This window comes from Myotis daubentonii, chromosome 13, assembly GCF_963259705.1.
Source record: "Myotis daubentonii chromosome 13, mMyoDau2.1, whole genome shotgun sequence".
NCBI lineage: Eukaryota > Metazoa > Chordata > Mammalia > Chiroptera > Vespertilionidae > Myotis > Myotis daubentonii.
In genome coordinates, this window is record NC_081852.1 from 40,784,009 (window position 1) to 40,896,375 (window position 112,367).

Sequence of the window (112,367 nt, forward strand, 5' to 3'; positions counted from 1 at the left end):
GACCTTAAAAGTGTGGTTCTGTACTCAATATCCTCCATTGACAGTTTTGTCCTGTTTCTTTGTCTCCGCATTTTTTATGCTTTCTTGGTACACCCCCTAGTGGTCTTTGTGCACAGTCTTGTTGTAGTTAAGCCTTGATTGATGTGGGCAATACTGGGGGTGATTTGACCTCCAGGCTAACTGGCTATGAGAGTCCGCTGTGTCTGCAGTGGGAGAGTTTCTGTGCTGAATCTCTAGGGCGGTGCTAATCTAGCGTTTGCCTGAGGCTATCTGGCAAATGGCTCTGCGCAGGGCTTGGGCAGGGCGGGTCCCCGGGGATCTACAGGGCGGGCCGGAGCGAGCAGTTATGGCTGCTCTCAGTTCCTTCCCCAGGGGCTCTGCCTCTCAGAGTCCCAGCAACCACTGCAAACCTCGGAGAGAAAGCTGCCTTCGAGTTCCGACCGAAGCCAGACAGTCCCGCTTCTCCCGTTTGAGTCTGGGTCCCTAGAGACTCGCCCGGATCTGGAGCTCAGAGTCTGAAACTCCCTCCCGATTGAAAACAACAACCGCGCCCTCTGCCGCCAGCCCGCTCCGCCCGCGCACTCTGCACCTGAGAATTTCACTTCAGCACTGCGCCTCCTCTGAGTCTGGGTATGATATTCTCTTTCCTCCTAGTTGTAGAATTTCCACTCAGCCAGCCTTCCTGTGGTTCTGGATGATGTCCGTTCCGTTTTTAGTTGTTTTTTTTGAAGTGGTTGTTCGAGGCAGCAATCTCCACGTTAACCTATGCCGCCATCTTGGTTTCTCCGGCCCACAAAGGTTCATTTTCTTTCCTGTCCTGGAGTGACAGACCATGTTTCATTCACCTTGGTATCCGCCCCCACCAGCTATTCCAATGGATTCATCCAAAGACTTGCACATAGCCCTATCTGGTTTGGCTCAGTGGATAGAGCATTGGCCTGTGGACTGAGGGGTCACAGGTTTGATTCCTGTCAAGGGCACATGCCCAGGTTGGGGGCTCGATCCCAGTAGGAGGCCTGCAGGAGGCAGCTGATCAATGATTCTCATCATTGATGTTTCTATCTCCCTCTCCCTTCCTCTCTGAAATCAATAAAAATATATTTTATAAAAAGACTTGCACATAGTAGGTGTTCAATCAATAGATATTGATTTAATTTGTTGTAATAAAATTAGTCATTTTAGGTAAGCTTCAATAAAACATTTATTTAAAAAAACCTGGTCAGCAGTCATTCTTTCTAAAATATAATTTCTCAGGATTTAGTCCTTGTAGCAGAGGGGGCTAACCATCCTTCTATCAAAAAAAATTTGTACTCTCCTTCCATGATGTACACTTTTGGAGAAGAAGGATTGGCCAAAAGGAACCTACCCACTTTCTGCATCTCTGTAAGGCCATAGGCCTAAGTTTTGGTCAATAGAAGGTGGACTAAAGTGCTGCGTGCTGTGTGCATGCAGATAGGGCTCATGAAAGCTGCCCATCCAATTTTCCTGGCTCTCTCTCCTTTCTCACCTGGCCACTGATAGAGCCTCCATCAGCCTGGGACCCCCAGCAATGATTAATTTTATGTGAATGAGAAATAAATTCTCATTGGGTTAAGCTGCTGAAATTTGGGGTTACCTGTAGTAACAGATTTAGTGTTACCTTAATGAATGCATCAGCAAACAAGCCACTAACTCCTAGGAAATATTGAAAAATGTTTTACCATAATTGAAAGAAGATCTGATGCAATAAATGTATGCCCTTACCATTATAAAAATTAAGCATTTGCAACCAAGCTCCCTTTTGTACAAACTGACATTTACATCCATATCCTGACAGATAAGGAAAAATAGAAACAGAAAAAATGGGTAGCATTTATCTTCTGACTGCATTCAAAAGATGACAAAATAATTGGTGAGAAAAATGAAGATTATTCAGCCAACATGTCCAAGTACAAAAAGTCAAACTAATTTTTTTCAATATGGTTTTTTCAGTGGTAACAAAGCTGTCATTAAATTTAATCGATTTAGTTACTTGATTAATAACCTCTGAGATGCCTGGTCATATCCATCAATTAGGTGCAAAAGGGCAAGGTGAAAGGGCCCTTTGCAGTTAGCTGCCAGGATGTGCCTGACATGCCTGCTGTTATCAGGAAATAAAGACCATGTGGATGGTCTTTCTCCATTGCTAGTGGGATTTGAAGTATTTACAATATCTTGAGAGACTTTTCTGAGACTCACACGGGAGGATGAGTGATTTTTGTCTGCGTGGAATTACATCCCTGGGTTTCCAAAGTCCCATTTCCTTTAATCCAGTCCTGGAAAATGTGTAGCTGGGGATTCAGCAGAGCTAAAAGCAAAGTCAGCATCCAAAGTTTCCTTCTGTGATGGAGTTGGATCCAGTATAGCATTAGCTAGTTGCAGTCCATCAGTCCATTGTGTGGGGTCCACATGGCTCACAGCAAATACAGGGAGGCCAGGAGGGCACAGCCCCTGCAACAAGAGTCCCAAGAACACAAGTGAGCGAAAGAGTGGACCTCTTTGTTTGGGAGATTAAATATCTTAAATTTCCCTGCGTTGGCAGTGGCCATGCTACTCTGGCCAATGACCTGTTCTCAGGTGTGACTGACAGGCAAATATGTTCGCGATTACACCCACTTACTGTAGCTTCCTGGCAAAGATGCACAAATGGCATGCCCATAATATTTGGCCTTCCCTTTGCTTATTTCCAGTGATTAAAATAACTCAGTTTATTACAATTTTGGCTATTTTATAAGCATTACTTCCTATAGAAATAGTTAACCACAGTGGAAAATGTTAGCAGTTTTGGAATTAAATGTTATGTGTGTTTATTAATAAAGTATACTACTGAAAAGCATAATCTTGTTAAGCAGAAAGTTTAAGGAAGTTAAGCCATTCTTTGGTATATCTGTAGGCTTTTAAAAAGAGTTCCTGGGATTTTTATCTAACTCTTGTGTTGGTGTTTGACATTTTATGATCTCAGTCTAGATTTTAAATTCCTTGGCGGGAAGGTCTTTGATTATTCCCCTGTAAGCAGCTAGTATGATGTGCTATACAGCTCTTGGGTGCACTCTTTAATTTAATCCTATTTAAGCTGGTAGTTTTGGGGCAGGTCACTATCACTTACTAGCTGTGAGACCTTGAGCAAGTTAAGTAATTTCTCTGTGCTTCGGTTTCTCACAAGTAAAAGCTGTATTTCTGTTCAAGGGAGTATGTAATACAAAGATTGTGGCTTTATTGAAATACTTAAAAGATCTTGAGTAAGGTTGAAATCAGCATTTAAATATTTAAGGAAAATTGGTTCTTGAAACGGGTAGTTTGACTTATGAGTTGCATAATAGTGTTTAAATATTTGGGAAAATGTACTTAATCAATGTAAAAGCTTAATAAATTGAACATTAAACAAAACTAAGTAGTGGTAAGTGTACTTTCCAGGCCAGAAGTCCCTGAGACATTAAAGATCCTAGCAACAGACAAGACAAATTTTACCCAGTACATTTAACAGGTTGTACCTTAGAGCAAAAATGTATGAGGTCTGGCTATTACTATTGAAAACAAAATCCAGCTAATACGCTTAGCAGGAAAACCCAGTTAGCAGCTGCATGGGTTGCTTTTTGTGCTTATGTCTCTTGATAAGGATTACTTACGTTGGGGCTTGATGAGGCTTGGATCACAGACTAATGTTTTGCCACATTCACCTCTCTAGTAATAAGCCCAAGATTAGTTCCTTTAAAACACTTCCTAGATCCAGCTTTCTCAAGTGAGGGCAACTGAGAGGTGAGGGTTTTAGAGAAAAAAGTAGGCCATGCAACCTGGATAATCAAAGAATTTTTAGGAAGAGGAAAAATTAATATTCCATTTTATCTTGGGTTGATGTTAAACCCTTCCACCTCCCCCAGTGTTCATTAAAGTTGCTATATAAACAGACACAACCAAGGTTGTTCTCACTTCATATCGCTGTCTTGAAAGAATGATTCAAGTTGTCAATTTATGCTAATGGATATGTTCACGGATATGTTGATGATGCTTCCGAGCTGTATGACGATTCCATTAAATGCAGAATCAGCATGTGCAGCTGTATTTCTGAAATGGTCACTTCAGCGTGCCGCTTGCCTGGCTGATCTAAGATGCTCTGAAGATTCTCCGAGGACTTACACGCTAATGATGCTTAGGGATTTGTGTCCTGAAGAACTCTGTAATCCTGTGCTTCCTGAATCCCACTCTAAGCCAGGACCTTCTGTCACACCCCAAGAGTTACAGGCAGTTGGAAAGCTCTGCTAAGCAACCATTCTGCTTAGCCTTTGGGGTTCAGTGAGGTGCCACTTAGGACCTACGCAGGAGCCTTGATCAGGATGTATTTCCTTCTTGGCCCTCGGCCCCAGGTGGTGCTCTGAGGGTCTTCCTTCCTGAACAGCAGCAGTAAAGCCAGCCTTGCCATGGGCGAGGTCAGCCAAGAGGCTGTGGAGAGCTACCTGGAGGACCACCCTGGGTTTGCCGAGGAGTACTTCCACAGGAAGCTGCGGACAGGGGCGCTGGGAGAAGCCTCCGAGCACAGCGAGGTGCAGGGCCCGGCCGGCGGGTCCTCCCCCGGGCTGTCCACAGAGGAGGAGGCAGCCCTGTGCTTGGAGCTGTTCCAGGCCATGCAGGAGGAAGCGGGCAGCGCCGAACCTGCGGCGCACTTGGTCCTGCAGAGGCTGGCGCGGCTGCTGCGGGCGGACCGCTGCAGCCTGTTCCTGTGCCGGGCCCGCAACGGCTCGCCCGAGGTGGCCTCCAGGCTGCTGGACGTCACCCCCACATCCAAGTTTGAGGACAACCTGGTGGTCCCTGACAGAGAAGTGGTGTTTCCATTGGACATCGGGGTAGTGGGTTGGGTTGCTCACTCAAAGAAAGCCCTTAACGTCCCAGATGTAACAAAGGTAGGTGGCCTGAGGGCAGTGGGGCGGAGATGAGGACTTGGCAGGGTCCTGGAGGGACAATGGGAAAGAGAGCTGAGGTGGGGGTGGGGGTGGGGGGCATCCTTGTGCCATGGGTTTGGCTCTAACCTGGGGCGTGGGGGCAGCAGAGGAGTACCCAGCTCCAGGGCTGCCAGATTTAGCAAGTAAAAAATTCCAGAGGCCTAGTTCAATCTGAATTTCAGATAAAGAATAAATAATTTCATAGTGTAAATTTGGCATTTTGTCAGGTAACTTACCTGGGCCAGGTACAGTTCACACCTTCGCTTACACCTCCATGCTCTGGGCACATCCTTCTAACAGCACCACACAGGCTGCCCCTGGGGAGCTCAGCCAATAGTCAGATGCCACTCCCCATGCCTCTTACCCACAACACTCATGTCTTTGGGGTGGATTGGCTCCCAAATGGATTCTTTCACCTATAGACCAAATGTACAGAAAGAAAAAATAATACCATCAGAAAGTTCAGGTTTAGATCATTAAAAATGTGAATGTTGGTGATGGTTAAGAGCCATTGGCCATCCCCCCCCCCCTGCACCCCCCTGCTCCCCATAATGCAGATCTATCAAGAATGAATTCCAATCTGGTAAATGGGACGTTTGGGCCCCCCTGAGACCAATATTGCACAAACGGTTATCTCCTTTTAAAACGTAACATTTAACTACTCCTTACCATCGCAATGTTGGTTTCTTTTAGGAAGATTCTAAAATACAAATAAAAAGGAGGAAATGCAAGTCACCCATAATCCCTCCACTCTGCAAGAGCCATAGGCAACAGCCTGGAGTCGGAGAAACTTTTTCTACACGTGTCCCATTATTTTGATTTGCTATTAACGAAAGGGGAGAGGAGGATTATCCTGTCAGGGAGTCCACGGGGAGCCACCTCCGAAAGGCTTTCTGCATGGAGGCCTGTGAAGGGGGCAGCTGCAGGCAGGAGGATAATCTCCCTCCTGCCTCCTAAAGCTGATTACGGGGAGGAGAAGAGGGGCCCACCCATCCAGAAGTCATGAGTTGTCAATTATTAGCAACACTCAGCAAACAACCACAGGACAGCTCTCAGGTGCAAGGGTTGCTGCAAGCTGGACACATTAGTCCCCAGTCCTCCCCCACCCCTCCCTTCAGGGAACTGAGGCTGCTTCAAGAGGCCTACTGCAGCTGCTTTGAGTGACTAAACCGAGCTGTGTCCCATGGCAAAGTTCCGGGGACACCATTTAGAAGGCTGTCCCCACACACCTGAGTTTTTCTCATGGAAATGTGCTTTTGGCCAGTCTCCAGCTGAGCCCATCTCCCAAGTTACTAGGACATCAAACTTAAGAAAGTGACAAGCGAGATTTTTTTTCTTTCTAAGGAGAGATGGATAAGATGACTTCTGCTGTCATACCTTACTAATGAGCCCAGTTCTCCTTGTTGAGGGGAAAAAGGTAGAATGGAGCTGCTGAAAAGGTCAGTTGGCCTTGGTCTGTTGCTGTCCGTGGTGAGCTCCCTGCGTGGACAGGGCAGGTGATGTGGGGTGGGCGTGCCATGTCTCTCTGTCCCCCCTTTTCCTGAGGACCTCTGGCTGTTACGGGTGAGACAGAGGTGAGTGTGTTGAAGACAGACATCCTCCTGAGCTCAGAAGGAGACAAAGGCCTCATTTCATCTCCATTTTTATTTTTTTCCCCAAGAGTGGTGCTTTTCAGCTTTCGATGCACATTAAATCAAATTGGGAGTTTAAAAATACTGGTGTCTGAGACTCTCGGTAGATCAATTACATAGACTCTGAGGGGTTGGCATACAGGCAGTAGTATTTTTAAAAAGCTCCTCAGATGATTCCACTATACGGCCAATGTTGAAAACCATTCCTCTCTGGGTGTGCCGATGTGAGAGGAGGAAGTGAATTTCAAGTCAACTGTGGGATAGGAGGTGGAAAGGGCTCCTGGAGCCCTTAGTCCAATCTTTCCTGGGGCAGACGGGAAGTTAGGGTCACGGGAGCTGTATCTCTCCCAGAGCTCATGGTCTGGTCAGCGAATGAAAAGGGCTGGAAGAGAATCGAGGCCTCACCCTCACCAAACCCCATGTCTCTGCCGTTTCTTTCTAATGTGTTCTTTAATTATTATTTTTTTAATTTTAATTTTTTAGGTACAGTTGACATTCACTATTATTCTGTATTAGTTTCAGGTGTACAGCAGAGTGGTTAGACAATTATATACTTTACAGAGCAATTCCCCCAATGTTTCCAGCACCCACCTGGCACCCATGACTGATCTGTAACTATCAATCTGTACTTGCAATCCTTCATTTTTTTCACCTAGTCCCCGACCCCTGGCAGCCAGCAGTCCATGCTCTGCAAGTTCATCACCTTTCCGTCACTGTGGCAAAATCTGCAAAGAGAAAGGTGACAGAAACTGATGTTTTAAATGAAATTTCTATTAATTCTTCACCTTTTCCTTGCACTTGGCATGTTATAAAGACTTTCTCATTCTCAATCTCACTTGATTCTGGCAAAGACCCTGTGGGAAAGGCATATCTATTTTTCCATCTTGTCTATCTGAGACTCTTCACAAGGTCAATGAGGCAGGATGTGGTGGGCCTGGGACCATAACCCAGGCCTTCAGGGGCCGCCATCTTTTACTACACCGCTGACCACACACAACTTCTTTCTGCCAGCAGGGTGTGCACAGGTGAGGGAAGGTCTTCTCACACCCAGACAAAGGCAGAACTGGCCCTCGGCCCCAGGTGGTGCTCTCAAAACTGGGGGTCCACAAAGGTTGTAGCAGGGAAGCCGCATGGTGTAGGGCAGTGGTTGGCAAACTGCGGCTCGCGAGCCACATGCGGCTCTTTGGCCCCTTGAGTGTGGCCCTTCCACAAAATACCACATGCGGGCGCGCACGTACAGTGCAACTGAAACTTCATGGCCCATGCGCAGAAGTCGGTATTTTGTGGAAGAGCCACACTCAAGGGGCCAAAGAGCCGCATGTGGCTCCCAAGCCGCAGTTTGCTGATCACTGGAGGGTGACAGCTTTGATATCAGACAGACCTGGGTGCACATCCAGGTCTGAGATGAGGAATGGTGTGATGGATTGTTTCTGCACCTGAGAAATGGAGGTAACCAAATAAACAGATTAAATGGACATGAAGTGCCTGATCATTTTTTAAATTTTTTATCTTTATTGTTGAGAGTATTACAGAAGTTCCCCATTTTCCCCCAATGCCCCCCACCCACCTGGTTCCCACTCCACCCCAGGCCTTCACCGTACTATTGGCTGTGTCCGTGAGCTATGCATGTAAGTGCCTGGTTCTGGTAGGTGGATAAATGATCGCTTTGACAGGATCACATTTATGCCAAAGGGGTTTGGGGGCTGCGTGTGGGTGGACAAAACTGGGTCAAGGGTTATTGCCTGTTTTTAAAATAGGTTAAAGGCAGGAAAACTTTGAATAACAGGAAACTGAGAGATATTCTTTCAAGTTAATAATTTATTTTTCTACTGGGAAAGCTGCTGATTAATTCTATGGATAGGTGATTCTTGTTCTGACTATGGTTAAAAGAAAGCCATGGAGAAGCCCTACGTTTTCAATGATTAACACGGCGCTATAGCCTCCTTTCCTCCCTCCTCTCTCTTCCTTCTTTTCTCTTTCTGACTCCTAATCTAGAGGGATAATGGTATTTAATCAGAATTTGATAATGCTATGATCCAGGTGGGCTACTGTTCTACACAATGTTCTCTCCAATGCTTTTAGTGGCTGCTTTGAAGAAGGACCATCAAGGGGAGTTTGTGATTTGGAGAAATACAGAAATTACTCAAACAAACGTCAATAAGGATGGTTTGAGCTGGTGAAAATTAAAAAGGAGAAAGCCCCATTTCTCCTTTCCTGTGTTTGGATGGGTGATTTCATCCAGGACTTTCAGATACAATAATAAGCAAGCATTCTATTTTCAAACGTATAAGCCATTTTCTCAAAACAGCCAATTGAACTTGAGAGCATTTCCTTGTGTGTAGAATCTAGAGCGAACTAGCATCAAGCATTGAAGTTGCAGAGTGGAGTGTCCACCAGGAGATGCTGACCGGACTCCGTGGTGCATGTTTCTGGCATTTTGATTATCCCTCTCGTGTCCCGGATTGCTGTGTAAGTGAAGGTGATCATGCTCTGTAATGGGTAACAGTTAGGAGGAAATCGGAACATAAGCTGGCCTGGGCAAGCAGTGCAATAAGAGAAAGAGCCTGAGAGTGAAGATGCTACTGGAGCAGAGAAGTACCAGATAAAGTAGTTAGGAAAGAAATGTGGCTCTTGCTGGCATGGGGCGGTGTTGGCCCTCAGAAGGAGGCGTGGTCTTCCATCAGTGAAGAGCATTGAATTTCTTTACTGATTAGAACTAGTTAGAAAAACTAGAACTAAAAGCAAAATGGTAATTGTAAAAGATAGCTATTTTTCATCCAGGGAGACCCAAAAAGTTTCAGGTTTCTCTTCCTGGTATATTTTGAATGCCCACTATGTGTCAGACACCTCACACTTTCTTTGTGAAGGATCCCATTTCTAGAGATTCTCCACAGGAGTGATTCACCCACTAAAAGTACAGATTGCTGGGGAAGACAGAACCCACTTTAGGAGATTAGAGTTGATGGGTTTGCTGTGTGGTCTGCAAATCTGCGTTTACCTGCAGGGGATTCTGAGGCACAGGCGGGGACTCCTGCTCTGAACTGAGCATGAGCACTGTTGACCAAGCAGCCCATGTTCCCTGGTGGAAATTCCAGTCCAGAAGTTATACACCAGTGGACTCTCACCTTTTTACTTTGAGAAACTGATCAGAGTCCAGCCTCCAAGGTTTGTGCTGCTCTTAGAAGCACCATCAACATTAGGAAATGAAAATAATACAACTTGTGAGAGAACACCACGTTAATTTTGGCCAAGGATTCTCAGAGCTAGGCTGTAAGTTCAGTTCTAATTGAAGAAGCCTCAGGTCCAAAGAGAAGCTAGTCAGGACCAGGGAAGGCTGAGTCTATTCCCATGCAGAGTCATATTCCTCTGACTTACAGCCAATAAGACAACCACCATCCTTCACCTTCTTCTCAAGCCCTTTTGTTTACGCACCTTTCCAAACTCACCTCTCTGCTCTTTCCATGGTGAGTGTATTAGAATCATCTCTTGCATCTACCACATGAGGCTTGTATCTGGGAAGATCTACTTCCTCTCTGCTAAAGAGAGAGAAAAAAAAGTATATGAATGAAAGACATTAGCCTGGTAGAACAATAGCAACTGGTAAGGATCTGGTGCTAATAAGAGGGTGGTCCTCTCACACATGACCATCAGTGAAAGTAAGAATTCCAACCTTTTGTAAAAGTAATCTGTGTAAATAAAAACTGCATACACCTGGTGACCCAAAAGGGATTTCCACTTTGGGAAACCCATCACGTAAACATAAAAGCAAGAATGATCAGTGCAGCATTGTTTGCAGTGGAGAAAACTACAAACAGAATGAATCAGTAGAGGCTGGTTGAGTGGATCATGGAGCTTCCACACTGTGGAGTAATGTGCAAGAATTTAGGAGGTAAATTTGCATCTGTATGCGCTGGTTTGGAGGGACGTCCATTACATTGTTATGTGATGAAAGTATTGTATGAAATGAGTAAGGAATTTTTTATTTAAAACACACACAGAGAGAGAGAGAGAGAGAGAGAGAGAGAGAGAGAGAGAGAGAGAGAGAGAGAGAGAGAAGAGCACTGGCTCCTTGGTTAGAGTGTTGGCCTGCACACCAGAGGGTCACAGGTTCAATTCAAGGTCAAGGGCAAGTTCCTGGGTTGCAGATTCCATCCCTGCCCCCAGTCGGGGCATGTGTGGGAGGCAACCAATCAATGTCTCTCTCTCACATCAATGTTTCTCTCTCTCTCTCTCCCCATTCCACTCTCACTAAAAATCAATGGGGAAAATATCCTTACTCCTTGGGTGAGGATTAAAAACACACACACACACACAAAAAAAAAAACAACCAGAAAAGTCTTTGTCAAAGCGTAGAGCAAGGCATAGAAGGAGACATACCAAGCAGTTAACACTGATTTCCTGGCAGGCAAGATTAGAAGTTTGGGGGAATACTAAGTTTTCTTTAGGTGATGATGTACTGGTTCTCTGGTTTCAACTGCACATTTTACTTTTGTGAGCTCTGTGAACACACCTGTAACCCCAGCTGTGCTTTTCTTCCCGCCACACGCTTTCTGTTCACTGTAACCGTTAGTCTTTCCCTCCCTTCCTCTTAGCATCTTCTACCCACTTGGCCGTGGCATCACCTCTTTTCTCCTGGCCCAACCTCAGCCTAACCTGGATAGGCCACAGCTCAGCTGGAAAACGCTCCCTCTGACATGGGCAATTTCATTCAATGCGATCACAGGATGGGGGGTGTTTGCTCAGGACCACTGCGCTGGGGCCCCGGTTATCTGTCGACAGAATTTGGAATAGACGGAAGGACCTGCTGCCATTTCTAGATCCACACTCCATGGTTCTGTGCTGCTTGGCAAATGTGTGTGCGTTTTTTTCAGAACAGCCATTTTTCTGACTTCATGGACAAACAAACTGGGTATGTCACTCGGAACCTGCTGGCAACCCCGATCGTGATGGGCAAGGAGGTTCTGGCTGTGGTTATGGCAGTTAACAAAGTAAATGCATCTGAATTCTCCAAGCAGGATGAAGAGGTAATGCTAACCCTGGGCATCCAGTTGGAGGCTTAGGAAATGTATTTGTTATAGCTCCAAGAGAAAGATGTCACACCTAATCTGCTTTTTTCTCTGCTGTCTGTAGGTCTTTTCCAAATACCTCACCTTTGTTTCCATCATCCTAAAGCTTCATCATACCCACTACTTGTACAGTGTTGAATCTCGAAGAAGCCAGGTAAAGGGGAGGTGACACTATCATGCTGACTTATTCTGACAAAGGGGCCTGGAGGCAACAAGCCCAGACCCCTCCTCTCCCCTGTGGTGGTTTAGCCCACATGGAGCAGATCCCCAAACTTCAGCCCCAGATGTCTTCTCAAGGTCTGCCCTGGCTTTCCATTCCCACCTGCCTGCCATTCATCTGTATGTGCACTGGGTTCCTTTTTTCAGGCTTCATCCAAGGCAGCCATGATTTCTTCATCTATGAGATGGCAATGATAATTACAGTACCTACCCCACATGGTTACTGTGATTCTTAAATGGCCATTAGGTAAATTAGTTTACATAAAGCTCTTCGTAGTGCCTGGTACATAAAGCTATTAATTTCAGGAGCAAATCATTCCTCTGAAGTCTGTTTCCTCCTTGAGCCAGCAATATAAAGAACAACATTGGGCCCTAGCTGGTTTGGCTCAGAGGATAGAGTGTCGGCCCTCGGACTGAAGGATACTGATGAGGGTCAACAGGAGCCAGTGGGCCACCAATACTGCACTCTGCCTGGGGACTGTCTCTGCATCCAATTTTAGATGACCTGCCCTTCGAAGCCAAAACACTTGGATATAGGGACCAATCATAGCTCATCCTGTTTCATGAGCCCACAGCCTTGCAAAGGGCTACTCATTCTCCCACACAGAGAATCAGTATTTTGTCAGATGTGGACCTGTTCAAAAATGGAATTGCATTGTCTAGTGATATGGACTCATTTTATTTGATGTAGCTCATGGCTAAAGCTCTATATTCTCATAGTGTATGTTGTCCTAACTGTTTTATTTTTAATATCTACTTTCAGATCCTTATGTGGTCAGCCAATAAAGTATTTGAAGAGCTCACAGACGTTGAGCGACAGTTTCACAAAGTGCTCTACACAGTTCGAACATACCTGAACTGTGAACGGTACTCCATTGGACTGCTGGACATGACCAAGGAGAAGGTCCTCTCTGCTCCACACATTTTTGTCTTGCTTAAAATCACCTGTAAAACACATATCACACGAAATGTGGTTCATTTAAAAATGGATACGCTATGTGAATAATCAGTCATGATAGCTCACAAGAACCAGAACCAAGAAAGTAAGATACAGAGGTAAAAAGTGAGCATTTTGGAGCAAAAAAGATCTGGGCTTGAATCTTGGCCTTTCTATTTTCTAGTTGTCTGTGTCTTCAATGAGTCTTTTATAAAAACTAAATATTAATTAAAAGACTTTCTTTTTTTGGAGAAATTTTAGGTTTATAGAAAAAAAGAGCAGAAAGTTCAGCTAGTTCCCATATTATCTGTCTCTCCTAATGTAACATCTTGCATTCATGTGGTGCGTTTGTTACCGTTGATGAATCAATTTTGATAAGTTATTATTAACTAAAGTCCACAGTTTACATTCAGATTCACTCTTTGTGTTGTACAGTCTATGGGTTTGGACAAATGCATAATGTCATATATCTGCCATTACAGTATCATACAGAACGTGTACCTAAAAATCCTGTGTTCCTCCTATTTATCTCTCCCTCTCCCTACCCCGAGTCTCTGGCAACCTCTGATTTTTTTATTTTATTTTTTTTACTGCCTCTATAGTTTTGCCTTTCCCTTAATGCCATGTAGTTGGAATTATACAGTATGTAGCTTTTCCAGATTGGGTTATTTTCCTTAGTAATAAACATAAGTTTCCTCCATGTCTTTTCAGGGCTCGATAGCTCCTTTTTTTTTTTTTTAATGCTGAATAATATTCCATTGTCTGGATGCACCACAGCTTATTCATTCACCTACTGAAGGACATCTTGGTTGCTTCCAAATGTTGGCTATTATAAATAAAACACAGATCTTTTTGTAGACATACATTTTCCATTCCTTTGGGTAAATACCAAGGAGGGTTATTGCTGGATCACATGATAAGACTATATTTAGCTTTGTGAGAAACTGCTAGATTTAATATTCTATAAAAGAGTTGCTCTTTATTGAGTACTTTTAACTAGGTATCAGAGTAGGTGCTTTGTATGTATTACTCACTTAATCCTCACAATGACTCTGTAGTATGAATTCTATTATTGTCCCCATTTGTTGATGAAAAAGGTTAAGTGACTTGTTCACACATGTTCCTATAAGCAGTATTGCTGAGAATTACAGACGTTTTTCAGTGCTAAAATTCCAGAATTATAAATTAACATAAAATACGCAAACATGAAATTCATATAAGATATGGTAGGTCATGGAACAGTTTAATAACGTTTAAATATAACTGTCTCCAGGAATTCTATGATGAATGGCCAGTCAAGCTTGGAGATGTCGAGCCTTATAAAGGTCCAAAGACACCAGATGGCAGAGTAAGTGCCAATTGCCTTGGTGATATCCATACATGGTGCAAGGTGCTAAAACCAGAGGCAGCCACGTATTGAGGAAGGAGCATGAGCCCCAGAAGGCCTGGGTTCTAGTCCTGTAACTTTCTGCGGGACCTTGGAGTAGTAGAAAGAGTACTACACAAGGGTTTGAGGTTCCAGTCCCAGCTCTGCCCCAAGCCAGTGGGGTGGCAGGGCCTTAACTCATTGTTTAACTTCTCCTTTTCTGTAAATCCAAGGCTTGGGACCAATGGTTCTCAACAGGGAGGGACACGTCAGAGCTACTTGCACAGCTTTTGAAACACACTGTTCCCAGGTCCTTCTTCTGACATTGAATCTCTAGGGAAGGGTTGGGTTAGATTTATTCCCCACCTTCAACTGCAAGCTTCAAAGGGCAGGAATTGTGGTTTGCCACTATATCCCCAACACACAGGAAAGGCAAGGTGATGGGACACAACGTGTCCAGGCCTCAGGTTCTTCTCTGTCCAAAGAACTAGTGAGCTAGTTCTCAACATAGCCACCAAATCCTGTTTCCAAGGCAGTTGTCCAGATGAGCCAGGGCCGGAGGGAGTGAGTGCTCACTGCCCAGCTGGGAAGGGAAAACATTGACTGAGGTTGAGAAATGACAGGATTTGTTCTAATGAAATTATCAGTCAGATCTTTCTGGACAATAGAAAGGGATTAAAGGAAAAACAAATTTCCTCTAAAAATTGTTCAGGTGAATTCAACTTTGTAAATTTAATTAAATAGGATTGCTCATGTAGATAAATGGCCAATGATGTTTCTAGTTTTATTACAAGCTTGTCATCAGGACACCAGCAGTTTTCTAATTTATATTACGCCAAGAAATATGGTTGGGAAATAAGGGACTATTCATATAAGTTCATCAGTGAAAAGCGCTTATTCGGAAATAAGATTTTTCTCATAATCTCTCTCTTTCCTCTTAGGAAATCATCTTTTATAAAATCATTGACTACATTTTGCATGGGAAGGAAGAGATCAAAGTGATTCCGTGAGTATTATTATAAAGCAGCTGTAGGAGTTGCCATTTATTTTTGTACACAGTGCACTTCTCAGTGTAGCAGTGATTTTCTTTCTTCTAATCTTCCTCAAGGACACCTCCCGCAGACCACTGGACTCTTGTTAGTGGATTACCAACATATGTTGCTGAAAATGGATTTGTAAGTTATTGAACAAAATTAAATAATATTGAATGTAACTCTTATTAGCTAAGAGTTGCAAACAAATGTGAAAGCCAGAATATATCAGGGAAAGGTGTGGGACCACTTCCTTTGGCACAGGACATCGGTGAGAGCAACCTTGGCAGTTGAATGTAGGTTAACTAGAGACTCCCAAATTCTACAAGAAAATATTTTGTCAGCAGGAGAAAAATTGATCCATTCCCCAGCCTTTATTTTTTTATTTCCATATATGTTTATTCATATTTACCTTGTCACAAAAAGGATTTAAGTTTCAACAGCCAAATAAAGCAATATAACACAAAATAAAAATAGGTGAAAATGCAAAAGGAAAAAAAAAATCAAGGGCAGGATGTAAATTAGAGCCAGAACTAAAGATAACGATGATTTGTTGCACAACGCCCTCCACATTAATAAAATTAGGCTGCACATTTGCTCTTAGCTTTCCAGTTAAATAGGAAAACTGACAGGTACAGATTTTACAGTGTTCCTATAATAGAATCATGTTGTTTAGAATAAAACACATTATATTCTGATACAAAGACTAGAAAAACATGTTTTCCTTGCTGTCTCCATGAAGTAAATACCATGTAATACTGTAAATAAGAGCATCACCTATGTAATACACGTAGTGGACCCCAGCTTTTTAAACTGTAGCCACACAAATTTCAGAGTCCTTTGGAAGCCCATGACCATAATTCCTGCTGGGTTTAATTTTATCTCAAGGTCAGTTCCCTTGGTCAAGACTTTAGAAGCATGGAAGATTACTGACAAAAGAGAAAAATACATAAAGAGAGAATTTTGCCACTGATTGCAATGCAAGATGTAGTGAGTTGGTAAAGGAAGTGAAGATTGTTGCCCTGGTCTGTTGGGTGGGCCCGGTGGACAGTAGGCTAGTTCTGGCTGTGAGAGGTCAGGTGCAGGAAGACAACAAGCAAAAGATCTCTGGTAGGTCCCAGAGGTCTCAAGGCCAGAGGACGGTGCCACCATAGCTTTCCCACTTGGCCTCAGAAACACTCTCCCTGCTTCACAGCTGACTTCTTTCTCCCGAGTTGGGCTTCTCCACCATCTGTATCTTTTTTTTGACATCAAAATTCCTCCCTGCAAGAATGTTCGATGCTTTCAACATTTCTTTATGTTGGCATTTTTCTTTCCTCCCCCTTCAGATCCAAGTTCCTGAAATATATGTGCAGCATTTATTTGCATATTTGTTTTTTCTTTAGTGTTGTCCTTGTATTTTTTGCAGTGTTCATTCATCTAGTTGCTTTGAATTTGGAAGAATCCTTAGAGGCTGGGAGAGTAGGAAGGTGCAGAGATAGTGCTACTAGTAAATGTCATCCAGTGACTTAATTAGCAGAAGAGAAGCTAACTTCAATGTGTTGTTAGCAAATTTGTCCTAGCCAAGGTCCAGTGCCAATAATTTGCTTGTGAGCTATCAAGACCTATGGAAGAAATACTCACACCTGGTGTGTTCTTTCTTATTCTGCATTGTGGGTTTAATGGCTTCAGCACATGATGTTTCAGGACTTCTGTCTCCTCTTGCTTTACAGATATGTAATATGCTGAATGCCCCCGCAGATGAATACTTCACATTTCAGGTAACCTTGCCCTCTTCCAGGCCGCACCTCTCAGTGCTGAGGAAGAGGGGAGCAGCACTGCCTCCCCCCCGCCCCACCCCCACACCATTTCTCTCCTCTCCAGAGTCGGCTCTAGACTCAGAGACAAAAAAACACACCAACAATTCCGAAGCATTTGGAAAATATCTTTAAATGCTAAATTAATGGTCCAGACTATAACTGCTTTTGGAATTCTGAAAAAGAAAATTTCCATATGAGTGAAAAAAGTTAGAGAAGGCTTTATGCGAGGCGAGGCTTACCTGGGGCCTCAAAGGATGACCAACTAATCTAGCACGAGGCCGAAGAATGAATAATGTGATGTTGAGTGCTTGACTACCTTTGCTTCGCTGCCTACTGTGTAGGTGCCACATCATGGTTCCATGATTCTCAGACTTCGGAGGGCATCAGAAGTACCCAATAATTTACTCAAGATGCATATCCAGAGGTTATGAAACAAGCTAAAAAAAAAAATAAACAAATACACGCATATGGCCCTGGGGCCCACTTTGAAAAACATTCCTAAATATCTATGTCTGCATCCCCCACTAGATTGTGGTCATCTTGAGGTTAGGGCCTGTGATGTATTCATTTTTGTATCCGGCAACTAGGTTCTGATACATCATAGGGGCTTGACAGATGTTTACCAGATAGAACTACATCACAGTACAACAGATTACCTTGATTGATCAGTCAGGAAAACAGAAACCACACTAAGTATTTCAACAGAAATAATTTAATATAAAGAATTAACTAAACAGGTGTTGGAGGGCAGACAAAGTGAAACAGGGAACACAGAGATAAGTGCTTCTCATCCCTAGGGCTGGGGAGACAAAGATAGGAGGACAGACACTTGGTTCTAGTACACTTAATTGAATGTACCAGGATACTTTTATGGCCATATAATCCTAGACATGTTCTGACACAACATAGGAATTGTGCATCTAACACCCAAAGATTATTTTTCTTTAAATTAAAAATAACCCCAGTGGGGAGTGTTGGGGTGGTAGCTATTATGGTGCTGGGTTAGTTTTGTATCTCTATTCTAGCGCAGGTTACACAAATCTACTCATGTGATGAATTTGCATAAAACCATACACACATGTGCACACACAAATACACATAAATATGGTGAAATTTGAATAAGCTTCACAGATTAGGTCTATTTCCTGGTTTACAAGATGGTCCATTGAGAAAACTACTGGGTCAATGGTACCTGGGACCTCTCTGTACATTTCTTTTGCTACATTCTGTAAATCTATAATTATTTCAAAATTTAAAATTTAAAAAAACAACCTGAGTGCCTTTATTGTTTTTAGAAAGGACCTGTAGATGACACTGGCTGGGTCATTAAAAATGTCTTGTCCCTGCCTATTGTCAACAAGAAAGAAGACATTGTGGGAGTAGCTACATTTTACAACAGGAAAGATGGAAAACCTTTTGATGAATATGATGAACACATTACTGAGGCAAGTGCAATTATAAAATAATTGAGGTAAATGAAATTCATGAAATAATAGAGGATGCATAATTATTTGTTATTTTGGAATGATATTTTTGAAGGGCAATTAAACATGAGTCACACAAGGTTGTAGCCAATATGTCATTCATTGTGTCATTTCTCTTTCCTGACTTCTGTAAACTGCAACATTTTTTTTTACTAAAGAATGATCTTTGGCTTAATCAAAATTCTTTACAATACTAGGAAACTGGGAAAGAAGGTTTCTGTATCCTTTCTCCCCACCCCGACTTCTATTCCCTCTTATTCTTGCTCTCACCCCCAGCCCTCTCTCTGATTTTCAGGTCATTCTTATTCTACTGGATTTTTGTAATTTCTCTCCTCTAGTAAAGTATTCAGGATGCACAGTGCACTTTGGAAATCAGGGCTTAGTCAACTTTATTGTCTGGGGCATTGTTAATATGTTTTGTTCTTAGATTAAAAGGGAGATTGATAGGGAAGCATGTGGTTTGCTGCATTCAAATCAATTTTCCTTTCATTTTAGAGAATTGAATCATATTTTATATATTTCAGACTCTCACACAATTTCTTGGATGGTCTCTTTTAAATACTGATACATATGAGAAAATGAATAAGCTAGAAAACAGGAAGGAGATAGCTCAGGAAATGCTCATGAACCAGACCAAAGCCACTCCTGATGAAATCGAGTCTATTTTGGTAAGTGGGGAATTTGGTCCTGAGGATATTAGGTGGTATCTAACCAGGGCTTCTGGAATTCACCTAATTACCCAGAGGTCTGACTAATGAGAATAGGTTTAGTCCTGAGCTAAGGAGGGGAGGTAAAGAAGGAGGAACTAAGGGGGGACCTGGTGGCCCAGTGTACGTGGACCCTGACTGGACTTTCAGGCTGCTTGGTTGGAATAGCACTTTGTTAAAAATAGTGTCTGGGCCTGTAGGAGCTCAGGTAGTGATACCTGGATTCAAGTGTGTTAGCAGGGGGAAAAAATATTTCCAGGAAGAGAAATATACCAGTCAGCTATTGCCATGTAATGCAGCATAACAACCATAACATCTCAGTGCTTTCCAACAATAAACATCTAATTCTCACTCAGCATTTGTGGGTTGACCAGGCTTCAATTGGTCTTAGTTGGGCTTGGCTTCAAGCTGTGCATTTGGTTTGTTCTATGTATTACCCTCATTTTTCTTGATCAGGTGCTCCATAATAGGTGTTCTTCTCATGAACATGACACAGAGCAACAGAGCAAGCCCACTGTGCAAGCACATTTCAAGTCTTTACTCATAACATTCACTTAAATTCTCACTGGCCAAACATGACCAAGGTCAACATCATGGATGGTCGGAGAGAAAGTAGATATTTGCTAGGAGTGTTCTAATTACCACCAAATGAAGAAATATATCACACTATTTTTATTCCTCTGTTCCTTCTATTTATCCAGCTTTTAGAGTGTGTGTATAGGTATAGTTTTGATGGGTTGTTTTTAGTTGTGTGTCTTTTTGTTGTTGTTTGATTGGTTGGTTTTGCTGGATAATTTGAGAGTTCAGAGAGTTTGACTTGAGAATTTGAGATGTTGAAGATGAGAAGGTCTGGGGAGAATAAAGGGAAATTGCTATAAACTAAAAAAAGCAATAAACAAACAAAATAACAAAAAATGTAAGCCACTTATTTTTCTTTCTTACCTACATACAAAAAAAATCTCTGTCTCTCTTTCCTCACTCAGACAGCTTATGTTACCTTTTGGGGGAATAGAGAAATCAATTAGATTATTTCTTGGAGAAAATTCTTCATAATCAGATGCATTAGATTTTTTTTTTGTATCCAGAATGTATCTTTGTTATGAAACTCATTACAGCATATTTAAAATATATTTTAACTGATTTTGAGAGCAGAGGAATCAAATAGAAATATCCTTTATAGGAATTTCACATCTCAATTGCTTCTACATTTTAGAAATTTAAAGAGAAGTTAAGTATAGATGTAATTGAAGACTGTGAAGAAAAACAACTTGTCACAATTTTGGTAAGTGTTTTACTTCTATCCTTAATGCCTTTTTAATAAAATATATTAGGACATGCTTTCTCATTTTTCAAATAAATGTTGAGTTTTTTCTTCCCTGACAACTTTCAAAGCTAAAAAGAAATGATATTTCTTCTAAAGAGTCATCTTCTGGCTTCCTGATTTCCTTTCCTTTTTCCTCTACAGTCCGATCCACACAGATAATTTAGAATCACAGCTAAACTAGACTATGGCATAAGGAACTTGAGGCACATATTCTAGAGATGTCCTGGTCTGATTTATTTTAATAGTTTTGGATCTCACCATGGCCACCCCAGAAGACATGATGGGATCACAGAACATATGAACCTTCTAGGAACAATATATCAGGCTCAATTATTATCGCCATCACTAGCTTCTCTTTTGGAGCCTGGAGGAACTCAGTTCTTTTTTCTTTTTCTTTTTTTTATAGATAAACATTAATTTAATTTATATATATATATATATATATATATATATATATATATTATATTTTATTGATTTTTTTACAGAGAGGAAGGGAGAGGGATAGAGAGTTAGAAACATCGATGAGAGAGAAACATCGATCAGCCGCCTCCTGCACACCTCCTACTGGGGATGTGCCCGCAACCAAGGTACATGCCCTTGACTGGAATGGAACCCGGGACCTTTCAGTCCACAGGCCAACGCTCTATCCACTGAGCCAAACCAGTCAGGGCTCAGTTCTTTTTTCATTGTCATTAGACCATCTCTATTATTTCTGGTTGAAATTAATTCCTTTTCCAATTAATTCATCCTGTATTTTGTTGCATCCTATTAAACATACCTAAACTCATTTTCCACAATTTACAGTTAGATTCATCCAATAATTTTTTAATTCCAGAATTAATCTTTTTCAGTTCTAGAATGTACATTTAATTTTTTTAAAGATTCCAACTCTTCGTTAAAAAGATATTTTGTGTATCTTTCCCTCTATTCTCTTGAATTTATTGACCACATTTATTTTAAAATTTCCATCTCAATACCTGAATCACCTATAGTTCTGATTCTACTGTCTGGTTTTGCTCTTGGGTTTCAGTCATTTGATTATTTTAAAATATGCTTCATAGTTCTTTTTCATTGAAAACTGGACTTTGTGAATGAAAACTTGTAGGGCCTCTGGGTGGCATTATCTTTCTGCAGCACTAGATTTTCTTCTGACAGGTAAATAAAGTTGATTTTAGATTTTGTTATAGATGATTTATTTCAGTTTTGCCCTTACTATGAGGGTAGAGGCCTTATTTCTAGAGTGAGGCCCTTCTGGGATCCCAACTGAAAGTCAAGCCCCCTAGGCCTGGAACGTTAAAAATTTGAATGAAATTGAAATAGTATCATATCTATTTCCTAACTAACTACCTCACCCTGTTTTCCTCTGTCCTTTTGGAATTCATGAGGTAAGTGTTCTGCTTTCTAAACTGAGACATACTGACAACCTCACCTTCACCCTTGCCATCTTTTATAAGGCGTGTCTTCCTGTCCTCTGCCACCACAGAGCCAGTGGTCTTTGACCTCTGTTTGAGGGCTCCATTCCCACCCTGCATAATTTTGTGTCACCTGAGGATCCCACTCTTCTTGGTTTGACTTCTAAACACTTTCTTCTCACACTTGGCCCAGAAGATAATCCTTCCTTCTCCTTGCTTGCCCTCAACAACATGCATCTTCTTGTAAAATAAAATTCTGATGGACATCATGACACTTTAGAAATTCTCTAGTTGTCTGTTTAGAGGAGGGCGGACCTTATGTTGAAGAAGCAATAAAATGGATAAAGAACCAGTAGCTTTACCAACACACACCCTATTTTAATGGAAATCTGCTCTAAGTTTGGCCCAAATCATTGCTGTGTAAAACTTAGGAACTCAAGAAACAAACAAGTATTTCAGAGGAATTCTTCAAAATTATCTTGGCATAATTTCTTAGCTACATAATTATTCATGTATCTGTCCTCACCACGATTCTTTCTCCAGGTGTGCACTTTAATTCTAGGTTCAGGGAAGGCCAGGTCTGTTTTATAGATGTAGCAGCAGGTGCATGTCACTGTGCTGGGAAGGACTGAGGCAGCTGTGCACTGACTCAGACAAAGGAAGTGAGGGAAGTCCTCCTCCCACCTTTGTCTTGCTTCCAGAACATTTCAGATAACCCATAGATACACCATCTGGAGAGAAGGCCCCAGAGAAATACCTCACCCATTCATCTTTTATTTAAATTTTTTCCCCATTCATTCAGTAATCATTGAGATGCACTGTAGTACAAAGAACTCTGTAAGGTCCTGAGAGCAGAAGATAGTATGGTCTGGTTCTTATCTGGTTCAAGAAGCCTCCTGCTTAATAGGGAGACCAAAATATAAGCAATGACACCGACACTGCCCTGTGTGGACAAGTTCACAGAGTGGAAGTACCAAGGGCCCTCAGAAGCCAAGGGCCTGCTTCTACTCACAGAAGGTGGTAGAATAGGAGATGACAGCCATGGCCCTGAGGTGTGAAGAGAAAGCAGTTGTGGGCTAGGCAGCGATTGATGATGGGGGCTTGGCGATGGTTGGAGATGAGAAGAGGAAGCAGGGCATACAGACCAGGGCCTGGAGACACAGGATAGCTTGCTATCTGAGGGAAACCAAAGAGAGCTGCTGTGGCCAGCGCCCCAGTGAGCAGAGGGGAGGAGCAGCCCAGGAGGTCTGGCAGGACGCACCTCAGCTGTGTGATTCCTGCAAACAGCAGAACATCAGCCTTGGGCGCCAGGCTTCCTACTTCTCAGACCAATCAAAAGCCTTTATTTTCATCAACCTCTCTGTATCACAGACTTACAAATGGTTGTTCTTCAAAACCTGTGATTTCTGCATTGAAGTGTTATTTTACTGGTTCTTCTTTAACTGCGCCTGGGAATCATAATTCTGAGAACTTACATTGTTGCTTGCTAAAATACACATTTACATTTAAGTATCACTGACCCTGAAATGCATGAAAAAACAATTTCACATTTTATCTTTACGTAACACTCTGGGAACTGTACGGGGGCAACGACCTCCAGCAAGGAGGCTAAGTGGCACAGGGCGCTCCTACCGCTGCCCATAACTCTCTCCCATAACTCTTCTCTTGCTCTGATTTTTTTAAAATCCTCACTTAAGGATATATTTTTATTGATTTTTAGAGGAAAAGGAAGGGAGAGAGGAAAGAGAGAGACAGAGAGGGAGAGAGAGAAAGAGAGAGAGAGATGTGAAAAACATTGATCGGTTGCCTTCTGTATGTGCCCCAACCAGGGTTCCAACCCGCAACCTAGATATGTGCCCTGACTGGGAATCGAACCCGAAACCTTTTGTTGTATGGGATGACACTCCAACCAACCAGACTCATCTGGCTGGGGCTCTCTTACTCTGATTTTTATAAGCTGTGCTAATGTTCTGCTCATGAGAACATGTTTCAGGGGCAATGACAACATTTTTATTCATTGCTTTCTCCATAATGCCTAGAAAACAGAAACCAACAAATGTTCATTGAATGAATAATAGATGAATAAATGAAAAAGAAGAGCCTCTTTGGGCAAGGAATCTGGGAGCATTTGGAGAGAGAAAGAAAGTGATGAGAATGAGTAACAAAGGGTATCAGAGGGCCCTATGAGAAATGGAGAAAGGAATTTTGTAAAGTATTACTATGAGTTGTGAATTGAATCCCCTCAAATTTTCTTGGACTCATGCAAATAGAATTGCTTTTTAATCAAAATTACTTTTTAATTAAAACAACAAAGACAAAAAGATTATTAGTATCCTTCCTATTTTACAAATGAGAACATTGAGGCCTGATCCATTTGGGAGACATGCTAAGCCAAACCCAGAACTGAACATTAGTCTCCTGGCCCAAGCCATTGCTTTGCAGGAAAAAGTCTCTGCCTAAAGTGATGGTCTGAGAGTGGCATTGGTGAGGAGGGAGCCCCAGGGAGAGGAGAGAAGGGCAAGGGTGTGAGGGACGAGCCCAGATCAGGGGCTAGAGGACCAAAAACCGTATTTTTACCTAAAATATCTGTGTACCATTATTGAGAGAAGGGACCTCAACACAGTAGTAAGCTCAGTGAACTCAGTAGATGCCCACTGAACTGAATTGCTCCCCTGCATCTATCTGGTAGACCCTAATAGCCTTTTCTAACTCCTGCCTCCTGGTGCTTCCTCTCCTACCAAATCAGCTGAATACCCCTCCAGAATATCTCCTCCTTTAATTCCCCCCTCCTCCTGCCCTCGGGCAATCAATTTCTCCCACAGTCCCAGGCACTTGAAGCTAAGCTCTGCGTTTTCTAAGCTCTCACCTTTCCCTGGTCTGCATTCTATAACCATTTCAATAAGTTAAGTTCTTTAAGGGTAAGGTCCTTTTTTAAACTTCCCAAGCCAATCAATACTCTTGTGCTTCATTCATAGTCGTATGAATAAGATATCTGCAAGTGTACCAATATACTACAGGGCCCTCATTCATTCACTCAATAAACATCTGCCAAACCCCTTCATGGGACAGGCACTGCAGGTCTGAGACACCACACAAACAGAAGGGACACGATCCCACTCTGGTGCAGCTCACAGTCTGATGGGAAAGCGTCACTGAGCATGTAAAGAAAATGTGATAGAATTGAATTAAACAATCACTTACTGTTTCCTGAATATTTTTTGAAAAGGAAAAAAGAGAAGCTGAATATCGAAGATGGGTGAAGCTGCTGCAACCCAGCATTTCATTTTGCATCATAGAAAGAAAATAGCCACTGGAACATGATTGGAAGTGAATCCCCCCTCCGCCCCCCTTAGAAAGTTTCTTGATATAGCTGAGTCTCAGTTTCACCATCTGTAAACTGGGTGAAATTGTGCAGGTTTGTTGTGAGGATAGCACATGCAAACTGCATCACCCAGCGCCAGGCACGTAAAGGCTCAGCAAATTGTGGCTGGTGACTTTTTATTGTAATTTCTTTCACACCCAATGTTGGATGTGTGAATGCAATCTGACAGTTTGTCTGTATTTCAACAGGAAGAGGACTTGCCAGACCCGAAGGCAGTAGACCTGTGTGAATTCCACTTCAGTGACTTTCCCATTACAGAGCACGGGCTGATTAAGTGTGGACTACGACTATTTTTTGAAATAAATGTGGTGGAGAAATTCAAAGTACCCGTAGAGGTAGATGGTCTTTAATGTAAAATACTGGGCGATTCTGTTGCTGTGCTTCACTAATGTTTCCTGTGGTTTAAAAGATTAACTTCAGTTTGAATTTTAAATTATTATTAACTTTGTAAATATATCAGCTTAACCTCTGTAAACAAGACCAATCGATAAGATTGTCACAGACCTTCCAACCTTTCGCATTCTGTTCCAAAGTCTGAATGGTGTTATCTTCTGTGGGTGACAGGTTCTTACCAGATGGATGTACACCGTGAGAAAAGGGTACCGTTCCGTCACCTACCACAACTGGCGGCACGGATTCAATGTGGGGCAGACCATGTTCACTTTGCTGATGGTAGGTCCAGAGCGCTGTCAATCATAAACCTGCACATTTCCCTGTTGAGCATGGCGAGCGAGAACCGGAGACAGTCCATCAGTCTAGATCAGTAATTCTGGAATTCATAGGCACAATCCCATAAGCCCCAAATTCCCCTGTAGATGATGCCAGACAATATGGGGATGCCTGGGCACTTGGCTGGATTGTCACTCTTAAGAGAAACCTTAAACTTATTGAGGACAATCATGTACCTCCTCGAAGGAAATTTCAGTTACCTGCTGGCTGGTTGTTTTATTTTTTAAAATTTATTGTCTAAAGTTTTACATATGTCTTATTTTTCCCCGCTTGACACCCTCCCATCCCCCGCCAGCCATTCCTACCCCGGGCAAGCCCCCACTGCCCCAGTGTCTGTGTCCATTGGTTATGCTAATATGCATGCATACAAGTCCTTTGGTTGTGGTTGTTTTTTAAATTTTGTTTTAATTACAGTTAACATACAGTATTATATTCGTTTTAGGTGCACACATTACACCTGAAACGAATATAGAAATGTACGTGCCTCACAGAGTAATTGCAATATTGACTACATTCCCTATGCTGTACCTTACATCCCCGTAACTGGTTTGTATCTGGCAATTTGTACGTCTTCATCCCTTTATTTTTTCCACCCATCCCTCCATCCCCTTCCCATCCTTCTGGGTTTTGTAATTGCCCAGAATTAGCTACAATAATCAGTAAGAAATAAAAACAACTTGCTCTAAAAGTACAGCGTATCTCCTTCATTGCAGGCAGGCCTCACAGCACATGCTATAGAGGTGTATTAATCCAAGTAAATATATATATGTATATATTCTTTTAGACAGGAAGGCTAAAGAAATACTACACAGACCTCGAAGCTTTTGCCATGCTCGCTGCTGCTTTCTGCCATGACATTGACCACAGAGGCACCAATAATCTGTATCAGATGAAGTGAGTGAACACATGTGCAGTGTCGACAGGTACTTGTGACGTTTGAGGTTGTCTAAGGGGAGAAGAAATGAAAATCACCTGATACCAGGTTTAGTTGTCATATCTTTAATCTCCTTTAATCTGGAGTCATTCCTCAACCTTGCGTGTCTTTCAGGATGTTGATGTTTCTGAAGAGTCTAGGCCAGTTGTTTTGCAGAATATGCCTCTATTTGGCTTTGTCTGATTGTTTCCAGGTTACTAGATTCAGGGGAAACGTTTTGGGTAGGAATTCTACATAGACATTGTGTACTTCTCAGTGCCTTGCACCAAGAGACCTCTGATATTAATTTGTCCCATTATCTGCTTATGAATAATGTCTAGCTGATCTCTTTATGCAAAGGTACATTTTCTCCTTTGTATTAATAAATAATCTGAGGTGTTACTTTGAGACTGGGTGAATATTTAGTTCCTCTGTAACCTTTTTTGACTGATGTTTTTAAACCCAAAGGAATTAAAGATAATCACTCTTTCCCACTGGAATTGAGTTTTATTCATCTTTGTAAAATCTCCAGTGCTGACACAGAGTAGGCATTTGAATGTGAATTAAAATTCTGATCCCTGCCCAGCCAGTGTGGCCCAGTGTTTGAGCATCGACCCATGAATCAAGGGGTCACCGGTTCGATTACCAGTCAGGTCAAATGCCCCGGTTGGGGGCTCAGTCCTCAGTGGGGGGCATGCAGGAGACAGCTGGTCAATGTTTCTCTCTCATTGATGTTTCCATCTCTCTATTCCTCTCTCTCCCTCTCTAAAAATTCAATGAAAAGATATTTTAAAAAATTCTGACCCCTAACTAGGATATTTGGTTACCAAACCTGTTCATGACCCCTCTTCTCCCTGAAGTTCTGTTCTTTCTGAAACAAAATGAAACTTCTCTACGAAGGCTGCCGCTCATATTACTGATGTCTTCCTTTCTTAAAATTATTTATTCCATCACAACATTTCCACATTATCAAGGTACACCTGTGACTTCAGTCTCTCTCCATCTTTTCTTTTTCATCTTTTTATTTTTGATGTCACTTTCCCTCCCTCCAACAGGAAGAAATGAAGAAAGACAGGGTACCGAAGACTGAGGTCCCCACTTACATAAAGCATGATCCAAGTATTAGCAAATGGGAAATTTGAGTTTAAATTTATCTCATTGTCATGGAGAAGAAGTGTTACGTGATAATGATTTTCATTTTAGTTCCTATACATTCTTTTTCTTCCTCTTTCTTAAAAAATGTTTAAGCCCTAACTGGTTTGGCTCAGCAGACAGAGCAGTGATGGCGAACCTATGACACCTCTGACACGCTAACTCATTTTTTTGGTTGATTTTTCTTTGTTAAATGGCATTTAAATATATAAAATAAATATCAAAAATATAACTTTGTTTTACTATGGTTGCAAATGTCAAAAATTTCTCTATGTGACACGGCACCAGAGTTAAGTTAGGGTTTTTCAAAATGCTGACATGCCGAGCTCAAAAGGTTCACTATCACTGGGATAGAGCATCAGCCTGTGGACTCAAGGGTCCCAGGTTCGATTCCGGTCAAGGGCGTGTACCTTGGTGGCGGGCACATCCCCAGTGGGGAGTGTGCTGGAGGCAGCTGATCGATGTTTCTCTCTCATTGATGTTTCTAACGCTCTATCACTCTCCCTTCCTCTCTGTAAAACATCAATCAAAATATTTTAAAAAGTTTAAATTTCCAGTTGATGTACATTATTATAATAGCTTCAGGTGTACAACAAAGTGATTAGACACTTATATTACTTGGGAAGTGGTCACCCTGAAAAGTCTAGTACCTATCTGAAACCATACATACTTATCACAACACTAGTGGCCTGGTGCACTGATTCGTGCACATTGAAAGGAAATTAATTAGAAGAAATACTTTAATATCACTATTCGCCCTTTCTCTATAATAGAGGTGTCAACCAAATTCACAATCAACAATGACAGATCAAAACACACATGTGCGATTGGCGCCAGCAAGAGCTTTATATGTATCGCACATGTATAAATTATTGACCATATTCTCAATGCTGTATTTATAAGAATACTCAATTCCTAATGAACACTTTCTCTATAAATGAGCTACAGGCTTTATCAGGTTTGCTACATGCTCTATAACTCATATTCAACCACCATAAACTCTGGGGACAAAGATTTTAGATTCAGAAGAAGGACCAGACTTCTGAGTTTAAACAGTTCAATCATTTTATGCATTCAATAAGTCAGGGTGTTGTGTTTTTTTTTTTAAAGGAAATTGTTTTAAAGAGCATATTCTCATCTTCTAAATCTAAAACATCTTTTTCAATATGTAACTTTTGACCATTTCACGGGCATTAGGGGAGAGAGAGAGAGAGGAAATGAAAAAAAATCCTCAGATAGTAAAGATTCTATATTGTATGGACATATGCATAATCTTTAAACAGCTAAAATCATGGCATATCCCTCTCCTTCTAGATCCACGTCTCCATTGGCAAAGCTTCATGGATCTTCTATTTTGGAGAGGCACCATCTGGAGTACAGCAAGACTCTCCTGCAGGATGAGGTACATGAGCCTCTCTCCAGGGCAGCTCACAAGCTCTGGGTCAAAACACTAACCTACAGAAAATGCTTGGAAAGAGGTGGCCTTGAGGGGTGGAGGCTGACAGTGTTTACCTCATAAAAGTCAATGACAGAAATGGCTAAATTGCAACAGTTTTTGAACAACCAAGTTGGAAGTAGCTGGGATGGAGGACCAAAGAGCCATGAAACCTCACAGAATCTCTGTGGGTCTATTGAAAAAAGAAGAAAAGGCTTATAGTGGATGTGTAAATCAGGCACTGGCTTTCTTTTTCATTCCTGGGCACTCCCTTTCATTCAAGGGCATGGTCTGTACTTTCAGAAAGTCAAGCTTTCGTAGTGGAGAGAGGCATGAAACTGGGATATAAGGCAGAATCGGACAACTGCCATCAGAGTGGCACTGAGAGTTCCAGAGGGAGATATCACACTCAGGAGTGGGCAGGGCACAGGGGAGGACAGATTGCACCAGGGACAGCTTTATGCAGGAAGTGTCTTTGAACTTGGTCTTGAATTCACTTTGATTTGCATATATCACTACTACTAGCATTCCATGGGAGGTAGTCAATCTTCCCTTTATCAATTTTATTTAAGGGTACATAGGCTTGTGGAAAAGTTGTGGATATAGTCTAGTTATATCTCCTTTTTTAAAAATCAGTTGAGAAAGTTCCAAACCAAACAATTAAAAGGAGCCATTGATTAGCCGGAGGGGAACACTTGTGTCTCGGCAGAGGACGTGTCTAGAACTGCAGATGCTCATTAGGATGCACCAGCCCTCTCCAGGGTGGAGCTTTTCTCAGTTTCCATCACAATCATTATTACAGGCTCAGGGGAAGGAAAGCACAGAAATATGTCCCAAGTTTCGAGATAACACTACAGTCTTTTAGGTAATGAAAAGCCAAGTGGAAAAACTTATAAGGCAGAGTGACCAGGTAGAAAAGTGTATGTGTAGTGAAGTGCCTTGAGTATTTTTAAGAGCCTATGACTGATACAGCGCCCAGACATGGGGACCCAGAGCAGCTGCGTCAGAATCATTGATTTCATAGGGTGGGGTGGGTGGGTAGGATGTTAAGGACAGATTCTGGCCCTAGCTGGTTTGGCTCAGTGGATAGAGCATCAGCCTGCGGACCAAAGGGTTCTGGGTTTCACTCCGGGCAAAGGCATGTACCTTGGTTGCAAGCTCCTCCCCAGCCAGGGCCCTGGTCAGGGCACATGCAGGAAAAAACCAATTGATGTGTTTCTCTCACATCTATGTTTCCCTCTCTCTTCCACTCTCCCTAAAAAAAAAAAATGGAAAAATATCCTCGGGTGAGGATTAACAAAACAAAACACACAAAAAAACAGATCCTGGGCTGCTTTTCATACTTACTGACGGCTCTCAGGGGTGGGGGCCCAGAAACCTGCACTTTCACCAAGAACTGTAATAGTTCTGATGCATGGCCAGAACTTCTCCCTGCAGTAGCATTTATGCCATAAAAATGATAATATCTATCCTGGGAGAATTCAAAGGAGAATTGGAAAGTAATTCAGAGAGATAAGACTAAATTGTTAATTATCCAATTTGTTATCAGTCTTTGTTTTACTGGTTGAGACTATCTTATATTTTTGAGTAAGAATTTTTTAATTCCTAGTGATTATGTGATACCAAAGGCAGATTGTGTCAAATATATTTTTAATTTTGTTATTTAATTGTATTTACTAAAGGAAAGTATGTTTAAAAACTACAGCCAAATATCTAAATGCTTACCATTGGAAGGCTCCTCATATCTCATAAGTTTTTTCTTTTTGGGACTGGGGAGTTTATAATAAGGTTGTGGTTTTCCATATTAAATTTTTTAATGTTATTTATTCTGCAGCCTGAACTGGGTTTGATGGCTATATAAAGGTTTATTATTCATTCTAAAAAGGAATATTGCATCTCAGTAATCTTTACCATCTTGGCGAGGACCTGCCTACAATGCTATTCAATCTGCTAATTGCAGACTTTTAAGGCCTGTAAATAGAGTCGCTAGGCAATGCAATCACAGAGCTTTTTATAAGCACGCAAATTGAATGCTAGGGGAAAAAAGAAATTTTTAGCCATCCTACGTAGACAATGTGACTCTTTTATTTACTTATTTTTGTATAAAAATGTTTACTTTTAAAATCTTTAATTTTTAAAACAAGGAAGATCCTTAGAATTTATCTAGCAACTTCAGCATTTCATGGGCATGACTCAGACACTTTGTTTTGCATAGGTTTTGACCTAAAATGGCCTTATATCCCCATAGAGCGGGATTCACTGCTTTGTGAATTAGAACCACTTATATTCTAACCAGACAGAAACCTACCCTTTAACCTGAGTGAATGGCTGGAAATACCTGTTAGTCAGATTTGTGAGAGTATACATTGTAATATTATAATGTACTATAAAAATGACAAAATAAATTGCTCAGCATAAATAACAGAACCCTTCTGTTACTCAAAAACACTTCGTTACAAAGTGCATAATAATTCTATTCATACCAACCCCATCGCATACAAAGAAGGCATGAAGAAACTAAGTATCTTCTGTAGGTCACCAGTGTGCCTGAACAGGTGGGCACTCTCCTCCAACGTGAAGACTAAAACTGCCTGTACTTTCTGTGGCTTCTCTCCTGGGAGCCCTAATCAGAATGAATTAGAGCCACTTCCACCTATTTTGATGTGCTATGCAGAATTTATATTTTTATTGCCATTTTAATAGTAGAGGGAGAATAAAAATATACTCTTTCTTTGAGTAAGTGGGCCTTTGTTCCAATGAATGCATCTTTGCTTACTTAAAAAAAATTGCATGCATGAATATGTGTTTAATCCTCAATTTTTGTCCAAAATGATTTGGTGGAGCTTCCAAAAATACATATAACATTAGAGAGGGCTAATGGAAAAATAAGAAAAATAAGACAAAGTATGGTAAAGTCTCAAAATGTTCCCAAAATGTGTACAGTGAGGTATAAACATTTATTAGACATGGGCCACAAATTTGATCAAGAGCTTTCCAGCAACTAATACAAAACAGAAGCAGGATACTTCGTAAGAATCTACGTCCACAGCTTAAAAAGAAACCACTTAGAAGCTTTTCTTTTAAAGGCCTTAGCTGTGAAAGGAATAAAAGAGAAAATATGAAAGAATGTAGAATTAAGAAATGGTTTTTCAATTAGTAGACTTGCACAGTTTTTTTAGATAAAAGTGAAATGAATGAGGGAAAAAATGATGAGTGAAATTTAGGTATATTGTGCTATCTATTAAAAAAGCAGTACAGAAAAATTGAATGTACACTCATTTTCCTTAATCATACCAATTTTAAAAGTATGCCATGTTTGCCGAAACCAGTTTGGCTCAGTGGATAGAGCATCAGCCTGTGGACTGAAAGGTCCCAGGTTCGATTCCGGTCAGGGGCATGTACCTGGGTTGCGGGCATATCCCCAGTGGGAGATGTGCAGGAGGCAGCTGATCGATGTTTCTCTCTCATCGATGTTTCTAACTCTCTATCTCTCTCCCTTCCTCTCTGTAAAAAATCAATAAAATATATTTTAAAAAAAAAAAGTATGCCATGTTCATCTTTTTAAAAAATCCAATATTGATTTACTTTGTAATCCGAAAGACCTTTTGATAACCTGTCAGCTTTAATACAGCTGTTTTATTATTTTGGATTGGAAAAAGGTATGACTTAAATGGGGTACAACAGGATTAGTCATATTTATTTTTATATTTCTCTTTATATGTAGCTTTTCCTCTCATACAGATATACTTAGCAAATAGTAACAGGTATCCAGGTTTACAAATATAAACAATATACATTAAAATAATTGGTGCATAAAAATATTGATTTATTTGGTCGATGGCTATAGATTATGCGCCCTGTACAACCTGACACTTGGTAGAGACAGGAAGTTATAGCCTAAGGGGTTATTTAGATTCATCAGCCTGTTTTGCTTTCCTGGCCCCCCCCCCCCCATTTTGTTTTAATTTGGCTCTTCTTCTTAAATTTTTGTTCATTTTATTTTTTAAGATTACATATATTACAAGGTGTACAACATGTTTCAATATACATATACATAGTGACATGATTGCAACAACCAGCTAATTAACATATCCATCTCCTCACATATTTACCTTTTTGTGAATGTGTGGTGAGAACTCCTGAGACCTATTTTCTTAGCAAATTTTCAGTATACAGTAAAATTAAAATGTCTTCATGCGCTTTTAATATTAATTAGTCTAAAAATTTAAGGCATTTCTACACATGCCCTCACTTTTTCCCCCAGTACAGCAATCAAGGATGAATTTAAATGTCACTGGAGCTACAAAGTATATGTCACATTACATTTGGAACATAAAAATGTGCATCAATGAGCAAATAAAGACAGTAAGTGACTCAATGACATAAACATGCCATTGGGTCACCACCAGTCCAAAGGCCACCATGGTGCCAAAATCAAGGGCAGGAAGTGAGATTAAAATTGTAAATGCTCCTTTTGCTCTTCCTTCTTCCTGGCCAATCCAGGCCAGGTTGAGAATGCCCTGTATCCAGATTTGGTTCAGAGTATGGACTGGGATGCCCCAGGGACTGCTGTGAACTGTGTCAAATAAGAAACTGATTTTGATCTAGACAGGTTTTCTTTTGTTTATTGTACTTCTTGGAGTGTTCAACAGCCATTTTTTCATTCTATCAATTTAAATAGACTACAGTTGCCACTATGAACTCATTATTTTAACAAAAAATATCACAGCTTCCCTTTCTACTACTTATAACTGTTGTGTAAAATACTATTTTTGGTCCTAGAATTTGTTTTATAAAAAGATTACTTAAGCGAAGGCTTATATAACATATGATATAAAAAACTTGAGTTCTTGTTCATTTCTTGCTTTCTAGTATTTCAATCTCCTGGAATGACAGAGAGCCATAGTTGGTCTCGGGTTTGCAAGTCTCTTTTAACCTGAAGCTAGCCTCAAAACTTTACATAACAAGAATAATGATATGGCCTTTGTAGCAATTTATGGTTTTAAAATGCATTCTCAGTTATCTCATTTGAGTTAACATTCCACAAATATTTATTGAGCATAGACTAAGTGCTAGGCAGTTAGGCAGGGCAGCTGTTATTATCCCCATTTGAGAAAGCAAATACAGATGCTAAATGACGTGTCCGAGATTATACAACTATCAAGTGGTGAATATGGGAACCGAACCTGGGTTCCTTGTTGAGAGGCAGTGTAATGCCATGCTGCACTGGTTTAGATTCCAGCTCTGCCGTGTACTCACTGTGTAACCATGAGCAAGTTACTTAACCTCTCTGTACTGTGGTTTGTTTTAAGATTAAGAGTATTCATAAAGCATTTAGAATAGTGCCTGGTAAGCAGTAAGTATTATGTGAGTTGCTGCTATCATTATATGGTGTTTAGCCTAGTAAATTTGTTATAAAAAATGACTTAAGTGAAGGTTTATATAACATATACTAGAGGCCCAGTGCATGAAATTCATGCATAGGTAGGGTTCCTAGGCCTGGCCAGTGATCAGGGCTGATCTATAGGGTGACCGGTAGGGCGATTGGGGCCCCCACTCACAACCGCTTTGGCCTGGCTCCACCTGCTCACCTGCTCCACCATCCCGCCGAGGTCCCACTCTCGTTGGGGCCCACTGGAGCCAGCAGCGCCTCCATTGCCGCCCGCTGCCAGTGCCACATTGCCAATGCCCGCCATGTTCCACGCCGCCCCCTGGTGGCCAGTGCATGTCTAACTCCCAGTCAGTTGAATTCCCGCCTGTGGGGACAATTTGCATATTAACCTTTTATTATATAGGACTAGTGGCCCGGTGCACGAAATTCGTGCACCGGGGTGTGTGTCCCTCAGCCCAGCCTGCACCCTCTCCAATCTGGGACCCGTTGGGGGATGTCTGACTGCCAGTTGAGGCCCGATCCCTATGTCTGATCAGGCCTAAACTGGCAGTCGGACATCCCTCTCACAATCCGGGACCTCTGGCTCTTACCCGCTCACCTGCCTGCCTCCTTAATCACCCTTAACCACTCTGCCTGCCAGTCTGCTTGCCCCCAACTGTCCTCCCCTTCCAGGCCTGATCATCCCCAACTGCCCCCACCCACCGGCCTGGTAGCTCCCAATGCCCTCCCCCCCCTGCCAGCCAGCTGGCCCCCAACTGTGCCCCCCTGCTGGCCTGATCACCCCCAACTGCCCCCTCTGCTGGCCTGATCACCCCCAACTGCCCTCTCCTCCTGGCCTGATTGCCCCTGACTGCCTCTGCCTCAGCCCCGCCACCATGGCTTTGTCCGGAAGGACGTCCAGAAGGTCTCCAGGAAGGTCTCCCAGTCTAATTACCATATTACCCTTTTATTTGTATAGATAATATAGAAAACTTGAGTTCTTTGTTCATTTCTTGCTTTCTAGTTTTTCAGTCTCTTGGAATAACAGAGAGCCATAGCTGGTCTTGGGTTTGAGAGAAGTCTATTTTATGCTGCCTCTATCTCTACATAAGTTAATATACTATTTCCTCTTTTCTTTCCAATGGAACTTTTCCTGTATTTCATAACAGTCGATTTCATTTGGCAAAACCACTATATATCTGTCCTTTAGCCTGTATGCCTATAAAGGTCTATTTGGAATATCAGATCTTTTAAAAACCACTCCCAACTTTATACTCTAGTTTTCTAGAACACTAAGAAAGGAAGCCAATCCATATGTGAAGAGATCATTAGTGGGAAACTCTTTCAAGAAAGGTCTAGTTAAGTCTTTGTAAAATATTATTGCAAGGATACATTTTGAGAACAGCTTGGGAGAATTTCATTATTTTTCATACACACACATGAGTACTAGTGTAATTCACAGTTCCTGAAAATTTTCCTGTGATCACTCTGAAATTACATGGTAGGTAATTCAACATGGATATCTAACAGTTGGACATCTACCAGATATTCTTTTTTTTTAATTAAATCTTTATTGTTCAGATTATTACATTTCTTCCTCTTTTTCCCCCCCATAACTCCCCTCCTTCCAGTTCCCACCCCACCCTCCACCCTCACTCCTCACCCACTGTCCTCATCCATAGGTGCACGATTTTTGTCCAGTCTCTTCCCGCATCTCCCACAGCCCTTTCCCCCCCAAGAATAGTCAGTCCATTCCCTTTCTATGTCCCTGATTCTATTATAATCACCAGTTCATTCTGTTCATCAGATTATTTATTCACTTCATTCTTAGATTCACTTGTTGATAGATGCGTATTTGTTGTTCATAATTTGTATCTTTATCTTTTTCTTCTTCTTCCTCTTCTTAAAGGATACCTTTCAGCATTTCATATAATACTGGTTTGGTGGTGATGAACTCCTTTAGCTTTTCCTTATCTGTGAAGCTCTTTATCTGACCTTCACTTCTGAATGATAGCTTTGCTGGATAAAGTAATCTTGGTTGTAGGTTCTTGGTATTCATCACTTTGAATATTTCTTGCCACTCCCTTCTGGCCTGCAAAGTTTCTGTTGAGAAATCAGCTGACAGTCGTATGGGTATTCCCTTGTAGGTAACTGAGTTTCTTTCTCTTGCTGTTTTTAAGATTCTCTCTTTATCTTTTGCTCTTGGCATTTTAATTATGATGTGTCTTGGTGTGGTCCTCTTTGGATTCCTTTTGTTTGGGGTTCTCCGCGCTTCTTGGACCTGTAAGTCCATTTCTTTCACCAGGTGGGGGAAGTTTTCTGTCATTATTTCTTCAAATAGGTTTTCAATATCTTGCTCTCTCTCATCTTCTGGCACCCCTATAAATTCTGGTGTTGGTACGCTTGAAGCTGTCCCAGAGGCTCCTTACACTATCCTCGCATTTTTGGATTCTTTTTTCATTTTGCTTTTCCGGTTGGATGTTTTTTGCTTCCTCGCATTTCAAATCTTTGACTTGATTCTTGCGCTCCTCTGGTCTGCTGTCGGGAGTCTGTATAATATTCTTTATTTCAGTCAGTGTATGCTTAATTTCTAGTTGGTTCTTTATCACAACATCGAGGGTCTCATTAGATTTCTTGTAGATCTCAATAAGTTTATCGGCGGCTTCTAGACAGTTCTTGAGAGACCTTAAAAGTGTGGTTCTGAACTCAATATCCTCCATTGACAATTTTGTCCTGTTTCTTTGTCTCCGCATTTTTTATGCTTTCTTGGTGCACCCCCTAGTGGTCTTTGTGCACAGTCTTGTTGTAGTTAAGCCTTGATTGTTGTAGTTAATACTGGGGGGATTTGACCTCCAGGCCAACTGGCTGTGAGAATCAGCTGTGTCTGCAGTGGGAAAATTTCTGTCCTCTGGGGAGGTGCTAATCTAGCCTTTGCCTGAGGCTATCCGGCAAATGGCTCTGGGCAGGGCTTGGGCAGGGCAGGTCGCACGGGATCTTTGTATTTCCTGCACTGCGCCTCCTCTGAGTCTCGGTATGCCGTTCTCTTTCCTTCTAGTTGAAGAATTTCCCCTCAGCCAGCCTTCTTGTGGTTCTGGGTGATGTCCGTTCCGTCTTCTAGTTGTATTTTTGAAGTGGTTGTTCGAGGCAGCAAACTCTGGTGTTTACCTATGCCGCCATCTTGGTTTTCTCCCAGATATTCTTTATTAAAGCTCTTTGATTAATACAAGCACATATTTAAACCTATTAGTATTGTTTAAATGGTCCTGGAAGAAAACACTTTTATTTACTTCAAAATCTTATACTGATTACATGAACGTTTGCTAGTATCTATTTTTATGGGTAAATTACTTACTCAAAGTAGAGAGGTTTTCTTAATCCAAGATGCAAAAATTGAAAGCAAACAGTGAAAGCAAAAATTGAATGCAAAACAGTGGAAGACCTAGTTTTCTTCTCTCTGTAAATAATCTTTATTTTAGGCATAGTTTGGTTTGTTTGTTGAATCACAGGCAAATTAATGATTGCACTTTATTGTGAATGTTCATCTTACAGAGTTTAAACATCTTCCAGAACCTAAATAAACGCCAGTTTGAAACAGTTATTCATTTGTTTGAAGTTGCAATAATAGCAACTGACCTGGCTTTATACTTCAAGTAAGTACAGAACTTCCTTATACCTGTGTGGTTCTGCCTTCCATAAATGGTCCGTTGCAATAAACTTGAAGGACATTTATTCACACACACATTTATTAGTCTCCTTTTGGGTTATCAATAAAACACCTTCAAGATGCATGACAGTGAATTTCTAGACATCTGGAAACTTTTAAAAGCTAAGCCCCTAATATTAAATAGTTTATCTGAAAAAGGTTGAGTTGAGGAATATTCAGCAAGATTGTCGTATTGCCAGAAGGGTGATCCCACACAACCTCATGAGGTGGCTTTTGTCCTGAATTCACCATGGTCCGGAGTCTGGGAGATGAACAATCTTGGTGATACTGATGCAAATTAACCAAACTCCCAGAATTCTGAGTTATATACAGCAGAGTACCAGCTGATTTATTATAATAATAGTTACGAGGGACCAGATACTTCAAGCTTCTGCATATTTTCTTGTCAGTGAACCATAAAGCTGCTTGGTGAAAATGGATTAGAACCAAGTGAACAAGTTATAGGATCCAAATATTTAATGACTGATGGGAAGTATCAAATTGTGCCTCTCTGATCCTTCTTAATTAAAAATTTAATATTAGATAGTTCAAACATGAAGACAGATACTTAGGATAATATAACTCAGATTCAACAAATGCTAAGATTTTGCCATACCTGTCTTATTTTTTTTTAAGGAGAAAAAAAGTGATAGAAATGAGATATTCCCCCCCCCCCACACACACACACACACACTCCACCATGAAAGACCCCTCCTTTCTCCCTCAAAGACATGACCATTCAGAGGCTGATGTGTATTTGTGTATTCCTTTCCATCCATGTTTTTATATGGTATTGTGAAGTATATTTAAAAATTTCCCATAAATGGTATCATACTGTATATGCCTTTCTGCAACTTGCTTTTTACATGCGACATTTTCTTTTAAAGATTTGCCTTGACGGTAAATGGAGATCCAGTTAATTCGTTTGAACTGTATATTCAACTGTATGCATATACCATAATTAATTTAGCCATCCTTCTATTCATGGACATTTAGATTATTTCAAATTTTTCATAATTGCCCACAATACTAAATTGTATGTCCTTGGATATATGTTTCCTAAAAACTCTCCCTAGAAATGAAATTGCTGTAGGGTTTGCATATCTTCAATTTTACACCTCATTGTGAAAGGTGACCCAACAGAGCTTACGCGCAGTAAGACAATTTAACTGAATAGTACAGTGTGCGTAGAGCTTGTCTCAGATATAGTCATGCAAATATGGCTATATTTTATGCACAGACATATTATAAAATGTAACTTCTTACCTTGGCGTCCACACCCACAGAGTCATTGGCTGTGCTTCAGGAGATCTGAAAAGCTCATGTTAAAGATACCTTTTTACCCTCTGGTCTTATATGCTATTGCACAGCTGCATCTTTTTTTAGGAAGAGAACCATGTTTCAAAAAATTGTTGATGCCTGTGAAAAAATGGAAACTGAAGAAGAGGCCATCAAATACATAACCATTGATCCAACCAAAAAAGAGATCATCATGTGAGTAGTCAGAATTTTATTCCTATTTTGGCAAAAATCACTTATTTTGTATTTCTTTCTGTATTAACAATTTTTGTTTCTTCCAAAGGGCAATGATGATGACTGCATGTGACTTGTCAGCTATAACGAAGCCCTGGGAGGTTCAAAGTCAGGTGAATAAAATTATGTTTCCTTTTCTGTCACACTCGTAGGTCCCACGTAAAATGGAACAAGAGTATATCGGGTAACCTCAGACATTTATTCACACACACATTTATTATTCTCCTTCTGGGTTATCAATAGAGTTATCAAGTGATATTATAGCTATCACTTATTTGAACTAATCTAAATGTCCATGAATAGAAGGATGGCTAAATTAATTATGATATATCACTTATATGAAGCTATTATCTTCCATTACCCTGAACTTGTGCTCTCAAGCAATCAGTTTATAATTTAAAAAGATGGAAAGAGGAACTTGAGAAGTTAAGACAAAGATAAAATGTTCCCTGTTGGGTATGAAAAAAGGCAAATTGCTTTCACGAGCTCACAAATGTAAGACAATAGGTCTTTTTGATCAGGCCCCAGAACAAGACAGGTAGAGGGAATATTGGAAAGAAAATGCTTTCCTGAAAGTATTCCTTATCACTGGACAGGCAATGAAAAGTTTACGTAGTTATTCAGGGATTGTGTGATAAATCAGCACGAGGATGAATCATTAGTGCTTTTCTCTTTCCTACAATCCCTTCTTCAGTGCACAATCTCCCCCCTTTATTAAACTTAAATTTACTCCATTCTCCTTGTTCCATAACATTCATATTATTACTGTTATAGCACTTACCACACTGTATACTAGTTCATGACTGCCTTCACTGGACTGTGAGCATCTTAAAGAAAAATGTCACATCTCATTCTTCTTAGCAAGCCTGGCTCATGCCAATATAAGGCAGCTAGTAGGTGTTCAATAAATTTGATATTGGGTTTTTAAAAAGGATATAAATAAACCCTCAAACATCTGCACACTGTAATCAAGTAAAGCTGTGTTCTAGCCTGTGTGTGCGTATGTGTGAGTGTGGTGTGCATCACACATGCAGATAGATGCTAGATGCTAATAGAAGCAGGACAGAAGGAATTGGGAGATTCCAGAGCTTGAAGCATAATATAATTGAATTAAATATCTTCCCATTTCCCTTTTTTACTGTTGAGAGATGGTGGCAATAGCAACTAGGAGGTAGGCACTCCCAGAATGAGTTTGGAACACTGATAAGAAGAGAAATTCTCCTTTCCCATTTTCATATGATCTGTAAATGTCATCTTTTTAAAACCAAAGAGCATGCGGTATGACAATATGCTCAGAGGTACTTTAAACAGTAACTATATACCCTGTCTTAAATGTCATTCATACTAATACAATGCAGATTTTCTATTAATAAGTTGCTTTCATGAACCAAGTCTTTCTTATTTGCAGGTAGCACTTCTAGTTGCAAGTGAATTTTGGGAACAAGGAGATCTGGAGAGAACAGTGCTGCAGCAACAACCTATTGTAAAGACCTTGACATAAAAAACACACTATTTATTTAAAAATATCGATACAAATCTGTCTATTTTGTTTGCTGAACCTTAGATAACTATCTTTAAAGGGTTTATTTTTCTTTCTAGCCTATGATGGACAGAAACAAAAAAGATGAACTGCCTAAACTTCAAGTTGGATTTATTGACTTTGTTTGTACTTTTGTATATAAGGTAAGTAAACAAATTATTTGGGTGAAATACATAATCATCTGGATGAGAATTTTGCTTTCAAACTGTTAACCAAATACAAAAAGACCCCACATGAAAAGCCATTAGTGGAGTCCTTATTTCTCCAAGGAAGTTTGCGGTATTATCCTAATCTCTCATTCAGGAGTGGAAGGAGAAAGAACTCAGGTGAGAGCAAATTGACTCAGGCAGGCAGGAAAGGAAGCCCGTCTCCGTTCCCAAGGCACTGAGTTAAATGCGACCTAGCAGTGCTGAACACCGGAACATTTTCTTACAGCTCTTCTGCATATGGAAAGTACTGAATATTAACCACACAATTTAAGTAGTTTTTTACCTGAAATTCTCTGTAGGAGTTCTCCCGGTTTCACCAAGAAGTCACCCCCATGCTGAATGGCCTTCAGAATAACAGAATGGAGTGGAAATCTCTGGCTGATGAATATGATGCAAAGGTGAAGGTAATGGAAGAGGAGGTGAAAAAGCAGGAAGAAGGAAACATGACTGAAAAAGGTTAGATGGAATTTGATTTTCCTTCTTGCAAGTAGCCAGAAGTCACATGACAAAAGCATAAAAAGTAAACACAAATATTAAACTTGCTTTACTGTACGGTCTGATAATTTTAAGATGTTAGTGATTTTCAGGTTACCTCCCCTCCCTCCACCCCCCTCCCCGCCCCCCCAACACACACACACACAGACCTTCCTTAGAATTCCAGATGGAATTGGCTGGTCCCATTGACTAGGGGTGGGGCTAGGCTTCCTCATCCACTCTAGAAGTTGGCTCCTGAGGCACCTCTGCAGATACTGAGTTTTTAGAAATAACATGAAAACCATGAAATCAAAGGGATCAACAATGTTAGTCCCAACATTATGCATTCGCTGTGAGACTTTGAGCAACTTGCTGAACCTCCCTGAGCTTAATATTCTTCTCTATATAATGAGAAGGTTTTACAGATCTCCAGGTAGCCCTACATGTAAAGCAAAGCTGGCCAGCTGAGTGAGGTGTCAACAGGTACTCCAAGACTTAGCCTGCCTGCGCCTCAAATGTCTCCACGGCTATTTTTCCTAATGAAATCTCTACTCTTAAAATCACTTTGTTAGACTTTCTTCAGAAAACCTCTGTAAGACACTCAGGATCAATTATTAGCTCATCAGATGTCTCAAAATGTCATCTCTAAAGTGGAATGTGAATACGATGAGATTTTTTTTCCTGAGAGTTCAGCACTCAAAAAGTTTGTAAGAAATTCTTATTAACAAAGAATTCATCTCTATCTGGAAAGGCCTTGCAAAACAGAAGATACAACAGTCCTTTTAGAGCGTTCTATTGTGTTTAAGAGTATTTTAAAGACTTTAAAGAGGGAGAAAGTCTTTTGCTGAAGAGGCTAAGGATATCCTTCAACAGAATAAAAATAGGATTTCTGACTCCTTGATATCCACTTATGTACTTATTCAGTACAAGGCCCTGTGTTAGGCAGGCCCTGGGGAGAGACTGAGCCCTTATCTCACAGATGGGGGAGCTAGATGCTAAAATAAGTGAGTGCTTGGTTATCTAACTATCAGAGGAAGCATGAGGTGTGTACCTGAGGAAGGATGCTTATGCTAAACTCTGAACTCTGGCTAAGCAAAGAGAGGTGGGGTTCAGAAAGGAGAGAAAGAAGAGAATATGTACAAAGGCTTTGAAGTGGCAATAAGCTTGGTGCAACTGGAGAACTTAAGGAGACTAGACAGTAACCAGGGCAAAGTATCAGAGGCTGGTAATGCAGGCAGCCCTGCCAGGTTGTGTTGCCTTGAAGGCCTTACTAAGAATGTGTCCTCCAGAAGAGCTAGGGGAAGTCATTAAAGGGATTTAAATAGGAAAGCCATAATATCTAATTTGCACTACAGAAAGATATCAAAAGTGGTAATCTTACTGAGCAAGTGATATTTCTTAGTACAATAAAATTTAATCTTTCACTCAATTTTATGATAAACAGGGTAATAGGGTATCAGGACCTTTAAGTGGCTCATGGCATTTTTATTTATCTATCTATCTAGCTATTTATTTGTATTCAGTATATTGAACTAGAGGCCCAGTGCACAAAAATTTGTGCACTCGGGGGGGTCCCTCAGCCCAGCCTGTGCACTCTTGCAGTCTGGGACCCCTCGGGGATGACCACCTGCTGGCTTAGGCCTGCTCCCCAGGGAATTGGGCCTAAGCTGGCAGTCAGACATCCCTCTGGCAGCCCAGGAGCCCTTGGGGAGTGTCCACTTGCCAGTGGGGAGCAGGCCTAGCTGCAGTGGGACAGCCTTAGCGCTGCTGAGGAGGCAGGAGAGGCTCCCACCACCACCGCTGTACTGGCAGCCATCAGTCTGGCTTGTGGCTGAGCAGAGCTCCCCCTGTGGGAGCACACTGACCACCAGGGGGCAGTTCCTGCATTAAGCATCTGCCCCCTGGTGGTCAGTGTGTGTCATAGTGACCAGTCATTCCCAGTTGCTCTGCTGTTAGGGTCAATTTGCATATTACCCTTTTACTATATAGGATGTGGATCTTCTCTACTTTACGTGCATAAAAATCACTGCTGAACCTTTTTCCTATTACAGTGACAGGTTTCTGTGAACTAGGAACATTATTTTGTATTTCCAGGCAACAAGCTTTATGCCTAGCCCAAAGCAACAACTCAGATTCCCAGATTGTGTACTTCAGTGGTTCTCTTAAGAAACAGATGTTATAATTGGCTAATTCTTTATTAGATTCTATTTTTAAGTGGACTAATTCTGAATATGTATTTAAGTTTTTAAATAGTCAAGCCTTTAGTATTTGCTATAAGCTAAAACTAATTAAGCCATAAAGTTAATACTAACATCATTAGAGTGTTAGAATAAAAACACTATGTATCCACACTCCCAATAATACTGTTTTTCTCCTTTTTACTAGCTACAGAAGATTCAGGAGATGGTGTTGATGACAAAAAGTCCAAAACATGCCTAATGTTGTAGTATGATCCCTTGTTCTACATTTCAAATATTGTTTCTACTCTTGAAGAAAAAGAGAAAACATTCAAAAGAACTTCAGCAAATTTCATTTAGCAAACCATCAAGTAACACAGTAGGAGGGGCTTCAGAAAAGCTCCTCTTGTGACTATCAGGGAAAAACACACTGAGGATAAAATAAAGTTCTACAAAAGTGCAAAATCAGATGAGAATGAGTGCTTTTTAAAAGTTATTAATTGTACGCATCTGCTAGGGCTACCATAACAAAATATCTCAGACTGGGTGACTTAAACAACAGGAATTTATTTTCTCACAGTTCTGGAGGCTAGAGGTCCAAGTTCAAGATGTTGGCAGGGTTGGTTTCTCCTAGGTTTGTAGATGGCCAGCCTCTCCCTCTGTCTTTACATGGTCTTCCTCCTGTGTATCTGTGTCCTAATCTCTCATAAGCACACAGTTGCATTGGATTAGGGCTCACTTATATGACCTCATATTACCTTAATTACCTCTTTACACACCCTATCTCCAAATACAGTACATTGAGGTACTGGGCATTTCTATTTCAACATGCCTTTGTGGCGGGGGTTGGGGGGGAAGACACAATTCAGCACATAGCATTAATAATCGTGATTTATACTCAAATCCCTTCCTGAACTAAAAATACCTAATCAACATGTCTTATTGTAAGAGTATATACAGCATAAAATGTATAATGTATATAAATACTATATAGAAAACAAAATGAGTCAAAGGTTATTTAATCTGAGCTGCTTATCATCTCTTTCCTCTACATTTTACCCTTGATAATGGAATGGTAAAGCCCACTCCACTTTTGGCAGCTTATAAACTATGTCTTATCCTATGCCCACCCTTCTCCACAAGTCTGAAATTTTTTATTTTATGTGTAACTAAGAATATTTTATGTTCTGATCTAGTGTTCTCATTGAAAGAATTATCTATTTATAAGACATTACCTGGATGAACCTAATGCAAATTAAACCAGCTGATAAATATTATGCATTATTCAGAAGAATGTAATTTGATTATGTGACACTTTTACTATCAAAGCCATTGGGAAGGACGTCGAGAGAGGTTACTTTTAAAAATGATTATTAGACCTATATATTGATTCTATGTACTTGCCCAGAGATGCTAAGGACAATCCACTACTTCTAGTACATGGTGCATGTCAGGACATTAGAAAAACTTAGCATTTCTTCCTTTACTTATCTATAACCATAGACTGAATTAAAAAACAGACCAAATAATAATTACACCATAGACTTTTAATCAAAAGATATATAAATTATAATGAAATGAATTGATGATCGAGCCTCTAATATTTTGTTAAACAGAAGATATTAATTTTAAGCAGCCAAGAAATAACTCACCATTTGTTATATTTTTATAAGATAGGTACTTAGAATTTTGACTGCTACTCTCACATAAGAATGTAAGGTCCTTGAGATGAAAGTTTTTGTCCATTTTAGGCTGTTTTGTTCATAATGCTACCCAGGCACCTAGAGAAGTGCCCAGTGTTAAGGTAGGTGTTCAGTAAATATGAGTATTTTAAATAAATCTCATCACTCAGGTTTATAAATGAGGAGTGCCTGTAAGTTAATATTTTGAGGAAGAAAAAACTCAATATCTACAACCAAATAAGTGTTTTCTATTTAAGTGGGTAAGTGGTACTATACATCTTATTTTTATTGCTTAAAATAATTTTGAAATACCACTTCTAGGGTTATTTTAGAGGCTGCATTAAAAAAATTATTCTTTAGCTTTATGTAATTTTAGACCCAAAAATATCAGTCAGGTCAAACAACTTCCCTTCCTCATTCACTAGAAAGTGAATTGTGGGGAAGAAATGTGCCACCTCTTAAGGTCTGCAAAAGTAGGAACTTCACTTAAGAGTAAGTATAAGTAAGTACATTTCATATCCCAAACCAAGGCTCACTGCACACCACTGACTGCATTATAGTCAAATTTGAAATAGGTCTATGGGAGAATCAATATTTAAACTCATCATCTTGAGGCCTTTTCAAAGACTCCTTAAAAATATGACTCCCATGATTTACCATCCTATCTAATAGAGAAACATGGTAATTAACCGTAACTTCGCTACCCTTCCCATTGGCTAATCAGCAAGATATGCAAATTAACTGCCAACCAAGATGGCGGCCGGCAGCCATGCAGCTGAAGCGAACAGGAGGCTTGCTTGCTCCAGTGAAGGAGGAAGCCAAGGTTCCCCACCTGTCACTGCCGGCCTCTGAGGTGCAGTCTAAGAAACAATGTTGCAAATATAGAAGCTAAACAAACCCCATGCTTTCAGCCAGCCGGCCAAGCTGGAGTTGCAACAGTGTTTCAATTATAGAACCCAAACAAACCAGATACCTGCTTTCAGCAGCCAAGGTCTCAGAGCTGGAGCCGAGCCTCAGAGCTAAAGCCAGCTCTCAGTTCCAGTGACAGCCATAGAAGGCAAATAAATCCCAGAATAAAAAAAGAAAAAAGAAAAAAAGGAGAGGTTGGGAGCTTCAGTCACCCGCCAGCCTGAAAACGGCCCTCAGCCCCTCATCCAGACTGGCCAGGCACCCCAGTGTGGACCCCCACCCTGAAGGGGGTGTGACCAGCTGAAAACAGCCATCACCCCCTCATCCAGGCTGGCCAGGCACCCCACTAGGGAACCCCACCCTGAAGGGGGTGTGACCACCTGCAAACAGCCATCATCACCTCATCCAGACTGGCCAGGCACCCCACTGGGGACCCCCACCCTGAAGGGGGTATGACCAGCTAAAAACAGCCATCATCCCCTCACCCAGGCTGGCCAGGCACCCTGATCCGGGACACCCTTCAGGGCAAACCAGTCGGCCCCCACCCGTGCACCAGGCCTCTATGCTATATAGTAAAAGGGTAATATGCAAACTGACCCTAACAGCCGAAGGACTGGGAATGACTGGTCACTATGACACACACTAGCCACCAGGGGGCAGATGCTCAATGCAGGAGTTGCTCTCTGGTGGTCAGGGCGCTCTCACATGGGAGGAACTCTGCTCAGCCACAAGCCAGGATGATGGCTACCAGTACAGCGGTGGTGGTGGGAGCCTCTCCTGCCTCCTCAGCAGCACTAAGGATGTCCGACTGCAGTTTAGGCATGCTCCCCACTGGCAAGTGGACATCCCCCAAGGGCTGCCGGGCTGCCTAGGCCCAATCCTCCGGGGAGCGGACCTAAGCCAACAGGTGGTCATCCCCTGAGGGGTCCCAGACTGCGAGAGGGCACAGGCCGGGCTGAGGGACATCCCTCCCCACCGAGTGCACAAATTTTTGTGCACCAGGCCTCTAGTCCTATATAATAAAAGCCTAATATGCTAAGTGTCCAGTCGTCCAGCGACACATCAACAGTTCAACCAATCAAAGCATAATCAATACTAATAAAAGAGAAAAATGGTAATTGGCGTACGAGCTACCCTTTTCATTGGCTAATCAGGGCTATATGCAAATTAACTGCCAACAAGATGGCGGTTAATTTGCATACGTAGGCACAATGCAGGGAGGCGAAAGGGAAAGCAGGAAGAAGCCCCCTGCCACTGACAGTGATCGGAAACCCAGGGGGGAGCTAAGAGCTGGGGGGCAGGGCAAAGGTGGCCCTGGGGCCGCCTTTGCCCTGCCCCCCAGCCATGATCGGAGAATCAGGTGCCTTTGCTGCCCTGGCCAGTGATAGCAGGAAGTAGGGGTGGAGCCAGCAATGGGAGCTGGGCACGGTCGAAGCTGGCAGTCCCAGGAGCTAGGGGTCCCTTGCCTGGGCCTAAAGCGAAGCCCACGATCGTGGGGCCGCTGCAGCTGTGGGTCCCCGCTGCCTGGGCCGGATGCCTCAGCTAGAGGCGTCAGGCCTGGGTAAGGGGCCGATCCTGCGATTGGAGGGTGATGGGGGTCAATGCCTGAGGGCTCCCAGTATGTGAGAGGGGGCAGGCTGGGCTGAGGGACACTCCCCCCCCCACACACACCCAGTGCACGAATTTCGTGCACCGGGCCCCTAGTATGCTAATAGTATGATGCTAAGGCCACTCAACCACTTGCTATGATGTGCACTGACCACCAGGAGCAGACACTCCAACCGATAGGTTAGCTTGCTGCTGGGGTCCAGCCGATCGGGGCTGAGCAAGAAGGGCTGGACACACCCTGGAGCCCTCCTGTGGTCCCTCCCTGGCCCCAGTTGTGCAATGGTGGTGTCCCTCAGCCTAGCCTGCTCCATCTCGCAATCCAGGACCCTTTGGGGGATGTCGGAGAGCTGGTTTTGGCCCAAAACCCGCAAGCCACCCAGAGGGACACCACCCATGCACGAATTCATGCACTGGGCCTCTAGTTATGTATAAATGAATTAGATGTGATTATATATAATGTCTAAATTTACAAATGAAGTTGTCCATTGACCATACTGGCAATACCAAATGTCCTCACTCTTATTAATCAAATCATGCATCTTCTCCTCTCTATCCACCCCATTGCTCTTTATAAAAGTGGGTCTTTATTTTTTTTTAATCAATAAATACTTTTGAAAAAAGTATTTTGATGAAAACTATGGAGCCTTCCTCCCAAAAATACATAGACACTGAAGTTTACAGATTCTAGGAGTGCTTAGCTCTCTGGAAACACAACCAATTACTCTTGCAGGTGTGGATCCCGAGTTAAGAAGTTACATTTTAGAATAAATCTGTGCATAAAGTATACCCATACTTGCATGACTATATCTAAGACAAGCCCTATCTTATGCACACTGTATTATTTAGTTAAATTATTTTATTGTGTAAGCTCTGTTGGAGTCAACTTTTGTGAACACATCCTCTGTATCAGACTACTTGGACATTATTTGGTTCTTATGGTATTTGCTTTATAGTAAATTACACACACTGAAAAATCAAACTTGATTATAACTAACTCCCTTCAGTGGTAGAGGTGAGAAGGAAGCAACAGAAAGGTAAGGGGGGAAAAAGAGGCAGCTAGAAATAGGTAGTAATGTTAAACAGGTGCTCAAAAGAGGGATGCCAGTGTATCAAATGAAAGTAAAGAAGTTGAAGATATACTTAACCTACTTAATGATTTTTGTGAGGAACAGTGGAATCTGTAGTGTACTAGCTCCATCCTCTAGGACAGTGATGGCGAACCTTTTGAGCTCGGCGTGTCAGCATTTTGCAGAAACCCTAACTTAACTCTGGTGCTGTGTCACATATAGAAATTTTTTGATATTTGCAACCATAGTAAAACAAAGACTTCTATTTTTGGTATTTATTTTATATATTTAAATGCCATTTAACAAAGAAAAAATTAACCAAAAAATGAGTTCACGTGTCAGAGGTTTGCCATCACTGCTCTAGGAGCTTATGATGAAAGAGTTGTAGATAAGTAACTCAAGAGATATTCAAAGGATGGGGAAAGGGTCTCCAATAGCACTAACGAACTTCCAAAGCATCTGACGTCTTGAGGCTGAATTTTTATTTCCAAAGACAAATCACTCAAACTGCAACTTGTAGATAAAACATTTCAGAAAAGTCTCAAAGTATATTTTTACATTAAGGAATGTAGGCTTCTTTCTTCCATTTCACAGAAATAAATCTTGAAAATACTCATCAAATTCTTCTTCCCTATTTTAAAAAAAGGATACAAATTAATTAAAATAAACAGAAAAAATATTACTAGGTGACATAGATTAATAAAAATATTTTAATTCAACATACTTGCTGATTTTTCTACATGTCAATATATTTCATGATTCATCCATTAAATAATTCTTAGCTTCTAGAACAACCCAAATTATACCCAGATTGACTGAAATTAAAATATTTTATATGTTAGCACGTCTCCTTCAATGTATTTAATTGCCTAAGATTTTACTTTGAAATACTTATGTCATTTCTTCTCTTTACTTTTTTTGTTCACTTTATAACTTCTCTTTCATTCTCATATTAAATTATATTGTCATCAAGAAATGAATGATGTATATATAACCCATGGACAGACAATAGTGCAGTGAAGGCCTGGGGAAGGAGTGGGAGCAGGGAGGAGGGAGTCAATAGTGGGGAAAAGGGTAATATCTATAATACTTTCAACAATAAAGACACATTTAAAAAAAATAAATGAATGAAAAATAAACTAATTTAAAGAAATACATAAGTCTTACTCCTAGCATTAGGGAAAATATATTTAAACTTCAAGTTTTTCTTACTAAAAAAAGAGTAAAATAGTAAATGTAGCAGATTATGTCTAAAACAAAGAATAGAACTCTGAGATATTTTATTTTAATGTGTTTAAATACTATAAAAATCATAAAGTACTAAATAAATATTAATGCTAGGAGCCAGAGTAGTACTGTGGAAATGGTACAGGTTTTCAAGTCAGACAGTATTTAAGCCATAGCTTTGTCACTTATTAGCTGCGGGAGCAAGTTAGTTAACTTCTCTGAGCTCAGTTTACTTTTCTGTAAGATAAAGAACATTACATTTCCTCATAGAGTTGCTGAAGATTAAATGTATACAAAGTTGCTTTTCTTCCTTCTGGGAATGGGGAATCAAGATGAACAGTCAAATTCGGTGTACCACCAGTCTCTTTAGAAAATGTTCTTTTTAGATCAGAGATTCACTATTTAAAACATTTGGTTTTAAATAACTGTGACTTCATAAAGTCCTCACAACTATGTCAAAATTGAAAAAAAATGACAGAATCAGATAAAGTTGATTTAAGAATTATCTGCAACTTGGTATTCCCCATGCTACTGTCCTTTTCCCCTAGCATGGCAGAAAAATGCAGAATTTTAAAAATTATAGTAAGAATGTAAATAAGTAAAATTAGCTGAATCTCTGGGTGTACTCAGATAGATGTTCAGTACTTGATCAATGTCAACTTTTATAAAGTCACAAAGAGTTCTGGATTATAAAAGCCTTCTTAGGATTTAATCAAGTGTCTTTACTGTCTAAAAAGGTGAGTTAACTCTAAAACCTATTCTGTTATTTTCAGCAGTAAAGCTATTCAAGGGGAAGTTATACAGTTGAAAGTTTAGCCAATAATTTAACATGCCGGAGTCCATTCATTGTCTTCACTAGCTGAGTTTAGACAGAGACCCCCAAAAGCTAGTAACCTTTGAAGTCCTAGCAAAGGTCAGGACTGTGCACCACCCAGTTAATCTAGGAACCACCCAGTTAATTTAGGTAATGGTAGTTGAAGCATCATCCCCACCTTAGTTCACTTAATTCCTGAGATACTTGTGTAGATCCTTGTTGATTATTGTTGATCAGATACTCTGCCTATTCCTGGAAATTGTCTACTGATGAGCTAATCAGATACTCTGTCTATTCCTGGAAATTGTCTGCTGATCTGTGTGTCATTGAGACCTCCTTACCCTAAGGGCTATTCCAGATCAGTAAAAGATTGGAGTGGCCTGAACATCAGAGGAAGTCCTTTGGGACTTGCCCGCCTGGTCCCCCAATATTTCAAAATTATCTCGTGTCATTTTTCTCTCATTTGTGTGCAGCCCCTCTTTCAGATACCGAACCCTACTCCACGCAGGACGTGGATGGAGTCTTACACGACATTAACATAGCAATATTTTATTTATAGCAACAACTTTTTAATAATGTGATGTATAATGACCACACGTGAGACTAAAATTTATTGAGCAGTTACTGTATTTGTAGGTATTGTACCAGCTTTACATTCTTTATTTCATCAAACTTTAATAAACTCTATGCAATAGATATCATTTTATCCTCTTTTAACAGATAAAGTTCAAGTGGTGAACATCCCAGTAGATGAAAAGAATTGATAGCATTCTATCCCATATATGGACAGCTCCTGTCTTTGGGGCAAAAGTTGTTGGCAAGTAAACATTACACTTGTATATGTCTTCAAGTACAAGTTTACGATAATCAAAATATCATTGGCAGACTGCTCTAGAAGCTAGTAAACAATGCTGCTCTGACGGAATCTAAGCAGAAACCAGAGGTCATCATCTATTAGAGCTGAGGAAAGACTTACCAAGAGGAAGCTGAACAAGTTGGTTCACAGCTGCAAACAATGGCTGGGTATAAACTCTGATCTTACCAGGCTAAGTGATCCTTGGCATTAAACAGACATTCATGAGCTTCCCAAACTGATGTAAAGGTGTGCATTATCTATTAATATTAGAACTTACTGTGATTTTTCATCAGTTTCTGGTAGTGGGCCCTTCCAAAGTTCAGATTCCGAGGTACTTTCTTCCTCATCAGAGTTTCCTGTTCATTTAAAAGAGATTTTTAAAAAAATATAAGTATTATATTTAAAACACATTTTGAAATACCCACCAATGCAATTAAATTAACTTCAGATTTAACTGCAGTTTAGCTTGAATTTTTATGGCTCTCTGGAAATTTACTTCACTCTTCCAGACCAATAAATTCTTTCTAAAAATAAAAAAATAACCTGAGCTATACCAAAGAGTCTTGGCAAAAAGACCAAGGATTTAAAGTCTCATGGAAAACTTTTCTAAGTTAGACTGAGTTAAAGTAGTAATTACAATAGTAACTCTTATAAGGGAACTATCCCTTGCACTATACGTGGTTGTCTTTAATTTAGTTTCTTTCTTTTTTTTTTTTGATCATACATAAGACATGTAAATTAAGATTTTTGTAGAAAGTACACTAAAGAGAAGAGGCCTATTTCAGTGAAGAAACAGGAATTCTCATACGTTATTTCTTAGGAGTAAAAATTCTGTAAACTTTCTCTTAAGGAAAATCTGGTAATACAGATTAGTTTAGAATATACATAACCTTTTGACCAGCAATGATGCTTTTAGAAATTTATTTACTTAAAATAAGCACCTTAAATATATGTACAAAGATGTTCATTACATGATAACAACAAAAGTGAACAACCTAAATCCCCACCAATTAGGGATTAAAGATTGGTTTAATAGATACCATACAGCTGCTAAAAAAGACCTTACCATATCTATATGTATTACCATGGGAAAATGTCTATTATATCAAAGTTTTAAATGTATTTTTATTGATTTTTTCTTTCTTTCTTTTTTTTTTCTTAGAGAGAGAGGAAGGGAAAGGGATAAAGAGATAGAAACATCGGTGAGAGAGGAACATCATCAATTGTCTGCCTCCTGCACATCCCCTACTAGGGATTGAGCCTGATTCCACTGGGAATCAAACCGGTGACCTCTTGTCTGGTATCAGAAAACTGGTGTAGGAAATCTGGAATCTGGGAAATACTCTTTAGAAGGAATATGAGAGCAAGTGGTTGTAAGGCCTTTTAAATTACTAGTAGCTGTCCACTTTTAAAGGCATTGTAGAATTTGTTCTCTTACATCATTAACAGGGTTACATCGTAGTAATAACTTGATTCAGCCTAATTAATTTTTCTGTATTTTTGTGTGTGTTTGGTTGTTGTTTTTTCTTTTTTCTCCCCATAAAACTAAGACTTGATTCTTCTCGCATATTCAGTTTGGGACACTGGTTGTTACTGAGTGGCAATCTTGTTCCAGAGGCTTTATAATGTTATCACCTTTATATGTAGATCATTAGAAATGTACCCACCGCCTTTTTGATCCATTTTTTGTTAGGATGTGTGCCAGAACGGATTCAGTTAGGAACAAAGTTCAGATACACATGTTGATTCAAGAATCAAAGTTCAACAGGTAAAAGGCTAGAACCACTGTGGCAAATCAGTAGTTTTATTTTTGTGGTGTTTAACTAAAGGACATTCTGTATTTACATTCTATACTGACAGGCCAAATTTGTGTCAATTTTTTTTTAAAACTAATGGTGATATTTAGAGAAGAATTAATTATTACTGTAGTTACTTTGTGGCATATAATTTTATTGCCCTATAATACATTTTTTAATATTTGATCATTTTTAGTTGACTAGTATAGGGTGATTGATTTTGAAAAATGTCTATTTTGTCATAATTTTAAAAGAGAATTATCTTTATTATTTTTAATTAAACTGATTCCTATGATAACTGCTACAACCTACCAGAGATGGAAAGAGTGTTGCTAAAGAAATAACAATTTGTACAGTGGGCAATACAAAATGAAACTCGTTTTAAAAATATATATACATTATTGATATTTTACAGAGAGGAAGGGAGAGGGATAGAGAGTTAGAAACATTTATGAGAGAGAAACATCAATCAGCTGCCTCCTGCACACCCCCTACTGGGGATGTGCCCACAACCAAGATACATGCCCTTGACCAGAATCGAACCTGGGACCCTTCAGTCTGTAGGCCCATGCTCTATCCACTGAGCCAAACCGGTTAGGGCCAAAATGAAACTCTTGCATCAGTGTGAAATCTAAGCAAAGCTAATGGCAAGTGGAGATCAGAATTTAAGTCATTGACTCTATGTTGAAAGTAGATCATGGAGGTCTTTAATCCAACCCTTACCAATGGAATGAGTCACTTACTGCAACAGTGGCTGACCAATTTACACTTGAACACCTCACTATTTCCTGAAGCAGCACAATCCTCCATTCTTGTCTTCAGATGGTTCTAATTGACAATTTCTTCCTTAAATTAAGGCTAAACTCTGTCCTAGGGTTTCTTTGTCTAAAACTCATAAAAGGTACCTGGTTTGATCATTTCTTTGAGCCTCATTTTATAATCTGAACATCGTATTATGACCTCCTATGTGCATATATTCTAATCTTATATCAATTTTACTGTTACTCCAGCCATTAAGAACTTAGGAAAGATATGGGAATGGGTGTGGGTGTGTGTGTGTGTGTGTGAGTGAGATTCTCCCCTTTCCCCAACACACCAAAAATAAGTCTCCCACATAGTAGTGGTCTTGCAAATATCTAGTTTCCATATCTACTTCCTTACCCCTCCCCTCCAATCTTTTCATATTTCTCCAAGCTAAACATCCACAGTTCCTTCAACCTTCCTAAGACACAATTTCAATTTGTGTCAACACTGTGGTTGTTTTAGTCTTGGCCTGCTTTAAGTTTTCAATGTTCCCTTTAGAATGTGATGCAAACTGCATACATTTCCCTACTTGCTTTGAATAATAAAAGCAGGTCTATCATCTTGATTTTTCTGGATATTATATGATACCTAAATACCTTGGCCTACAGCAGAAGTGGCAAGCCTCCAATTATGACAACAAATCAGTAGATCAGACTTTACAGACTTCATTTTTGATCTGGCCAATTTTAGAGATCAAATAGAGAATCTGTTTAATGTGCAGTTTTATCTTGTTATAACAACAATTATAGCTACAGGTTATCAAGGACTTAATTTGTATCAGACACATGATTTATCCATATTTTATCTCATTAGACTGATGATAATCCAACAAAGTCTCTTTATACCCATTTTTACAGATAGGACTGAAACACAGACAGAGCGTATCATTTAATGTGGACTTGCATAATGTATCTGTCAAAATGTACAGAGTGGACTTACATTTGACTCACTGATAAACAGTTATTAATGATAAAAAACTTGTAAACCTGTATTTAATCCCAACTACCTGATCATAGGCAATTTATATACAGGCATACCTCATTTTATTGTGCTTTGCTTTATTGTGCTTCACAGATGTTGCATTATTTTACAAACAGAAGGCAAGACTCTCCACCAGCAAAAAGATTACAACTTGCTTTATTGCAATATTTGCTTTATTGTGGTAGTCTGAAACCAAATATGCAATATTTCTGAAATATGCCTGTAAATTCTCTGGGTTTCAGTTCTCTAGTTTGCAAAATGGGATATTAAATGCCCATTATTAATACTAAATGAGATAACACAACTAAACCACTTGCCATTGTAACTGACAAAGTAGATAATCACCAAATGCAAGTTAAAATTCGTTTCACCCACGGAAATTGTTTTTTTCTTCATGGATTTGGTTTTAATAATTCCTATGTCAAATGAGAGTAAAAGAGTAGCTGAATATTATTCAAATGTAAATGAATTTCAAACTTGAGTTCTGAAATTGCCGAACCATCTAAGATGGATCACTGACCACATGAGAAGACATCTGGGTTTGGCACACCATACATAATGAGGTACATGTCTCCTCCTCAATGTGGTAAATGGCTTTCTGGTTACCAAATGGACAGCCAGGTCACCTTGAGGTGGATAATCTGTTTCTTCAAGAACCAAACTAAGCTACAGATTCTTCACAATATTCTCTCTCTACTACTAGAAGTTTGTCCTACTTCAGAGATAAAGAAACTTAAGGCTATTTCTGGGAAATGGGGGAGGGTCAAGAGGGCTAGAGAGAGAACAGTGGGAGGGAAAAGGAAGAGTAAATGAAAGAATGAAAATAAGTAAGTCAAGACCTTTTAATAATGAAAAATTGGAATTGGAAAAGGACAATGTTTTTTTCTTCATTAAGTAGGCCTTCAGACTTCTCACTGCAATGCACTTATGGAGATGGGTAAAAACCAAAATAAAATTTCCCATTTTAACCTGTGTGATTTTTAAAAACATAGATATTTACATCATCCCAGATAGCATGTCTGAGTCTCATGCCTGACTATGTTCTAGAAACTGTCACTGTACATTACCCAATTTAGAAGGAACTGCTGATAATTTGTATTCACATTGGAAGAAAATTTTAGTTATTTAAACACTTCAAATATACTGAAATCAAAATTGGTGTAATTTAGGAATGCCTCCACTGATAACTCCCTTTTCAGTAAATTTTTAACACCCAATCTCTTAAACTAAATTCCTATTTTGCTATTTTTCTCAGTGCAAAATTTGACTATTAAACACTTGAAAATTCTCCTTAAGAATTACACTAGCCCTGGGCCCTGGATGGTGTGGCTCAGTTGGTTGGAGCGTTGTCCCATACAACAGGAGGTGGCAGGTTTTATTCCTGGTGTGCTAGGGTGAGGGACCGCGGCATGGAAGGGTTACAGAATGTTACAGAATGTGCTGGGAGGGGGGACTGACGTATGGAGGATTGTGTCAGGGTTAGGAACCATAGAAGAAAAATTACTAGATTGTCTTAGAAAAACAATGTGTTCTGATATGCTCCAGCCAGGTGTGACTCTGTTTACCCCCCTTTGTGCTTATGAACTTTCTGTGAACTTCTAAAGAACAGCTAATGGATTGCTTTGTATTTTTTTCTAACACTGTTTTGCTATAAAGGATCATACTGCACCCTTGATCTCTACCACATGCTCCGAATCTCCCAGAGAGGGAGATAGGCGCTGTGGTCAGCTGGCCAGCTTAATTAAGGCTCTTAAATTTAAATTCTGAGTCGGTGGTCTATCTCGTTGAGCCAACCCATAACACTGGTCAGGGCATATCCCCAAGTTTCAAGAGGTGGCTGATGGATATTTCTCTCTCACATGGCTCTCTCTCTTTCTCTCTCCCTCTCCTCTCTCTTTTCTTCTCTCCCCCCTTCCTCTTTCTAAAATAATCCATTAAAAAAAAGCGTCAGAGCCCAGCAGTTTAAAAACATAGCTACCCAAGAATTACATATTTAACAAAAAGAATTATACTAAAATGCTAATCATGTTTACATTTGAATGGTGGGATTTGGAGTAATTACTAAAATTTTTCCTGAGTTTGCACAGTAAACACATATTACTTTAAAATCAGAAAAAAAATTAAAATTTAAGTTTATACATTTCCAAATAAGCCTAGAAATCTTAAATTTCTGAACTTCTATAAAATAAATCCACATATTAAAAAATTGATTACACATGCTATTGATTTATACTATATTGTTAGGCCCTAAGCCTACTGCAAAATCTTTAAGAAATCCAACACTGTATTAGTTGAGAGACAAGGATATTGTCTTTATATCACAAATGGATGTCCCCTTTTATGAACTCACAGGAGATTCTGTTCTCAAAACTCTGCCTGGAAAGTTCTTCGAGTTCTCTTTATCATCATATGGATATAATTAATCATCCTGCTGGTGGTTTTCTACTTTGGTTTGGTTGTTAGGAGGAACAGTGACAAATCTGCGATCTACCTTTCAAGTTATGAAGGACTTTTTGGTAAAAATTTTTCTGTATTAATTTTAGCTTTATTTTGCCATTGTATCTTATTTTTCCATTTTTCTGATGTCACTTTTAAAACAGTTGTGGCACATATACACAGTGGAATACTATGCAGTTATAAAAAAGAAGGACCTCCTACCTTTTGATACAACATGGATGGACCTGGAGAGTATTATGCTAAGCAAAATAAGCCAGTCAAAGACAAATATCACATGAACTCAGTTATATGTGGAATCTAATGAACAAAATAAACTGACAAACAGAACAGACCCAGACACATGGAAGCAAGCAACAGAGTGAAGTTTATCAGAGGGAAGAGAAGCAGGGGGTGAGAAGAGATCAACTTATATACATATATGCATAACCCATGGACACAGACAATAATGTGGTGAAGGCCTGAGGAGGGGATGAAAGCTGGGGGGAGAGGGTCAATGGGGGAAAAAATGGGAACATCTAACACTTTCAACAATAAAGATAAATTTTTAAAAATCCTATTGTATATATTTTTGTAAGTCATTGTGAATACTTTTTGGAATGTTGCAGGGAAAAAAATAATAAAACTTGTAGCAAATATTCAATAAATTTGGTTTGATCCAATCTTGTGAAAACCATAGGACTTACTAAAAAACTAACAACCATTTGCTTTCCATGCACAAATCACAAACGTCATTTGATCAATCAAAATTACCAAATGACAGAGATAACTCAGTCCCGTGCAACATAAGCAACATTTCTTAAATCTTAATCCACCTCCAAACCCATCCCTCCATTTCTCTTCCTTCATAATTCATAATGTAAAACTGAAATGTGGATCTATTGTATTCATAGAAAATAAATCAATGCTCTCTAATACTTAAATTAAGAAACTTAAGTGTTCTAAATTGGGGAAGAAATCATACACATATGGTCTTTTTCTATGATTTTCTCACATAGTACAAAAACAAAAACTAATTTACATTAGAGCAGGTCATAATTCATGGGAAACCCAAATTGCAAATAACTTGAATCTACATATTTTTATTAAATAAATACTTAATACTTACGGTTTACAGAATCTTCTGATTTCTTTGAGGATGAATGTCCTGAAAAGGAAAACAGCACTGTTTTGTTAAGAATCCTCTTACAGTAATGCAACAGTCATAGCTGTAACCAGAATTCTTCCCAACAGTCTTTACATTATAGTCTTACAGAAAAGCGGCTCATGGTCTTCCAATCTTTCATGTTCCTTATTCCTTAGACTAACCCCCCTAATTAAAATGTTAGGTTCTTTGCAGGGACAGTTTATGCCTTCATATGGACTGGAATATCTAACACAAAGCTTAAAAAATAATGAATACCTATAAAAACAGTCTCATGTTACTAGAACAAACAAAAAAACACCCCATAGATTCACTACAATAGAACCACTACTTTATACATATGTTGAACATCTGAAAGCTGTTTACAAATAAATACTCATTTTTCAAAATACTTTTCCAAAGAGCCTATACAGGTGAGAATTCTCAGTAATTGAAAATCACATGTACAATTATGTCATAAAACTAAAATATTCAGTTCTACAATGGTTATCCAGTGAGTTCTTCCAAAGGAGCGCTACTGAAATGTGTAATAGGGACTTAACCTTACCTGAAGAGTGGGGTGAAGGGTGTCAGGAAAGGCCTTTCAAAGGAACTGAGCTTGGGAATGGGGTGGTGGTGGGAGGGGTAAGGTCCTGAAGTTTCTGTCAAATCAGTCTACCTAAGTTCTGCTCAAAATCAAGCTATTGATCTGTCTTTCTTACACATCCTTTCCATTCACCCAGCCACCTAGCCATTCAATTATCCATCCATCAATTGATCCAAACATCCACTTATGTAACAGTAACCTGAGCTATGGGAATAGATGGGATCGTACAGGAGGAACAGAGAGAGAAGGAAGTTCTATAAGAGCCTGAGCAATTCCAACATCTAAGGATAAGAACAAGGAGGAACTGTAGTCAAAGAAGATGAGGAGAGGCCAGGAAGACAGGAAGGAAATCAAAAAAGTAGATTGTTTTGAGAAGGAGTATCAACAGTCTAAATGCAGCTGTGATATTAAGCATTTATTAATTGCTATTCAAGTTTGGGCCAAATTAAGGTGGTCTAGCAAAAGAGTATCACATCAAGATCAATCTAGTTCCAGAGCGTTCCAATAAGAATATAGTAAAGAATACCACATGGTTTTCCTATTAAGTTGTTAAAAAGTCATTTTCTACTTTATATCACCTAAGCTGAAAAAAAAAAAAAAAAGAACTATATCCTATACTCTCTGCTATCAAAGACACTCTGAATAAATAAGAAAAAGATAATTCAATTCCACTCTGGTTTTCTTCTCCTGAACTTGCCTGAAACAATGTTCAAAGTCTTTCATTTTCTCATTCCTTATGCCAGTGATGGCAAACCTTTTGAGCTCGGCGTGTCAGCATTTTGAAAAACCCTAACTTAACTCTGGTGCTGTGTCACATATAGAAATTTTTTGACATTTGCAACCATAGTAAGACAAAGACTTCTATTTTTGATAGTTATTTTATATATTTAAATGCCATTTAACAAAGAAAAATCAACCAAAAAAATGAGGAAGTGACATTTAAGCTTAGACCTGAAGGATGAGTTAAGATGGGACTGGGAGTTTTAGGAAGAGAGGAAATAGTGTTTATGTAGTCCCTAAATTTAAAAAAGTTTGGAATTTCCAGAAACGAAATGGCTCTATGAGTAAAGTATGAAAGTGAGGTGGAGAGTGGTGAGAAATAAGCCTTGTATATAAGACTAGAGGCCCAGTGCATGAATTCGTACACCAGTGGGGTCCCTCGGACTGGTCTGTGGGATTGGGTCGAAATTGGCTCTCTGACATCTCCTGAGGGGTTCTGGATTGTGAGAGGGTACAGGCCAGGCCGAGGGACCCCACCAGTGCACGATTGGTGCCGGGTAGGGACGTGGGAGGTTGGCCAGCCAGGGACCGCAGGAGGGCACCAGGGCATGTCCAGCCCTTCTCACTCAGTCCCGATCGGCCAGACCCCAGCAACAAGCTAACCTACCAGTCGGAGCATCTGCCCCCCGGTGGTCAGTGCACATCATAGCAACTGGTTGACCGGTCAACTGTCTGCCCCCTGGTGGTCAGTGCACATTATAGCGAGTGGTTGAGCGGCCTTAGCATATCATTAGCATATTACACTTTGATTGGTTAAACGGATGACCGGACGACCGGACCCTTAGCATATTAGGCTTTTATTATATAGGATTATTTAGAGCCTTTGGGCTTTGTCTAGAATTCTGGTTGTTATCCTAAGAACAAGAGGATATCATTGCATTATGGCAAACAGATTGGAGAGAAGGTGGGAAGTCAAGACAGTAAAGAAACCAGTAATGAAAATAGAACAGAAGTCTAGATGAGAAAACATGGTAGTTTGAACGAGGGTAGAGAGAACTTGAGAAATATATACCCAGGTAAAGCTGATAGAATTTGGTGACAAGTTAAACTTAAATAATGAAAGGGGGGGAAAAAGGTGGCATCAAGGATAATGCCTAGGTTTCTGATATTATTATTTGGATTAACAGATGTCTGCCATCTACTGAAATATGGAACACTGAAGAAAAAATATTTATAAGGAAGATCACATGCATGGTGCAACCCATCTCTGATCCCAAGTATCCAGTTACCTAATTACCTGTTTTGAAGGTAATGAATAAATTTTTACAGGGATCAGCTCTTCTTTAATTTGGAATATGCAGTGATTAACATGGTATCATACTATGATATGAATGCAACAATATTACATAATACAGTAATGAATGCAACAAAATTTTCAAATATTTTGCTAGCATGTAAGAGTATATAAAATTTTTTAAAAGCTCAAATGATATTTTCACATTTGTTAATTAACATTTATTTTGAAGTTAATGATTAAGATAGAGACAAAAAGGCATTCTGGTTTGAATACCATTTCTCAATACACAATAGAATAATAGTACTTTCCTTTCAATCTATCAATTTTACCAAGTCTAAAACTGGGTAATACCATATGCTTACATATAGCATAGTATGCAAGCAGAAGAAGAAAAAAATACATGTAAGAATGTAACCTAGCTAAAGATCTTCACAGCTGAAGCAAGGGAGCCCTCTCCTGTTCAAGTATTTATTAACATTAGACTGAATCTAACTCAATCTACCATTATCTACCTAATTTAAGTCTGAATACTCTAAGTTATAGCCAATCTGATTCTATTAGGGACTGAAAAAGCAATTAGCAGTAACCTTCGTAATAGCTAATTATGTGGCAAGTACCAAGCAAACTGCTTACGTGTATTATCTCATTTCAACTTCTGAACAATTCTATGAGCTAGGTGCTATTATTATGACCATTTTACACATGAAGAAATGAAGGCTTAGAAAGCCTAAGGCAATGATGGCAAACCTATGACACGCGTGTCAGAGGTGACACGCGAACTCATTTTTTTTGGTTGATTTTTCTTTGTTAAATGGCATTTAAATATATAAAATAACTATAAAAAATATAAGTCTTTGTTTTACTATGATTGCAAATACCAAAAAATTTCTATATGTGACACGGCGCCAAAGTTAAGTTAGGGTTTTTCAAAATGCTGACACACCGAGTTCAAAAGGTTCGCCATCACTGGCCTAAGGATTGCAGAGGAAGAAGTGACAGATTGATTAATTTGAATTTATTAATTATTTACTCAGCGTATGCGCACAGCACCATGCTAGATTCTGATGACACATATCAATCTCTATCATTTCAAGGTCATAAGATAGTGAGAAAATCAGACCATAATTGAAATCATAGTGTTTATGTATTATTTTAAAGCAGCAGTAGCCAACCGGTAGTCTGCGGACCACTGGTGGTCCATGGGGTTCAAAAGGCTGGCGACCGCTGGTTAAAGGAAACCTTTGGAGCAGCAGTCGCCAACCGGTGGTCCGCAGACCCGAAAGGTTGGCGACTGCTGTTTTAAAGTGTTAAAAGTGCCTTTCAGATTACTTGATTCTCCACAATAAGCTCAAGCTGTACAGAGGCTAGATATTAACAACACCCCTACTTACATAAAGAAAGTAAAACTCAAGAAGTTCAGTAACTTGCTCATGGTAACAAGCCTTTTAAGTGACATATCCAAAAATTAGGCTTTTTGCAAAATATTATACCATCTGCCAAAAATGAATCAAAACCAATCTTATTCCTGAAACTCTTGTAAGTTACTATAAATTCATATCTAAATTCTCCAATCAGATTCCTTTCAACAACTATAAAACAGAATTCTAAACGTATTCACCAATTACATTCTACATTTGAAACATATGGAAGATCACACTTCATTTTCAGAAATATGAGTAGATATCGTATCCTAGTTCCCCTTTACCTTTGTCCTTTTTCTTAGAGGTCCCTTCTGCAGAAGATAATCTGGATTTTTTATGTGGTGACTCTTCACAATCTTTTTTGATTCTGTCCTTCCTTTTTTTGGACTTAACTTCTTTTCTCCTTTATGTTGAACAATATAAAATTAAAGTTAACTTTTTCAACTGACCTTTACAAAAATTAAAACCAATGAGGGAAAAAAAATAAGTTAAAGTACTTCCTTAAATGAGACTGTAAGTATTTTAGGTTAGTATATTATTTAGAACAATTCTGTAAGATAATAATGCCTGAAAATTCTGGAACAAAAATTATTGTTTATAAGTTCTATATCTAAACCTAGTAAATATAAATCATAGTTTTACTGATTTCCTTCTTTTTATATTCTATTTAGCTATTTAAAAGAAAATTACAACTCTCATTCCTCTTCAAATAATTCATATCTACCTACACCTTGAAAAACAAATACAACAAAAAGAATCCACTGGTGATAGTTCTACCAATAAACAGAAAATTCTCTTAAGAATTAAAGAATATACAGAATGGGGCAAAAGTAGGTTTACAGTTGTTTGTATGGAAAACAATGCAACAATAAATATACAAGAATAAACTCTGCCGAAACCGGTTTGGCTCAGTGGATAGAGCGTCGGCCTGCAGACTGAAAGGTCCCAGGTTCGATTCCGGTCAAGGGCATGTACCTGGGTTGCGAGCACATCCCCAGTAGGAGATGTGCAGGAGGCAGCTGATCGGTGTATCTCTCACATGGATGTTTCTATCTCTCTCCCTTCCTCTGTAAAAAATCAATAAAATATATTTAAAAAAAAAGAAAAAGAATAAACTCTGTTTCATGTACTCACAACTGTAAACCTACTTTTGCCACACCCTTTAGTAAAACTATTATAGAATGAGGGTGGAAGGACGTATTGTTAACTCATATGTCTACTTTAGACCATTTATCCTTTAACTGCTGTAGCTTTATTTCTTTGAGGCCAGGTTTACAAGGTTATCGGTACCATTGTTGTCAAGCAATTGATTTTAATTGGTGAAAAAAAGCAATATTTAATAGGAAAAGGTGAGAATGCTGAAACTTAGACAGAGAAAGGAAGATGAAGAGACAACAGAGATCATTACTTTTAAGAAACTTACTAGACTTTCCAAAAATTAAGGTTCTTATGCCAAATGTTATATAATACTATTTAAGACAGTAATAATTTTTTACTTCTCATAAGAATCATTGCAAGTTTGAAACAAAGTTTGAAAGTTAAGGTCAAATAGAAGTCTTTGGTATTGTTCAGTATCATTGATACTGAGGGAAAATAATGGTTTACCAGGGGTGGGCAAACTTTTTGACTCAAGGGCCACAATGGGTTCTTAAACTGGACCGGAGGGCCGGAACAAAAGCACGGATGGAGTGTTTGTGTGAACTCATATAAATTCAAAGTAAACATCATTACATAAAAGGGTACGGCCTTTTTTTTTTTTTTAGTTTTATTCATTTCAAACGGGCCGAATCCGGCCCGTGGGCTGTAGTTTGCCCATGGCTGGTTTAGGCTATTCAAGTAATCTAAAAATTCTGCTAATTTTAAAAATTAAAAAAAAATTAATTATGTAGCCCTGGCCGGTTTGGCTCAGTGAATAGAGCACTGGTCTATGGACTGAAGGGTCCTGGGTTCAATTCCGGTCAAGGGCACATGCCCAGGTTGCGGGCTCAATCCCCAGTAGGAGGCATGCAGGAGGCAGATGATCAGTGATTCTTTCATCATTGATGGTTCTATCTCTCTCTCCCTCTCTCCGTTCCTTTCTGAAATCAATAAAAATCTATTTAAAAAAAATATTAATTATGTAATATTTATTTTTAATATTTAATCGCTAAAATATTAGGTAGGGCACATTTATAATATAGCTGATTTTAAAATTAATATACTAACTTTGATATTTTATAAAATTGTAGAATATTACTCTTAGACTTTCAATTGTTATTCAGAACATGAGGCCTGACCACCACAATCCTGAGAGGTCACACTGATTTTGTCTGAACATCTTCAATGCCAGGGACTCCACTATGTTTAACTTACCATATGCCAGGCACTGTGTCAAGCACTTTACATGCACTTTTGTGTAATCCCCATAATAACCTTAGTATCCTAATTTTTAGAGGTGATAAAATTGAGTCTTGCAGAGGTTAAGTAGCGTGCTCGTGAAGATGACTAGAAAGTGGAGTAGCTGAGAGGAATACACAGGGGTCTGATTTCAAAGCCCATGATCTTATATCGACTGCACATCGCAGAAAACTGATAACCCTCCCCTACTCAATATGCAGACACATTCTAGTTCATTCGGTAGAAACCTGATTTTAACATAGAGGTTTATAATCCTTTGCTATGAATGACAAACTCCAATTAAAACACAGTTTAAATGAGACATAAGAATCACATTACGAAGATCTGCTTTATAATACAGTTTCTAAGAATATCATGGTATCTGAACATTGAATCCAAACTAAAAATTCTAGGATCTATCTACCATCCTACACAAGCCTTCACATTTAAAACTGGTTGGCTAGATTAAGGCACCATGAATTTCCATCCCAGTTCTCTCGTTTATGTGGCCATAAAGTGATGCCAATATTCTATGTAATCAACTAATTAAACCATCACCCCTTCAAATCTACATTTAAACATTCGGTGCAGATAAGTGACTATGTCCAAAACTACTAAACCTTAAAAATAGTATTTTAAAAGATAATATTACCTGTGATGAAAATTTAATTTAAAGGAACATTCTTGGCATAATCCTAAAAAAGGGAAAAAAGTCACACTGCTGAATGTGAATAACTGCACTGCTACTCTACCTTTAGTATCATAAATTCTCATTTTCCCTTACATTCTTTACAATGAGAGGAAACAAATAATCTGAAAAAGCAATATAATTCTTTCCATATTATATATATATATATATATATATATATATATATATATATATATATATATATATAAAATAAAAATAATATTAGAATGCTTGAGGAATTGAAATTCTAATATTACTTCAGAAAAATGCACCCTCAATTTATTCTAAAAGCAATAGGCAGCATTAATGTGTATCTCACATCAAAGATATCTGATAACAATAGTGAAATGCTCTAGGAGTTTTCAAATGGAAGAGGGCTGTTCAAAAAGTTCTACAATTGTGGCCTCTTGTTTTGTCTTCACCTCAGTTCAGACTAGTTGACTTTTCCTCATGAGCAAGCACTTCTAGGAGGAACTCAGAAACCAGTCTGTACTGGTACGCATTCAGTAGCATACGGGGAAATTTATGACTTCTTTCTGGAGTAGGCAGAACACTCTGAAGTCACCTTATTTAGGTCCTAGAGAAGGCTGCTTATATGATGAAGAGAAGCTGACATAATACCAGCGTAGGGGGGGAAAAAATGAATAACAGATTCTAAAACATGCATATTAAGAGAAACTACTATATTCTGGGGTGTAACCCTAAGCATTTAAGACTGATATAAAGAACAATTATGCCTTCCTAAAGCTTTTTCTTTATTGACACAGAGAGTGTATTTATTATTACCCCCACCACAACAATAGCTATCAACTAATGTGAGATTGTACATTGCCTTTTCTGATACTATGCATTTCACTCTGCATTGGTGACATTCTCAAGTTAATGAGAAGAGGTCTTCACTTTACCAATGGCATTACATTTAACATTAGAACTGTTTCACCCAAATGTCACCAGATTACTGAGAATACAAAATTGTTTGGCTCAAACACTGTGATTTTGGAAAGCTCTGAGAAAAAGGGCACTTACAGGAAGAAACATTAAAATTTTGAATTGAGTTTTAAATTAGTCCATACATTTTAAAATCTAAATTATTAGATAAACTTTGAAGAAATGAATCATCTAGAGTCAACTTACTTAATTTAACAAGTGCATTTCTCTTTTCACCATGCTCAACATAACCAAAATTAACTTCCCAACTCTTTAAGTTGTCTTTTTTATCACAATATTTATTTCCACAGAAAAACTGGCCTGCAAAAAAGGAAGTAATTATTAGCTATGATAGTTGTGACAATATTCTTTCTAATCTGGTATTATTGCTGAAATTTACTCTTAACATACATAAATTCTTAGTTCTACAAAGCAGCATTAATAAGCAACTGACCACAATAATTATAATATGTTCAACAAATGTGTATACAAATATCAATTTAAAAAGCTGAAAGAACTGTTTTTAAAAAAATCAGTCCTAGCTGGTTTGGCTCAGTGGATAGAGCACTGGCCTGGGGACTGAAGGGTCCCAGGTTCGATTCCAGTCAAAGGCACATGCCCGGGTTGCGGGCTCAATCCCCAGTAGGGGACATGCAGGAGGCAGGCGATCAATGATTCTCTCTCATCATTGATGTTTCTAACTCTCTCTTCCTCTCCCTTCCTCTCTGAAATCAATAAAATATATATTTTTTAAAAATCAGTCACAGCCATGGCCAGTGTGGCTCAGTTGGTTGGAGTGTCTTCCCATGCACCAAAAGGTTGTGGGTTCAATTCCCAGTCAGGGCACATACCGAGGTTGTGGGTTTAATTGCCGGTTGGGGTGCGTGTGGCAGGCAACAGATCAATATTTCTCTCTCCAAAATCAATTTTTAAAAATTGATTTAAAAAAATCAGTCACAGAATTTCTGCTCAATAGATAGACTGTTTATATTTACAGAGAGAGTTTTAGTGTCCCTGTTAGGGAATCTTATACTTTGGAAAATGTTAATACTGAAAGAGTATATATACTCACTAATACCCTAAAAGAATAAATATATTTTCCAAAGTACATGCACATACATCTGGGTGAATCCTTTTCAATATTTAATAATGTTATTACAATAGATATTTTTAAGTATTAACATAATGGCAGCATAAAATGGCATTAAAAGCATATTTAAAAATCCTAGCACTTTGAGATGAAGTAGACAGAATAAGTAATCAAATCCAATGCTCTAAATTTTAGAATCACTTGACACTAAAATCAATACCACATAATCATATCCATTGTACATTAAAACCTTCTGCAAAAAAGAACTAATACTGATGATCCAAGAGGGGGAGGGCGGAAAGAAACTCAAAGATTATTAACTTTGACAGAAAAAAAAAAACAAGATCAAACTTTTATTTGTACAAACAAATAAAAACTTGTATCTTAATAATTGGCACCAGCAGGAACCTGAACTTTTCATAAAAATTAAATTATCAAAATGAATTTTGAAAATTATCAACCCAAAAGGCTGACAACTTTTCTAAATTGGCATTTTTACTTCTTTCAAAAGAATACTTTATTCTGTACATGTTCAGTAATGGTTCTATTGTTAAAACAGCAACAAAAATTGTACCTTTATAAATCATAGCAAAAGCGTTCTCTCCCCTTCCCAACTAATCTTTTCTTCAGTTAATTTAATTTCAAGAATGTCCATCAGGTTTTTAAAAGCAGCATTATTTACCATCATATGAAAATTCTATTCAATGAAAGTACAAACATTTTTAAATGTGATAGACATTTCAATATATCTCACTGTTTTAGGTGAAAATAAACTAAAATGTGATATCAAGAAAACCTTAAAAGGCTTTAAACTTAATTCCTACTGCTTAATTGCATGTCCAATTTCACACCTGTCATAGACATTCAAATTTACAGAAGATGTATATAAACCACCTTGATGGCATAAATGTTTACTCATTTAAAATGTAACCTTGCCAAAACCGGTTTGGCTCAGTGGATAGAGCGTCGGCCTGCGGACTGAAGGGTCCCAGGTTCGATTCCGGTCAAGGACATGTACTTGGGTTGCGGGCACATTCCCAGTAGGAGATGTGCAGGAGGCAGCTGATCGATGTTTCTCTCATCGATGTTTCTAACTCTCTATCTCTCTCCCTTCTTCTCTGTAAAAAATCAATAAAATATATTTAAAAAAAAATAAAAATAAAAAATAAAATGTAACCTTTATGTTCAGTTATAAATTTTTTAAGTTATTAATTTAAAATTATTTCCTAAATGCTCCTCTGAAGTTTTCAGAGCATTAACATTAATTTTTATTGGAATTAAAAATGCAATTATCGATAGAGAATTTTATAGCATGACAGTGTAGCGATATTAAGTATTCAGAAAAATTTTGTGAATAGATTACAACAATGCATGAAAAAAGCATTTACTGACTGTCTACCAAATGTCTGTTCTTTTGTTCTAAGAGTAAATATTTGGGCTCAATCTCAGTGACGCCCCAAAAGAAGAACTAGCCTGTCCAAAAATTTTATTAGGCTCAAAGTGATATTTAATTTCTACTTTCAAAATGTTGATTTGATTGGAATACAGTAATACCAACTCATTATTCCAAAAATTGACAGAGAAAAAGTCAAGTATTCACCAGTTGATATTTAACTTTAGAGTTAAATAACTCTAAACATTTTCTACTTATCCTCAATTGAATATTCTAAAAGCAAAAATTCTAAAGGTAAAAATCTAAAGCATTAATTATTTTGACCTCTGCTAGTAATACATCATGAGTATACCTTCTTTAATTTTACTTTTGTGGGTAATTATTCACTGTATACATTAGGAATAATCTTACCCAATGACTTCAACTCAATAATATAACAAAATAACCTTATCTTATTAAAATATAAAATTTTAAAGAAAAGAATTACCTTTTCCTGAAATTACTTCTTTTTCTACTCTCCACCTAAATCCAAACTGACAAGAAAAAACATTACATTTATGCCAGAGTAAACTGAAACATTATTTAAATTGTATATAAATCTAAACCCAGAGCCAACAATTGAAATAATGGTATTTATTAACCTAAAAATAAAACTAATTCCCATTATCATAGTTTTTTCTCTCCTTATAGGATTCCAGGTTCTTAAAAATACATTTGAACAATTACCAATTTATCTATTAAGGAACAATCTTCTTTACTTCTAAAAGTTATAGATGCCAGGCCAAAAGATATCTAAATTAATTATGTGTGTGTGTATAGATAGATAGATAGGTATCTCCTATGACCGACAGAAAACAGAAAAAGAGGTTATGGTACAGTAAAGAAGCAGTATACTACAGTGCAAACGTGTGCAGCTTTTGGAGTCACACTGTTTAGGTTTACTTCTTAGCTCTACCACTTAACAGCTATTTAATCTACTTGTTCCTGTTTCCTCATTTGTAAAGTAGAAGTAATACAAGTGTCTACCTTTTTGGGTTAAGAGGTTTAAATAATACATATAAAGTAGTTAGAATTGTACCTGGTATATATTATACCACCGGTTAGCACACTATGGCCCAAAGGCCTGCTGCCTATTGTTATAAAGATTTACTGAAACACAGCCACACCATTCATTCATATGGCTCTTTCCCCACTACAACACTATAGTCATAAACAGGAAAGAGTAATGGTACCAGTCTGGAGCCCTAAAGCAGAAAGATGTTAAACTTTCCTCCAGATTCCTAAACACAACTTTGTTTTTTGACTAAAAATGATTTTTCTCCACTGCCTTTTAAGATCTTTCACATTCACAAGCTAATTTACCATAATTCTAGTAATGGTGTAGTTTTCTACTCTGTTTACTTTTATAATAGTTAAAAGTTCAGTTCCAGAATTATGCAGACCCAAAGCAAGCTCTAACATTTGTTAAACAGTTCTGTGACCTTGGGAAAGTAACTTAACTTCTCAGGCTAGTCTATTTTCTTATTATAAAAATCCTAATCTCTTGCCGAAACCGGTTTGGCTCAGTGGATAGAGCGTCAGCCTGCGGACTGAAAGGTCCCAGGTTCGATTCCGGTCAAGGGCATGTACCTGGGTTGCGGGCACATCCCTGGTGGGAGATGTGCAGGAGGCAGCTGATCGATGTTTCTCTCTCATCGATGTTTCTAGCTCTCTATCTCTCTCCCTTCCTCTCTGTAAAAAATCAATAAAATATATTAAAAAAAAAATCCTAATCTCACAGGTTGTTGTATTATTTTTTTTTAATCATCTATTATCTGAATTAGGCAATTTTATTGTTGTTGTTTGTTAACCCTCACCTGAGGATATTTTCTCCATTGATTTTCAGAGAGAGTGGAAGGAAGGGGGAGAGACAGAGAAATATCGATGTGAGAGAGACACATCAATTGGTTGCCTGCCCTGACCCAGGGATGTAGCCTGCAACCCAGGTACATGCCCTTGACCAGAATGAAATCCAAGACCCTTCAGTCAGTGGGACAATGCTCCAATCACTGAGCCAAACCGGCTAAGGCAGGCAATTTTGTATTTCAAGTAAAAGAGGGCACAACATCTTTCAAAATATTCTGATTAAAACCCAAAGAAAATAATATCTTCCCAGTCCAAGAAAAGAGAAATAAAAAGTTCAAAATAACTTTATTTTTAAACCCACACATGTATGTGAGGATTGCTTTCCATCCAACATATATTGGGATGTCTACTGAAGCACAAATGTGTAACGTAATAGTTTCCAAACTTTTTCTTTCATTCATTAATCTATTCAACAAGTAATTATTAAGCAACTACTTATTGGGCTTAGCACTCTACTGAAGATAGAGAGTGGTTATTAAATGCGTCTGTCATCACGAAGGTGACAATTGCAAATTTCCTCATATGAAAGATTTAGAGGTTTTGTCTCGATATGTCTTTACATTCTTTCCTGAAGATATAAATTTTCCTGCTGATACATTGGATTAAACACTGGAGTTACTCAGGGCTTGGTGCTGAGCCTCTTCTTCTCACTCTACCTTCTAGCAAAAAGTGCTCACACATGCAAGGGTCCTAACTTCCTGACAACTCAAGGTTTGATGCCATCTGCTTGGATTGAACTCCTAGTTCATTTATGCCAATGTTCTTGGGGAATGCTTGTTGTTCTCAGCTAAATCTAATCCTCACTGATGCAATGATCTAACCAAATTCTCAATGATGAAAGGAAAGAAGCAACAAAGAAGGAAATGGAGGTGTGGGACAAAGGTTGGAATTCACTAAAAATACCCTAACTACTATACATGGTAGGCACTGAGCTAGGAGCTGGTTAATTAAAAAACGAATAAAACACTGTCTTTGGGTAAATAAAACTGTGAGGAAATGCATTCTAGCAAAGAAATCAAAGTACTACTCTGTCTCCAACACCTCAAACATGGTATGCCAAAACACAGTCATTATCTTCCCCCCCAAAAAAGATACCCTCCTATGTGTGGGGCAAAGGGTAGATGGGAAATCTCTGTATCTTCCCCTCATTTTGGCTAACTTAAAACTGCTCTAAAAAAAAATAAAGTCTTATTTTTTTAAAAAGATCCCCCTCCCTCCATATTTCCTATTTCTCTAGTATTCACACTCAAAAAATGCGAGTCGTATCTGATTTCTTTTTGCACTAACCCTTGTTCTTACTATTCATCATGTTCTAATAGGAAAATATAATTTGTTATAAGATTATCCTCTCTAAAGTATGATTTCCAGTAATATACTGTGGAGAATACAAATATTTAATTATTTACTAAGTATACATTCTTCCCTTAACTGGACTATAGGTTTGGTATTTTATTTTATTTTTTTGAAGGGCAGACGCCATGTGTTAATCCACAATACCCAGCCTAGTCCTCAATAATAAATACTGAAAAACAATCAACAAATGAGTCATAGTCGAAAAAGCTGCTTCATTATGTGCTGTTAGAAAGACCTATGTTTCACATTCAACTTGAAGTATAGAAACTTTCAAGAAACTCCAACTGCTGTGGTGCTTTTGGATTTGATATGGCAATAACTAGTACAGAGATAAGAGTAATTCACATGAAACTGAGGAAGTCTTTGGGATACACCAAGTGCATAGGTTATAAAAATGGACACTGCTATTATCTATAAGAATATTGTGAAGCAACCCACATGTTTAAGGTGCTACTGAAAAATTAAACCAACCACGGTTCTGAGATTTAACTATTTAAATGAAACCAAAATCCTTATAATAAATTTAAAACAGCTTTTTAAACGGGTTGTCTTAATATAAATGTATACAATCCAAACATAAAGATTTATGCAACATTCCCTCCCCTGCCATTTCAAATTGAGATCATATGTTCTTGGGTCACCTTCTATAGCTACAAATGTGAAATATGAGATAGGAATAAAAATCCCTTTAATATTAACTAAAATAAGATGTAAAGTGGGAATGAAAATCTGCCATTACTAATTAGCTGATAAATTAATTTTACTGGAATAGACATTTCTGTAACAAAAGATGAGCATCTGCCTCTTTATAAATGATAATCAATTTGGAAAAAATAGTCAGTTTCATCTGTGAAACAAGACATCATTCTGCAGTGTCAAATTATTCATTATAATCACGAGAGGCTCTAGAGTCAATATGAAAACAGGATCCAGTAGCCACTTGTGTTTAATTTTAGACTTGTTTGCCTCAGCTCACAAAGAAGCACCCTTGACTAAGAGGCCCTTTGTAAGATCCACAGCTGCAGAGTTAAATGGTCCAAATGATACTTTGTAGATACAGGGCACTTTAGACTAGAATCTCATCTTTAAAAGAATGAGGGGGTAAGACAGTATAATAAAAAGTAACGCTCTACTTTTATAAGAACCTTCTTATAGAAACATTTGGAAGGCATACCTTATTTTCTTTGTATCTACTGAGATCTGCTATGCAGTATTCCTTGAATAATTTATCATAGTATTTCTTTGCAAGTCTTTTCTCCCTAGATTCATAAAAATATATAAATCTTCTTTTAGAAATTTAACCATAGTTTGCTACTTGGAAGCAATGTCAAATAAATAATGCATATGATATAAATATTAATGTTATAAAAGAGGACTATTACTTACACGTGCATAGAATTCTGAATATGAACTATTATAACTGCTCTTTCAGGAAGGAAATCTAGAAGACTGACAGTCAGACATGAGAAAGAGCCTTACTCTTCACTTTTTAGCCTTTGTAATGTTTGGATTTTTAGGACCATTTTCAGGTATTACTTTTTATCCAAAATATTTTAAAATTTTAAAAAGAAGCATTTTACAGGGCAACAGAATCATTTCTTAAATGTTTTTCTTTCTTTTTTTTTTTTTTAAGACAAACTCAAGCCATGAGAAGTCAGTTAAAATTGGTAAAAGTTACCAAAAGAACCAAACTAGATTCAGTAATCTGAAGCATGGTTTTATGTCCTCAATTCAGATTTGTTCTATACAGGGTAAGAGAGACAGAATAAAAGCATTTGATGCATTATGTGTGAGATGACTAAAATTACCAATTCATGTCCACTTCGTCCTCCTCATTCCAGAGGAATCTATGATTTTCTCGTATAACATCCATGTCTGTCTTGTCATTTTCCCTGGAAAATAAAACTATTTCAATCTAATATAAACACTGAATTAGTCAAATTTAGGAGGTTAAACAGTTTGTGAGGCTTTTGAAGACCTAAGTAAAAATAAAATACACAAAGATAAAGACAGTTTTATGTGTATGCATATATGTACATATATTTGTAAAAATTATTTCAGTACTTTTCAAATGCACTATAAAGGGTGCTACTACAGAAGCAATTTAAATGGATAAGAAACTCATCCATCTCTGGCACTGATTGCAATTATACACACGGTGCTAAATAACCAAAGCTAGAATGAGAAATCTGAGTAAACATTAAATGGACAAGGGAAAATGTATGAAAATAACTTTCAGAAAATAAAAAAATGTCAACAACACTACCCTATTGAGATCTACTTTTAAAATTATATGAAGAGTTTTCCATTCCTCATTTTACTATAGCTTCCTAGGAAGACAGTAAGGAAGAGAGTTGAAGGGTATAATTTTTCCGGATGCTAACAGTATACGTTTATAAAACAAGGGATTATAGGGGAGTACAGGCCAAACTGAGAGGGAGGTAAGTTTGGGATAGATGATATGGTATAAAGTGTTTTAGGGGTCTCCCAATTCAGAAAATTGTTAAGTCAGAGGGAAAAACCCATACAAAACCAAGAGGCTCTCAAGAGAAGAGCCCCAAATACAGGAAGCAATTTCACGTGTGGGAAATATTAGAGTGAGGTTTCTTGTTTTCCCTACCTTTAAAAAAGCAATCCCAAACACTGAGGTTTAAAAAGTTCAAAGATCCTCAAAAAAACCCAAAAACCTACATTATCAGGTACATGTGTATTCCTCACACTCTGTTATTGCCAGGGGCAGATCTAGCTCTGCAGGCTGCCTGTTACTAGAAAAATGGGGTTCATGAGAAGCTACTTAGCTAGAAGCTATGGATGGTCTCTCCACTTTATGATACAACAGAGGAAAGCAGGGGAAATTATAGAATGGAAACAGAGGAAAACTACAGAACCAGAAGACATAGTAGCTACGGGTCTTTAAAAGATCCCCACTCTCCCCTCTAATTCTATGTAAACTTCATGACACTTACCCCAATCGCCTGAAATCTTCTTTTTTGCCACCATAATATAAAATATAGTCATTTACAAACTTTGCATGCCTTTGATACTGAAATGCAAAAAATTAAGGATTTTATTTAAGAGTTGTTTTTGTCCATGACATATTAGTGAATAGAAATAAAAAGCATAGTATGCTTTTTTAATATGTAAATATATACTATACAATGCTTATAAATTCAAAGATAGAACAAGGTAAATATTAGACTATTACATATGAACATTATAGAAAACAGGGACTTTCACTTTCTACTGAATACTATTTATATTGTTTTAAACTTTTCTCCAGCACATACTACTCATGATAAAACATATCTCTACCGGTGAGAAAGAAAGTTTCCTCTTCTATTGCTAAACTACATATAGCCTCACACCACCACTCATTTTACTCATCAATATGAAAAATTGTAAGTTAAGGAGTACAAAAATTAAAGGTAAGGAGAATTTACCTTTCACTATTATAAAATATAACTTAGCTATTTTAGTAATAATAAAACTTCTAAAAATAGAAGATGCAACTTCTATAATATTAGACCCTAACATTAGGCTTTCAAAAAACAGTAAATATAATAAATAAGATGTTATTTTTTATACCTTTTTTAAAAAAAATATGTATTTTTATTGATTTTTTTACAGAGAGGAAGGGAGAGGGATAGAGAGTTAGAAACATCGATGAGAGAAACATCGATTAGCTGCCTCCTGCACATCTCCTACTGGGGATGTGCCCGCAACCAAGGTACATGCCCTTGACTGGAATCAAACCCGGGAACCTTCAGTCTGCAGGCCGACACTCTATCCACTGAGCAAAACCGGTCAGGGCTTTTATACCCTTTTTTAATATTCAAAGAACCCACAGTCATGTTTATTTTTAGTGCAGTATAACAAGATATATGAGGTTAAAGCTTAATGGTACTCTCTAGAACAGGGATCCTCAAACTACGGCCCGCGGGCCACATGTGAATACAAATATTGTATTTGTTCCCGTTTTGTTTTTTTACTTCAAAATAAGATATGTGCAGGGTGCATAGGAATTTGTTCATAGTTGCTGTTTTTTAAACTATAGTCCGGCCCTCCAACGGTCTGAGGGACAGTGAACTGGCCCCCTGTTTAAAAAGTTTGAGGACCCCTGTTCTAGAAGTGAACATACACATATAGATCTTACCACATCTATAATACTATTTGTGACTACATCCTATTATATTAAAGACTAGAGGCCCGGTGCACGAAAATGGTGTGTGTGTGGGGGAATCCCTCTACACCCAGCCTGCACCCTCTCACAGTTTAGGAGCCATTGGGGGATGTCCCCACAGGGAGCGGGCCTACACCATCAGTTGGACATCCTTAGCATTGCTGCAGAGGGGGTAGAGGCTCCCACCACCGCCTCTGCATCGTGAGCCCGGCTTCTGGCTGAGGAGCGCTCCCCCTGTGGACCACCAGGGGGCAGCTCCTGCATTGAGCATCTGCCTCCTGGTGGTCAGCGCATGTCATAGCGACTGGTCGTTCTGCTGTTCAGCTGATTTGCATATTAGCCTTTTATTATATAGGACAGTGACTTAATTGATCACAATGTGTTCTAATAGAGTATCAAATCAGAATATACTTCCAAAACTGGAAACAAAACAGTTAACATGTCAGAAAAGAAAAAAGAGAAGAGTCAAATATCTGGAGATATGAGTTCTAGCTCTTGGTCTCTCACTCATGGCTCATGTGACCTTAGCAAGTCATTTAAATCTTTTAGAACTAGGATCAGCAAACATGTTTTGTAAATATGTGGGCGATATGATCTCTGTTGCAATTGCACAGTCCTGCCATTCTAGTATGAAAGAAGGCACATAACATCTAAATGAATGAGCATAGCTGTGGTTCTAAAAATCTATTTCCAAAACAGGTGGCAGGTGGAGCTTTTCTTCCAGGAAGATGGAGTAGACAAAGATATACTTTTAAATACTATTTTACAAAGACCTTAACTACCCAAGAAGGGGTAGGAAGAGAATGAATTAAAATGAGACAGAAGACAAGCATAGTATAAAAATGAGAAATGTTGTGAGCATGGCAAAACAGGTTAGAAAAAATATTTGCAAGTTCATTAACTTTGTAAACATATTTTTGGAACATGGGGAATATGTTTTATTATTTTTGTCTCTCAATCTTTTTTATATACAATATTAGAGAGAAAAAAAGAACTGTACTCAAAAGGAGAAATGACAAAATTCAATAAACACTTTAAAAGTAAAATAATAATCTGGCTTTATAAAATTTTATAAAATAAAAAAGATTTTAAAATATTCTATTTGTTCTAAAAACCTAGAAATATAAAAAGGATACAGCATCCATAGCTATGAGATGAAACCTTCTATTTCTTGCTTCTTCCCTGTTAAGACAAATTTTATTTTAAGCAAATTCCAATGTCTATATTCTAATTAATATATTCAAATCTTCAAGTCCCCGAGCTTATAAAAACATCTTAAATCAAACAAAGTAATTTATGTTGAAATACTATACCTATCCAGCAATTCTTCTGCAACCTGTTTATGGACCACCTTCCCATGTTTTTCTTTCTGAAAGGGCTTTTGGAGCAGTAAATCATCTTCAGTGGTCCTGGTTTATTAAGAAAAATTATTAAGAGTTTATTTTTCTCAAAGGGTTTTCTTGTTTCTTTTTAACTTCACATTTGGAACATGTTTTAAAGAATTTAAGTCTTAACTTAAAAAGACCCACTGATCTTTAATCATACATTTTATGTTTCCTTACATGTCCTAATTAATATCTTAACTTTCTTTTATACCTATAAAATGGAGATGAAACTAACAAATGTATGAGTCCTGGTATCTGATCCACAAGGTTCCTGGGTTCAAATTCTGGCTGTGTCATTCACTATCTTTTTTTTTTTTTTTTTAATATATTTTATTGATTTTTTACAGAGAGGAAGGGAGAGGGATAGGGAGTTAGAAACATCGATCAGCTGCCTCCTACTGGGGATGTGCCTGCAACCCAGGTACATGCCCTTGACTGGAATCGAACCTGGGACCCTTCAGTCCGCAGGCCGACGCTCTATCCACTGAGCCAAACTGGTCAGGGCTCATTCACTATCTTAATCTTAAATAAAACTAAGTTACTTAAGTTTTTTGTGCCACAATTTCCCTGTTTGTAAAGTAGAGATATCGAAGTTTTTGGGAACTGATAATATGAAAAAAAGGATTGGTTATAGGTAATAGAAACTATAATGGTTAGCCCTAGTTAGGTAGGTATATGTAACCCTAGAGCAGAGAAGATTATCTAACTAGATTTGCTCAAATTCTATTCTTACAAAGTAATATTTTTGAATGAAAAATCTCAAAAAATGGAAAGCACCATAAAATGTAATTTGTTCTAATTCTTTCTATTCTTTTGGTTATCCACGAAGACTTGAATACCCAACAAAAATATTCAGTCTCAATTAGTATGTCTAATATATTGCTCACAGTGTAAAATAATAAACCAATTTTTATAAGTTTGACTAGTCAATCAGTCAACTACTCCTAAGTTACTAGATAAAATCAAGTTTCTAAGCACTAGAATCTGAAAACCACACCCCTAATAGCAATCCCACCAAGATGTAGTAGCTTCCCGGCTTTATCTGCTGACAGATCTTGTCCCTTCCAAGTCAACAGAACTCCCATGAACACCCCCACACTAAGCTTATTCTGAAGTAAAGCACTAGCAAAGGGACCGCCAACCATGCCCCGTCTTAGCTATGACATCTGCAAGTAAAAAGTCCTTCCTCCCCTTCCACTTCCATAAATCCCTTCACAGCACAAACATTTTCTAATTTTTCACATAACTGTTCTCAAATCTTTAAACAAAAATTCATTCAGTAGAACATCGTTGTCTTCACCTACAAGCACAATTCAAAAACTTTCAATATTATTTCTTTATACTTCATCTCAATCTAGAAAGGATCCAAAACACAGCTCAACACAAAATTACCTTTTTTGCCTTTTGCTAGATTCTCCACAGTGTTCATCATCACTAAAATCAGAGTCGTAGCCTCCATGACCATGCATCTGTAAAGCATAAAGTCAGTTACTAAGAACCTAAGTTGCTCACTACTCATGAAACAGAATAGTTTAAAAATAAATTATCTTTAAAAAAAACATGTTAACTTTAAAAGCCAAAATAGTTTAAAAGATTGTGGTGGATATATCACTGTCCCTGGGCTATCTACACATCTAAAACTTTCATTCACTTTGAAATAACAGACTTACCCTTCAGGAAATGAATAAACATTTTTCACCATTAGGCCAACGAGAGGCTAGTCTTTGACCCTTTTATTGAATACCAGGTCGAGAAGCTGCCATGTGACTGCATACAAGATTCAGCAATGCTTCACTTTCATTTAACTTGGAGTAATAACAGTTGCTGTGTATTTATCATCAACTTTGTTCCAGACATTATGCTAGGTACTTACTTACAAATACTGCTTCTAATTGCAAGTTAGGAACTAATATCTCCACATTTTACAGATAAAGAAATCAAGGACAAGTGACGTAAAGTATATCAATTATACAGAGCAAATAGGTGGCTAAGCTTACCTACTTGACTCTTAAGACCATGATTTCCACTATTCCAAATTGCATCTCTGGAATATGCTAATATTTTGATTATTGTATTCCATTAGACTTACTTCATTTGTGAACAGTATATTATTTTTTTCCTTCCTTTCCTTAATCATCACTTGAGGACACGTTTATTGATTTGAGAGAAAAGTTGATGTGAGAGAGAAACATCAACCGGTTTGCCTTATGTACGGCTCAGTTGGGGAATCATCCTGTGCACTGAAGGGCTGCAGGTTCAATTCCTGCAGGCACATACCCAGGTTGGGGGTTCAATCCCTAGTCAGTGTGCATACCGGAGGCAACCCATTAATGTTTCTCTCTTTCTTCCTTCCTTTCTCTCTAAAAAGAACAACAAAAACACATATCCTCAGGTGATGGTTTAAGAAAATAAAAAAAGAGGAAAGAACTCTCTATAAATTTCATTGCACTGGACCTAAGACAAAATATGTTTCTAGCCCTGGGTACCTTGAATAAATTGCTTCATCTCTTTGGGCTTCATCTGCTAAATAAGGTGGCTGTATCACGTAATCCTTAAAGCCTATGATCTATTACAGTAGAGCCTTGGTTCTGGAACCTAATTCGTCCTGGAAGGCTGTTTGAAACCAAATTATTTTTCCCATTAGAAATAATGTAAATTGAATTAATCCATTCCAGATTCCCAAAAGCCAAAACCAAAACAAAACGAAAATATTCTCAGCACAATTTCCTGAGATGTTAACGTGAGGTTTAGCAGTAAACTGACTCACACTGGCACATTCTCTCCTTTGCTGCCTGAGAGACACTGACTGAGCATACAGGGATCAGCATGACTGAGAACCAGCGTCTTGCTGGACAGCAGAGAATTCTGCGTGAACCACCTGGTTGAGAACCTAACTGTTCGAGATGGAAGACGTTTCAGAACCGAGGTTTGACTATCTCCTATATTTCCACTTCCAAGTGTAGGTGTGCGGCTGAATACCTCTCTTCGTCCCGCCGAATCCTAGAGAGGAAGCCCGAGCCAGGAGGGAGAAGGTTATAAGGCAGCAGCTCCGCTCCACCCTCACATCTGCCTTCACCTGGAGCACACCCTCTCTGTTATGTCAATTCCTTGCTCCACCTATCACATCTGTTCACGCCATACCAGCCTCTCACTCCTTACGTGCTCACTTCCTTCACATCTTGATGGGGAACAATGACTGGGTGCTGCATGTTCTGGGATCACCCCACCGACATCCAAATCCTGGCTCCGCACGTCTCATTTGTCTTCCTTCGAGCAGGTTCTACACCCTGTGAGCCTCAGGGCCCCCATCTCTCAGTGAGGTTAGTGAAGAGGACCGGTTTCAGGGGACTGGAAATCGCATGACCACATGCAAAGGCTTCTAGAACAGTGTCTGGCACAGTGAAACCCGGTACATGCTAACTATCAGTACCATCGTCATCGAGTTCCCACACCCCAGGACACCACCTCCGACCCGGTCCCCTCTCCCATTTCTTTTTCTCTCCGGCCGCTTCATCCATCCCATACCCATCTCCACTCAGCGGTGGCACTAAAATGCTCTCACTCACTTCAGGCAACGAATAGACGGACAAGGGCCGACAGAAGTTCGAGAAAGGAGACGCCGGCTACTCCAGAATCTATCAAAAGGAAAAACAATAATCAACTTTTGCATGGGAGGTGCAAGTTCGGGGTCCTTCTCCCCAGCGCCCAATGCACTCACGGCCCTTCTCACACACTCCTTCCCCGCCTCCCGGCGCTGCCGAGTTCGCCCGCAGAGTCGTCGTTTTCTGCTTTCCGGGCGGCTGCAGCGACGACCCACGGCCTGAACGAGCTGCTGCAGGGCCACCGCCGTCCGGCTCGGCCGCGCAGCCCCGCCGCCGCCACCACCACCCGCTCCCCTCCTCTCCCTACGGGACCCGAGAGGGCGGTGCTTCCGGCCCGGCTCGGACGCGTGTTACACCTAAATGGCACCGTCCCCGGGAGTAGCCGAACTTGTGCTACAGCCAGAAGCGTCCCGGGAAACAAAAGCGGCGGAAGAACAGGGCTGGAAGGGGACGCAGAGGCTCCCTGCGGTCTCGAAGTCGCAGCCCTCGGGTGGTGGTGGTTGTTTTTTTGTGCCTCTTTCCCTTCCCCTCTCGAGAATACTGTGTGGCACTGCGCTCACTAAGTCCACACGCCTCATTTGAAAATATGTTTTGTTTTAGAAAAAATCCTGTCTAAATGTCACCTGCCGTCCGCTTTCTAGTAACCTTAGTAACGCCTCCTCGGAGCATCCTTGCTGAGCTGCTCAGTCTCTGATCTGCTTTCTTCCTTCTCCCCTACCCGCCCCCTCCCACCCCCGCGCCCAATAAAACCGTTCTCATAATTAGAACAAAAATAGCTGTCCATCGTTTTACCACCCACACAATAGATACCATTCCAAATGCAGTGCTGGTGGCAGGGGAGCTCATAAAAATGTGAGGAAAGGATGAATAGGGAATAGGGGAGATTTTACAGGATTGCAGCTTCTCTGCAGACAAGGACCTCAGATAAGCGATCTGGCACATGTGAAAAGAGGTCCAAAATAGGAGAGAGAGAGAGAGAGAGAGAGAGAGAGAGAGAGAGAGAGAGAGAGAAGAGAGAGAGAGAGAGAGAGAGAGAGAGAGAGAGAGAGAGAGAGAGAATGAATATGAAGGAAAGGGGGGGGGGGAGGGAGGGAGGGAGGGAGGAAGGAAAAGAAATTTTAGGCTCCACCAAGTCCTCGCTGTGTTTTACCTCTTCTACTTTATGATTCTTCATTCTGCTTTGTAGCCTAGTCACTGGATTAATGTCTTGTCTCCCTCTGGCTGGTGCTATTCATCTTTGCTTCCTCCTCAGGACCCAACACGGGTCCTTGGAAAACACAAGCAATAATTAAATATTTGTTGAATTGAACTGGCACACTACTGAGTTTAGAGAAAACCTTGGCACTTAATACACACTCATTATTTTATATCTTTTACACTACACAATAGATAATATGCTTATTGGTTCAAGGCCCCCTTTTATCAGTAAATTAAGAAATGTCCTGCCTTGCCGACGCATTGACTATGATCTTAAAAATTTGTTAAGTTAAATTACTGTAAATTCAGTTACTTCAAAATGTAATCTGATTATACATCAATTATAATGTTTATGCAAAAACTTTAAAGCAATAGAAAGTTTCGCAATTTACCATTATACCATATTGAATTATTTTGTCAAGCAGTTCCATTTTTAGTAAATATCTAAAAATGTCTATTTTGTTCTTTTACTTATTATCAATAAAATCAAACACATCTGTACCTTGTATTCAATTTACTTTCTACCAATATTTGACATTAAATAGCATTTTCCTCCAGTTCTTAGGATATTTTTGTCTGTTGCTTCATTTTATCTTACAACAAGCCTGTGCTGTTTTGTTATTAGTCCTGTTTTGCATATGAGAAATAGAAGCACAGAACTTAAAGCCACAGACCCGGAGAGGGTCTCTAGAGCAAGACCCAGTTTGCTCTCTGTCTCTCTCTGTGTCAATTTCAGGCTCTCTTTCTCTCTTTCTTTTTAACTCCTCAATTGTGTGGGAATCAGCTCCTGATTATACATTTAAAAAATTTCAGATCTGTTGCTACCAGACCATTGAGCAACAGATCTGCATTTTCCCCTTTGAGGCAGCAGTTATTGAAAGAGAAAAAAATAGAAAATATATGTTAGGAGTTGGTCACATGATCTAAACTAAAAACAATACAGGATAGAAAACATACTTGATCAGGAAATTTCAAGTTCTCAAGTTAGCAATTACAGCTCAACAACTATAAAAAAACAAACACCAATATTTATTAAGTGCCTGCTCTGGGCAGAGCAGTGTCCTTAGTCACCAGAGTTACAAATATGTAAAAGCCACTCCTTACTCTTAAAAGTTGGCTAGTAAGAAAGAAAGAATATATAGAATAATAACAACAATATATTCTATCACATGCCAAGTGCTTAGTAAATGGCATGAACCTATGGTTCCCAATCTTTAAAATGTATTCTTTCAATTAATATGAAAATTTAAATGTGCACCAAGGCTGTGTAACTCAAATAAAGTAACAAAATATTCTGATAAATATATGATGGAGGTGAGGAAAGTTGGTCCCACACTCCATCACACATCTTTATTGCCCCCCCCCCCTCAAAACAAAGCTGCTCTAAACAGTATAATAAAGAGACGCACTTCAAGCCGAAACCGGTTTGGCTCAGTGGATAGAGCGTCGGCCTGCGGATTGAAAGGTCCTAGGTTCGATTCCGGTCAAGGGCATGTACCTGGGTTGTGGGCACATCCCCAGTAGGAGATGTGCAGGAGGCAGCTGATCGATGTTTCTCTCTCATCGATGTTTCTAACTCTCTATCTCTCTCCCTTCCTCTCTGTAAAAAATCAATAAAAATATATATATATTAAAAAAAAGAAAAAGAAATTTCCTATACAATTAAAAAAAAAAAAAAAAAGAGATGCACTTCAAAGTCAGCCAGACCTACATTCAAATCAGGTTTCTGATACTTACTAGCTAGGAAATCTTGAGCAAGTTATTTTATTCTCTGAGTATTAATTTCCTTATCTATAAAATGGAGATAATGGTAGTAGTAGTGCCTATCTAACTGGGGGGTTGATAAGGTTTAACATGAAATGAGGCAGCTAATTAACATGATGCCTAGTTCATAATAAATGCTATTTGAGGGAAGAATCAGATTACAGGCATTCTTTCTTGAGAATAAGTTTAACAATTAACTGTTTCTTGGAAATGGTCCAAAAATGGATCCATACATATATAATCCCATGATTAATGGTATAGGTTTAAGTATGAATTTTTCAATAATTAGTTCCAGATCAAACAGAATAATATGGTAAAAAACAAATCTTGATTCCTACCTCACACCATACACAAGTTAATTTCAAAGAAAACATCTTCATGATATTTCATGATAGCTTCTTTAGAGTGGGAAAACTTTTCTTAGATATGAAACACAAACAGCTAGCACAAAGCACAAAGGACTCATTTAAAAGACTATTAAGAAAAAGAAGCATTAAGTTCACAAGATGGGAGAAAATATTGCAATATGCATATTCAACACATTATCAGAATATAAAAAGAACTTTAAAAATTATTGCCCAGCCAGTGTGGATGAGGGTCGACCTATGAATCAGGTGGTCATCATTTGATTCCAGTCAGGGCACATGCCCGAGTTGTGGGCTCCATATCTGGTGGGGGGTGGGGAGGTTGGGTGCAGGAGGCAGCCAATCAATGATTCTCTCTCATCATTGATGTTTCTGTCTCTCTCTTATTCTCCCTTCCTCTATTAAATCAATAAAAGTATTTTTTAAAATTATTAAGTAAACAGTATAAACTCCTGCCCTCCAAATTAGCAAAAGACTTAAACAGACAATTCACAAAAAAGATATTCAGCCCTAGCCGGTTTGGCCAGCGGACTGAAGGGTCCCAGTTTCGATTCTGGTCAAGGGGCACATGCCGGGGTTGCAGGTTCCATCCCCAGTGGGGGGCATGCAGGAGGCAGCCAATCAATGATTCTCTCATCATTGATCTCTCTCTTTCTCTCTCTCTCTCTCTCTCTCTCTCTCTCTCTCTCTCTCTTTCTCTCCCCCTTCCTCTCTGAAATCAATAAAGAAATATATTTTTTAAAAAGATATTCAAGTGGCCAATGCACATAAAGTGAAGTGCTCATTGCTACTAGTTATCAGAGAAATGCAAATTAAGAACACAATGCACATTTTTTACACACCCACCAGAATACCTAAATGGAAAAGACAGATCTAGTGCTGATGAAGATGTGTCATGACTATAACTCTTATATGCTGCTGGTGGGAGTGTAAATTGGTAGCCACCCTAGAAAAGGTGTTCAATAGTACCTACTAATGCTGAATGTATGTATCCTATATCTCATATATTCCATTCCCCAGTGTATTTTCAACAGAAAAGTGTACCTATGTTCACCAAAAGACCTATACTAGAAAGGACTAGTGATGATGACAGCAACGTTTATAACTCAAATCTGGAAGCAATCCATATGTCCATCAGCATTAGAATCATTAAACATATAGCAGTTTACTCACACAATGGCATGCTATACAGCAATAAAAATGAACAAAGTACAACTAGATGGAAGAGCATGAATAAATCTCATCAATATAATGCTGAGCCAAAGAAGCATTTGTATATTCAAAAGAATACATATAACATGATCCCATTTATATAAAGGACAAAAGCAAAAGTTATCTGTTACCAGCCAGTATAGTAGTTTTCCTGGTGTGTGTAGGGGAGGAGACTGGAAGTGGGCACAAGGCAGTGGTGGCAGTGGGGGGGCGGGGAGCATGGTAAGGGGAGGGGAGGGTGCTTCTAGCGACATGGTTCTATTTCTTGATCCTGGCATTCATTACGTGAGTGGTCCATGATTTGTGCATTTTTATATATGTATGTAATATTTCAATAACAAGTTTACATTTTAAAATGTAACTGTTCCTTTTGGTTTTTAAAAGTTTGAGTGCAATTGGCAAATGGAAGGAACAGAATAGATTGGGGAGTGCATAGGTGGGATTTCCTGAGGCTTCAGAAATGATGCTATTTAAATGCTTGCACAAAGACAAATTTCCTGTAGGCGCTGAGACGGAAGCAGACAGGTGGCTCTATAAGTGTTTAAAAGGATGCTAGTCAGCACCCAAAGGACTGCAAGCGCCCAGGCCTTGAGCACTCGGCAAGGTCAGCCTGCACTTCCTGCACATTTATAAGCCAGAATCTGGCAGAAGGCAGTTCCACGACCTCCGTAGTAAAGCTCAGTGCATGAAGAGACGCGGTCTAATAGCTATCTTTTGCAAGCTGGTCAAAGGTCAGTCCCTTGCTTGTGTAAGTGCCAGGTGGAGGCTGCCAGAGCGTGAATGAACACCGTGAAGCAACGTGGAAAGACAACAATATACCAATTAGCCAGATGAATTAATTGTCATTGGTAGGCTTGTTCCCAGGAGGCAAAAGCAGAGACAGGATGTCTACAGAACCCCTCTCTGAGGCAGTCATGGATAAAGGGCCTTGTGATTAAGAGATAGGGAGATACTAATCAGGTCAGATGAGGTGAGAAACAGAGACTGGGAGCACTAAACGTCACCGGAAAACGGATGCACTTATTTTTTTGTCATCTAATATCCTTGGGTATAACGGTTTCCCACCTCACTCAGAAATGTGCAAGTGGAGAGACTCACTATATTAATGAAGGGAATAGGTATTGTACCTCTGGACCCTTCCTCAAGGGTTGGCTAGACCTGAGCCTGTAATCATAGAAAAGATATAATTCCCCTCATCAAGTTCAAATTCTAGATGGGACACCGGCACAGAAATAAGGTCCTTATAGTTCAGTGCTGTGGGCAGTAGGAATAGTCCCAGAAGCCTGTGGGAACACCAGGGTAGGACCCCTAGCCATGAGAGAAGAAAGACAGGAAATGCTCCAGAGACAGAGGACTTCATGCTCATGTTCAAAATGCTTCAACCACAGGTTTAATTATGTGCCACAAACTGCACTGACTTTGCATCCAAAGGAAAGGGAGTTATATCCTCCAGGCCAGACCTGCCATATTCACCAGTGGCACCAAGAGCTTCTCTTATAAGATGTAAGCAAGCAGCAAGTAAGATTTGACCATATCACATGATTTTAAAATTTATGAACACAGGTTGACCATGTAAAGAGTGTGTGGTATAATGAAGTGAAATATCCAGTGCAGTGGGTCTGCCACATGTCTAAGGATGTATGTCATCATTATTATGTGATCAGGACATTATTATGTGGTCAGGCAGTTAGGTGTAAATAGTAAGCAATTACATTTGTCTAAATCAGTGGTTCTCAACCTTCCTCATGCCGCGACCCTTTAATACGGTTCCTCATGTTGTGGTGACCCCCAACCATAAAATTATTTTCGTTGCTACTTCATAACTGTAATTTTGCTACTGTTATGAATCGTAATGTAAATATCTGATATGCAGGATGTATTTTCATTGTTACAAATTGAACATAATTAAAGCATAGTGATTAATCACAAAAACAATATGTAATTATATATGTGTTTTCCGATGGTCTTAGGTGACCCCTGTGAAAGGGTCGCTCGACCCCCAAAGGGGTCGCGACCCACAGGTTGAGAACCGCTGGTCTAAATGATGCCTTAATTAACATATTCTCTGAAAGTAAAACCTCTTTGATTAGTTGTCCTGGTACTGAAGGTGATAATTGTTGGTAGGAAATGGACACACATAAACACACACAGATAACATAAATGACCGGATAGGTTTAAAGGGACAGTGGTAACAGGGGATGGAGACTTCATGCTTTTCCTTGCTTTGGCTATGTAAAAGCAACAGCACCCAATGTAATACTTGGATTCATAAGCAGAACTTTTTCAGTGACACACTTTATTGCTACCCCCAACCCCCATTTTTGTATTCTGGAAAACAGCTTACTGCAAACCACCACTCTTTCCACATGACTTACATGAGACTATTTAACCTGGGAAAAATCTAGACATGGACCCTCTAAATTCCCATTCTTTGCTTCATAAATGATGAACCGCACCACTCATCCCCACTGATCAATTGGAACAAAATGTTTGTTAACCAAACTTTGGCTAAGCTTCTTTCCTTCCTCCAAGGCCCTGAACTTTGGCCTACCCTCAGCCTGAGCCAGCATACAGCCCCTCCTGTGAACAGACTGGCCTCAGCATAAACTATTCTTTGATCTACCATCTGATCACACCACCCTCTCATTCCATTTCCCCACATTCGGTTCTCTCCAGCCTTGTTCACACCGCTCCACAACAGAAGACCTTTATTTGCCTGTGCTTGAGATACTTGCAGGTTCTCCCTGTTGCAATAGTGCTCTTCCCCTATTACAATAGTTCCTTTCCCCCTTGCAATAACTTTGTTGAATAAAAGTTGCTCCTAACTAAATCCGGATTTGTTTTTTGACGTTGTACTTCTATATACTATACTATTTAGCACAGTTTCTGACAATACTATGATGTTCTGTTTATGAAGTATTACTCTATTGCACGGTGCCATCTCCCAGGGCAAGCAGCAGCTGAAGTGACCCCAAGTCACTGGACAATGAGTTGCCAGACTTCAGGAATAAGGTCTGTCTTGGCTTCTACGACACCACACTCAGTTTTCTCTCTTCCACAGAGTCTTTGCCATCTCAGGCTCCCGGTGTTCTGCAAGGCTGGGGTGAGTGTTCCCTACCAACACTCCCAGTCATCCCCAGGGCTCAGAGGACCATCTACATGCTGATGTGTCCCTGCTTATACCCTTTTAATGGCTGAATAATATTCATTGCATATAAGACCACATTTTGTTTACCCTTTCATATGTGGATAGACACTTGGGTTGTTTTTACCTTTTGGCTATTGTGAATAATGCTAGGGACACTGGTGTACAAATATCATTGGCAACCCTGCTTTTAATTCTTTTGATACATACATAAGAGTAAAATTGCTGGATCATATGAGAGTGTTATGTTTAATCTTTTGACAAACTACCAAACTGTTTTTCACAATAGCTACCATTTTATATTCCTACCTTCTCCATCTCCTCATCAATACTTGTTATTTTCTGTTCTTTATTGTTTTTTAAAAAATGTGTTTTTATTAATATCAGAGAGAAAGAGAGAGGAGAGAGGGTTCATAGGTCGACACTCAACTACTGAGCCACATCAGCTGGGCTGTTCTTTGTTGATATTATTATTATTATAGCCGTTCTAGTAGATATGAAGCAGTATCTCAATGTAGTTTTTTCTTTAAAGGTTTATTTTTTAATATATTTTTATTGATTTCAGAGAGGAGGGAGAGAGAGAGATAGAAACATCAATGATGAGAAAGAATCATTGATCAGCTGTCTCCTGCACACCCCCTACTGGGGATCAAGCCAGCAACCAGGGGATATGCCCTTGACAGGAATCGAACCTGGGACCCTTCAGTCCGAAGGCCAGTGCTCTATCCACTGAGCCAAACAGTGCTCAATGTAGTTTCAATTGGATTTCCTTAATGACTAATGTATTGAGCGTCTCGTCATGTTCTTATTGACCATTTTTATATCCTCTTTGGAGAATTGTCTACTCAAGTCCTTTGCCTATTTTTGAATTGGGTTCTTTATTTTTTTGTTGTTGAATTTTGGTTCTTTGTAAACTCTAGATATATGATCTGCAAATATTTTCTCCCATTTCATAGGCTGTCTTTTCACTTTCTTGATTGTATCCATCGATGCATGAAAGTTCTTGATTTGATTAAAAGTCCAATTGAAAAATATAAATTTTAAAGGCTAAAATTGTGACTTTTGTACAAATATAAAATTAACACACATATGAGATTTTATTTAACTAAGTCATGAGGGAACCAGCAAGATGTTACCACCAGTTCAAAGGAGAACTCAAAGAATACACCTATATAGGCACTCAGGAACCCTAAAGTGAGTGTACAAATAGATTCAAAATTGGTCAATAGCCTCAGGGCAATAATCAATTGCTCCTCCACCAGACAACGTTCATTTTCATCTTCATTGGCAAGAATCATTTGTATTGTTCTCAGTTTTATATAACTTAAAAAGTTGTAAAATAGCTCAAAGACAATGACATTTTTGATTACTCAACAGGGTGCTAAAAAGGACTCCTAGTAATTTTTGCCTATTTCAAAGTCATCATTTTTTCTGATTCCCCACCCTCACCCCCTACCACAGCAGTGAGGTGAACCAGCTGCTCTCAAGTCTTTCAGCACTGGGATAGCTACTGAGGACAGTTAGTTCAGCTCAAGGACTATTCATTAAGTGCCCAGTGGTGAAGGGACAGCTACAAATACTTAATATCTACTAGGTGCAGACATTATGCTATGAGCACAGTGGGGATTAATGCAGACTGGTTTCTGTCCTCTTAAATCTTATTGGTCCAAATGGGGACAAGAAGGATAAGTAAATAAACAAATAAAATAATCACAAACTGTGAAAAATGCAATGAAGGAAAACAGCTGCCAACACAGAGAATCACCAAGAGGAACCTCTCTAAATAGGGTTGTCAGGATGGTCTGCTCCAAGAGAACATTTAAGTGTGGGGGGTGGCAGGAAGCCAGCGAGCAGTCAACTCCACAGTCTGTCCTCACCCTCTAGTTTCTGGGGACAGGTCTGCAGCAGCTGCAGTTATTGCTTACCCAGCCCAGGGTGTGCAGGAGGCAAGTCCAGCCAAGTCCTGCCCTCCCATTGGTGTTGCGGTTGCTTCTGAGTCTACGCTTCAAAAAATTTCTAGGGGAAGACAAGGGCCTCCCAAACCAACTCCCCCTCCTTCCTCCCCCCTTTGGTCCCAGTTTCCCTCTAAATTCCCCCATCTGTTAAGTGAAGCCTGAAATGTCTTCAACACGTGAACATCAGTTGAACCCACAAAAAGAGAAAAAAGGCTTTAAAAATGCAAATGAGTGGCAGAATTAACATATTAGTGTGACTGTGTAAAATGACCAGCTCTTTTCCTGAACTGGTTTGATTAGAAAGCTGCAAAGCACAGTGATCTGATGGGTGGTGCGGGGCGATGGAGCTCCAGGATCAATGTCACCTGCCTCAGGGCTTTGTCCAAGGCTGTAGCTCATCACTGTTCCCAAATCATTTCATGCTGCTCTGTGACTCTCCCCAGGAAGCTGGCACCAGAAGGGCAAGGTTGAGAACCATCTGCCCGAATTGGAGTACTGGAAGTGGATGGGCTTATGGGGACAGGCAGCAGCAGGAGAAGGTGAAGGGCAGAGTCTGGGGGGCATTGATATGGGCAGGAGAGGAAGAAGGAGAGGGAGAACAACAGACTCAGAGAACCTACTGAACCAGAAAACAAAAATGTTGTATCATAGCAACCGAGGGAAGTGTTTAAAGAAAGGAAGTGGCCAGTTATGTCAATACAGAGGAACTGTTTCTCAAAATGTGTGTGGCTGCTGGAGCAACCACGTCAGAATCACTCAGGGGGAGGTTAAGAATTCAGATTTCTAGGCCTTAGCCACATGTGGTTTGTAATGTCTGGCACTTGAACCAGGAATTGGTATTGTAATAGGTGCCCAGGGATTTTGATGTGTGTTCTGAAATTGTGTTTAAACATGTGAGATGTGGAATCTGAGCCAGGTTCAGTTTTGGTCCCTTCATTTGAACTGTTGGGCAAATTATTTAACTTCTCTGAGCCTAGTTTTTTAAATCTGTAAAATAATGCCCACTACATATAGTTGATATAAATGTGGTAGGCAGTTAGACAGACGTGAGCAGAGCAAGGATGATGGGCCGGGTACAGAAGGTCGCCAGGGTGGAAAGCCTCAAGTGCCTAGCAATAGGCAAAACTGGGGGAAAAGACCTGGCCCCCAGGGTAATCTTTCCTTCTCCAGCATATCACTGATCATGCAGTTTGAATCCTCTCCTGACCTTTCCTCCCCTGGCATATTGCCATATTGCTGGTCTTGCGGGTCAGGCCCCTTTAGAGGAGGGACAAACAAGGGGTCAGCAGCATGGTCCTTAAGCATTAAGTCCTCATGACAAGGAGGTTCTGACCCACATCAAATATATCTAGGTCTCAGTTGTATTTCGGCTCCAAGCTGGGAAAAGCAGCAAAACCATACAAGCACCAGCTACATTGACTAATGACCCCTGCCCTGACACTGACCAATCAGTGGAGACCATGACCCTGAACAGACACACCTGGGAAGCTGATGAATATTCTATTAATCCTTCCCTGGGACCTCCCCTAAAATTCCCTGCCCTTAAAAGCCCTCAGGACGGAGGACCCTGTGCTCTCTTCCTCACCCTCCTCTCTCCTCTTTTCCTTTTATCCTTCTCTCTCCTAAATTCCAAGGGCCCCTTCTTTTGCCTCTGTAGCTTGTTTTCTGAGCCCATTTCTTCTACCGCTCACTTCTTCTACTCTATGACTTTCTAAATGAACTTTCTCTTATAGTTTTGAGTCTTGACTCTGAATTCTTTCCTAGCCAGAACTCAAGTACCAAGGTTGCTGAACCAAGGTCCAATCTAACTCCACTGGACTAACACCTAGTTCTGTTCTTGCTGCCACCAACATAAGGATAATCTTCACATCACATGTATACAGTGCTTAGCACAATACTTGGAACACAGTTAAAAGTCAATGACTATTGACTATTATTATTACATAATAAAAAAGGGCAAGGCTGAGAACCATGGAATCTGGGGAAAAAGGGGTAATTTTAAACTTCCCAGATAGTTTCAGTAGAGCAGCTTTGGAAGTTTCTGGGCATTAAAAAGGAAATACATGGAAGGCTTGCCCCAAGAAGCAGCAAGTGAAAACCACAAGTTCAAGTTCAGGAAAGATTGCAGCAGGAGGAAAGACATCGGTAATAAAAAAGGTTATTATTATTTTAGCAGTGGTGGGAGGACGCCTGAAGGACAGAGGAAGGAGTTTCAATGGTGCAGTTAATTGAAGCACTAGAGGAAAACAGGCAGGAATAGGAGCTTGGTCCCAGAGAAGATGGGAAAGAGGTTCAGAGGATAGGTATTGGGGAAGGTATGAGTCAGAGAGGCTAAATTGTTTCCTCTGAGATCAGAGGGGAGAAAGAGTGCAGGAGTTCACCAAGTGTGAACCCTGGTCCAGCAGCATCAGTACCACCAGGAACTTGTTAGAAATGCAAATTTCCAACACCAGGGGGGTGAGGGCATGAGTGGGGGGGAGGGGGGAGGGCAATAGGGGGATAAGGACACATGTGTAATACCTTAATCAATAAAGAAAAAAATTCAAATTTCCCAGCTCCAACCCAGATCTACTGCATCAGGAACTCTGGGGATGAGCCCCAAAGTATGTGTTTTAACGAGCCCTCCAAGGGATTCCAATGCACCTGCAGACTGAAAACCACTGAATTAGGGAAGAGTGGAAGAAGCAAGGATCTTTGAGACAAAGCGACGTAGTGTCCTAGGGAAGGCGATCTCCCAGAAGACAGAGAGAGTGAAGTGGAGGCCAAAGCAGCAGAGAAGGTCTGGGACAACAGTTGTAGACGTGTGCCAGAAAGTTAGCTCGAGATAGGTATATGCAAGGCTTGCCACCCCACAAGATGCCGTAAGAAAGTTAGTCTTACAGTAACAACACATCTGAGTCAGCTAGGGAAATGATGCAAAACATTCAAAAAGCTACATGTACTGAGATTTATAATATTGAAAGACTAAACACTTAAATTGTCCAACATTACGGGAAGGGTCCCCACTTAAAGGAGAAAAGTCCCAAGGCATCCAGTATAGCTTGTGAAGACTATGAGACAATGAAAGAAAACATCTGTTACACAATGCTGAATGGGGCGTAGGGGGGTGCCTAGGTAGTGTAAATTATGTTTACCCAAAAAAGTTCTCTTGGAGGAATGATTGGAATTTCTCAATAGATTGTCAAAGGCCACTGGGACCAAGGACATGGCTATTGAACTTGTCCCGACGGCAGGAATGCCTGTTGTTAGGTATAGTTAGTCAGTGAGGACTTCTGGCTAAAAAGGGCTTTAATCGGGGAGTTGACAGCCGGGGGGTGGTATAGGGGCCCGGGACCTGCTTTCCATCATGGGCACTGGCTGAGAGCCAGAGCAGATAAGATGGAAGCAGTTAGGTTTGTTCGGAGCCTGAGGCCACTGATTTGTCCACAGCAAAGGAATGCTATAGAGAATAACAAGAGGTGGCCTTGGGAAGCTAGTGGATGACATTTAAAAACTAAAACTTGGGACTCAAGGTCTGCCAAGTTTCTAGATGCTATTGAAAGTGTGGGCCAGCATATTTAAATCTGGGCACTCCTGAGAAATGTGAGACCAGGGCGGTCAGCAGTTCTAGGAGATCATTTACAGTTGAGACCTCAGCCCCCGGTCATTTAGACAAGGAATATGAAGGCAAGGGAAGTGTAACAGCTGGCCCAAAGCCACACAGCTGCAATGATCAAGGTTAAAGCTAGATCTCCTGGTCTGTTTTTGTGTGTTTTTAAAAATTATGTTATTTTTATTTATTGTAAACTTGGTAATATTTGTATTCATTCTGTGAATTTTCAGTACACTGTCTAATGATAGTTTCCATATTTAAAAACTAAATTGAAATACATTTATTTGTTGTTCCACTTATTTATGAATTCATTGGTTGCTTCTTGTATATGCTTCAACTGGAGATCAAACCCACAACCTTGGCGTATAGGGTCCACACTCTAACCATCTGAGCTACTTGGCTAGGGCTAGATCTCTTGTTTTTAATACCATGCATTATGGATAAAAGATTCCAAGCCCTAGACTAAAGAGTTCAGATGAGATGTGACAGGTAATAGGAACTCATGGTAAGTCACTGCCTAGGGGAGCAGTATGGTGAGTGGAGTGTTTGTGGAAGGACAATGATGTGTGAGCCGGAAAGGCAGAGTCTGAAGGGAGGGGACCTTTGGGGACCAGCAGCAACCAATGGCCATGTGGTTAATTAGGACCTGGACCAGATTGCTGGCTGTGAAATTAGACAGGAAAGAACCATGGAGAGACATGGCATTCCTCATTCTCACTCCACACTTTCTCCAATTTCCTTCAGTCTGTTCCTTAGAATTCACTTCATTTACCTTCAGGCTTATTTGTGGATGCAACTCAGCTCAAAATATAGCCAGCTTGTGGTTCTTTTAGATATTTTCTTTGCTAGGCCATGCCATGGTTTATATTTTTCAGAGCCGGTGCTATAACCACTGGGAGTTAAAAGGAATCAGACCCACTATAAATTTGAGTAGCTCTGAACTTAATGCTTTTCCTACAAAGGAGGTGGTCTTTAACTAGGAAGCTGAGAAATAGAGGAGCCCAAGAGTATTTCACCCCAATAACACTCTTTCTTTCCCATTTCTGGCAACTCTGACACTCCCTCGAGCCTCCTGTTCCCTTTGCTTCTAGGGGACAGTCCCTGGATGCATTCAGCACAAGATGGGAGACATTCCATTCAGACCATTAGCACTGAAAGAAGTCTTGGGAGTCACCCAAGCTAAGCCCTCTGGGACCCGGGACCCATGAAGACGAAAACAAGATCAGAACCCAGGTGTCCTCGTGCCCTCTCTGAACTACAACCTTTCTCCCTTCCTTAAATGCAGCCTGAAATAAAGGTCTGAATTTTTTTTAAATTTCAGTTTAAAACTGTACTAACTACACATACAGAGAGAGAGTAGAGTCAAAAGAAGGAGATAAAGTATGGCAAATGCACAGAAATTTAAATTTCACCTTAAATACAGTAATTGAATAGCATTTCCCTATGTCTCATTACTTTAAGATGGCGGGGAAGTGAGGCACTTTTTCCTTTACGTTAGACCTGCCGTCAGAAGGGATTGGTCCACACATGGGTTTCTTTGGTGTATTACTGTTCCTTCTCTCAAAACTGTTTATGTTATTCCTTGCATTTTCTTCTCCAGATCCAACCAGCTGAAAGCAAAGGGCTTTATCTTATTTATCTTCGCACGCCTCCTGGCTCTTTGTGTTGTTCTTGGCACATTGTTTTGTTCTTCATAAGGTTTGGCACAGTGTGTGCTCTTCATAAACATTTTTGGAATGACAGTGCATAAAATAAACTGCATCCTACATTTTCTCAACTTTCCCCTTCTCACTTAAAGGAGAAAAGTCAAATAGCAAAATGAGTGTGCCGCAGCAACCAGAGTCGGTAACAACCTGCGTTTTAAAGGGAGACACCTTAGTAAGTGGTGGGTTCAGACATCCAATTGAAATCCAAGTCACTTCAGATGAGTCTGAACAGTTGAATCCAGTCTTTTGAAAGAAGTTACAAATGGAACTCACGGCAAATTTTGGCAGAATCAAACAAAAGATCAAATTTCATGTAAACCAATTTCCATTTCTATAATCAATGAGTTGTTGTAAGTAGGACGCGGCGGGCGCACACACACACACACACACACACACACACACACACACACACACTCAGAATGGGTTTTACTAACAATCTTTGTAAGAATCTGCCAGCATGCTTTTCTGGAAAAGTGAGAGAGGAACAGAGCAGCTTCCTGGACTCTCCTCCGAGGCTTCAACTAAAAAGTGAAATGAGCACCAGTGCCAATAATTAAAAGTGAGGAGAAAAATTATGCCAAATCCATGGCACCAGCTGCAACAATTAAGTAAGCAGCTGCTTTATGCTTCATCTGCCATCACTCACCCCCACCCTGCTTCATTCATGCTGGTTTCAGTGGAAGGTTGGGTTTTTTTTAGGTTTTTATTTGTTTGTTTGTTTGTTTTTTAGGATAAATGCATCTAATTGCACAAACACGCAAACCTGCTCTTTTCTTCCTTTTTTCTTTGGCTATCCTTAACTGGGGCGAACTGAGTGGCCTGAAGATCCTGGCAAGGACAGGGTAGTAAAGGCATGTCTAGAATCTAGAGCTTTAGAGAATGCTGGGGGTAAATGCAGTCATGGCAATCAGCTCTGATATGAGAGTACTGATGTATGTGTGCTGCTTGTACTAAGCAACAGATTATACCACCCCAAGGAGACCCTACAGGTGAAGATGTGGATTAGATTTTCTGGAGGCAAGATTTCTGTTGGTATCATCCTGGACCTTAGCTAAGTAATAAAAGCAAGTTTCTCTGCAGAGTTTAGGATTGGAAAAAAAGACGTCATCAGATAGTTTTAGAGTAGACTGTTATCAGCATAGGACTAGCCTGAGCATCCGATGAGATATGAAAGAGTTGACAGTGAGTTGAAAAGTTGAAAGGGTTATGCAAATGTGGAGCAGGTATGAACGTTAAAATTGTTCATTGAAATCCACCCACTAGAAACCAGAAAGAAAGCATATTCGTCCCTCGGAAGTGAATTAGCATTTTTCTGTGCCCTGAGCTATCATTTCCTCTTCCCCTTTTGTCTTATCTGTAAAAGCTGACTAATGATGCCTCTTACATCAGAGGCAACTGGGAGGCTTAAATGAGACTAAATGAGATAATGTATGTGAAGCACCTTGCTCCATCCCTTGTACATAAAAGACACTTAATAAATGTGAATTTATTTCAAGGGGAAAATCACACACATTATCCTGAGAATTCTTCCTGCTTGCAGCCCATCAATAGATGCTTCACATTAAATTACACATTTCCAACAGAGAAAAACAGAAAGGTCACGCTCAATAGGACATAATCAGTGAGGCCAACTGCTTCTCATGGGGAGAAAACAGATGTGAAACAAAGATGTCCATCTTCAATCTGCTGATGTCAGAGTAGCGATTGCTCCCTTCCCATACTGATGACTACCACTCTGTTCTCCTGGGGTAACCTTAAAGCTGCTTTCGAATTCCCTCTAACATAGCTAGACGACACCAGCAGAAGAATGATCATGGAGCAAGTACTTCCGGGTACAGACAAGAAGTTCCTTGAGGGCAGTGACCCCTCTGTCTTGTTCTCGAGAACATACCCTAGTTTTACCACTTACTTGCTATATGCTACTTAGCAAGTTACTTCCCCTGTCCAAAATTCTGTTTCTTCTGTAAAATAAACATGATGATGAGCTATTATGGCAGAAACAATGTGTTCACTAAACTCTGTTTCCTTTTCCATGTGGTCATATACCTCCTGGACATTTCCCAGACTCCCTTGCAGTTAGGTAGGGCCATGTGACTGAGTTCTGGCCAGTGGAATATTGGCAGAAGTGGTGCATTCCACACCCTGGCTTAGACCTTAAGAAACCTCCCATGGGAGCCTACCTAAGTGCTCTCTCACTCTCCCCTCATCCATTGGCAGGATGCAGAGTCAATGGAGGACCCCAAGGTCCTGGGAAGGGTGGGGCACAAGGAAGCAATCAGCCTTTCCCATATCAAGTCACTGATATTTGGGGATTGTTTGTTACGGCAGTTAGCCTACCCTGACTAATACAGCAATGGTGAGGATCAAACAAGATCATTGATTTATAAGCACAGTGTCAAGAACCTAGTAAATGTTTAGTAAGCAATAGCTATTTATTATCATGTGATATCTGCCCTGCTTTAGGTACATAGACTTTTCCCAATGCTATTTCTTCCCCTTTTTCCAGTGACCGTGGCATCTCTGGGTGTCTAACCCTGCTTTGTCTTTAAGCCTGATCACAGTGTTAATGTGATGTTCCTCTGGACCTTGCTTTCCTAATAGCATTTCCTTACAAAAAATATGGGGACGGGGAGATGCTTCTATTGACATGATAATGGTTCTGAAATGAGTCACAAGCATGAGGCAGTCCAGTTGGCACCGCTCGTCACAGCTCCATTTCTGCTTTCCCTGCTTTTCCCTACGAAGGCTATAGGGCTGAGAGTTAAATTAGCTTGAGAACTGACTTGGATGAGCAGCACAATCTGCTTCACTGGAGACATTTTCGTAAAAACTGTTTCTGCAGAATTTTCATGAAACTTCCAAATTTTAATTAGAAGCAGATGGGTGGCAAAAGGAATTTAAGGTAATGAGGGAGCAAGTCTTCATACAATAAGGTTAAAATCAAGAGCCATGTGACTAGCTGGCTACTTCATCAGCATAATGTAGGAGTTCTAGGTCCCCATGATTTCCTTCATTGCATGTTGGCAATGCCTGATAGGTTGTTCATAGCAACCCTTCCACAATTACATGGCACTTTACATAACCTCTCTTAATGTTCCCAATTCACCTGCAAGGTAGGGTTGTAAGTATGGACCTCAAGCTCCACAAAATCAAGTGATTTGCACAAGATCACACAGCTGGTAAATGGCAGGGCAAGGACTCTTTACGTGTCCTGGCTTAAGGGTTTTTCCCTTTCCACCACAATCGCTTCTGCCATATTAAGGCTTTATTTCTTTGGGTTAAATGAATCTCTAATTAATTGATCATTCACATTAAATCTTACCTGAATCTTAGTGTATAAGAGGAGTTGTTCTGGCAGAATTGTATTTACAGGAAGAGAGGCAAGGAGAAAGAAAGTCAGCGGAGGTAGATACAAAGCCTTAGAAATACAATCTGAAAGCCACTAGGTTAAAGCATCTGCCCATTATTTCAATGCAAATGGTCTTGGAGGAACCCCTTGCTGTCATCCATACCCTATGTCCTACCCGATCATTTCTTACCAGCTGAGACAAGGAGATAGAATAACAGAGCCAGGCTAAAGAGCCCTGTCAGTATATGGCAAGGTGGAAAGGAAAGAAAAGTAGAATAAAGGATAAAGGAAACAACTTTACAATCTACTTTAGGTTTGCTCTGTCTGTGGAAGGAATCAAATCCTTCTGTAGCTAATAAATATTGTGATTCCTGAACATTGGCACTTTAAAGCTACTAATACAGAGATCTAGAAATTAAAAAAACAAACCTCAATCCTAAAAGGCGTTATATCACCTTAAAGTGTGATATTTATATTCTAGAAATATTAGAATTCCTTGTACTTGCTAAAGTATAGTTTTCAAAAGTCAAAAACATAAATATCTGACATGTATTCATTCTATATTTGTATGAACACATGTCAGAGATTTATTCAACTCATTAGTGACGGAAGGGGAAGCTGGTTCTAAAGATAATTAGAACTGGAATCATATAGGCATTGGAGAAAGAATCTTAGAAGACAGTTGGATTAGATATAAAATTGGCTAATGTCCTACAGGAAATAGAACCATAACTTGAGAATTACATATTTTACCTTTCAGAATTCATTTACTTCTCTACTGGGCACAAGTCTACTAGTGCAGAAGTAACTTTAAAATTGGCCTTTGATCAACAGTAAGCAGAAATTCAAGCAAAGGTTCACTCCTCAGCCCAGCTCATTGTTAATCCTTGGGCACGCCTGTAAACAGTGTTCCACTATGACACTGAGAAGACATGCTAAACTCCCTTTGACTTCTTTCCAAGTTTTGAGTTCCAGTGGCTCCAGTTGGGTTCAGGCAGATCAGAAGTTTTGTAGTTCAAATTCTGAGTTGCCTTTGAATGTGTGAGTTTGTTCAAACACTAAGAAAAGAAGTGGAATTAACATTCGTATTAGTCTGCTAGGACTGCCATAACAAAATACCCCAGACTAGGTGGCTTAAACAACAGAAATTTACTCTCTTAAAATTCTGGAAGCTGGAAGTCTGAGATTGAAGTGTCAGCAGGTTTGGTTTCTGCTGAGGCTTCTCTCCTTAACTTGTAGATGGCTGCCTGCTCACTGTGTCCTCACATTGCCTTTTCCATGTGGGTGTACCCTTAACGTCTTTTCCTTTTTATATAAAGACACTAGTTCTATTGGATTAGGGCCCCACCCTTATGACCTCCTTTAACCTTAATTACCTCCTCAAAGGCCCAGTCTCCAATAATAGTCAGAGTGGAGAGTAGGACTTCAACATATTTAGCATTTACTCTGTGCTAAGACTTTCAAATACACAACCTTCTTGAATGCTCACCCCACTTTGCAGAGATAGGTGCATTTTGCAGATGGTCTGGAAAGTTAAATATCTGCCCAAGATCACCTACATGCCAAGGGGCAAGGCTGTTGTCTGACTCTAGGGAGACCATGATATAGGGAGTCAGGTTATGGAAACTTCCCAAGTTCCACAAGTGCAGGAGCTTGTGGAACTTGGGGAGTTTCCACCACCTCTATAATGTCCTTATATTTGCTGTTTATTGTAATCCTCTGTCCCTTGAGATGAAAGGTGCTATGGGTGTCTCTTCTGGGCAGCAGCATCTAAAGATGCCAAGGAGACTGAATCACAGGAGCAGCCAGTGCTGAGACCTAGGATTTCAGAGACCAGAGAAAGTGGGGGAAACCAATCACTACCCCGCCACCACCACCACCAAATTCCTGGGAGCTGCAAGATGCAAGAGAGGAGGACACAGGCAGCTGACCTGTGACTGGGATTGGTCAGGGGAAAGCCTGGAAGGGTCCTGATGATTTGGGAGAGACCATCTGAGGGACTTCATGAATTCTCTCACTCCCTTCTTCATGCCCTCTCTTACTACTTACTCAATTCATATTTATTGAGCTCCTCCTGTGGCCAGCACCACCAGGTTTACAACTACTAAGGGTCCCTTTCATGATTCTCCCTAAAGGTCCCTTTTTAGGAACAATAGTGTCTCCCACCTCCACTCCTGAAAAAAAAAATTGCCCCTTACTAAGAAATGATCAATTACTTTTTCATTTTCCTGGGTTCAAATCCTACCTCTGCCATTGGTTAGGTTTATGACCTATTTCACCTCTTAGCCTCAGTTTCCTTACCTGAAAAAATGGGCTAATACCTACCTCACTAAGTTAAGAGAAACAAATGATATAACATAATAGACATATGAAGGTTCTTAGCACAATGTTTAATACCCAAGCAAGGCCCGGTAAAGGGGATCAGAGTATGTCACCCCAAAAAATGCCACTACTTTTAGAATTGTTTTGAGCTGAAAGCAATTAGCTCTCTGCCCTTTCCCTTCCTGTCCAGAAGCAGGATATGTTTCCCTTTGTAAAGGTAACATAAGCTCCATTTGTAAACATGTGCCCCTCTCCAATATAACTTTTATCACCTGAGAGGACTCTTATCTGCACAACAAACCTTACTAACTTACAAACCTTTTTAACATAAAATTTTCTAGTCACCTTCCCATAACTTACCCACCTGCGGTTGAAGGGTATTGCCTATGTCAGGAATGCCATCATGCTAGTCTGTTCTCCCCCTCCTCTGGCCTGGTTTCTCCTCTCATCCCTCCTTCCCCAGTCACTGTGACAACCACAGGAGGGGGGCTCTAATAAGGGTACTTTGAATAGTGGGAGATAGATCAAAATAATAGTAGCTTGCTATGTGACAGGCATTTTCTTCCATTACCTCATTTCTTTTTTATATAGCTATCTCTGAGGTGAGTACTAATAATTATCTCCATTCTACAGATGAGGAAAACTGAGGATGAGAATGTAAAATCTTGCCCAAGGTCACTGAACTGGTAAATGGCAGTCAGATAATGAGTTGTAACCTCCTCACTAGATTGCATTCCACTGGGCTGGGATGGCCCAAGAGATCTCCCAGGTATCCCCACAGAGCCTCTGGAACTAGGACTAGGTCAGCCTCAGTGGTTTCCATGCCTCATATTAACAAACGATACTGTACAGACATTTTGCATAATACTTGCTTCATATGGACAAGGCCTCAAGAACTGCCCATAATTTCATACATATCAAAAGTAAGAAATCACATGATAAACATTTTGGAAACAGACAGAAGTTAGTTTGAAACTAAGTAGTCTTTGGGAAGTCTTTTAATCTCTGTGAGCTTCTGTTTCCTCACTGTAGAGTGAGGATATTGCCTCACTTGCAAGGCAGGTAAGATGATCAATTGAGCATCTGTCCTGCTGGAAACCCAGCAAGTATTGTTTCCTCCTATTGATGTTCATCCTACAGTCACTTCCTCCCTCCACTGCCGGGAGCAGTAGGGGCAGTGCCAAACGTGGGGCCTGGGAGGGGGCTGGTGCAGAAGCTTGATGTTTCCCTGTTGTTGCTGCCCATCCGGTGGTCACTAATCCTATGGTCATCACCAGTTCCGTCATCCCCTTGCCATTTTCTTGGGTCAAATTCCAACCTTCTTGGGTCATCATTCCAACCGAAACTAATGGGTGTAATACAGGCCACAAGTCACAGGCAACAATGGAAAGCTCTTAGTTCCACCAGAATGACAGTATAAAGCCAGGCAAAACAAAACAGAGCCTTTCTAAAGTGATAAGAACAAAGCAAAAGCCTGAAATCCAACATCTTGAAGTTCAATTTTCCAAAGCATGCTTCTCCTTTTAATTTCAGAATCTTAAACCAAAACAAACAAAAAGCAGTTAATGGTCTCCTTGAAAAGATGAAGGAGTGTCTGTTTTAAGAAAAAATGACTGCTAATAACTATCTTGGGAGTGATTCAGGCACAAAGTAGAAGAAGAAGAAAGGAGAATAATCACTTTTTCAACTTTATAGTCCAATAAACAAATCCCACGCTAGGGCAACAAAATCACCCCAAATTAAACTTCTGGCTCAATTATGTTCACCTTTCCCATGACTTAGAATTATGTTTGTTTTATTCCCTAACAGCCTTTTTTTTTTTTTTTTCTATTCCAGTTTAGCCAGTAGGAAGAATGGCCTACTATGGCCTTGCCTGCATTTTTGATGTTTGGTTCTGAAAAACTCGAGCACATTTCCAGAGAAAATGCTAAAATCATACTTTATCAAAAATATTTTGGGATCATTTGCTTCTGTATATTTTGATTTGTACTTTATCATATCCATTTTGCTTAACTGCAGTACATGTGCCTACCATACACAAAAGAGAAAAAAAAAAGTTTCTCTAAGTTTTTATTTTTACAAGGTATTTCTCCTTTCTGAGAAGAGAAATCCAAAAGTTATAGAATGTTAGTGCTATACAGGTGGAGAAACCGAGGCCTAAGGAAATAAAATGCCTTGTCCACAGCCACACAGCCTCTCCACAGTTCTTGCCAGAGGATAGCTGTCGGTTTGTTTTGGATTCTGTATGAAGATCATTCAGCTTTCCTGAGTTAATGGATTATTGATTACTGTTTAGAAAAATGCACAAAGGAGATTTTTATGTTCCCCACTATGGGAACTTCTTTTTTTCCCTCTTGGTGGGAATGCTAAGAGCATTTGGGACAGGACAATTCTTTGTTATGTGTAGAGGTCCTAAGAGTTTCAGGATGTCAGCATCTTCAGTCCAATAATTGCAGCCAGAGTAACAGCAGTAATGCCCTCAGGCAAACACCTCCTAGGAGGACAGTAGTGTTCTAAATTGATGCCCATAGCAACTGATGGGAATTCTAAGACCAAAATGATGAGAAGTTCTCCCCCTCCCCCTTACCCTGCCCCAGGGTCTTCTTTAATACTCTCCTCACTAAATAATCATTCATCTGTCTTTGCAAGGTTTCTTGATCATCCAGGAATAGCCACTAGTAATGTTTACCTATTCACCAGCTTCAGGCATATGGTGCAACATGAAGCAAGAGGCAACTAAGCCCAATGTTCTCAGAACTCACAAAACCCAAATAGCTACTTACTTGTGGACGTGCAAGAACGTGCTCAACATTCTCCTTGCTTTCTAGTAATGTACTATCCAATAGGGTTCCTGGCAGGGTCAATCTACATGTATAGGATCCTTTCAGATCATCTAGCCCAAGAGCTTCCTTTGAAAACCAGAACCTATATCCCAGGTCAGTGGTTCTCAAAACTTAAGAGTACATCAGAATTATCTGGAAGCCTTGTAAAAACATAGATTGCTGCACACACCTCCCCTCCCTCCCCTTCCATTTGTCTGGGTTGGGGCCCAAGAATGTGTGTTTCTAGCAAGTTCCCAGGTGGTGCTGATGTTACTGGTCTGGCTACACACTCTGAGAACCACTGTTCAGGGGTGGCTTCAGTACTAGCATACATCCTCAGAGATTTTAATTCAATCAGTCTTGGGTAAGAACCAGGTCTCTGTATTTTTAAAAACATTTCCCAGGTGATCCTAACATGAAGCCAGGGCCAAGAGCCTCTATTAGAATCTGTTATGTCTCCCTCCCTTTTTTCTTAAAAGGTTCCTTGAACTAGTCATATTTTGATTAATCTTTATGACCCAACCTGAATATTCCCTTCCTTTAAAGCCAGGATTCTCAAATTTTACTTTACTTTAGAATTTCACGTAACTTTTAAAAGTCTCAATGTTTAGGTAGCACTACAGGCCAAGTAAATTAGAACCTAGGATGCAATCCAAGGATTTTAAAAAATTCCTCAGGTGATTCCAAAGTGCAGCCAAGTTTGAGAATGGGTGCATTACAACCGCCTTACTGATCTTCCCACAGTATGCATTTCTAAATTAAAAAACAATCTTTCCCATGGTAATTCCCAAGGTTTTCCTTTTAATACTGAAAAATGCACAAGATATTTTAACTTGGAATCTTTCCCTCTTCTCTATCTACTCCCACTTACATCTGCATTCATGCCTCAATTGTATAATCGTCCTTTAGAGAGACAAAATTTTGCCACATTTGCCACTAAGCATTTTTTATACAAGAAAGTGAGGAACTTTTGGTGAGGAAGGGGTTAAGATGATAGCCTAGTTGCATGCTGGGAAGTGTAGTTCAATAGCAGTGCCTATCTAGTGAAGCACTGTGGGCATCCAAAGAGGTACCCAGTTCTCCACATCCCACACAGCCTTTTGGAGAGGCAGTGACCAGTAGTGGCTAATACCATGGACATGAGAGTCAGAATGCCAGGGTCAGATCCCAGAGCCACTCCTCACTAACTGCAGCACCCTGAGCAAACTACCTAACCTCCTAGGCCTAAGTTTCCTTTCCTATAAATAGAGAGGAAACAATAATACACATATCTAGACCTTGGGGTTATTATGAGAATTAAATGAATATATATATATATATATATATATATATATATATATATATATATATATATATATATATTGCTTAGAACAGCAGCTGGCACACAATATGCATTCTGTAAGTGTCAGCTTTCATTATTATTGCCTTCACAACTTCTCTCTTGGCCAAAGTCCTATTCTCTTGGAACATAAGAATTGAAAATCCCCTGATTCACAGTCAGGACATAGGAGTTTAGCTGTCCTATGAGAAATTATCTATATCTATTTGTCTTAATGGTCCTCTGGTCATTTCTCTTTAAAATCCTGAGGCTGGGTTTAAGGTGATAGGCTGGGGCGGAGGTCAAAGATATTAGCTAACAGATCCTGGCATATATCCCATACTGAGTGTCCCTTGGTTTTGCCTGTCCAGCATCCATCCTCTCTGCTTCTGGTAGGAGCACCGAAGTTTCCTTTGAGGAGCCACCCCTCTCTCATCATGTGCTCTCTTGGTGGAATTGCCACCAAGGTGCTCTGCCTCCCCATGGCAAATAGGCGGGCACTGGACCCAGCTCAGTCCATTGGGCTCTCTCCTCTGGGGAGAACATGGGGATGAGAACTGACTGGAGAGGATTCACCTGAGGAGACTGCCCATTAGTTCCTGCCACCTAGATCCCCAAGCTCCCACAAGTTTCTCCATTGCTGAAGCCTGGTTGGATAGCCCTTCCCTGAGTTCTGCCAGTCATTCTATTACCAAGGCAATAAGACTCTTTTATGTTTAGGTTGGCAGAGTCCATGTCTGTCACTTACTACCAAAGCGTCCTAAGTGACACACTCCTCCCTCCCTCCCTCCTTCCCTTCCTTCCTTCCTCTCTTCCTTTTTTTTCATAAACGGATTGTAAGAAATATTTTACATCACACACGCGTGTACACACACAGAGAGAGACACAACAGAAACAAAGGTTTCACAAGGCAATAGTTACTTTTTTTTAAAGTATTTTTATTTCTTGATTTGAGAGAGAGAGAGAGAAATAGCAATTGTTCCACTTATTTATGCATTCATAGGTTGCTTTTTGTATGTACCCTGACTTGGGGTTGAACATACAACCTTGGCATATGGGGACAACACTTTGACCAACTGAGCTACCCGGCCAGGGCCAAAACTATTTCATTCTTTAAAATTCTGCTTATACAATTTGCTTATACTAGATTGATTCTGCAACTCACTAACGCATCTGACGTGTAGCTTCAAAAACCCTGCTCTACTGAGAAAGCTGCTTAAGCTGACACCCGTTTGCATGTCTGAGTGTTTGCAAAAGGAGGCAGGGCCAAGATGGATCTTTCAAGTCTCATAATAACGATTTGTTTACTTGTACAAAGTGTGTTTCCTAGGCCACACCAGCCTGAGGGGAAAACTGAGATCAGAATCACGGCACAGGCTGTTCCTCTCTCTTTCTCTTTCTCTCTCTGCTCTCATTGGCTCTCGCAGAATCGCCCAACCCTCCACAGAGACCCCTTTCAGTTTCTGAGGAAGCCTAGGGAACACTGCACATGTGCCCCCAAACATCACACTCTATCCTTCATTTTCCTTCTCTTCTGCTCCAGATGCCTCACTGATCATTCCCCAGTCCCTCTGGTGTCTGTGGGGCTGTCACTGCTGCTTGGCCACTAAGGAGGAACTGCTTTTGGTGGACAATCCAGTGACTTTGGTGATGTGTGAGCTGAGGGCCTGGAGAGGGATGCTGTTGATCTCATATCTTACAGCATCTTTGGTGCTACAGCTCTGTAAGTAGTTCCTCCTGTCCTCAAAGGCAATGCCACGGTGCCCACCAAACTGGAGAGAACTCCTTTTACTACAAGAATCCCAAAGTGGATCTCTCTTACTTTCTCTAACTTACACATGTTCAAGGGCAGGGGGCAGGACACAGTCTCTACCTTGCACTCAGACCACCTTCTCTTTCTCCAGCTCCAGACCTGTCCTTGGACTAAGATTGGATGTTGCTACTCTCATCCAAACTGGTGAGTTCTTTCTTTCCCAGGAGACTCCTTGGTTCCTCCATGCAAATAGATTCTTGGCAAGGCCACAGTCTGTCATCCTGCCCAGAAGTGCCTGCTTTCTAGAGTGAGCATAGATTTAAGCTAAACCCATTTTTATTTGAGAGCTTTGCTTCCCAGGTATCAGGAGTCACACGTTCAGCAATCAAATCCTGTTGCGATGATGATGATGATGATGATGATGATGATGACGACGACGACGACAAGCATAACGAATCTTTCCTGGGTATCAGACCCCTTGCTAAGCACATTAGATACATTACTGTATTCATTTCCTCAAGAATTCTGTGTGGCATATACTAGTATTATCCTCATTTTACACAGGAGAAAACTGTGGCCCAGAAAGGTTAAGTAGCTAGCCCATGGTCCGTGGCTGGCCGTGAAGAGCCAGCCCTGGACCCGCTCAGCCACTCCTCTATCGCTGGGACTGGGCACTGAGCTGCCTTGGCCAAGGCCTTCAGCCGCCCTGGGCCTCCTTCCAGCTCTGCTTTCCTCCTTTCGAGGGCCCTCTCCCAAAGCCCCAGGTGGGTGCCAAACCTTATCCAAAGGTCTTCAAATGGGTGGAAATTCCTACGCTTCCACCCTCCCACTCCCACAGCCCCTCTGGGCCTGGCCAGGGCTTCTAGAGGAGGACTGGTCAGGAAAGGAAGGTTCATCAGCAATAGACCCCACCCCAGACCCCTCAGGGCTTTAGTGTAGCAACTTGCCCTCCTCTCAGTAGTCCCCTCCTCAGACCCAATTCTGGAGGCAGGAGTCGTTTCTCCTCCCGAAATGGCCATCAGCATTCTGCATTACAGTTAAAATTCTGCCCGATCTTAGTTGAATAGGGAATTCAAGTCTGGGCTTAAATGCCATAGAAAAAGAAAAAGTTACTGTCTTTTCAGAATGCCCATTGTAACTTGTCCTTAGGGTCCCCCTTTCCCCCGCCCCTTTCTCCCCCCTCCTCGCCCCCCCCCCCCCAGTCACGGTCTTTTTCCACTTAAACTGACCAAATGAACCGCCAGAGAAATACAGCTGCACAGTGAATAGTTATGGGTATGATTTCTTTCCCTCATTCATTTGCCCTCCCAGCTTAACCAAGTCAGAGAGTTTGAAAGACCACTCACCGTTTCTTTGATTATGTCCACAGAGTACGAAGCCAAGGGCTGATGAAGCAATCTTGATAACTTGACACATTTGAAAGTGGAACATGGGGAGTGAATTATCCTGACTGACTATATCCACCAGTTTAACCAAGTATCTGCCAGTGTCACCCCATGCAGAGTGGTGGCTCTGCCACTCGCCATCTGTGTGACCTCTTAGTACCTCAGTTTACCCATCTGTAACATATGGGGATTGGATCTGAGAATTCTAAGGTCCTTCAAGTTCTCAGAGTCTTTATTTTATAGCTACAAAATACATCCTTTACAAGTGAGATAAGTTAGGGGGGAGGTGATTGTTTGAATAAAAATGATCCTCTCTATAAAACTTTCACCACATAGTTATTTTATAGAGCACGTTTTCACTGTGTACTTGATGCAGGATCCAATTTACAAAATACTGACTTTCGGCCAATTTTTTAAATGACACTTTTACTGTTGCAAGTGGGACTTGCCCGTAAGTCACAGTTTCTAAAAACACTATGATAACTCCCTCCCTCCAGAGAATCCTTGACCGTGAAAGCAGTAGAATCCATTCTAAAATCATTACTTCTCTTGGACGGAGTTTTTCTTTTCTATAAAAATTATACTCATAAACCTTCAAAAACTGGCTTAAATATAATAATCTATTGGTCCTTTTGAAGCACAAACCAGATATATCACTTTCCTGCCTAAAGCACTCCAGAGGTCTCCCATTGTTCTCCAGGGTCCTGGCCAGGTGGTGGCCAGGTCTCTGCATGTGCTGTTCCCTCCACCTGGAATGTTCTCTCCAACTTTCTCATCCCCCCTACCTTGGAACTCTGCTCTCTCATTACTTCTTCAGGGAGTTGTCAGATCCCTTTATGGTAACTCTGAGGTGCGATCTGACGTTTCCCGGGATGAGCACATCCTGACCAGTAGAGCCTTTCCACTCTATGGTTGCTCATGAAGGCACATGGGTGGCTCACTGCATGGACGACACTGTCCAGGCACTGACTCACAGCAGGATCTCTGCCTTCATGGAGTCACCTGTCTTCCAGGTAAACAGTCGAGTACAAGAATGAACCCGACTACCAACCACTGCTCTCTCCTCACAGTGCTTACAGAGAATTAAATGAGTGATTAGAGTCATTGTGGGCGTGCTATGAGAGGAAACGGGTCCATGCTTCAGGTTCCCATGTAGGATGAATTTATGTCCTAATCACACATTTGCTCAAACAACCCTTTCACTACTTTCAATCTAAGCAGCTGAGAGAGAAAGATCATGGGTTGCCATCCCTGGGCCAGCACGGTAAGGGGAGCCAGGGTCTATTTACCTCTCTCCATCCTGTAAGTCTTCCCAAGCTCTTGGACTGCACCGCCCTGCCCCAATGCCAGCACCTCATTTGTTTCTTCTTTAAATGAATTTCCGTTCCAAAGGTGCATACCCTTTCCCAAATACGACAGTAGTCCAGCCTACCATTTTGATTTCATGTTCATAATATTTATAGAACATCGATATCATCCCCACTTGAATAGATCTGGAGATGTGGGCTAGATCATGGCCGAACTGGGACCTCAAAGCGAGTCTCTGGCTCTTGGGCCAGCGTTTCCCCCACCCTGTCTCTGCCTCCTGGGCTAAGCCAGGCCTTTTTCAGAGCCCTGAGAAGCCCAAGTTGGCTGCCTCCTGCTGGCAGAGAGTTCCTGCCAGGCGTTGGG

General features: G+C 39.9%; 2 protein-coding genes and 2 long non-coding RNA genes across 7 annotated transcripts; 1 reads left to right on the forward strand and 3 right to left on the reverse strand.

Moving 5' to 3' along the window:
• Positions 1 to 2,248: 2,248 nt before the first annotated feature.
• LOC132215016 (uncharacterized) lies at positions 2,249 to 7,304 on the reverse strand. The gene is made up of 3 exons (XR_009448392.1): positions 7,175 to 7,304; positions 5,189 to 5,368; positions 2,249 to 2,469 (listed from the first exon to the last, which is right to left on the reverse strand). It is a non-coding gene; the product is annotated as an uncharacterized LOC132215016 (long non-coding RNA).
• On the forward strand, positions 3,402 to 44,897 carry PDE6C (phosphodiesterase 6C). The gene is made up of 22 exons (XM_059662874.1): positions 3,402 to 4,913; positions 11,455 to 11,607; positions 11,714 to 11,803; positions 12,632 to 12,772; positions 14,079 to 14,153; positions 15,113 to 15,177; positions 15,280 to 15,346; positions 16,915 to 16,962; positions 18,297 to 18,446; positions 19,010 to 19,153; positions 20,406 to 20,474; positions 25,499 to 25,645; positions 25,875 to 25,982; positions 26,824 to 26,933; positions 29,419 to 29,506; positions 38,460 to 38,560; positions 40,000 to 40,107; positions 40,196 to 40,259; positions 41,555 to 41,629; positions 41,746 to 41,829; positions 42,195 to 42,351; positions 44,755 to 44,897. The coding sequence occupies exons 1-22, from the start codon at positions 4,434 to 4,436 to the stop codon at positions 44,814 to 44,816; spliced, it is 2,586 nt and encodes an 861-aa protein (XP_059518857.1). The 5' UTR covers positions 3,402 to 4,433; the 3' UTR covers positions 44,817 to 44,897.
• Positions 9,729 to 26,930, reverse strand: LOC132215015 (uncharacterized). The gene is made up of 4 exons (XR_009448391.1): positions 26,854 to 26,930; positions 25,929 to 26,023; positions 12,722 to 12,813; positions 9,729 to 10,119 (listed from the first exon to the last, which is right to left on the reverse strand). It is a non-coding gene; the product is annotated as an uncharacterized LOC132215015 (long non-coding RNA).
• Positions 44,898 to 50,272: 5,375 nt separating the features above from the next.
• Positions 50,273 to 83,134, reverse strand: LOC132215017 (protein FRA10AC1). Of its 4 annotated transcripts, XM_059662876.1 has the most exons (15): positions 82,776 to 83,134; positions 81,696 to 81,822; positions 80,602 to 80,678; positions 79,138 to 79,233; positions 78,961 to 79,006; positions 76,611 to 76,687; positions 75,453 to 75,536; positions 74,819 to 74,903; positions 70,874 to 70,919; positions 68,111 to 68,224; positions 66,941 to 66,983; positions 64,197 to 64,315; positions 59,853 to 59,891; positions 52,987 to 53,065; positions 50,273 to 50,443 (listed from the first exon to the last, which is right to left on the reverse strand). In XM_059662876.1, exons 3-15 carry the CDS (start codon positions 80,676 to 80,678, stop codon positions 50,401 to 50,403), a joined length of 948 nt encoding a protein of 315 aa, XP_059518859.1. In that variant the 5' UTR covers positions 81,696 to 81,822; positions 82,776 to 83,134; the 3' UTR covers positions 50,273 to 50,400. The 4 variants fall into 4 exon arrangements, 3 of the variants coding, with proteins under 3 accessions (XP_059518859.1, XP_059518860.1, XP_059518858.1); XM_059662877.1 differs by lacking the exon at positions 81,696 to 81,822 and having other exon boundaries at positions 82,878 to 83,134; XM_059662875.1 differs by lacking the exon at positions 81,696 to 81,822.
• Positions 83,135 to 112,367: the final 29,233 nt, after the last annotated feature.

Bases quoted from the DNA above. Each gene is read 5' to 3' on its own strand.
- PDE6C (XM_059662874.1), top strand. From the start codon at position 4,434: ATGGGCGAGGTCAGCCAAGAGGCTGTGGAGAGCTACCTGGAGGACCAC. The intron at 11,804-12,631 runs GTAAAGGGGAGG...ATCTACTTTCAG, and splicing joins TTGAATCTCGAAGAAGCCAG to ATCCTTATGTGGTCAGCCAA. The intron at 40,260-41,554 runs GTGAATAAAATT...TCTTATTTGCAG, and splicing joins CCTGGGAGGTTCAAAGTCAG to GTAGCACTTCTAGTTGCAAG.
- LOC132215017 (XM_059662877.1), bottom strand. From the start codon at position 80,678: ATGCATGGTCATGGAGGCTACGACTCTGATTTTAGTGATGATGAACAC. The intron at 74,904-75,452 runs GTAATTTTAGTC...TTATGAATCTAG, and splicing joins GACGAAGTGGACATGAATTG to GGAGAAAAGACTTGCAAAGA. The intron at 70,920-74,818 runs GTATGCCTTCCA...TTTTCTTGTCAG, and splicing joins GTAGATACAAAGAAAATAAG to TTTGGATTTAGGTGGAGAGT.